Source organism: Phocoena phocoena, chromosome 15 (assembly GCF_963924675.1).
Source record: "Phocoena phocoena chromosome 15, mPhoPho1.1, whole genome shotgun sequence".
Taxonomy (NCBI): Eukaryota; Metazoa; Chordata; class Mammalia; order Artiodactyla; family Phocoenidae; genus Phocoena; species Phocoena phocoena.
The window spans coordinates 15143004-15253426 of record NC_089233.1 but is presented as its reverse complement, the minus strand read 5'-3'; the positions used below and the strand labels follow the sequence as shown (position 1 = coordinate 15253426).

Below are 110423 nucleotides of genomic sequence, written 5' to 3'. Positions count from 1 at the left end.
TTTATTGAAACAACTCACAGCACAGTATTTGAGACAGAGAGCATTGGCTGGCTGAATCCCAGGAGGCTGAGGAATTAAGGTTCCAGCACCCATCTCTGCCCTCCTGGGGAGGATTCCTCCATGAAGGCAACCAGGCCTGAGCAGCCCCGGGCTGGAGGGTGGGTGGTCCATACATACAGTCAATAAGAGCACTCGGGATCAGCGGCCCCGCAGCACTGCCCTAGGCTGGGCCCCCAAAGTCCAACAGTTGTGGCATCCATGGGGGGGCGGGCAGGTGCACCCTTGTTTAATTATTTTTTAAGTATAGCTTTGACGGTTCTGAGCACCCCAGTTTGGTGTGCGTGCGTGCGTGCGTGCGTGTGTGTGTGTGTGTGTGTGTGTGTGGTTTTCCATATCACCAAGCGATTCTCGGAACCAGCTGGGTGTCCTGCAATTTAACTCAATTCTGACACTACCCAGAGAGAGCATCAGATTCCACAGGTGAAGGGCTCAGTCCTACAAGTCTGCTTCTCGCCATCACTTCAGACACTGATTGCAAATCCAGGCTATCACCCGTGCGTCTGACCAGCTGGCTGTAGATTAGACTGTCCCACCATCCCACCTCCTGAGGTTTGCTTAATTTTGCTAGAGTGGCTCACAGAATTCAGAGAAACATTTCACTCACTGGATTACTGGTTTAATATAAAAGGATGTAACTCAGCAACAGCCAGATGGAAGAGAGGGCAAGGTTTGGGGAAAGGGTACAGTGTTCGACCTCTCTGAGTGCATCAGTCTACCCAAATCTCCACGTGTTCACCAACCCGGATGCTCTCCAAATTCCGTCCTTTTGAATTTTTGTAGAGGCTTCATTACATGGGCATGTAGATTAAATCATTGGCCGGTGGTGATTGAACTCAATCTCCAGCCCCTCTCCCCTCTCGGTGGGGCTGAAAATTCCAACCCTGTAATCACTTGGTCCACTCTACTGGCAACCAGCCCCCATCCTTAGGTGCTTTCCAAAAGTCACCTCATTAACATAACAAAAGATACCTCTGCCACTCGCATCACTGAATTCCAAGAGTTTTAGAAGCTCTGTGCCAGGGGCCATGACCAAATATGTATTTCTTATTGTAAACCATAATATCGCAGTCCAACCGCTGGTCTTCCAACATGGCTCTCTTCTAGTAAAACAACCGGAAAAGTCAGAAGTACTGGTATATTACTAGAATCCCTATTGATAACTAGCAGCTACTGGTAACAGTCCAGTCCATCGTCCTATGGTATGAAAAAGCCTATCAGGGTGAGGCCACTCAGGTTCTCAGGCTTCCATTTAACATTGTGAGGCTCCAAAAGCAGAAGTGGAGTCAGCAACACATGCCTTCACCCTTTCAGGCCTTTGGTATAATTGAGCTAAGAGACAACATCATCTCTTGCTCTGAGCCCCTTTGGAGGTGTTGATGTAATATTAGGTTTCCCTTGTTACATAACCCATTTATTCATTCCTTCACCCAGAACTACTATTTTTCCTTCTCTCCTTTTATACCCAAACTTTTCCACCTTTGGAAGAGACATTAAGTTTGGCCACTGTGCTGGTCTAGATTGCAGCCAGCAGTACTGGTGTAGCAAATACCCCCCCTTCAATCCACTCCTATTCAGAAAACGTAGGGTTACACAGGTGCAGAACCCGTGGGCTATCTTTACCACCAGGCAATATAGCTGTATTTATTGTTAGCCCCAATTTTGTCAGATGGGGTGAAGGTATGTACTGCCCCATCAGACCCTTAGGAATTTCAACATAAAGGTTAAAAACACAGTCAGAGTTTCTTGCTTAGGATACCTCCATTTCCTGCCTTTGTAGTTGCAGCCCTGGTCTTATAACCAGTGCATCAAGAAGGGGAGGAAAGAAAAAAAGTTGAAGTGATGCAAGGAAGAGAGAATAACAGCACCTTCCCTAACCTCCTTTCCCAGATCTGAAACCAAGCAGGACCCTGTGGGGGCCTTCCCAAGTACAAAAGCCCCTCTGAGTCCCTCATTTCTTGTTTGTAGAAAGAAAGCTTTCGTCTCCTAAGACTTCCCTGAGTTTCAAAGAGCAGACTCAAGCAGTTGCTAATTAGGGAAGTGAGGGAATGCAGCTACAAAGGAAAAGTAGGCAAGCAAGAAAAGTAACGATAGCTTAAACAATAGTTCAGTGATTAAACAGAGTCCTAGTTCCTCCTCAAGGAACATACATAATGATCTGACACATGTCTTTGAGTTGTTCTGCAGAAACTAAGACTCTTTCCCAGGTGGAGGATGCTAACTACATGCTGACTGCAAGCGCGTAGATCCCAGACTGGCTGCAACCAGAGGGTTGGTGATTAAGATTCCAGAAACATCACCCTGTTACCTCACCACCAACCAATCAGAAGAAAGTGCAGGAGCTGCACCCCTCACGCCAAGTGTTACCTTTAAAAACCCTTCCCTGAAAGCCACTGGGGAGCTCAGGTCTTTTGAGCATGAGCTGCCCATTCTCCTTGCTTGGTGCCCTGCAATATTCCTTCACCACAACCAGTAGACTGGCTTTGCTGTGTAGTGGGTGAGCAGACTCAAGTTCAGTTCTGTAACAGGTCCACCAAAAAAATGGAGAAATATATCCAGTAGGGACACTCTTTTAGCCCCACTTGTTTTTGTGTTGGATGTGAGTACACACTTGTGAAGGCATGTGAGCCAGCTTTTCATGCCTTTATCCCCACCCCCACTCTGTTTTAGATAACCAATGCTTTAACTGTCAGTTCCAATTCTCTATCAAACTAGTACTCCAAGGAGGATATCTCCCTGCCCCTTGTTGGACATTATAGGCTCTAGAGTGAGTTCCCTGGTCTGAGGAAATGATGGTTAGCCATCCATATTGGTATAATATCTTCTCTTCCAGTTCTTTCGTCATGCTCTAAGCATTTGCATCTACCACCAAGTAAGCAATGCCCATTCCAGAGTCAGTGTCTATTCCTGTCAGGATCCATCTGCAGCCCCCAGGGCTACGAGAATCAGTCTGACTTGACAGCTATGTCCAGGGCCTTCCCACCAGGGAATCTGCAGTCTCTAACCGCCTGCAGTCTCTGTCTCTTTTGCTGGAAGACAGTACAGTTCCTATTGACATTTTGTACCTTAGAGAGTGTGATGAAAAGGAGACAGTGGTCCCCAAATGGAGTAACGTTTGTTAAGTTCCCATGTCAGCAAACCAAGACTTAATACATAACTAATTACAGTTTCAATCTTCCCCAGGAATGCAACCTTTAGCCAGCAAACCTGGAATTTCCTGGGTAGCACAAGGAAGAAATCTGCTGATAAACCCCTTCCATTCCCACTTAGAAGGATGACCTTGCCTAAAACAATGCTTACTTTGCTGATAATTTCCTTTTTTCTGTTCCCTCTCTACCTTTAAAGACATTTTGTTTCCTGCAGGTTGATGGAGCTCCTTTCTATTGCTAGATGAGATGCTGCCCAATTCATGAGTCATTTTATAAAGCCAATTAGATCTTTAAAATTTACTTGTTTGAATTTTTGTTATTGAACAGGTGCAAAAGGAACACGTCTAGATTCAGCCCATCTCTGCATTGCTGCAGTGCCCCCATGTCCCCTCATTTCTGGACCCAAGGGGCCATCTCAAGAGAGCATGTGGGGGGACTTCCCTGGCGGAGCAGTGGTTAAGAATCCACCTGCCAATGCAGGGGATATGTGTTCGAGCCCTGGTCTGGGAAGATCCCACATGCTGCACAGCAACTAAGCCTGTGTGCCACAACTACTGAACCTGTGCTCTAGAGCCTGCGCGCTACAACTACTGAAGCCCACATGCCTAGAGCCTGTGCTCTGCAACAAGAGAAGCCACCGCGATGAGAAGCCCGTGCACTGCAACGAAGGGTAGCCCCTGCTCGCTGCAACGAGAGAAAGTCCAAGCACAACAACAAAGACCCAATGTAGCCATAAATAAATATATTAAAAAAAAGAAAATGAGAGAGCATGTGGGAGTGTCTGCTTGTTAATTCCAGTCACTTTCCAAACCTGGAAGGGAGTTCTGATGGGCATAGACATGTCCTAATTTAATGCACTCCTCCGATTTCCATAGGGTTGTGCCCCTTATGGGCATCCCTTTAACAGGTCAGGTTTCCATTAACCTCCCACCTGACCAAATGGACTGGGCATTGGCCACTGCCCATGAGTCATTAAAAACCCAAACGTAGGGGCTTTTACCACTGTTCAACTCTTCCATCACTGCTAGGAAAGCAGCATGCAATTCAGCACACCAGGCTGATCTCTTTTTACCTCCTTCAATCAGATTGGTGACCTTGCAATCAGAATGTTGTCCATTTACTTGGAATTGCCATCTACAAACCAAGTAGCTCTTTGTCTGTCAGAGGAGAGTCGTTTATAGGGCACTGACCAAGTGACAATAGAATCCATCAACTCCTCACACAGTTCCAGAGTCAGTCTTAGCGGGGAAAAGGCTCCCTGCTGGTATCTATGTCCTCCTTGCATTCTCCCCAAAATAAGACCCTATATAAGCAATTTCCATTTTACTATGGAACTCTTTTGGGCACCGCCATCTTCATTAGAGTGTTTCAACTCTCCAGTCCTAAGTCCCAGTAGGCATTGCTCATAGGCTTTGCCATATGTCCCAGCCTGTGCTCCATGCAGGGCTATCTCACATAGGGCTATCACAGGGAGAATTTGTCTGCACCAACACTCCAGCTTCTATTCTACAATGTGTGAGCTCAGGGAATCTTCCTGATTCCCATTTAGCATGTCCAATTAGCATTGCTGGAAGGGCGGATTTACATGCCTTCTGTTTTACACAATACTAGGTAGGGGAAATATTCCCCTGTGAGAGTAGATGTCCACCCTCATAATACAACCAAGTAAAAGAAATGCAACCACTATAAAGACTGTTGGAACATATCAATCTTCCTACAAATTTTTACCTTACATTTCTAACTGTAGCCTCCATTAGGACTTCATCCAGAGGTTTTGGTTTGCAATACTGGGTAGGGGAAGTGTTCCACAGCCAAAGATAATATCCGTTCCCATAAAAGGAGACACAAATTCTTTATGTATAACCTGTTTAAGCATTCCAACTTTCATAATCCTATCAATCATTACATGTTTACATTCTCTGGATCTAATTGTTGCCCATGCAGGGGCTTCACCAATAGGTGTGGTTTCTGTATCAAGGAGTCCTGGAAATTTTCTCCACCCTCTGACCACTTTGCCCACTCTTGTGCCAAAGTCTTTTGGTCACCAGTGAGGGACTGAAGCAAGGCGCTTTTGCCAATCTTTAACCTGATTAATCTAACCACTGTCCCAAACGATGACTGGCCAGGTTTCTCACTGTAATTTCTGCATTCTGACCTTTACTTTTCTTTTTTTTTTTCATTATTTAGAGAATACTTTATTAGTTTCTGTAATCAAACCCATGTAGATAAGACGTTACCTATTTAACACAGTGCATTAGCCCTGTACAAATGGAAAAAATTATGTTTAATGTTTCGAGACAAATATAGCTGCTGACTTTTTCAATTTCTCCAAAATCATCTAAAAATTTCCCTCCTGCTGGGACGGGTCTCATGACTCTCCCTTTTCTGTTTCCTCTTTGTTTTGCTCCTATCAATATTTGCTTATTCACCTTATTTCTTAATAACCATTCAAAAATTTCCACTCTGTTGGGAAGTCCTTTGAGTCTCCCCTCGGCCTCTTTGCATTCTCTTGTTAATTAACTTAATGTTTTTATTACCATCTGTGAAACTGAGTTCTCCTAAAACCAAGTTCCCTTACCGAGTTCATGATTAATCCCTTTATGCAAAACTTTATTTCCCTTCTTGTCCCCTGTAACCTCAATTCTGTGCTAACTGAGCACTAGCCAACGAGAGTCAGATGACTAAAATTTTGCTGTTGTCGATAAAGTCTTTAATGTACTAAAATTGCTCTTATAGATATCATCATTAACGTACAGACTCAGGTTGTTTCTTCGGGGTAAGATAAGCTCACAGACTCCCAAGCCATGGACCACCTGGTCAAAGAATCAGACATCAGACATCTTGACTTCCAAAACTATGATTAAGAAATGATTAATCCCAGCCTCTTTGTTCCTCACCTTAAAAAAACCCCAAAAGACCTTTAGTTCAAAGATCAAGTTGGAGTGGATCTGAGGCTTGTCTCCCATTCCCTTTCTTGGCACCCTGCAGTAAGTCCTTACCTCGCTGCAAACACCTGCTGTCATGAGCCCTTGGGTACATGAGCCCTTTGCTTGGTTACATCTGTAAGACCTATGAGGGGAAGCTGAGACAGGAAATTCGATAAAGCTTCCTGCACTGTTCTTTGATTTTGCAAAAATAGGGTTATATGGGGTGCCTATGGGAAAGGGGACACCTTAACCACAGCATTTACCATGTCCTGGGTAATGGGCATATTCATCAGGTAAATATCTCAGTCATCACAAAGCCCGTCCCACATGGCTTACATATGAAGCATATCAGCTGCTTCACTTGGGGTGTTCCACTTGGCATTCATAGCGGGTGATGGGCAATCTCCCTTCTCAGGGTTAACAGATGTTTTCTCCAGTCCACCAGGCTGGCTGAGCCCTCAGGAATAACCTCGTGTGTGTCTGGATCACATATAGCCATCTGTGATTGTTCTATAGTGAGCTGTGTGTCCTGTATCAACCCAAACCTGCTCTTCTACTCTGCAGCACTCAACCAGTGACCAGTCCCCAAATTAACTACTCTCACAATCCATTTTAGTAAAGTTTCCTCAGGAAGCTGATAATATCAATTCACAAAATGAAACAACTCCTTCACACTCTACTCCCTGGTTTTAATAGTTGCTTGGTTTTGCCCTTCCTTCACATTGACTACCTTCTTCATGATCAGGGATCTTAGAGGTACTTTCTGTTGTCCCTTGTTTAAAAAAATTTTTTTTCAGCTGAATAAATTTTATTATTTATTTATTTTAAAATATTTATTTGGCTGTACCAGGTCTTAGTTGCAGCACATGGGATCTTGTTCCCTGACCAAGGATTGAACCTGAGCCCCCAGCATTGGGAGTGCAGAGTCTTAACCACTGGACCACCAGGGAAGTCCCTCAACTGAATAAGTTTTAAAGATCTAATTGTCTTTACTGAACCATTCATGATTTGGGCAACATCCCATCTAGCAAGTAGAGAGGAGCTCTGAGGAGCTGTACTAAAAGGAAGGCTTTTCTAGGCAGAGAGTGGATTACCTCGTCTTCCTCTGGGGGATGGGAAGGGCCCGTGTGGCACCTCACTGGCGCTGACCATAAAATTCCAGACTGACTGGTTAAAACTACGTTCCTGGGAAATGTTGAAACTGCTATTAGGTTAGGTATTAAGTCTTGGTTTGTTGATGTGGGGCTTAGCACAAGTGACTCCATTTTGGGCTTGTTGTTCCTTTTTAATGATTCTCCCCTTTTGATCAGACTCTGTGCTTAGCTGAAAGATGTGAGAAAAATTTTAAGGCATTAGTGCCACTCTCAGCTACTGCTCTGAAGTTCTCCAATTTTTGTCAGTCATTTGTGTAGTGTCCATAGGTCATAACAGTTTTGCTTAATCCCTGTGATATTTACAGGTCACAGCTTCAAGTTTACAATCTTTAAGTCAGTCATTCTCTTTCTTCCTTTTTAGATGTCCCAGTCTTAGGGAGATCATTTGCTTGGTGGTTAACAGCTGTAACCATGCACTTAAAGCTTTTGAGAGAATACAATGCATCTCGGAGAGCATTAAGATTATAAATAAGCAGGATTATGCCCAGTGTCTGGAGTGCACTTTGGACTATGGTTCCTAAGACTCAAACCAATCAAAGTCAAATAAGTCAAAGATGACCCTGCTGAAGGAGTCATCTTTTTAAGCCAAGTGGCTTGCTCAGTGATCTTATGTAATTGGGTGTCAACGTTCCCAGAAGTGTCAATCCAGGTGCAACAGGTGGTGTTGGCCATGGAACACATACTTCATTCCTCAGCTAAAAGGCAATCAAGGGCTATCCTATTACCAAGAACAAAACCCTCCACAACTTTGGCCGGAAAAAGTATAAGAATTTTTGTTGGACAGCTACTGCCATTGCAGCAGATTCTGTAATATTGTCAGTAGTTAAGGAGAGGTTCCTCATTTGCATTTATGCATAACCAGGGAAGTAGGAATCTAGTAAAGGGAGCTAATTTTGAATCATGAATGCCTCCTGATAATTTCCATTTGAATCTATGGCTCAGAACTGGAAATGTGACAGTCATGAAGGCCAACAAAATGTTAGGGGTATGTAGACAATACAGGCAGTTTTATTCCTTTTATTTTTAATTCAATTTTTAATTTTTTATGACCCTTGTTTTGTGTCCCTTTCTTTGCATAAAGCCTGGAGGCAAAGTTCTCCAAACTTGTGTTGTTAACCAGAGACAGGGAAAGGGACCAGGGGTTCTCTAGCATAATGGACAGATCAGAGTTTTTGATGACGAATCCAGCAGTCTGAAATGTTACCACCCATTTAGCAATGGCCTGGGAGATACAGATGGGATCTTATTTCCCCAACCAGGGATCGACCCTGCGCCCCCTGCTGTGAATGCGCGGAATTTGAACTACTGGACCTCCAGGGAATTCCCCGGGCCTGTTGTTCTTAACATCCTGCACAATTTTTTCCTTGAGGTATGTCTTTGAGGCTAGTGGCCATAGCTCAGACTCACCTAAATCTGAGGTTGGTTTAGCATCAAGGCCCAACCCACGCTTTCTTTTAATTTCATTTTAGCTATTATGGATAATAATCATCAAGGGACTGTATATTTAGCATGCTTATTATTTTGCATTTCCTTATAGATCCAATAGCCAACTCCCTGGGAGTCGGGCTACTATTATTTCTAAACTTTATTTAGTAAATTTTACCTTTAGTAACAGATTGCTGCATAGTTGTAGTTTCATAGGATGAATGATGTGCAGGGATCAAGGGTTTGTCTTTCCCTGCCCTTTTACCTTTTTCTTCTTAAACCACCTGTTACCATGAGCCAGGGCCTTTTTATCATACCCCACACCAATTAATGATTCTGAACGTCCCAATTCCAAGCAATGGATTGTGTTTGGGGTTGACAAATGCAGGGGCGGGGTTTGGAAAAAGCCCTTGAAATGTAGGGGGTCTTCCCTGAGGCTTTCTAGCTTAGCCTTTGGGAAGGGGGACGTTGATGAGTCAAGGTTGGTGAGAGTGAATTGGACTCCTGGCTGTGCCAGTGACTTGCTGTGCAGTTCTGGGTCAGTCAGCAAATACATGTCCCCTGCTAAGGGCCAGGCACTGTCCCAGGCACCAAGACAAGAGAGATGTAGTAGAGCCTGGCACCAGGGACGGGGACATGGAGGACACATAATGACAAATAATTAATCTCAGAATTCTAAGTCTGTTCCCCAATCTGGATCTTAGGGTCTCTGCATAACGAGAAGATGGGGCACGACAGTTTTTAAGTGGATGACCCGGGGGCAGTCCCAATATCCCTGGTGTAATTATTAATGGTGCCCCTTCCACTCTCAGAAGGTCCCAGTTTAGACAGTAAACGTACCGTCACTTTTTCTTTAAAGGACATTCCTGATCTAAGCTATCAGGAGGTGACTGGCCTGATTTCAGATTGTGGATGTATCTGAAGTGTCCGTGACGGGGCATTTCTCTGGATTGTTGCCCGTTGCATTGTGATTTGACTATTTTTGACGGAGGGTGAGAGATGGGAGCCACACAGAAGGCAACCAGGAAACAAAGAAGGAAAGAATACCCTTCCCCTGGGCAGATGGGGAACCGAGGCTATGCAGGGTGGGTATCAAGACCCCAAGAAGTCAGGGGTCCAGAGGAGAAGGGGCTTCTCTGACTGTCCCTTTCACCTCCCCTTCCCAAATTCCTCAGTCCTGGCTTCTTATCATGGATTCAACTTGTATGTGGAGCAGCCCATGGTCTTCCAAGAGGATGGAGCCGGCTTTGGGCAGAGCGTGGTCCAGTTTGGCAGATCTAGGTAGGCTCCACCCACTTCCCCAGCTCCACCCCCTTGGCCTGCAGGCAGGTGGCTGCATGTGGCAGCCCAGGAGTTTCCCTGGAGGAAGGGCAGCATGGGCGAGGAGCCTGTACATGACACCACTGACTACTGACCCCTGGCATGAGCTGGGCAAGGACAGGGTCAGCCGTGCCCAGCCTGCCCAGTCCTTAAGGGTCTGTGATGGCCCTGTGAGGATCCCCGTGCATGAAGGAGTGCAACACCAGATAGCAAATAGGAAACACCAGGACAGGCAGAGAGGGAGGCACTGCAGAAGAAAGGGGGAAACACTTTTTTCCAATGACAAGAGACCCCGCATTTTTATTTTGCACTGGGACCAGCAAATTATGTACCTGCCCTCCCTCCAGAAGTGCACATTCTTGGGTCCCAGAGACGGGGACCCAAGGAGTTGAAGTCACAGTGTGAAGCAAGAATAACCAAAGTCTGGGAGGCAGAAGAAGGGAGACCTCAAACCCAGGAGGGAATTCCAGGAAGACTTCACAGAGGAGGTGGCATTGGCAATGAGCCTGAGAGCACAGGACAGTTCACTTGGCCAAGAGGGAGCACACAGAGGTCACTGAGTTCTAAATGTACATCCCTCCTCCTTCCTCACCCTGATGGCAGGCTGGGAATGTGGAAGCAAGTGCCAGGAGCCAGAGTTTTTTTTTTCTTTGTTTGTTTGTGTTGAAATATAGCACAGAGACTGAAATGCACAAATCCCAAATCCAACTCAATGAATTTTTCATATGTGTGTACCCAGGTAAACACCACCTAGATCAAGATGTAGAACCTCTCCAGCCCCATCTCGCCTGGGTTCCCTTGGGACTCTCCTGATCATACAACACCGAACAAATCCAAAGAGAGCCTCTGTCCCACTTACCATCACCACCAATTTGTGTTGGGGCCCTATTTTTTTAAAAAAATGAATATAAAACTCTTGATTGACTGCTGTTCATCAGTATTTACAGTAAAGTAAATAATATATATTGGATGTTATTCTGATTGCTACAAAGTTAATGTTTTTCCTTGTTTCTGCTGAGTTGTTATCCAAATACGAGAAGACTGAGCCCACGTCTAAGGAATGGGTTGGGGTGAAGAAAGACATGCAGATCAATAGTCTAAGACTAAAAGTTTATTCACACATTTGTGCCAGCAGGTCCCAAACGGCTACATCTCCAGCAACTGATTCAGTTTCATCCTCAAGCCTTAGACAAACAGGGAGTTCAGGTTTCCATAAAGAAATGGCTCTCTAGAAGGAATCTTGTTAAATGACAATTTAACAAGACTTGCTTGGCTAATTAGTTAAAGTACACTAGTATTTGTCTAGTTTCCTCATCTGAGTAGCAAGGTTGTTGGTAGACAGAACATTTTTCCAAATTAAAAAATTCTCTCCTCTCAAGGAATTTTGCAAATAAATGGTTGCATTTATATGACTGCAGATACAGATGTGGCTTCTGACACAGCTGCTTAAAATGGTCCCATTTAAATTGTTTATCTTATATTTAAATTGTCCAATTAATGACAGAATTATCTATTTGGTTTCAAAAGCTTATGGCTTTGGGACATTTTTCCGTTTTTTCTATTTGAGGCGACCTATTTCTTGGGTGGCTCCGAACGATGGCTCCTAGGAAACAAATTGCGCTGACCTGTGGCTGGGAAAGGCTGTTTTTGTTCTGAATAGTATTATTTTGGGTGAATGTTAAAACACACACACACACACACACACACACACACACACAAACCATTTGCATACACAAACACACATATATTTATGTATACACACACACATACACAAACAAATAAACAAAAAGCCCAGCATGGCCTTTCAACATACATGGGTTAGACTCGGGCCCTGATTTTTAATAGCCTCACACGTGGCCGAAACCAAGAGCTCCCCTCATGACGTCCCACTTCCCCGTGACACTTCTTCACCCGAAGCGCCTTGTGCCCCAACCCCCCCTGTGACTGTCTGTCCTGGTTGTGCCTCCAGACTCGTGGTGGGAGCCCCCCTGGAGGTGGTCGCAGTCAACAAAACAGGACGTTTGTACGACTGCCTGGCTGCCACCGGCTTGTGTCGGCCCATCTTGCTGAATAGTGAGTGACTTGGCCCCAAGAATCAGGGCCTTCAACCCTCCTACACCAGACCGCACCCTCCTCAGCCTCCAGCTCGGACTGTCCCCCCAAACAAGGGTGTGCCCTTGAGTGTGACCCTGTGTGTGTGCCCTCTCAGCACCCCCAGAGGCCGTGAACACGTCCTTGGGCCTGTCCCTGGTGGCCTCCACTGATCTCTCCTGGCTGCTGGTGAGTGTTTCTGGGTCCCGGGAGGGTCTCAATGGAGGAACAGGGGCCAGAGGAGGCTGGGGCTGGGCGAGAAGGAGGGGAAGCGTCCTGGGGGCCCCCTCGCCCACACAGGCCTCTGTCCTCAGGCCTGCGGCCCGACCATGCACAGAGCCTGTGGGGAGAACATGTATGCAAAAGGCGCTTGCCTCCTGCTGGGCTCCCACCTGCAGATCATCTGGACAGTCCCTGCCACCCTAAGGTCCCCTAGAGACAGCAGTTCCGTGTGGAGCACGTGCTGGCACTGCTCATGCGTGCAGAGCATGAAGCCTGGGTCTTGGCCTCTTGGGCCTCCTGTGTGCAGGTCCCTTCCCAGAGGCCTCAGCAAGCACAGGAGGGGCTGGGAGCATGGTCTGGCCTGGCAGGAGGGGTAGCTCATGGCAGCAGCCCTGAGCCAGCCAAGTGGTAATGGCTCTGATGGGGCAGGAGGGTGTCCAGCTCTTGTAGGAGGCATGAGGGCCCTACATTTGCCAACAGGTGCAGGAATGCCCCCTGGTTTCCAGAGGAAGGTCCTTGGGAGGGGGGGGGGTTGGTGAAAATGTGTGGTGAGGACGATAGATCCAAGAATCCAAGAGGGAAGCAGTCCTGGGTCATTCACTGCTGAACTGCCAGGACCCAGCCCAGACCCACTCTTCCCCTTCCTAAGGGAGCAAATGGCCCGGCCATGGGGAGTGTGAGGCACAGTTTTGCAGCCCTGATGTCATCCATAGAGAGTGGTGACTGGGGGCCCTGCCGTGGCTTCCTTCTGAGAGTCTGTCTTTACAAGTTCATCTTCTGTGTCCTTGGGCAAGTGGCTTCTTTCCCTGGGCCTTAGTTTCCTCATTGGTAAAACGGAGCTTAATAATCGAGGTGGCTATTAGGATTAAAAAATTTAATACACATAAAGTGCTTACACTCCTTTCTGGCACATGTATGTGATCGCCATTATGACTGATTTTCTAGCTGAAGACCATGTGTTCCGTCTAGGAGGAAGATACAGATAAACTGCCCCATCTGTGGCATCAGAGGGAATAGTGGGCCCCAAATGAGATCCAGGGACCACTCAAGGCATGATGTGAACCAGAGAAACCATGATGCCAGCCTTGGTGGGCTTTTAGCAGAAAGTGAAACAGCAGCAGAAAGAGTCCCCAGACCAAATTGTGAGAGCAGAGTCTACAGAGGGGACAGAGAGAGTGGAAAAGACTCTTGTGGGCACCAGGCCCCACCTGGGATGTCTGTGCAGCCAGACATTTACTAGATGGTAAATGTCTTTCCCTAGATGTTTCTGGGGCTCATGAGCTGGGATGCCTGATGAAAATGGGTCACAGATGTGTAAAACTGGTCCAGACTTGGCAGGTTTGAATAGATTTGGCAAGACTGTGTGCCAAGCAGTACTGGGTACTGGGTTCTGGGTGTGCATCACCTTATAGCATCCTCTCAAGATCCTTGTGGAGGCCAGGATGATCCCCATTTTATAGAGAAAACTGAGGCTCAAGAGAGGTGAGTTTCCACTTTAGGAAGGGGCAGAGCCCAGAGCTTGAGCCAACCTTTCCTGATTGGCTCAGTTTTTTTTCAGAAGGCCATTCAGCTACAGCCAGCTGCCTGTTATGGGAAGCCCAGTGGATGCAATAAAAGAAGCAAGAAACAGAAGTAACATTGCGAGGGCGCTGGCCCCAGGCCTCGTCTGAGAGAGCATGTGGGGGTGGTTTTGTGATGCAGCTGAAAATGTGGGCCCAAGTACAAGACGTGGTGGCAGGAAACGTCAGCTACCCAGCTGTCAGGGACAGATCAAGGGTGAGAAGGGGAGCACCTGAGGGCTTCTCGGCCTGCTGTGTCGGTGGCTGGATTTCCTGGTCTTCAAGGAAGCAGGGAGGGAAGTGATCTTCCATTTCTTCTGGGCACTGGTGATGTTGGTTGAGTAGGTGGGATGGGTGAGGAGTGAGGAGATGGGAGAAGGCATTCTGCTTCAGTGCCCTGAGGCAGGGTACCACAGCTCAGCATCACACCTCATAGCTGTGGTGGTCTGATCTTCCAGCACCCTGGGGCCAACACAGGATGTGGGGTGCTGGTGGAGGCATCAACCGGGTTTTGCACGCAGGCCACAAGCCCCTATGTAAGTCTGGGGACAACCTGAAATGTTTTATTTGTTCATTTACGTATGATGTGTCTTTCCATTACGGTGTGGACTCCACAAGGGCAGGGACGAGATCTTTTTGTTTTGTTTTTTGCTGTATGCGGGCCTCTCACTGTTGTGGCCTCTCCCGTTGCGGAGCACAGGCTCCGGACGCGCAGGCTCAGCGGCCATGGCTCACGGGCCCAGCCGCTCCGCGGCATGTGGGATCTTCCCGGACCAGGGCACGAATCCGTGTCCCCTGCATCGGCAGGTGGACTCTCAACCACCGTGCCACCAGGGAAGCCCACGAGATCTTTTTTAAAGCTATGGTCTTCAATCAGGTTTCCCCAGAGATAGACTTAGAGGCTCACCTGGGAATGTTCTCGGGAGCAACACTTATGAGAGTGTGAGGGAAGCAGGACTTGGCAGATGGAGAGGGTACACTGTGAGAGGCCTCAGCTGCCCCACGGAGAGCTCAGAGCATGGCCGGGTATGGGTTGCCCGCAGGAGCAGGAGGTGACCTTGGGCAAGGCACCTCCCTTTTGAGTGGGGTGACACTTAGGGAGGAACTCTGCTGGAAGCCATCAACAGCCAACTTCCTGCAGCTGGGAATGAGCACCTCCATCCTGACGGGGGGCAGGTCTTCGTGGCGCACCTTAGCATCCGCTGCAGGTGTGTCCTTGGGTCTAGAACAATGCCAGGCATGTGGTGATGATGGTGATAACAGCTACCTCTTATGGGGTGCCAGGCCCTGTCTTAAGTACTTTATGTACAAATTCATTCTTTTTATCTTTGCAATAATCCCATGTGGTAGGCACTACCATTACCCATTTTACAGATGGGGAAAACTGAAGCCCAGTGAAGTTATGTAACTTGCCCGCATTCACCACTAAGAGGTGGGAAGAGGTGGGATTCGAGCCCAGGCATGCTGGCTCCAGGATGCACATTCTGAACCACTTTGCTAAATTGCCTTCCACTGAGCCCCACAGTATCCCTGGTGGTGTATTCAATAAATATTTGTTGACTAAATGAGTTAGGAGCCCACCCGGGCCCCACCCTCTACTTCTTCCTCCCCTTTTGTAGGCCTTGTGGAGGGAGGGGAGCAACAGGGATTCTGCTGAAGGGAGAAGGGGCTTGGGCAACAGATTTGGACCTCCTCGGTGGAGGGTATCAGAAACTGGGTGGGCCAGGGGGCCTTGTCATCCCTACGCCAAGGATGGCCCCCTGGCTCTGTGGAGCAGAAAGGGTTTCTGGGTCCCAGGAAGTGGCTGGGACCTGCCCATGCATTTCTGATTCCTCCCTCCCTCTCTGCAGAGTGTCCAAATCAAGAGATAGACATTGTCTTCCTGATTGATGGCTCTGGCAGCATTGACCGAAATGACTTTAAACGGATGAAGAACTTTGTCAGAGCTGTGATGGACCAGTTCAAGGGCACCCACACACTGGTGAAGGCTGGGCCCCCGAGGCCTGGGGATTGGGATCAGGGAGGGTCTACCTCTGGGAAGGCCAACCTGGGAGGGGGCCTGGCATCGCTGGGGGCTGGCTCAGTGGACTTGTGCCATGAGGAGGCCAGGGTCCAAGGTCAAGGTATGGTCCCAGTGCAGGGCCGATTTGAGCCCTAACCTGAGGAGGTACCCCCATCTCATGTACTATGTCCCCACATGCCACAGGAAATACAATGTTTTTGCTGTTTAAATACATTGAAAGGATTATCAAATCAACTTACTGTGATATTTGACTGAAGGTAACTTGGCCAAATGATGATTTCTTTATTATGTTTTCCATGTAACTCACAATTTCTTTACCTTATTATTTTATTTCCCAGTAATCAGTGTGTGTGTGTATATGTGTGTGTATATATATATATATATATATATATATATATTTATACAAATTCTTGAGAAGCAAGGAAATATAACCTACAAATTGATTTCATGTATTATAAATTTTTTTAAAAATCTAAGTTTAACAAATATTGTGGTTGGCCAGGCTATTCTTTGTAAACTAAGAAAGGAACATTATTTGGTTTTGATTTTCCAGTTTTCTTTTGGGGCCATTTATTTTTTTCTGGGTCTCAGTATATGTTTGTCGGGCCTCAAAACCACATGGAACATGGTTTGTAAATACAAAATTATTCCAAAATAAAAAACAACTCCTGGGCCCCAGGGCCCTCTTCTTGGCCTTCACAGTTCTTGCTGATGCAATACTCAAACCTTCTGAAGACCCACTTCACCTTCAGCCAATTTCAGACCAGCCGGAGCCCTCAGAGCCTGGTGGATCCCATCGTCCAACTGGGTGGCCTGACAGTTCACAGCCACAGGCACCCAGACAGTGGTGTAAGCTCCGCCCCACGCTGCCTGTGAATGAGCTGCTACCTCACTGCTGCCTCCTGCTGGGTCTGCACAGCCCTTCTTAGAGGCTGAGGGAGGCTCTGGGGAAAGGGGCTCACAGGGGAGCAAGGGGGCTGCAGGCAGAGTCCTCCCTGGAGTGTTTCTGGTCCCATCGCTCATTGCCGTCCCCTGATCTAGGGCGGGACTCCTCTGCAGCGTGTTTCCCCTTTGCCTGGCTTTGGCTTGGCTGGACCCTGAGCCCACCTGGACTTTGCTTCTTGGTTCCCATCCTGGCTCTCCGCTAGCTACCTGGGCCACCCTTGGAGTTACTGACTCTTTCTAAGTCTCAGGAAACTGTCCAATGAGGAAAAACTCACAACTTGGTTAGAAGGATTAAGCGAGATAACGTGGGTGAGGTGTTTCCGCACAAGAAGTGCGAGATAAATGGTTGGGGATTTTATCCAAAAAATGGTGCAGCTCCTCTTTACCTCCCTGGAAGGGACTCAGGAATTATTTCCAAGTGTCTTCTTTGTGCCTTTCTCCCTACTCAGCTCCCTTCATCCCTTCATCCTCTCATCCCTCATCCACTCAAGTCTCTATGTACCATGTGCCTGCCCGGAACTGGGGGCTAGGTGGTCCAGGAAGAAAATGGCTTAGGTGGTGGGACCACAGTGGAATGTGTGGTTCCCATGGGAAAAAACTGGGTAGAACGTCTGGGATCCTTGACTTCCTGCACACCCTTGGGCACTGCCCTGGGGATGGTGCTGGAGAAATATTGAAAAAGGGATGATCTCTCCAAAGGCACTCTCTTTACTTTTGGGTGGCTTTTCTGCCTTGAACACTGACCTGTTGGGACTGGACAACCAGGAAGAAAGCCTCTGTCTCTTGAGTTGAAAGTCACACAGGAGAGGCATCTTTCCCAGTCCCTAAAGCTCCTCCCAGCAGGGGGCGATGGTGTGGTTCTCATCAAAATCCATCCTCTCCCATCACCTCCCTGCTCCCTAGAGCCAAGCCCAGCTCTGCCACTGACTGGGTGGTTGCTGTGGTTTTTTTCTTTCAGAAGTTTCATTACAAAAAAGACAAAAAGGCAACAGCATTAAGGAAAGTTTTGAAAAAAAAAAGAAATATTACCTACAGTTCCTCTAGCCAACCATCTTGCAGTATTTTGGCAACAAGAAAGAATAAGTACAAATGACTAAATAAATCCTACTCTCAAAAAGCACAGCGTCATTTCCATCCTTGTCTTTATTTAGATTTATTTTATATAGTCACAATCAGGGCAGAAACTATCTTCATCCTGCCATTTTTTTCCATCTGTTCCATAAACCTGTTCCATGCTTCTCTACAGCTTTTATTGTTTTCCTTTGAAATGGCTGTGTACTTTTCCACCAAGGGGCTGGGTCATGATTTGCTAAACCCCTTCCCTAACACGGGACATTTAGGTTGCTTCAGTATTATATCTGGTGTGTGTATGTTATCTGGTGCATATGTGTGTGTGTGTGTGTGTGTGTGTTTATTCTGAGTTTGTAGAACTGCATGAACATATATGTTACATTTTTAATCATTTGTAATAGCTACCGTAGAATTAATGCTTACCTGTAGGCCAGTCACTGTTGGAAAAGCTTCACCTCGTTTGACCCTCAGAATAACCTGATACTATTTGTGTCAGTTATTTATCGCTGCCTGACAAGCCACTCCCAAATTTAGTGGCTTAAACAACACCCCTTTTGTTACTACTTTTCACGATCCTGGGGCTCAGCTCTTCTCAGGTGGGGTCTCTTATGTGGCTGTGGCCATGTGGCACCTGAGGCTGGACTATGAGAGCTTCATTCACGTGGTTGCTGCCTTGGCAGGATTGGCTGGAAGGCGGGGCTCAGCTGGGATGGCTGGGCCTCTCTCTTCAGGTGGCCGCTCCACGGGGTGCCTCTAACAGGTTGGCTAGACTTCTCTCATGGCGGCTCAGGGCTCCACAAAGTGCAAAAGCTACCAAGGTTTCTTAGGCCCGTAACTGGCACGGGGTCACTTCTGTCGCGTGCTGCCAATTAAAGGGAGTCACAGGCCAGGCTCAACGCAGGAAAGGAACCAGGTGTGGTTCACTGGGGACCATCTTTGGAGACCAGCTATGGTACAATTATTGCTCTCATCTTGCATGGAGAGAAGCAAAGGCACAGAGAGGTGAAGTAACTTGCCTTGTTGCCTCCTGGGAATGAGGTTCTGTAGTGGATGGAACTTTAGGAACAAGGAATATGAGTACCTTGGTTCTCAGTCTCACTAATGATCGTCAGTATGTATCCATGTCTTAACATACCTGAGTCTCAGGGTGCCAGGACTCTCCAGTCTTTCCAGAGGAGCTTCTAGTGCTGCAAATGATTTCTTCCCAGAATCTCAGTAGAGTCACCCCCTTTTTCTTCCTCGATAGGAAAGAACTATTTCACAGTAAGAATGGGGCCCGTAAAACTGCCAAGACTCCCTGAAATACAGCGACGTCATCCCCCAGGCAGACAGAGCCCGCATCGTCCGCTATGCCGTTGGGGTGCGTCCCCTTCCTCGTGGCTCCCCCAGACTCAGCCTGCACCTCCCCCAGGCAGAAGGGCTGGCGGGCTCCTCCTCCTCGGCTGCCTCTCTGCCACAGGTGGGAGATGCTCTCCAGGATCCCGCTGCCAGGACGGAGCTGAACATCATTGGCTCAGTGCCTTTGGAGGACCACGTGTTCAAGGTGGACAACTTTGCAGCACTCAGCAACACCCAGAAGCAGCTGCAGGAGAAGATCTTTGCAGTCGAGGGTAAATGGGGTGTGACCTTGGGTCTCGGAATTGAAAGAGTCGCAACCCAACTGTGCCCCTCAGTCCTGAAGGTTCATCCCTGCTCATAGCTCACCCAAAATTGTCCCCCAGAACCCAAGCCCCAGACCACATTCTCCTCTTTCTGCTCTGAATCTTCATGGTCTCAAGGTCTCCGGGAGCCTGATTGACCCGTTTCCCCACAGGAACGCAGTCAAAGACAAGTAGCTCCTTCTAGCATGAGATGTCTCAAGAAGGCTTCAGTTCCGTCCTCACAACGGTGAGTGGAGTGTGTGCTCGATTAACGAGTATCAGGCACCAGCCCTGTGTTGGGAGCTGGGAACCAGAATAAACAAGAACGCAGACCCTGTCCTCAAGCTCACCATCTAGTCCAGGAGAGACACACAGGCAGTGTATGTAGGTACAGAGAACAGGATAGCGCAGGTTCCTGCTCTCCTGGATCGCATAACTAGTGGGAGGAGGTGAGGCAAACGAAAGACTTTCAGATTGTGCTAAGCACTGGGATAGAGAAAGAGAGGTGTCAGAGGAGGCCTAAGGAGTAACAGCTGAGGCTGAATGATGAGAAAGGGCGAGGCCTGGAAAAATATGGCGAGAGATTGCTCCAGGTAGAGGAAAGAGCAAGTGCAAAGGTCCTGAGTCAGGAAGGGCCAGCACTGAGATAGAAGGGCCAGCACAGCTGGAGCAGAGTGAGCTAGGGGCAGCATGGAGAGAGGGTGGGAGAGATGGGAAGCCCGTGCAGACCAAAGAAGTGACAATATAGACAGACAATTGTCTGAAAGTAGATGTGTGTTCAAAATATCCAGAGAGATTTGCTTCAGAATAACTTTGAGGGCAATTGAGGTGGACGTAGACGTGGAACAAGGTTTGTCATGAGTTAATCACTGACGCTGGGTCACGGGTCCTTATGGATTCACTACACATTTCTTTCGACTTTTGTATGTGTCCTAAATTAGCCATAAGCAAAAGTTTGAAAAGGCAATAAGCATTCAGAGGAGGAAATGCCAATCCCGTTCTGAGGGAGCCTAGGAAGACCTCACAGAGGTGACTTAGAGGCTGACTCTTCCAGAGAGAGGAGCTGCGTCCCAGAAAGAGGAGAAAGGAGCGTCCCGGCCAGAGGCTTGGTGTATTTTGGAACAGATTGTCACTGCGCAGGCTCGATTGGGAAGGATCCTAAATGCCACCCTCAGGAGCTTGGGGACAGTGAGCCACCCTGGTTTGCCAGCAGGGTGGTGGCTGCACGTTTGGGTTGGAAGAAACCCAACTCTGGGGCAGTAGATGAAACAGAGGAAAGCAAGCTAGGAGGCAGGAAGGGCAGTGGGTGAGAGGCGCTGGGGTGACCGTGATGGCGGCAATGGGGACGGACTGAGACATGTAGGAATCAGGGACATGGAGGCTGCTGGTGAGAGCCAGGGAAGAGCAAAGAGAATTCCACATGATGGGCGGAGTCAGTGGCAGCCATTGCTTCGGAATAGGCTGTCTTCTTCTTCTTCCCACCTGCTCTGGAATCCTTTCCTCCCAGGATGGACCAGTTCTGGGGGCTGTGGGGAGCTTCAGCTGGTCTGGAGGTGCCTTCCTGTACCCCCCAAATAGGAGCCCCACCTTCATCAACATGTCTCAGGAGCACGCGGACATGAGTGACTCTTACCTGGGTGAGGCAAGGCTGTGGTCGGAGGGCCGGGCGGGAGACGGGCTGCCTGGGAAGGGCAGGGGCCCGGGGGTGGGGAGTGGAAGCCTCTGTGCTGAGGCCTGGTCCCCTCAGGTTACTCCACAGAGCTGGCCGTTTGGAAGGGGGTACACAGCCTGGTCCTGGGGGCCCCCCGCCATCAGCACACCGGGAAGGTTGTCATCTTCACGCAGGTGTCCGGGCAATGGAGGCCGAAGGCTGAAGTCACAGGGACCCAGGTTGGGTGTGGAGGAGGGTCTCCAGGGGCAGAGAGGGAGATGAAGGGGGTGTGGGACCCAGCAGGGAGGGGCCGGTATCTGGGGAGAGGCGGGACCTGGCCCAGAGCGGGTGCAGGGGTAGGCAGGATGACTCCACGCTCTGCTCTCCAGATCGGCTCCTACTTCGGGGCCTCCCTCAGCTCCGTGGACGTGGACAGAGATGGCAGCTCCGACCTGGTCCTCATCGGGGCCCCCCATTACTATGAGCAGAGCCGGGGCGGGCAGGTGTCCGTGTGCCCCTTTCCCTGGGGGGGTGAGTGGTTGATGAGACCCGGGCTGGGTGGGGTCTGGGTGTGGAGGGGTTGCCTGGGGTGGGACCTGACACTGTTTGTGTTCTGCAGAGGGCTAAGTGGCAGTGTGGTGCTGTCCTGTGAGGGGAGCAAGGCCACCCCTGGGCCCGCTTTGGGGCAGCTCTGACGGTGCTGGGGGATGTGAACGGGGACAGGCTGACGGACGTGGCCATCGGGGCCCCGGGAGAGCAGGAGAACCGGGGTGCTGTCTACCTGTTTCATGGAACCTCGGGACTGGGGATCAGCCCCGTCCACAGCCAGGTGAGGCCTCTCTGCTTCAGCCTCTTCTGTTCGCCTCCTCCCCCCTCTCGTAGATTCAATTGACGCCGCCTCCTGTCACCGGCCTCAGCAGTGACCATTCCCTTCCTCCTTTAGTGGTTTACTTTCCTGAATTTCCCCAGGCCCAGCTAAGCACAAATTCTCTTTTCTCTCCTTTGACTCCAGACTTCAGAGTGTGTGAGCCGCTTAGTAGTTAAGAGATCACAGGCCCCAGGTCAAATGCCTGACCAGCCCTGTGAGCTGCGTGGCCTCAGTCAAGTGACCGATTTAGCCTCTGTGAGCCCTGGTTTCCTTCTATGAGAGGATGAGCAAATTCTATTGGCTTCTTGTAAAGATAACTCAGTGAGAGCACTAAGCACTCCATTCCTCAAATATTTATGAATGAACATACGTAATTTATGAATCAACGTGTAAACGATGAATAAATGAATCTATTATGCTCCCATCATTACGCTTTGATTTTGTCATTGACCTGCACCTTCGTGGTCCTCACTGGACCCAAAGTGCTCTCCTCTCTGCCTGTGGACTGTGGGGTCCTCACTTTGCTTGCTCTCCCCTCCTCCCCGCTCTTCAACTTCTCTACTCAGTGTCCTTTCCAAATCTTTCTTCTCCAACCTTTCCAATCCCCTTTCCTTGATTTGCACTGCTTTTATCCTTCTCTGGCCAGCAGATTGCAGGCTCCCAGCTCTCCCCCAGGCTCCAGTATTTCGGGCATTCACTGAGCGGGGGTCAGGACCTCACCCAGGATGGACTGGTGGACCTGGCCGTCGGGGCCCAGGGGCACGCGGTGCTGCTCAGGTGACAATTCCCCTACTCCCCCCTTGCCTGCCCCTTGTGTCTGATCCACTAAGCTGCCCCTTCCCTTGTTCTCCTTCTGGGGGCCAGAGGCCCGTCCTCAGCCCCTCATGCACCCTCAGGAGCCTGTCGGTGCTGAACGTGGAGGTGGCTATGAGATTCACGCCCTCGGAGGTGACAAAGTCTGTGTACCAGTGCTGGGAAGAGCTGCCCACCGCCCTGGAAGCTGGGGACGCCACAGTCTGTCTCTCCACAAAAGCTCACAGGACCAGCTAGGTGAGTTTCCTCCTGGTAGACCCAGACCCTCACTGCCCCGGAGAGGCCCCCAGCCCTATATCTTCAGGACAGAATGAGCCCAGGAACCCAAATCTCACCTCCATGCCCACCCAGCTGTCCTCCTCCCTCCCTCTTCCCACACCCGGGCCTCTAGGTTCTGTCTCCAGGACACATCCGAGGTCTGCCCTCTCCACCGCCTTCCTCGAGGACACGGCTTCGCCTTCCCACCCACTCTGAGCTGTGCCCACGGCTATTCTTGCACGCCCCCTGCACTCTCCACAGGGAACCAAACACTGCTTAACACCCCTCAACCGCCCCTTTCTTGCATTTATAAAGACCAGAAGTTTTGCCCACAATGACCCCATGATTTGGTCCCTCTCTGCCTTTGCAGCCTCACCTTGTCCCCTTCCCCCTACGCCATACACTTTTTTTCTTTTTCAGCCTGGCCACGTGGCTTGCGGGATCTCACTTCCCCCATCAGGGTTTGAACCCAGGCCCTCGGCAGAGAAAGTGCAGAGTCCTAACCACTGGACCTCCAGGGAACTCCTTTTTTTTTTTTTTTTTTTTTTTTTTTTTTGCGCTACGCGGGCCTCTCACTGTTGTGGCCTCTCCCGTTGCGGAGCACAGGCTCCGGACGCGCAGGCTCAGCGGCCATGGCTCACGGGCCCAGCTGCTCTGCGGTATGTGGGATCTTCCCGGACCAGAGCACGAACCTGTGTTCCCTGCATCGGGAGGCAGACTCTCAACCACTGCGCCACCAGGGAAGCCCCAGGGAACTCCTTTTAAATTAATGTGCCAACCTCCCTCTTCCTTCTGGTCTTAGCCACTATTCCCAGAGTTTGGGATTTTCCCCTCCCTGCTTTTCACCTGACTCCTGTTCATCCTCCAGGTTGGAGCTCAGACAAGGCCCATCCAGGAAAGCATCTCTGACCCCCAGTCTGAGTTAACAAGCCCTCCTGGGTACCACTGAGGATCCCACCCTTGCATGGATCTCGCTGTGATGTTATGTCATACGTGCTGGTCTCTGTTTCTAGGCTGTAAGCTTATGAGGGCAGGGACCATAATTCTCCACCTTCTCCACATGTATCCCCAGCACCTGGTACAGTTCATGGCCCACAGAAAGCGCTCAGCAAGTCTTTATTGCATGAAAAAATGAAAACAGAACATTTGCGCTTCTCTCACTTTCCGTCTTCCATTCCCCCTTCTGCTTCAAGTGACGTCCGAAGCTCTGTCATGTACGATCTGGCATTGGACCCAGGTCGTCTGATTTCTCGTGCCATTTTTGATGAGACCAAGAACTGGACTTTGACTCGAAGAAAAACCCTAGGGTTGGGAGAGCACTGTGACACCATGAAGCTGCTTCTACCAGTGAGGACTTTGGGTTCTGGGAAAGGGAGAGGGAGGCAGGAGCCCAAGGCTAGCCTCTGGCATCTCCACTCCCTGCTGAGTGAGGTGGGAAGGGTGGGCGCCTGCAGCTGGAGAGGGGAAAGTCGGGCCCGAGGAACCTGGCTCCACAGCGTGGATGGGGTGCTGTCTGGACAGCGGGGCATGGATGCAGTGGAGGAGAAGCCCGAGTAGTAGCAAGTAAGGAGGAGGAGAACGGGTTCTTGAATGCCCCTTCTCCCTCAGGACTGTGCGGAGGACTTGGGGAACCCCATCACCCTGCGACTCAACTTCTCCCTGGTTGCGGAGCCCATCTCCTCATCTCAGAACCTGCGCCCTGTGCGGCTGTGGGCTCACAGGACTGCTTCACTGCTTCTGTGAGTCTTCCGATGAAGTCCCAGGAATGTGCTGACTTTCACTGTGTCTCCATGTGCTCAAGAGCCAACAGTGGCTCCCACCAAACACTTCAAATCTAAAATGCTTCCACCCAGTTACCGCAGCCCCGCCCAGCTTGGATCCCTACACACATCCCAGCTGGTTATCCACTTCACTCCAACATAAACTCTCTGGTTCTCATTCTGCAGACCCTTCCCAACTTTTCTCATTTCTATCTCTGTGCCTTTGTCCATGTCGTCTTTCTTCCTTCCTTCCCTTCCTTCCCTTCCTTCCTTCCTTCCATTTTCACCTTACAATTCCCTTATTCTTTCAGAGGAGGCACTGTCAAGGGATCATAGGTACCTAGAACTGCTCAGAGTTTTCCTAGTAAGGGCACATAATAAACAGATTAAGACATTGTTTGGCCGTTGATTTTTACATCCTTCCTGTATGCCATATTTCTTATTTGGAAAACATCACCTTCTCTCCACCTCAAAGATCTCCTCTAATCCCCAAAGCCCCAGTCTGATCTCCCTCTCTTTTGAACACTACACTCAGCGTCTGTCACCTCTTCTCTGGCCTCCTGTTGTGTCATGGTGATACCATGCCAAATATCATGTTTGACTGGACTCATAGCAATCTGTGTCTACTTCTGTGGCTCCTTTGGTATTGAAGGTTCCTTGAGTGCAAGAACCGTGTCTCATTCACCTGTAGTTCCCACCTTTCCTGACCCAGAACCTGTCCCATCATTGACAATCTGTAATGTTTGCTGAATGGTTGTTCCAGTGAGTGTTGGATTTGACTCCTCAGCTAAGCTTTCTGTTCCTCGAAGCCTAGGATCTTGTCTTATCTTCCCTTTATATTCTAACTGCCCCTCCCTCATTGCCCTACTTGCCAGTGTTTAGCACAGCGCTGGGTGCAGGGTGGGTGCTAATACTCAACGTCGATGAGTGATCCTAATGAGGGGATTGGAGATGGCTTAAGACACGGATGGGAAGAGAATATACTGTTTTGCTGCAGCTCCCCTTTGAGAAGAACTGTGGGCAAGGGGACCTGAGTGTCAGCCTCACCTTCTCAGGGTGAGTGAGCTCTATCTCCTTTCATAGCCAGACACTCAAGCTTTTGGGTCTCCCATCCTCATAGGATGAGAAGTCCTTGTGTTTCCCTTTGGCTCTCCTTCTAACAAAGAAATGCTTTTGATGGGACAGTTATCAGCCTGTAGCTCATGCGTTCCCACAGCCCTGCCCCTGCCCCTGATTCAATTCCAATCTACTTCCTTGAGTCTCTGTCCCAGTCTTGTCCTTCCTTGTTCAGCCTGCAGACCCTGGTGGTGGGGAGCTGCCTGGAGCTCAATGTGACAGTGACCGTGTGGAGTGAGGGTGAGGATTCCTGTGGAACTGTGATCAGCTTCTACTATCCAGCAGGGCTGTCCTATCGACGAGTGTTAAGAATCTAGATAAACAGCTCCCTTGGGCTCTAGTGGCTGGGACCGTTCTCCTGCTCTGGTTTATAATAGGTTCCTCTTAATTTCTTCTACAATGAAATATAAACACACACACACACACACACACACACACACAAGTGCATAAGGCATATGTATAGTTTAATGACTAACTATTAAGCAAAAGTGTATGTAGTTAACATCCGGGTCAAGAAGTAAAGCGCTGCTAGCACCTCCAGAAGCCCTTTCAATGTGCGCCTTCCCTCATCCTAACCTCACACTCTTCCCAAAGGTAATCACTATTCTGACTTTGCAATGATCAGTTCCTTGTATTTCTTTATAGTTTTACCACCCATAAATATATCTCTAGATAATACTGTTGGGTTTTGCCAATATTTGAACTTTATATGAATGGAGACATGTTGTATGTTCCTTTTTTCCTGCAAGTTTTAAATTATAGTTGATTTACAATCTTATATTAGTTTCAGGTGTACGACATAGTGATTCAATATTTTATAGATTACACTCCATTTAAAATTATTATAAAATATTGGCTATATTCCCTGTGCTGTATAATATATCCTTGTATCTTATCTATTTTATACACAGTAGTTTGTACCTCTTAAACCACGACCTGTATCTTGCTGCTGCCCCCTTCCGCTCCCCACTGGTAACCACTAGTTTATTCTCTAGATCTGTGAGTCTGTTTCTGTTTTGTTATATTCACTCGTTTGTTTCATTTTTTAGATTCCAAATATAAGTGATAACAATGTTGTATGTTCTTTTGTGTCTTTCTTCTTTTCTTCAATGTTATGCTTGTGAAATTCATCCATGTTGTTGCTTGTGGCTATGGAATATTTTCACTACTATTTAGAATCCCTTTGCATGACTAAATCACAATTTATTTACCCATTCGATGATCGATGGTCATTTGAGTTGTTTCTGATTTTGGCCATGACTATTCTTGAACATGTATCCTGGTGCCCCTACACATAATATTTGGAAAGTATATACCACATGTGGAATTGTTGGATCATTGGCTATGTGTATCTTCAATTTTAATAAGTAAAGCCAAACCATTTTCACCTATTTACACTTCCATCAGCAATGTATGAGAATTCCTGTGGCTTTACATCTACCCTGACACTTGGCATTGTCAGACTTTTAAATTTTTGTTGATCTGGTTGGTGAGTAACTATATTTCTTTGCAGTTTTAATTTGTATTTCTCTAATGAGGTTGAGCAACTTTTCATTTGGACTTCTTGGTTGTTTGGATTTCTTCTTTTAGGAAGTGCTTGTCCAACTCTTTTTCTTATTTTTCTACTGAGTTGTCCATCTTTTTCTCATTGAGTTGTAAGAGCTCTTTGCATATTCTGGTTACTCGTCCTCTTCCAGTTATATGTGTTCAAATATCTTTTCCATTCCTACTGCTTGTCTTTTCAGTCTCTTTGTAGTGTCTTTTAATAAATAGATGGTCTTAATTTCGTTGTGGTTGATTTTCATCAAAATTTTCCTTTGTATTTAGTGTTTTATGTGTGTTTCATGTTTAAGAAATATATCCCTACTCCAAGGTTATATATAAAGACATTCCCTTATATTATCTTCTAGAAGATTTCTAATTTTGCCTTTTCACATTGGAGTCTTTAATCCAGTCAGGATTTATTCTAATGTATGGAGTGATGTAGGGATCCAGTATTTGCTTGTTTGTTTGTTTTGTATGGGCCAATTTTCCCAGGACCATTTACTGAAAACTTGTCATTTCCCCTACTGCTTTGCAATGCCACCACTGTTATACATCAAGCCCATATATACATGTAGGTAAATTTTTTAAAATTCTTTCTCCTCCTCTGGAAGCAACCCCATCAGCATCCCCTGCGCCTGGCATGTGAGGCAGTGCCCACTGGGAATGAGGGCCTGAGGAGCAGCAGCTGTAGCATCAACCACCCCATCTTCCAAGAGGGCACTAAGGTCAGAGCTTCCCCCCAATCCTCATCACTCTTCTCCCTCGTCCTGGCCCATTTCCTTCCCTCACTCCACCATGGCCTTCCCTATCCCCAACCCTTCTTTCTTCCTCCCTCAGGGCACCTTCATAGTCACATTTGATGTCTCCTACAAGGTCACCCTGGGAGACAAGTTGCTTTTGAGGGCCAATGCAAGCAGGTGAGCCCCGGCCACATATGGTGTGTCCCTCGCTCTCCTTTTTCATGCCCCAGCCAGAAACTCCTCTCCTGGATTCCTTCCCAACCAGTCACCCCTCTCTCCCTCCAGTGAAAATAATAAGCCTACATCCAACAACACTACCTTCCAGCTGGAGCTCCCAGTGAAATATGCTGTCTACACAGTGATCAGCAGGTACTTAATTCCTGGCCCTCCCTTTGGACCTTCCTCCAAGCCTAGTACCTCCCGCTGCAGGCCAGCCTGCTCTTTTGAGGATGGGTATCTAAGCTAGCCACTCTGATTCCCCACATGGCGATTCTTGTGACCAGCCATATATTTATACCATAGCACCATATCCCACAATTCTTGGTTCTTCTCTGACGAACTGACCTGCTGGTGGGACACACATACCTTGCCACCACTGTGTATCCTCTTCTCTCTCTCCAAGATGCAGGTTTCCTTTAACATGAAGCCAGTTCCAGCCTTTGTGCTAAACACGAATATGCTGAACTGAAGCTACTAGATTAAGACTGAGGCTTTTCTGAGCACTCTGAAGTGGGGAGCTTGTGCCCAACAGGATATGGTCTGTCACCACACAGAGTGAAGAGAAGGTCAGGTTTTCACAAAACTCAGAGGACAGCAGAGATGTGAGAAACTGTTGGGACGGTTTTGAAGAGCCCAGGGCTGAGCAGCCCACAGGAAAGGCAAGTGTAGGGCTGCTGCTCTGGGTTCTAAAGGTTGGGGAAGGGGCCAGGCTGGGAGCAGGACAAGGAGCCCCACCCACCTGGCTAAATTCCAGAGGCTTTAGAGTTGATCAGAAGCTTACAATATTGCCATGGGACAGAGTTTGCTGCTGCTGTGCCAATTTTTAGGGGAACTAGAGAGGGGGTTCAGGCAGTGTCATTGCCTTCCAAATCCCATGTGTGAATTTCCCCTTCTATCCATGGGAAAACACTGACATTTACAATAAGAGCTCACTGTCATATATACTTACGATATGCCAGGCCTTGTTTTAAGTACTTTACATGTATTTACATTTATTTAACCACTCTATTAGCTCTGTGATATAGCTATTGTAAATTTATTTATTTATTTATTTATTTATTTTTGGCTGCGTTGGGTCTTCGTTGCTGCGCACGGGCTCCCTCTAGTTGCGGCGAGCGGGGTCTACTCTTCGTTGCAGTGCGCGGGCTTCTTGCGGTGGCTTCTAGTGTTGCGGAGCACAGGCCCCAGGCTCGCTGGCTTCAGTAGCTGTGGCACGTGGGCTCAGTAGTTGTGGCTCCTGGGCTCAGTAGTTGTGGCTCACAGGCTCTAGAGCGCTGGCTCAGTAGTCGTGGTGCACGGGCTTAACTGCTCCGCGGCATGTGGGATCCTCCTGGACCAGGGCTCGAACCCGTGTCCCCTGCACTGGCAGGCAGATTCTTAACCATTGCACCACCAGGGAGGTCCTGATATAGTTATTGTTATACACCTTTTTGCCAACAAGGAAATCCAGAGGTTTTTACCCCTGTCGTTCAGCTGGTAAGTGGCAGAACCAGGAATCAAACCCAGGTGGTTTGGCTCCAGAGCTGTGCCCATGGCCATATACTACGTGCCTCTCCAAGGATGGGAGAAGCTGAGTGATTTACTCAAATTTGAAAAGAGGTTTAGAACTGGAAGATTTTAAGGTGGGAAAACTGAAGCAGAGAGAGAAAGGGGTAGGATGGGGAGCGGCGAGGAAGGCTAGTATACTAAGTGGAAAAATAGATTTTAACATTCATGGCACTGCTACAAACCTCATCACAAGTCTGTTACAGGCATTATTGTTAGCATCTCCGTTTTCAAGAGGGAAAAACTGGCCCAGAGAGGTTAAGGAATTTGCCTTAAGTTACTCAGGTAGGAAGCGGTGGATCTGAGATGTGAACCCAGGTGGTCTGGCCTATGTGCTTAATCACCAAGCTGACAGTCACATCTGTGGGAAAACTGCGGGGCCCATGGAGTTTCTGTAGGGCTGGCCTGGCTTCTGCACACTAGTTGCTGGTGAAACCTGCAGGTCCCTCTGCTTGTCTGCCTGATTCCACTGAGCCCTTAGTTGTTAAACCCTGGGAAGGCAGGGATTATGGCTTGTTAAATGTTGAATCTCCAGAGTCAAGCACACAGCCTAGCAGATGATGAATGTTGACTAAAGGAGGCCATGGATGGATGGATGGATGGAAAGAAAGCCACCTGCAGCCTGGAGCATCTATGTCCACTCTGTGGGCTTGTGTCCACACACCATCTTTCCTCCCAATTACTTAACTGCCCCAGGAGAGCCGGATCTATTTTCTTCATTCCCATCATGGAAGGGCTTGCACCCCACCTCCAGGCCTGGGTTCCCTCAAGTCCCCTTAGGGTTATTTGCTCTGGCAGCTGCCTCTGCAAGCATTACGGGGGGCCAACCATGTACCTAGTAGAGAAAGCAATGGGAACGCCTTTTTCCCATGGGAAATGTTCAGACATCACGAGAGGTCATGTTCAAGTTGGGCCTTGAAGTGAAAATTTCCAGAAGGGGAGTGGGTAAGGACATTCCAAGCAGGAAGAAAAAGAGCTTGAGCAAAGTCATGGGGAGAGGAAAGGGCCGGGGTCTCAAGGGACAAGCTAGCAGTTCTGGGGGACGGGGGAAAAGGCCACGAAGGAGAGGAGCTGAGGCTTCACAGTCACAGGGGGACCATCATGGCTCCCCTGGGTCATCTGCTGGGCCCAACAGAGGCCTCAGCACAGGCTGGCGTGCAACTGAGGATGGTGCCAGGGGTGTTCTTCACCAACAAGCCCTCTCTCTCTCCAGGCAGGAAGAATCCACCAAGTACTTCAACTTTTCAGCTTCTGACCAGAAGAGCAGAAAAGAGGCCGAGCATCGATATCGTGTGAGAGGCCAGGGAATATCCACGTCTGTCACTCCCATGTGAACGTAGGAAGCTGGTGGGCAAGGATGGAGAGGAGTCGAGGGCTGAAGCCAGGAGAGGTGGCGGGGGATTTGGGATGCTCCAGGGACCACAGTAATGTTTTGTCTCTACTTTCTGCAGGTGAGTGACCTGAGTCAGAGAGATCTGGCCATCAGCATTCATTTCTGGGTCCCAGTCCTGCTGAAAGGTGTGGCTGTGTGGGATGTGGCTATGGTGGCCCCTTCATGGGTGCCTGTCTGTCTTTTGTCACTCTCCAGGGTCTGATCCCACAGTGCCTCATATCCTCTCACAAGTGGACTGTGGATCCTTCTACGGCTATTCCCCTCACTTCCTAGAGTCTCCCCTGTGTGTCAGAGAGGGAAACTCCCCAGCCACCTGACTTCCAGACCCAGATTCCAAGCAGTCTCGTGCTGGTGAGAAGGATCCCACTGCAGAATGAGCTAGGAGCTGGGGGATCCAGGGAAATGTACTGCTAGCTGTATCACCATGTTTACGTTCTGTGATTGTCCATCTATTCCCCACCCCAAATGTGATAGATTTCATTTTCTCTTGTGGTTCCTCCTTAAGTGAAGACCCTCCTCAGTTTCATTCCTCTCCTGTCCCCGGGACTGCTCCACTGCTGCCTGCCTGAGGTTCTGCTGTGACATCCCCTCCTTTGGCATCCAGGAGGAACTTGACTTTATTCTGAAGGGCAACCTCAGCTTCGGTTGGGCCAGCCAGGTGTGTCCCTTCCCAGACTCAGGTGGGGCCTGATGTGTCTGTGCCCACCTCAAGCCAGGATGTTTCTCTAACCCCAAGCCCTCCCCAGAGCTAGTTCCCAGCCCTCCCCTTCTTTTTTGTAGACTTTGCAGAAGAAGACATGTGTCGTGAGTGTAGCTGAGATCACGTTCAACAGATCCGTGTATTCCCAGCTTCCAGGACAGGAGGCATTCTTGAGAGCCCAGGTAGTGACCATGTGGTAGGCAGTGACCAGGCTGATCAGAGGGCTCCTGGTGCTAAATCCGTGATGATGGGTGGGGGGCTTGCAAGCCTGGAGGGAGGAAGGATGGAGGTCCCTAGGCAGGCAACTGTTCCTAAGCCCATGAGTGCTTCTGTATCTCACCCCTTGGAGCAGAGACTGATAAAGAAAGGGAGGGAGTTAAAGATTGGGAAACTGGGAGGAGTCTGGAAGAGCAAGAGGCCTGATACTTTCTGATCCCCAAATCAGGTGGAGATGGTGCTAGAAGAGTATGAGGTCTATAACCCCATCCCCCTCATTGTGAGCAGCTCTGTGGGAGGACTGCTGTGCTGGCTCTCATCACAGCTACACTGTACAAGGTGAGTGCTTTCATCTCACTCTTGACACCACCAGCACCCAACCCCAGCCCTCCCACAGACAGGAGGGTATAGCAGGAAGAACTCAGACAGTGAAGTCAGGCAGGTCCGGGTACACATTTTTGCTCTTACTCGCTGTACAATGTCAGGCAAGTTGCTCAACCTCTCTGAGGCTCTTTCATCATTTTCGAAATGAAATCATGCCTACATCATAGAGTGACTGAAATGAGACAAACATGAGGCCAGGGTATGCAGAATCTTTGCTTTTCTGCTATGGATGATGTGTACGGCTACTGAGCTGGGCACAGAGAAGACACTCAGTACGTGATAGCTGTTGTTCACATAAGTGTTCTAGCACACAAATACAAGTCAGTTTGTCTTCCTTCTTCTGTCTCAGCTTCTTCCTACTCCCAACTTCCTACCCTGCCCTCTGATCCAGATTTTCTGATTTATTTCCCCTCACAGTGTGGCTTCTTCAAACGTCAACACAAAGAAATGATGGGTGACAACCTTGAAGACACTGTCACATTCAATGGGGACTATCTCAGCTGTGAGGCCCCCAATCAGCCTTTGTCCTAAGAATCCACTTTCCCATTTAGCTGTACCCCCATGGGCTGACTTCCATGGGAATAACTTCTGTGTAGATCTGGACTGGCCTGAGCAACTTGCCAGGTGCTAAGCCATCTTCCCAAGGCATCGAAAGGTTTTTATATTTTTACATATCTACCAGACTTCTTCAGTGATGACCCACTTTTTACAGAAGCGGGCGTGATGCCAGCATGAATTCTCATAGGTATAAGAACCGTCACATTAAATGAGGATGTTTATAACACGATTTCCTTGTATGAAAGAGCTCTAACCTAGGGACCTGAATGCTGTGCTAGTAATGGGGGAGGGGCTGCTTGTGGGTACAGAAAATGTTCTCTCTTTCTCAGGTGACTGGGGCGTGACTGGGGCCTGTGAGCATCTTTTCTTAATGGTGCCGTGAGTAGTTTTAGGAGAGGAGGGCAAAATAAGTTCTGTGTGTGTGTGTGTGTGTGTGTGTGTGTGTGTGTGTGTTGGCCATGGGTTTCAGCTTAGGCGTCAGGCTCCTTGGTAATGGCAAGTGAATTGACTGTCCTAGGAGGTGAATGAAACGTCCAGAGCTTGTCTGAACCGACATCCCCCTTGAATGGGGTCCCCCAAAACTAGGAGAACCAGGCTTCCAGAAAGGGAGCGTCTAATTTCCCCCAACTAATACAGAAGAACCATTAAAGATGGTCATAGAGAATGACCAAAATATTCCAAATCCAGAATTAGGTCATGAAGATCTACACAGAGGGCTGTAGATCCTGTGTTTGAAATCACAATTGTCTCTAGACAGCGGGAAATCACAGAGGCCCTGAATGTGTGTCAGGAAAAGAGTGGTACCTCAGGATCTGCAGCCCTGAGTCTCCACCGGGCCTCCGACGAGCTGCCTGAATTTAAGTCATTTAATCTCTGAGAATCTCAAATTCCTCTTCTGGAGAAGGTGGAACCAAACGTAGACCTTGCTCCCAGAGTTACTGTGAGAAGTCAGTGTATGTTAAAGCCCTTTACAGCCTAGAGCCCTAATTATTAATAGGTGAGAGGGGAGGGGCCATCTCCTACCTGTCCATCGAGACTGTTCCCTCGAGTCCCTCCCAAGTCAAGGTCTCCGGAAGAGCACGTGGAGCGCCCACTGCACTTTGCGCACAAGCCCAGCTCTAGCCATGGACGCCCCGCCCCGTGGTCCCCATGGAGCCCGCGGCCACACACGGCTTCCACACTTTTATTGCGTCTGGGGGCATCGGCCAAGGCCTCAAGGCTTTTCGTAGCCCGTGGGCAGAGGGTTGACACGGGGATTGTGGAAAAGAGTGTGGTTGCCGTCTCCCCAGGAGTAGGGCTGTGGAGAGAGGGAGGGGGAGCGAGGCGTCAGCCTGGGAGTCCCCCGCACCCCCTCGCTCGCGCCCGCGCGGGCCAGTGTACCTTGGAGCGGATCCGGAGGTGATGGTAGGGGATGAACTCTGGGCGCTCGTGGTGGCCCGAGTGGAGCCAGGAGTTGAGGGTGCAGAGGGCCACGCTCGGGAGCGCCAGCGCGAAGGTCAGGAGGCGCCAGGTGCGGGCTGCAGCGGGGAAAGGCAGGGCTGAGAGAGGGACGGACTGGGCGGGAGGGGGAGGCGTCACCAGGACCCTGGAACGTCCCAGAGGCAGGAGTGGGGGACAGATGGACAAGGTCAAGAAGCCACAGGGTCAGGCCCTGGCTGCAACTCACCTCCTGTCCCTCCGTGGTCTCCCTTGGCCGCACTGGCCAAGCCCCGACCCAAGGACCTCAGAGGCAAAGCCATGTCAGTGAGAGAAGCTGGGGAAAACGGCACCGTCCTTTCCTTCTCCTTCACTGAGGCCTCGGTTCCCCTCCCCTCTGTTCCGGCCAGTCACCTGTTGAGTCTGTAACGTAGGTGGCTATTTTTAGGGGGTTTCTATATTTAGAACGAGGCCTGCCTGGAGGTCTTTCTCTCCAGACAGCTGCTGTACTGTGCGTCTTATTTTGGTAAGGGGACATTTAAAATACAATATGCCATTCTTTTTATAGTTGTGGGGAAATATTTTGTTCAATACTGTATTCCCAGTGGCTGGCACACAGTAGGCCTTTAATAAATATTTGTAGAATGAATTGTGTCCTTTTGAATCTCAGGTTTTTTCAGGTGTAAACTGTTTAATAATTTGTACCTTAAATGATCTTTATGAAGTTTAGGTAAAGCAATAGAGGATTGTGCCAGCCTAGAGTCTGGCACGGAACAGGAGCTCAGTATATGTATTAGTCACAGTTCTTTGCAAAGAGCAGAACTCCCTTTAACTAGCTTTAAAAAGATACGCAATTGTGAATCTCAGGTAGCTTGCAGTATCTCTGGTACCGCCAGAAACAAACCATTCTGTGGGCCAGCTGTGCAGAGACAGTTCACACTGCTGGACACTGAGTGCCAAAAACGTCATCAATGCTGCCATGGAAAGTGTCACCAAAATTTAATCAGTAGTCAATCTAAGAAAGACATAGGGACTTCTCTGGTGGTCCAGCGGGTAAGACTCCCCGCTCCCAATGCAGAGGGCCCGGGTTCGACCGCTGGTCGGGGAACTAGATCCCGCATGCATGCTGCCACTAAGAGCCTGCATACCACAACTAAGACCTGGAGCAGCCTAAATAAATAAATTAATAAATAGATTAATTAATTTTAAAAAAAAGAAATGGAAAATTTTATTGGAGGCAACCTGAGGGTTATAACCTGGGAAACAGTCTTTCAGAAAGCTCTGAGGGTTGTTCCACCTGTTAGAGGTCGAGATACAGTTATGTAAGTTTTTGAGACAAAGGGTTACACATCAATGTAACATACTGACAGTTTACATACTCCAACAAGGCATGTAGTGGGTTATTGTGACCCCTTACAGGATTGAGAAAGGAATGTTATCTCCAAGGAATTACCTTGCTGGCACCAGGAGGAAATTGCTATTTTTGGGGGGTGGAGGGGAGCGAGTAGGCATTCCTGTGTCTTCTAAGGGTATCTAGTTAATGTATAAGGCAGATACACAATGCACACTAAAGGGGAGGGGGTAGTGGCTCAAATGGGCCGAGAATTTTATGCTTAAAAATTTCCTTGTCCCGTCTTAAACGTTTTATTTCATCAAAAGCTAGATTCTTCCACCCTCATCCCCCCTTGAAAATGGATTCTTCATGAAACTTGCATCCTTCAGTTGCTCTCTTCTCGATCAAGGAATCACGTGGGCACCAACTGGCCACACCTAGGTCATTGCCTGTGCCATAGCTTCGGGAGAGGCTGGGAAATCTAGTTCTGGCTTCTGCCTTCAGGAGGTTAGGAATTGTATCTTGGAGAAAATGTAGGACGAGTATTCCAAAGATGCTGGACAGCCACAAACTTGACAAGTGTCTACTGCTAAGTATGTTATTTCAGTCTGAACAATCAGGCTACTTGGAGGAAAAAGAAGAAAGAATATGCAGGGCTGTGTGAACCCTAGAGGCTCTAGAAAACTGCAAGACAGGGCAGGGCTGACGTCTGCCTTGTCCGTGGTTCTGTCCTCAGCACCAGCACAGAACCTGGCATGAAGTGGGTGCTCGAAAAATGTGTATTTAATGAATGTTTGGACCGTGTTGCTCTGGATAACGCTATAGAAACACCTTTTCAGAGCTACAGTCCAACAGGATGCCCCCAGCTTTGATCAAGAGCTGATGTACCTGATATGAATTTAATATATAAAAGAAAAATAAGTTTTATGTATTTATACCTAATCTAAATATGTGAAAGAAAAATGAGGAAGGTATATTCTCAAGAAGGGTCTCCATACCTGTTCCTCCTGATGGGTCTAAACTGGTTCTACATGTCTTTCTTCAGCTTTTTGTTTTGTTTTGTTCTTAGTAACCTTGTTGAACAGTTAAATGTTATATAGTGTTGCTAAATTATTCCCACACCCTCACTGAGCTATAACAGAATTCTTCCTACAGTTGCTTTCTCCCAGTTGTATTTTGGAATTGCTGCTGAGAAGATGGGACCTTATTCCAGTTAAAGTTACTTGGCTTCTTTGTCCACACACAGTCCCCTCAAGTCCCCTCCCTACTGAATGATTATGGCTCTTGGAGAGAACAAAAATGAATGGGGTATTTCTACCTGAAAAGGTTCTAGGCGCCCCTCTCTCCACTCAGTTTTGCTGGTCGTCACCAAACAATTCCTTGGGGATTCCCATCCCTTAGCCTCAGCTTGGAAGTTCCCACTGAGCTGGTACTTGGTCGATGGCCTGAGGGTTGCCAGCATCCTCTGTTACTGTTGCCCTCTTGTGGCACACCTGCCCAAGTACCCCTCCTGCTGAAAATCTGATGAGCCCCTATTGATAAATGTATATACACTGGCATAACCACCAACACAATCAAGGTATAGAACATTTCCATCACCCCTCAAAGTTCTTTCACGCCCCTGTGCAGTCAGCCACTCCCTCTCCCACCCAGCCCCAGATAATCACTGATATCTGCTTTCTGCCCCTATAAATTAGTTTTGCCTATTGTAAATTTTCATCTAAATGTAATTGCATATTATGTATTCTTTCGTGACTGGCTTCTCTTGTCTAACATCATTTTGAGATTCAAAAGGAACAACTTCTCCTCTCTCCTGTCCCTCAAATCTCACAATTTACAGAAGGATTTAGGGAGGTAGTAGGCAAAGGTATGTTACTGAAATCCTTATATCCTTGGTATGGACAAGCATAATATTAAGTGATGTCTCAACATCAGTGATTAATAAATTATTTCCCTCGTGTTTTATAAAAATTATTTAAAAATTGTTGTTGGTCTTCCCAACCATGTGCTATTAGCATAAAAAAAAATGTGGAGTTCGATGAGAACTCCAACAGCATAGAAGTGCCTCAGAGCATCACCCATCCCGTTTCCAGGTTTGCTACCTAAGCCCTTTTTTTCTTTTTACTTATTATTCTTATATTTTCATGTGTGCTCTTTTTATTTTTTTAATTTTTGGCTGTGAGGCTTGTGGGATCTTAATTCCCCAATCAGGGATTGAACGGGGGACCTCGGCAGTGAGAGCACGGAGTCCTAACCACTGGACCACCAGGGAATTCCCCTACCCAAGTCCTTGACTCCTCTTTTCCCCTAGCTCTGCACCTCCAACTCAAGTCTCTTCAGGCACCACATCCTTTTTGTTCTACTTCAGAAAGATTTCTCAACTCCATCCTCTCCTCTCTGTTGCCAGTTCTACTGCCTTAAGTGCAAATCCTTGTCATCATTTGCCTGGATTATTGCAAAAGACTCCTTATCAGCCTCCCCTGCTTCCAGTCCCTGCATTCTGGTTTATCATCCATATAATCCACCAGTGATAGTTATCCCTTAAACCCCAGACTCCAGCATTAAATCTGATGTCACTCCCCTGCTTCAAAGCACCTGTGCCTAAACGCCACCCACAACATGGCCTACAGAAGAGCTCAAATGCTTCAGCACGGACAGCAGAGCTCAGCCTGGCTTTGCCCCACCTCTGCAGCTTTAATCGCCATGGCCTTTCACACCTCTGTGCTTTTGTACTTATTTTACTTCCAACTGCCCAGAATGCCCTTCGCCCTTTCCTGTCGCCTAAACTTGTCCTGCTTATCACGTGAGCCCCAGCTCCATTGAAAGCTTTCCCAAATTCTCCTATCACACTTGGTGTAGTGACTGTTGCAGTGGCATTGAGAAGCATCAGGAACGTCTGGTCACATGTCTGACTCCCCAGTAGACTGAGCTCCGCGAGAGCAGAGGCTCTGGCCTAGTGCCTGACACAGTAGGCCCCCAATAAATGGTAACTGAATCAAGGAACCACTTCCGGCTGCTCAGCTTTGCTTATGCTAAGACTCAGATTCTTTTATCTTTGTTGTCCTCCCAAGTTACAATGTGGACACACTTGGAAAGTTAACCAAAGGGACCATGAAAGTGACCACACCCAATCTAAGTCTTCCCAGTCACTTTGCCTGCCAGTCAATGAGATCATGGTTATTTCTATAGCAATAACAGAGAAAAGCAACTAAAAACAATGCTGTTTACTTGGGTCCAGTGCATTTCATCTACGCATCTGTACTAATGAGATTATCTGTTCTAAGAATTTCCGCACGTTGATTAAACCTCACGACAACTAACCAAGAGAGGGACTATCACCCCATTTTACAGATGAATAAACTGAGGCACCGGAAGGTTTTTAACCTTGCCAGTGCTCATCCATACGATAAGTGGCAGAACCAGGACCCAAACGGTCTGGCTCAAGAGAGCTTCCTGCTAATTTCTCTGCTATAATGCCTATCTCATTAGGACAATTTTGAAAAAGAAACTACCTTTCCTCCATAATCCCACCACTTCTAAGAATAATATCATCACGTTTGCACGTTTCTTCAGGCTTTGCCAACATGCCTACATATTCTGACTACTCTATAGTCACAGTTTAGCTACTGAACAAGAGAAAACTACTCCAAGCAGAAGATGAATCTAATTTTGCTTTCGGAAAAGAATTTGTGCATTCTTTTTTCACTTGTGAACATTTTCTGGCTCATTCATATTCTTTCATAAGGATATTTTAATGGCTACATACAATTTTTATTTAAAATCCCACATTTTAGTCATTTCTTTTATTATTGGAATGTCATTACTACAGAAAATGCTGTCATGAGCATGTTCAGGCCACGCACAGAGCTTATTGTTTTTGAATCTCTTGTGTAGAAATCATCCTCAGGGGTGCAGCTGATGCCCTGTGTAAGAAAGGGCCTTTGGCCTTCATAAAGCAGACACTCTTCTGAAAATCTGAATGGCCACAGTTCAATTTGCTCGTGTCTGAGACTGAACCAAGCCTGATGACCGTGGCCCATTCATGGTCTTGGGGGCCCTAGGAAAACCACAGAAGTTCTGGCAATGCTCTCTGAGTCAGCTGGGACACAGTCAGTGCAGTCAGCCCTTGTGACAATTGAAAGTGCCACAGGTTGCCAAAAACTTCGATCTTGTTAGCCACCATAATCCACCACTCTGTCTGTGACTACCACAGCTCTCCCCTCCTTCATTCGCTGTCTAGCCTGGGCTTTCCTTACCTCTTCCTGAGATTATTGTGTCTTTCTTCCAACTGCCTTACATAAGGCTGTCGGATACGTTTCTTACTGTAGGGCAGAGCTTCCTTTTTCCACAGCCTGGGACACATAGAAAATGTTAACAATGATTTGCACAACACACTGGGATAAAGGGTTGAGGCTGCTCCCAGCTGGAGGGGCCTGGCCTAGTGCTTCTGGCCATCCCAGGCCCCACCCATCTGTCCTAGGGGTTAAAGCAGTGGTCTCAACCCTGGCTGCACACTAGAATTAACCAGAAGTTTTACAAAATTCTTTTGCCTAGGCTGTACCCCAGAGTAATAACAATAACGTACAGCCAAGGTTGAGAACCTTTGAACTAAAGGGATATCTCAGGTTATCCTCAGTAACCTCCACAGGTTACTCCTTCCTTCGCTGCAGTGTTTCCCTTCTGAGCAATGGGTCCAGGGTATCAACAGACTAAGATCGAGTCCTGAACTTGGGTGTGTGCAGCTCTCAGTAGCTGGCCTCAGTGTCACATGACGATAAAATTTAACTTTACCAAACCGTCTAAGCCTACATGATTGTGTCCGGGCTGGGGGTACACAGTGGCCTAGTGGAGAGCTGAGAAAGCTGAACCTGACGGAAGGCGGGTGCGCAGGGTGGGGTAGCGTGGTGAAGGCAGAACGCAGCGGACACCTTGGGAACAGTAGTAGAGGCCCGGATATTAAGGCGGGAGGGGCTGTGGTTGCTTAAGGGAGTTAATAGAATAACCGGACTCCAGGAAGAGAATGGAAGGTGGAAAGCTGAAAAGGGCAGTGGAGGTGCTCGTCCTACCCTTTCAACCCCGGATAACACCCGTGTGCTTTCGGGGCTCATGGGGTGCCGCCTCAAAGGGGCTCGGCGGAGGCGTATGTTCAGAAACGCCCCCTGCTCTAGGTGGAGGCGGCGGGCCGGGCTGCTGCCCATCGCCAGCTCTTACCCACGGAGACCCCGCACCTGCGTTATCTCCTGCATGACACAACCGAGGTGCAGCCGAGACGGGGCCAGTCGCCCCCACTCTCCGGAGAGGGCCAGACCCCAGTTCCGGGAAAGCCATCCGTGGCGTGCCAGAGGGCCCAATCCCGAGAGGGCTGACACCCGAGGGAAGACTGAGAAAAGGCGGCGGCGGCGCCTGGCTCGGCTGCGAGGGACGCAGCCCAACCTCCACGGCTGGCAGCCTCCGCGGCGCCTTCTGGGAAATGTAGTCCCCGCAAGGGGCCGAGACCCGGATGCGGAGGGTCCCGGGCATCCTTACTCAACCTCCGGCAGGGGGCGCTCCATCCCCCACCGCCCTTCTTGCTTCTCTTCCCCAAAACTCGCCCCACCTGTCCCCAGGCCTTCCCAAGATGGGCCGAACCGGTCAGAGCAGTGAGCACACCATAAAGAGCCACCAAGGAACCACATCTCAGTCCCTAACTAGAATGTGAGAGGAAGTAGCCGGCTGGGGGGCGCCCGGGCGAGCGAGCCCTGGTGGAGGTGACCTGGCCTAACGTGGTGTGGTGGTACCTAAAACCTCTCGCTAAGGAAAGACCGAGAGTGAGGAGCTGGCCTCTGGCAGAGAATTTAAGGGAACGCCCCCAAACTCAGTAATCAAGAGAAGTCATTGCAACGCGATATTTCAAAAAATCAAAATGAATGCAAAAAATTCATGGTGAACAAAATATTGAAGATTTAAATAAAGACAGGCATCAACCCTGTATTTTATCCACCCTGCCTCACTCACCTCACCCTAATCATGGCCCTGGTTCCAATAAAACTTTATTTACAAAAGCAGGTGGCTGGCACAGGTGGTAGCTTTCTGATTTAAAAGTATATATAGGGGGACTTCCCTGGTGGTCCAGTGGTAAGGAATCCACCTTGCAATGCAGGGGACAAGGGTTCGATCCCTGGTCAGGGAACTAAGATCCCGCATGCCGCGGGGCAACTAAGCTCACGTGCCTCAACTAGAGCCCGGGTGCAGCAACTACAGAGCCCATGCGCTCTAGAACCCGCGCAACACAACTAGAGAAGACCTGCGCACTCCAACTAGAGAGAAGCCCACGCACCGTAAGGAAAGATCCCGCATGCCTCGACAAAGATCCCACGTGCCACAACTAAGACCCAACGCAGCCAAAAATAAATCAAATTAAATAAGTAAATAATAAATAAACCTTTAAAAAATATGTACGCATAGATGTATCATTTATCTTGATTGCGAGTATTTTCATGCTCCCTTAACTTTTGCACTAGAGGCTGGTGCCTCGCTCATCTAACCCTAGTGCCCCTCTGCCAAGTCCCCTCAGCTTTGGGAGCCACATATCTGCCCTGGCACCCAGAAGTGGACTACATCTGGAAAGGACCCTGATTTTGGTCTAAGTTCAGCCACCAGCTGCCTGAGTGACCTTGGGCCAGTCAGGCTCCACCTTGCCCTCTGTTGACCCCCAGAGCTGTGTCTTCCCAGAAGGGGCAACTTTTTCTTCACGTGGTGTCATATAAGCTAGAGACTTGGATCATAGCTGCAAACTGGGGATTAGGAAGCTGCTTCATTGCCTCTAACCTGATTCTTGACACCCACAAGGCTGAAGATTAGACACTGCAACACTGCAACAGAAAACCCCCATGCCTCCTCTACTTTACTGGTCATCAGAAAATAGCAGCAAGAAAGTGGCCCATTTCATTCACACCTTCTAAATCTCATGCAAGGACATTGGAAGAACCTAATATGCAAGGGAATCTAAGAAATGTAGTGTTTAGTTTTCTAACAACTACAGTCCAGAGAGCCTCTTTAGAAGGAAGTGAGAATAGATTCTGGGTGTCAAATGACATCCCAAACTATGGGAAAGCCAAGTTTCAATGCAGGTATAAACCCATGCTGGCAAACATACACCCTACACATAGCAGAATCATAAACTCTTTGAGGGAAAGCTCTGCGAGGGGCCCTGAAAACCATCTCATCCTATCTGCTTATTTTACAGCTGAAGAAACTGAGGTCCAGAGAAAGGAAGTGATTGGGGAGTGGGGGTGGGCAAAGAGTGGTATGAAGACGCTGGCACGGGTGAGCTGGAAGAAGAACCTGCAGAAAACTTCTTGGTGCCCAAAGAGTTTCTAAATTTACAAAGATTGTACTGAGGTTTGAATGTGTTGTGCCTAATTCAGATCCAGGAGGACGCTGGCCACTAAGAGATGTAAGCATTTTTCCAGGTCATGAAAAACAAAGAAATTGTCCTAAAATACTAAAGAATCCTTCCAGATTAAAAGAGACTAAAGAACCATGAAAACTAAATGCAGTATGCACATCTAGTTAGGATTATATCCTGGACCATAATTTTTTTTCTTATGCTATAAAGGCTATTAGTGGAATAATTGGTGAAACTGTAATAAAGTCTGTTCATTAGATGACAGTACTGGATCATTGATAATTTCCTTGTTTTTAGAAAATCCACATTATTTAGGAATAAAGAGAGAGAGAGAGAAGCATTTTGAACTGGCAGGAAATAAGAACAGAAGAAGAAAGAACAGAAAGTGATCCTGAATCCCAGGGAAGAGAACCTGCGAATCACCCAGGCAGTGTGATCAGACCTTCCTCAAGGCATTCTGCACCTGCCCCATGTGGGATGCTGGGGACTCAACAGGGACAATGCAGAGTCCCTGTCCTCCTGGAATATGTCTAGGGAAGGGAGGGAGGGAGGGACTTTGGCTTGGGGCAGGGGGGGATGCTGTTCCGGCGTCCCCAGTGCACCTCTCAAAGCACCTGCCATGGGGCTTCCCTGGTGGCGCAGTGGTTGAGAGTCCGCCTGCCGATGGGGGGGACACGGGCTCGTGCCCTGGTCTGGGAAGATCCCACATGCCGCGGAGCGGCTAGGCCCGTGAGCCATGGCCGCTGAGCCTGTGCTCCGCAACGGGAGAGGCCACGACAGTGAGAGGCCCGCGTACCGCAAAAAAAAAAAAAAAAAGCACCTGCCAGCCACTGTTGAGCTTCTGGGTGGGTGGGACTCCAGCTGCCAGCCAGTGGCCACACCCACTGCCCAGCACCAGCCTCTGTACCGCCCACCAGGCTCAGAGGAGGAACCGGGCTCCCAGGACTGGGTGAGATCAGACAGAACTGGATGGAGTCCAAGCACATGTCCAGAAGCCAGGGCCAGCCCAGGGGAGACAGTATTACTGACGCCCCCTCCCTCCGAGCCCACTGGGGCCTTAGCGTTTATAGAGCACCTCCACACCTGCTTGCTTCCCAAAATAGCCCTGAGAGGGGTGTCTGCCGGGGACTGTCTCCCTGAGGCTCAAAGGGCCCAATACTCGGCCCTCTGACCAAGGCACACAGGGGTTTGCCTGGCCTTACTGAACCCGTAAGCTCTGTTCCTACTCGCTGGCACATACGGAAAGGAGCTTCAATATTAGAGGGTGATATCTGGGGTTGGGAAAGCAGGTCCGGTCTGTCAGCTGGGCTGGGGGCTGGGGAGGAAAATGGCTGGTGGGGGGCAGGAAGGGGTGAGGGAAAAGAGAAACTGCCTCCATCACATGGGTCTTTCTCACCCATGAGAGTGTAGGGTGGGGATGGTCACCCCCAAACGCCTTTCTGTAGCTGTTAGGGAAGTAATTAAAATGAAACTCGCTGAGTCAGGGACACACCAGGGAGCGGTGGGGACTGTCCATGTCCGGGGCAGCCACTACTCAGCCCTGTCAACACGTTGTTGCTGGAAAGCTCCAGTGTTGCTGAATTTTCTGATCCTCCCCCTCTCTCCTCCCCAAAAACAGCAAACTAGAAATCTAGATTGTGATGTGAAATCTCCTGATTTAAATGTTGGTTCATGGGACTTCCCTGGCGGTCCGGTGGTTAGGACGCCACACTTTCACCGCTGAGGGCATGGGTTCGATCCCTGATTGGGGAACTGAGATCCCACAAGCCACCGGCAAAAAAAAAAAAAAAAAAAAAAGGTGGCTCAATAGTGTAAACACACACACACACACACACACACACAGAGTGAAGGCCAAAGCAAATATGTCCGCTGCCTCTGGCCTAAGCACTGGCCACATGCTTGGAGAGGGCCTCTTTCCCAGCTCAGGGCACAGTGAATGCCGGATAAACCCCTGTTGGATTAAGCCCATCCTTCCTGTTTCCAAGGACTGGCCTGCCTCCCTGCTCTGGGCAGGACCTGTCTCTACAACTGAGAGGAGATGGGGCACATGGCTATTTACCTTAATGTGAGAAATTAGCTTCCAGTTGACTGAAAGGGATTTTGCAAACTAATCCTCCTCCCATGCCCACCCCTGCCATGTACCTAACGTCCACTTGCAGTTACAAATTTGCAGAGAACGCAATCCAGCTTTGAGGAAGCTGAGGCCCCAAGGTCACTAGTAAGAGTAAACAGGACCTGATCATAACAACTATTTATTGAATGCCTACTACGGATGCACCTGGCTCAGGCCTCCAACTCAGTCACTGGCTTGTGCTATATTGAGATGCCACTGATGGGGAATATGCCAGAACCCATCTGTTCATCACAGACCCAGCTTGAGGAGACAAGTGGCATCCATTAGATGTCACCTTCATGAAGCCTCTTAGACTTACTCCAGGTGATGCCCTTTCTCCAGTGCCAGCATCGAGCCTGAGTCCATCTCCTTCACGACACCAAACTACTCCAGGACTGGGGCTGTCTCACTCATTTCTGTAACCTTTGGGAGAAGCTAGGAAGCGCGCTGGCGTGATGTCTGTGGGCCGACACCACCGGTGACAGGGTGACAGACTTGAGGAAGAGCAGGGAACTGAGGACTGCTGAGTCCTTTCCTTGCTGAGTCCTTTCATCATCCCTGTTTTACAGATGAAGAGACTGAAGCTTAGAAGAGGCAGACCTGTCCAAGGTCACGCAGTCACAAAAAGAGAAGCCTGGACACTCTGTGCTAGAAGCTGAGAGAGGAGTTACCTCACATCCCTCCCCTTCGGCCCCTCTTCCCCGTGGATACGGTTCTAGATGCACCAAACCTGGTGAGAGACAAGATTTGGGGACAGGGCACCAGATGCATGAGGCTCATGGTCCCATGGGGTGGGCATTAGGCCTCCCCCAACCTCATAAGGGCTACATTCTGTGCCTCTCCCAGGAACACAGCCAGCTACGGGGGGGAGAGCAGGGCCTCACAGCTTAGACTCTGCTCTGGGCACACATTGTGCAGTGCTTCGGGAAGCCTCCCTCTGGCTCCCATATACTCTAAGTTTTACCAATAGAAACACATTTGTTTACGGAGGCAGCCCGCCCCAGTGCCCTGGCAAAATGACCATGTCTAGTCCCCGGTGTCCGGGCACAAGTGAATCTTCACATTTTCTCCTCTGTTGAGGGATCAGAGAAAAAGCCTGGGGAGCCTGCAAGGGAAAAGGCTAAAGAAGAGGTAGGGGCAGACGACCAACCTCGGGCCTTCTGCCCTTGCCTAGAAATGTCACCGGGCACCCCCCGAACTCAACAGACAGGCCTCCCGGTCCTTTGCTTTGGCCCTGGGCCCCACCAGCTTCACCCTGTAAAGACAGCTCTCTTTCAAAGGGGTCACACACCCCAGAGCTCACCTAATGGTCCCAAATTCAAACTCTGATACTTGTGCTAGAACACAGCCTGCCTTATGGTCCCCTCTGGAGGTGAGGACCTCCCCGACCCCCTCTTCCCCTACTGCGTTCCTCACAGGGGCTTGCCTGGCATTGAGTCCCATTGCTCTGGGCTGACGTAACTGTTGCTCTTGGTGTGATTAGCCCCATCACTCCCTAGGCCTGTGAAGGGACACACCTAGGCCGCCAAAGGTGTTCTGCATCTTAAAGCAGCTGGGCCAGCTCTTGCCATCCCCAAACTCTCCCTCCAGCTGGAATTCCATCTCCAGGGCCTCAGAGAACAGGCCTAAGCCCACTTTTCTGTTCCGATTCCTCCAGCCTGGGGTTCCCTGATTCAGCCCGCTAATCAGCAGCCCTAGAGGAGCAGAAGTGAGGTTTACTGAGAAATGCTGGGCCCCTCAGGCTCCTTGAGGACTGGACTAAAGTCAGAGCTGAAGTCTGGGCTGCAACTTAAGCAAGGGATACTGGCAGGGGCTGTGCCCCTGGAGCGTCCGCTGGTGCTGGCCCAGGTTGGAGCTGCGGGCGAAGGCCTTGCCACACTGCAGGCAGACGTAGGGCTTCTCACCGCTGTGCGCCACCTGGTGGATGAGCAGGTGGGCGCTCCGGCGGAAGCTCTTGCCACACTCGCCGCAAGCATAAGGCTTCTGGCCCGTGTGAGGGTGTTGGTGCAGCAGCAGATGTGAACTGTCTCCAAAACTCTTGCTGCAGCTGGGGCACTTATAGGGCTTCTCGCCTGTGTGCGAGCGTTGGTGTTTAAGGAGCTTGGCGCTCTGGGAGAAGGATTTGTCACATTCTGGGCAGGCATAGGGTCGTTCACCCATGTGAACACGCTGGTGCTTGGTGAACTGGGTGCGCTCACTGAAACCACGACCACACTTAGGACACTTGAAGGGCCGCTCTCCACTGTGGGTGCGCTGGTGCCGTATGCAGTCCGAGATGTTGGTGAAGTTCTTGCCACGCTCACAGCAACTGTAGGGCTTCTCCCCAGTGTGCGATCGCTGGTGCTTGAGCAGAGAAGAGCTGCGCCCAAAGCTGTCACCACACCAGGCACAGCGGTAGGGCTTCTGGCCCGTGTGTGAGCGCTGATGCTGCGCCAGGTTGGAGCTCAGGCTGAAGCGCTTGCCGCAGTCCCCGCAGCGGTAGGGCTTCTCGCCCGTGTGCGTGCGATGGTGCTGGATCAGGTTGGAGCTAACGCTGAAAGTCTTACCACACTCAGCGCAGGTGTAAGGCTTCTCACCCGTGTGCACCCGCTGGTGTTTAACCAGGTCCGAGCTGCGGCCAAAAGCCTCCCCGCACTCCAGACATTTGTGGGGCCGGAGGCCTGAGTGGGAGCGACGGTGTTGGATGAGGTTGGAGCTCAGGCTGAAGCAACGGCCACACTCAGGACAGAGGTACGGTTTCTCTCCAGTGTGTACCCGATGGTGCTTAACCAGATCTGAGCCACGTCGGAAACTTTTGCTACACTCCGGGCAGCAGTAGGGCTTGTCGCCCCCATGGCTGCTTTGGTGGTGAATGAGGTTAGGGAGGTAGGCTGAGGACAGTCCACACTCCTGGCACTCGAAAGCTCTGGGGACTGCAGGATAGTTGGTCTTGGCAGGGGCTTCTTCCTCCCCAGGGCCAGAGACTGACCTACGTAGGTACTGCAGGCCCATCATCATTTCCCGGGCGGCCGGCTGCCCCGGCCACACCAGGAAGGGCCGCTTGGGTGGAACAACTCCGCAATCGAAGGCGGACCTCGGGACTCCCTGGGATCCTGACGACCGGTTCCCCCGCTACTCGGCCCCGTCGGAGTCCTCCCTTGCCGTTTCTGGAGCCACCGACTCCACAGCGGTAAGAACGTACCGTTTCCTAGATACCAACCACTGGGCTCACAAGCACAACCACAGCTGGAGACACTCTGGACCCAGTGATTCAGCACCGGAAACGGAAATATCCACCAGCCCGTGCAGTTCTAGGAAGTGGCAGCGAACGGTCTCGGTAAGTTTAACCCTCTCATTCACCTGGCGGAGCAAGTGCTCCCATCTGCAGCCGCTGTCAGGAACTTGATACTTTCCGCTTGGCTCGGGGTTCTCAGTCCGTCAGCGCGGACTTCAGTGCCCCGGCCACCAATGAGGGGCGGCGAAGCGAGCCTGAAGGAAAAGGCTGTTGCTGCCAAGGACACGCTGGGGGCAGAGTAGACAAGTCACCTGGAGCAGCACTGTACTGAAACTCCATGATCGGATGTCTGGGTTCTCCAGAGGCACCGGCCCACCCGAGTCCCTTGAGAGAGTTTCCCATCCATCCTAAGCTAGGCGTCTTAAGCTCGGCGCGGACTACATATCCCAGCATGCGCCGCACGCGCCTCTGGGGCTCGCACTACGATTAGCTAACCACTACTCTCAACATGCCTTCTGCAACTGTGCAAGCCAGAGCACCGTGATCGAGAACTACAACTTCCGACTCGCATGACAACTGCGGCGGCGCTATTTAAAAAGCGTCAGAGAGGAGGTGCATGGCCACGTCCTGCTCTTCCAGTTCCGCTCCCTAGGATGAGCTGCGAGGAGAAGGGCGGAGCCTTAGGCCTGAGCCAAGATGGCGGCTGCGAAGCTAAGCCCCGCGGACTCGCTCTCATTCTGCCTCGCGCAGCTCACGGAGGCGGCCGGGGAGGGTCTAGGTGGGGGAAAGGACACAGCTACCAACGAGACACCCTTGGGCCGTGCGCTCTTAGCCCTCCGTACGCGCCACGTCAAGGCAGCTGGGGGAATCGAACGCTTCCGGGCACGCGGCGGGCTCCGCCCCCTTCTCGCGGTGCTACGGCGAGCGGCTGCAGCGGGTCCCGCCCCTTCCCAGGCTGGCCCAGGCTCCGCCCCCTCGTCTGTCGAGTCAGCGACTTCTGGCCCCGCCCCTTCTCTGGGCCCCGCCCCCTCTGCTGTGTCGTCATCGACGCCCTCGCCACCAGCGCTCCTGCGCAAGACGCTGGACTTGGCGCTCAGCATCTTAGCCAACTGCTGTACGGAAGGGGAGTGCCGGGCTGAAGTGCGCAGACTCGGAGGCATTATCCCTTTGGGTAAGTGCTCCGCCCCCATTTCCTAGAAGGATTCTACCCACACCTCTGTCTGTGTCTGGGCCTGGGTGGAGTCTTGAGTTCTTTGTGTTGTAGCCTGGAAGATCGTGCTTTCTGACGGCGCAGCGCCCGCAGCTCTCATGATGTCATGACCCGTGACGTCACTGCTCTCTCTATAAATTATACCCTAGCCCTCTTAGATCAGATGCCAATTACCTGAGTATTGGTTGTAGAGCACCTCTCTCGCATCTGGGCTGGTGGAGGCCAAAGGGTTATTTGATGACTCTTTCAAATGATTCTTACTCTCCATTTATGTTCACAGCAGGCACTCAGTGCCTACTGTGTCCAGCCTTGTGCAGGGCTCTGAAATCCCATTTGATGAGCTGGGGGTCAGAAAGTGTAGTGGTTGAAAATGTGGGCTCTGCAGTCACCTAGACCCATCCGAGGCTAGGATTGTAAAATGGAGTAATAGCTACCTCAAAACACTGGAATAGGGAGAAAATGAAATACAAAGATAGAACACAGATATCTAAGTCTGGACTGGGTACTTCTAGTTATTAAAAACTAGCACAGTGAGAGCAAATCCTGGGAATTCCCTGGCGTCCAGTGGTTAGGACTCGGCACTTTCACTCCTGGGGCCTGGGTTCTGATCCCTGGTCGGGGAACTAAGATTCCGCAAGCCTTGTGGCACAGCCAGAAAAATAAAGAACAAATTCTAAGCCAATATTTTATAATAACTATAAATGGAGTGTAACCTTTAAAATTTGCGAATCACTGTATTGTACACCTGAAACTTATTTAATACTGTACATTAACTACACTTCAATTTTTTTTTAAAAGAACAAATCCTAACAAAAGATAGCAAGCTTTTCTGTTTACCAGCGAAATTGGCGCCTCCTAGTGGCAATGTTGTGAACACAGTTTACACTTCATTGCCAGCTATGAAATTATGCCTATTTTGATGAAATCTTAATTTTTTTGATAAAATAAAACATTAATGTATTTTAAATTTTCATTGACAAGAGGCCTGGCACATTAATAAGTCCTCAATAAATATAAGTTTTGTTGTTAGTGTATAACCCCCATCATTCATTCACTGTTTTGTATTTTAAATATCTCCTGAATCCATCCACTTCTTTGCCTTCTTCCATCACGTGCCCAGAGACTGTGCTGGGCTGTGCTGGTAGCTGACTTGGGTCAAGCCATCTTCTCACTATTGCAACAGCCTCCATGTTGCTCCCCCTGCCTTATTCTTTCCCCCTGTAATCCATTCTCCCCATGGCTGCCAGATTTTATCATGTCACTTCCATTCTTAAAACGCTGTGTGGCTCCCAGTCCCCTCACATTCAAGACCTGAGCCCTTGGCCTGATCAAGGCCCTTCATGAAGTCATAGCATAAACACTCGATCTCACCTCTGGGCCTTTGCAAAGGTTACTTCGAAACCTGAAATGCCCTGTAACACTCCCATCCACCATCCTTCTAGCAAATACCTACCTGTCTAACCTTCCAGACCCCACAAGTGTTAGGCCTTTTCTGGAGGCCTTCCCTGACTCTCTCAGGCCACGTTCTTGAGGTGATTAATGAGAGAGACAAGAAGGGGTAGAAACCTCAAGAGGCCAAACCCTCTTGCAGTGACTATTCTTCAGTGTGTGAAGACAGACAGCATCCAGAACCGAACGGCCCGTGCTCTGGGGAACTTAGCCATGGAACCTGAGAGCTGTGGGGACATCCACTCTGCTGGTGAGCAGGCTCTGAGGGTGGAGCCACCCAGGGCTTGGGGGTGGGAGAAGGGCTTGGGTGTCTGTCCTCACTCACCTCCTGTCTTCTTCCCTCTGCAGGTGCTGTTCCCCTGCTTGTTGAGGGCCTGACGGCCTGCCAGGACTCACAGTGCCGCCAGAGTGTGGTTCGTGCCCTCCGCAACCTGGCGGACTCACCCCAGCACCGCCTGGCCCTGGCAAAGCAGGGAGTGGTGCGCCCGCTGGCCGAGCTTCTGGCCGCTGCCCCAGACCCTGCGCTGACCTTGGCCTTAGTCCGTGCCCTCCTGGAGCTGAGTCGAGGCTGCTCCCGGGCCTGTGCTGAGCAGCTAAGTCTGGGTGGAGGACTAGGCCCACTGGTCAGCCTGGCCTCCCACCCCAAAAGAGCAGTGCGTGAGGCAGCCATCCTGATCCTTGCCAATCTGTGCGCCCAGGGCCTGGTAAGGCCTGCGCTGGGCAACGCTGGTGCTGTGGAGGTGCTACTAGGTGAACTCCGGCGGCGCCGGGACCCCAGCGGGGCTAGCCCAGCCTCCCAGCAGCCCCTGGTGCGGGCCGTGTGTCTGCTGTGCCGGGAGGCTATCAACCGGGCCCGACTGCGGGATGCTGGTGGTTTGGAGCTGCTGATGGGCCTGCTGCGGGATCCTCGCGCCAGCGCCTGGCACCCTCGTGTTGTGGCAGCCCTCGTGGGCTTCCTCTATGATACTGGGGCCCTGGGCCGGCTGCAGGCTCTGGGACTTGTACCTCTCCTGGCTGGGCAACTGTGTGGGGAGGCTGGTGATGAGGAAGAAGAGGGAAGAGAAGCTGCTTCCTGGGACTTCCCTGAGGAGAGGACTCCTGAGCGGGCAGAGGCCGGAAGCTTCCAAAGCCTCAGGTGAGTTCCCACCTGATGCTGTGAGGTAGAGTCTCTTCACTACCCTCACTCTCCGCCCGTTCTGTCTCGGTAAGACTTTTATTGACTCTGATTCCTAATTCCTTGTTCTCCCTGAACATGACCACTTTCCAGTCCGCATTAAATACACCTCTTTTCCCTTGGGGCCACGTTTGACCTTGGCTCCACCCCAGCACCTCCGAACTTTGGGGCCCAGACAGGTTCCCTGGAAGGTAGTATGTGCACTGGTTCTGATGATACGTTCTGGCATCTAAGTTCTTATTCTGGTACCACCACCTATAAGCTGAGTCATCTCAGGAAAGTTAATTAACTTCTCTGAGCATTGGATTCCTTGTTAGTAGAACGAAGGCTAATACATACCTACCCCATAGAGTTGTAAAGATCAAATGAGGGCACTTTACACCTTACCTGGCACTAAGCAGCGCTCAGTAAACGTCAGCCTCTGTGAACTCCTGACCTCATTTCCCACTGCTTTCCTGGTGCCCACTATACTCTTACACACGGGCCTTCTACCTAGTTTTTGGACCTGGCAGATAAGTACCATATCAGGGCCTCTTTGGTTATTGTTCCCTGTGGCTAGGGCACTCTTCCTCCAAGATGCCTTGATTAGATCTCACCCTCATCAGCACCCAATTTAAAGATGTCAGCTCTCCCCTCCCTGGGCTCTTCTCTGTTCCCTTTTACTTTGCTCCGTATGCATCACTTCACACCACACTCACTGCACACTAGCATGCCTCGTGGTTTCTTATTTTGTTATCTGTTTCTCCTCACTAGAATAGAGAGTCTAGGAGGCAGGACCTTTTGCTCGCTGCTTCTCCCCAGCACCTGAAACGGGGCTTAGCACACAGCAGGCATCAGTGATTGCTGAATGAGCTGGGGTTTGCCCCTACCTCCCTTTTTCCCTGTCCCCCGCTCGGGCCCACCCTCTCTCCTGGCCTCTGTCACCTCTTTTTGCACAACCGATCTTTTGGCCCTGCCCCCTCCCCTCGGCTCTGGGTTCCATTCCCTCTTTCTCCCTCGGCAGGTCCTGGCTGATCTCCGAGGGCTATGCTGCGGGCCCGGGCGACATCTCTCCCGACTGGTCCCCGGAGCGCTGTCCGCCGCCGCCAGAGCCGGCCAGTCGGGCCAGCCCCTCCCTGGGCCCGACCTCGCTGCGGACGCCCCGCGCCCTGCGCCCGCCCGGCCGCAGCCCCGCCACCACTGCCCCCGAGGAGCCCTGGGGCCGCGAGGGGCCAGCGCTGCTGCTGCTGTCGCGCTTCTCCCAGGCTCCCGACCCCAGCGGGGCGCTGGTGACCGGCCAGGCCCTGTGCGGCCTGCTGGCCTACGTGACGGGCGCGCCGGGCTCGCCGAGCCCCCGCGCGCTGCGCATCTTGGCACGGCTCACCTGCAACCCCGCCTGCCTCGAGGCCTTCGTGCGCAGCTACGGGGCGGCGCTGCTGCGCGCCTGGCTCGTGCTCGGCGTCGCCCCCGACGACTGGCCCGCGCTGCGCGCCCGGCCCGCTCGTCGCAGCCAGCACCAGCACCGGGAGCTGGGTGGGTACCCGCGCGCCTCCCTGCCCACGTGTGAGGCCACGCGCCCCTGCATGCCTTCCGTGCGCCCTGCAGCTCACCCGCTGTCTCACTGCCCTCCTCCGCCCACCGCCCACCGTTTGGACAACCTCAGCCACTAGGTGGTGGCGGGGAGGGACTCCCTTCTGCTCCACTGTCCCTGCACGCAGAGTTTTTCAGCCTCTGCCCGAGCCTTGGGGCCCAGAGACCCCAGCACTGAGCTTGGCCCGAACAGCTTAGAATTGTGCCTGTCTTCATCTCCTTACCCAGTGTCTTCTTGGTTCCGCATTGTCTTGACTCCTGCACTGTCCTTGACTACCACTGGGCCCACTGATGGTGAACCCAGGCTCGGGCACCATGTCCTCCCAGGCCCCACCACCCCTTCCAGCCCCGCCAGGGACTGCCGGGGCTTCTGTGCCCTGTTTCAGTCCTTGAGGGCCCAGACTCACTCCCTGACCATCTCACTCCCCGTTCTTGCCCTTGACCTCCAGTTCCTAGTGTCCAGACCCCATCCCTCCAGGGCCTTCAGTCATCCCCCTCTTCCTTGCCCCGGGGTTGTTCGCCCCCTTTCCTTCCGGGGACCCAGAGGCCTGTCTTGCCCATCCCACCGCCATCTTGGATACCAGCTCCCAACCTGACCTGCTCTGCCCACACCGGCAGGTGAGATGCTGCTGCAGAACCTGACCGTGCAGGCCGAATCGCCCTTTGGAGTGGGTGCCCTCACTCACCTGCTGCTCTCTGGGAGCCCTGAGGACCGCGTGGCCTGCGCACTCACCCTGCCCTTCATCTGTCGGTGAGGGAGGCGTGGGTGCCTCGCAGGGGTGGGAGGAGCAAGGTTGCTGTTCCCCAGCCCCGCCCTTTCCCACCTTCTGAAAGGTTCTCTTTTCTCCCCGAAGGAAGCCCTCTCTGTGGCGCCGGCTGCTTCTGGACCAGGGCGGCCTCCGTCTCCTCCTCTTAGCGCTCACTCGGCCAGCTCCACACCCGCTCTTCCTCTTCTTTGCCGCTGACTCCCTTTCCTGCCTCCAAGGCCTGGTGTCTCCCACTGTGAGCCCGGCCCTCCTACCTGCAATCCCCTTGGACCTGGACCCGCCCTCCCCTTGCCTCTATGAGCCTCTGATGGGCCCCGCCCCCACGGCGGCCCCTGACCTCCACTTCCTGCTGGACTCAGGCCTCCAGCTCCCTGCCCAGCGAGCGGCCTCAGCAGCCGCCTCCCCCTTTTTTCGGGCCCTGCTAGCTGGCAGCTTTGCCGAAGCCCACATGGACCTAGTGCCACTGCGGGGCCTGTCACCCAGCGCAGCCTGGCCTGTCCTGCATTACTTGCACGGCTGCCGGGGCTGCAGAGCTGCCCTGGGGCCCGTCCCTCCGCCGGGCCAGCGCCTGCTGGGCTCAGAGGCTGAGGAAGCCCTGGAAGCTGCTGGCCGTTTCCTGCTGCCCGGGCTGGAGGAGGAGCTGGAAGAAGCCGTGGGCCGCATTCACCTGGGACCCCAGGGCGGCCCAGAGTCAGTGGGTGAGGTCTTCCGCCTGGGCCGGCCCCGGCTGGCTGCCCACTGTGCTCGCTGGATCCTGGGGCCGGGGCAGTGCCCACGGAAGCGGGCCCTGGCCCTGGTGGGGCTTGTGGAGGCAGCAGGCGACGAGGCGGGGCCCCTAACTGAGGCCTTCCTGGCTGTGATGATGGGGGTAGAATTGGGGGGCGAGGGTCCCAGCCTCGACGGTTGATGTCCCCTGGGAGGAGACCCGAGGATGAGTTGTCTGTGAGGAGTTCTCCCTCAGAGCGGCACAGGAGGAGGCCGAGCAGAAGGGGTCCCCGTCAAGGACCGATGACAGGGTGGACCGAGACCCCGGGCTGATGATCTGAAGGCTCAAGAGTGAGAAGCCAAGGCGAGGCATGGGGCCCACAAGATGGAGGACCGCCCACGGCCCCAGGCACTTGGCCTGGCTCAGCTTTCTGGAGTTGGAATTAAACACTTTGGAGCTGGCTACCCCTGTTGTGTGGTGTCTCTGCTTACCTTCCTGTGGTGGTACCCCAACCCCTCCACCCATCAAGTAGGGTCCTGTCCCGGTTTCTGTGTCTCAGTACAGGCCACCCTTGGCGTATAGGAGTTGTTTTCTAAATTTTTTATTTACTTATTTTTGGCTGCATTGGGTCTTCGTTGCTGCGCGCGGGCTTTCTCTAGTTGCGGCGAGCGGGGGCTCCTCTTCATTGTGGTGCATGGGCCTCTCATTGCGGTGGCTTCTCTTGTTGCGGAGTGCGGGCTCTAGGCGCGCAGGCTCCAGTAGTTGTGGCACGTGGGCTCAGTAGTTGTGGCTCGCGGGATCTAGAGTACAGGCTCGGTAGTTGTGGCGCACGGGTCTAGTTGCTCCGCGGCATGTGGAATCTTCCCGGACCAGGGCTCAAACCCGTGTCCCCTGCATTGGCAGGCAGATTCTTAACCACTGCGCCACCAGGGAAGCCCAGGAGTTTAATAAGTAATTATGCGCTGGTTCCTGGAGCCCTGGGATATGGTTGAGTTCCCAGGCTGCTTCTGAGGCTGTGGTTTTAGGCCCCAGGGGAAGCCTGCTTCCTGCTGAGGCTACTTCATTGCTCAGATAGCCACCCAGCTGGACACAGACCTTGATCAGGACTAAGAGGGTTGTGCTGAGGGGATGTGAGAGTGGGGATGTACATCCAAGACCTTGGCATTATGGTTTCCTCAGTTCCCTTCACCCATCGTGTGTCTTTAGTCTCTGGATCCATTTTCATATCTTGGGCCAACTGTCCTGCCATTTTTCTGAGGGAAGACCTACTGTGTTCTTCAAGCCCGTGAGGCCCTTAGTCGTGCCCAGAGGGAGCTGGAGCCCTAGGCTGGCATTCAGGTGAGGAAAGGGCTTGCGTTGCTTTGGTCGTCCAGGCAGGGTCTCCATGATCTGGCTCCCAGCTCACTGGCCACTTAGGTGGCAGCCTGACTTTGAGGACAGTGTCTGGACTGGGCCTGTCTGCTAGCTTCTGGGGAGCTGAGGTTGCCCCGTGCTGCCTCCGTGCCTCAGGGGGTGTCCAGGTCTCTGTCCTCAGGCTGTGCCTTAAAACCACCCAGAGAGCTTTTTTTTTTTTTTCCCCGCTAATGTATTATATATATATTTATATAAGGATCTATTCATTTCTCTCTCTGGCTTTTTTTCTTTTGTGACACGTGGCATATGGGATCTGCATGCAGTATCTTAGTTCCCTGACCAGGGATCCAACCCATGCCCTCTGCAGTGGAAGCATGGAGTCCTAACCACTGGACTGCCAGGGAAGTCCGCAGAGAGCTTTATAAAAATACTGATGCCTGGCCCCTTTCTGACTGAATTGGACTGAGGGGAGGGTGACTTGGGCATCAGTATTTTGAAAAATGCTCCCAGGTTCTGATTTACTGCTGGGTTGAGGAACCCCCTGACCCCATTCCAGTGCTCACATCTGGACTCAGGTCTGGGTTGAGACCCACAGTCCAGTGGCTGCAGCCACACCTGTTGTGTCTGTCCACACCTATCTCTAGAGTTTCTCGTTTCCGACTTGATTTCTCAGGGTCTCAGTCCAGGGAAGGCCTCTTGTTCCTTTGTGGCTGGAGTCTGTGTCTTGCTTTCTTTGCTATGTTCAGCAGTATCTTGGGAAAGGGCTCTTTTGGGACAGGTCTGGCTCATCTCAGTGCTGGGGACGGCTGGCTGGGGCTGGCTGCCTGGGAGTGTTTCCCCTGAGTCTGTGTGGGGCTCGGGCCTTGGTTTCTGTTTACCTGTGTCTGTATATCCGTTTCCAACACTATGGCTTAGAGTCTGTGGGTGGGTTCATTGTGTGTCTCTGTCTCTGAGAGATTTCTTTGCATCTAGTTTGCGTGCCCTTTGGGATCTCTGTTTATGTCATTGTCACGGTCTCTAAGGGAAGGTCTCTGAACCTGGGATCTGACTGATCCTTAGAACATCACTCCCACCTCCAACCCCAAGACTCTGTCTGGAGCAGGCTCCCAGGAATAGCCTGGGTGGGAGAGGAGCTCTGTCTAGGACTCAGGGTGCTAGTTTTGGGGTGGCGGTGGGCTTAGGGACCTCAGTCTGTGTCTAAGGGTCTCCCGGGCAGAGGTTCCCCAGCTTAGTCTGCAAGAGCCACTTTCTTACTTTGGCTCTGGCCGCCGGGGGCTCCCTGCAGCTGAGGCCAAGGCTGGGGTGTGGCCGTCTCCGCAGCAAGCAAGCAGGCTGGGCCTGAGTGGGCCGGGGCCCGGGGCCCTCCCTCCCTTTCAGGTCCCCACCCCGGGTTCTCCCGTTCATTGCCCCCCCCCCCCAGCCCTATCCCAGCGGGTCCCGGCTTCCTTACATGGTCACGGCTGGGCCTCCAGCTCCCGGACGTCCCCCCGCCCCCCGCCCCCACCGGACACGGCCCCCGCCCTGCTCGCCCCGCGCGGTCTGCCCGCGCCCCGTCATGGAGGACCTGGGTGAGTGGGGCCCGGGTCCCCTTGTCCCCAGTCCCTCCCCACCGCCTGGACCCGCTTCCCCATCCTGGCGCCCCCTTCGCACTCCCGGCATCTCTCCATCCCTGCCTCCTGTCTTCTCGCTTCTGGTCTCTGCCGGCGCCTCCTTTCCGACTCCACGTCCCCCTTCCTGCCTCTCCCTTCCTGCCTTTGCCAGACTGGCTGCTCCCTCCCTTCTTCCCTCGCTCCACTCCTCCACCACTGGCTGCGGACGGATGGGCAGGAAGGCGCAGCGCCTGTCGGCGTCTGGGCTCAGGAGCTCTGGGAAGGGAGGAGTTAAAGGCACCTTGGGTCCAGGGACTGGGAAAGTAGACGGGAAGGGAGAATATGACATCAAGTTCTGGAGAAGAAAATGGGCTTGCCCTAGGGTTTTGGGAACGAAAGAGTTAAGGGCCCTTAAGTATGGTAGGGGTCAGGTCCTTGGGGCAGAAAGTATAATAGATGAGTGCCAAGATGCCAGGGAGAGGTTAAGTGTTCTACCAAGGCGCTCAGAGATGCGGAGTAAAGGGTCAGGGACTTCTAAATTCTGGAAGGTAATGAGTTCAAAGGATTCGGATCTGGGGATGCAGGCCTGGGGGGCAGGGGAGGGGGCGGCGTGTGTGTGTGTGTGTGTGTGTGTGTGTGTGTGTGTGTGTGTGTGTATCTATCTGTCTGTCTGTCGGTCTTGGGGCAGGAAGGCGCACCCAGGCATCTCATCCTCCCTGTCAGAACTGGGACTGGAAGGCTGTGCCCTTCGTGGGAGAGAAAATGTTCCAGCACCCTGCAGTAGGGGGTGCTGCTCAGCTGGGGTAACGTGCACTGGTACGGTGAAGAATAAGCCAATCAGAAAGCAGGTCCCAGCGGACTCACCAATGAGGTGCATAGGGTGGAGCCCAGTGGCGTCTGGAGGTGGGCCAGGGCTGGGAGGGGTCTCTTTAGGTGTAGGGGGTGTGGCAGAAAGAACATCCAATCAGAAAGCTGGTGTCAGGCATACAGCCAATTGAGCAATTTGGGGTGAAGCCAAATTTGGCTCCAGTAAAAAGCCGCTTCTGACTGCATTACGGAAGATTCGGAGAATAAAAGAATCAGGTAGCTGAATTTGTATATGAAACTCAGGATGAGCCATGTGGGATGTTCTGATCATAAATAGTCCTTGCTGCCTTTCCACATCTCTGCCTTGGTCTGGCTTTGTGTTTCTTCTGATTCTTGACCTCTGCTCCTAATACTGGCTTCCATCTTCCTCAAACACTGTCCACTTAGAACACTTGTTCTCTGATCTCTTAAGGCCCTGTCTCTGCCTTAACCTTGACCTCCCAACCTCTCACCCTGACGGCCTCTCCCTGCAGATGCCCTGCTCTCTGACCTGGAGACCACAACCTCTCACATGCCAAGGTCAGGGGCTCTAAAAGAGCGGCCCCCAGAGCCCCTCACGTCTCCTCTGACACAGGTGAGATCAGATGCTGGGGACTGCGGCAACCACTAGGGCCAGGTTTGGTAGGGGCAAAGGGAATCTAGGCCTGAGTGGGTACGGTACAGGCCTATCATCCCACACATATGTCCTTCTCTATAGATGGGGTCCGGGGAATCTTCAGGAGCCTCTGGGGACAAGGATCATCTGTACAGGTGAGGGGGCTGGGTACTGGGGGATGGGGGAGCCCATTGAGACTCAGTCTTGTATTCCCCACCCCTGAACCCCGGTCCCCACCCTGTTTCCCAGCACGGTATGCAAGCCTCGGTCCCCGAAGCCTGCGGCCCCTGCAGCCCCTCCATTCTCCTCTTCCTGTGGTGTCTTGGGCACGGGTCTCTGTGAGCTAGACCGGTTGCTTCAGGAACTTAACGCTACTCAGTTCAACATCACAGGTACCAGGGTAACTGGGGCAGGGCTTGATGTGATGGCGGGCAGGGCAGGGCAGACACTAAGTGGGTATAGCCTTCCCAGAGTAGCAGCTAAAGCCTTAACTGGGAAGGAGGCTAGAGCATGGCCCCATGTCCAGTGCCCTTCTATCCTCTTTGCAGATGAAATAATGTCTCAGTTCCCATCTAGCAAGGAGACTGCAGGAGAGCAGAAGGAGGACCAATCTGAGGACAAGAAAAGGCCCAGCCTGTGAGTTTGGCATAGTTGGCAGGGCTGGGAGAGGGGTGATCAGTCCTGGATGCCTGAGTTACAGGAGGAAGCGTTACTCTGGGGCTCTAAGCTGACACAAGTTGTGTTCTTCACAGCCCTCCCAGTCCATCCCCTGTTCTCCCAAAGCCTTCGGCCACCTCAGCCACCCTGGAGCTAGATAGGCTGATGGCCTCACTCTCTGACTTCCGTGTCCAGAATCATGTGAGTCACTCAGGGAGTGAGGGGTGGGCCAGTGTGGATTTGTGGCTCTCAACACATTTTAGACCCTCCCACATCTGCTGCCTTGCTGACTCAACTCTCCTGTCCTCTCTGCTGCAGCTTCCGGCCTCTGGGCCAACCCAGCCACCAGTGCCAAGCTCTGTGAATGAGGGCTCCCCCTCCCCACCAGGGCCCGCTGGCAAAGGCAGCCTAGACACCATGCTGGGGCTGCTTCAGTCTGACCTCAGCCGCCGAGGCGTTCCCACCCAAGCCAAGGGCCTCTGTGGCTCCTGCAATAAACCCATTGCTGGGCAAGTAAGTGGAGCCCTGCGAATAAGGGAGTAGAGACCCACAGACCCATCTTTACTGAGAGCCAGTGGGCATTATTGTTGTTCATATTTTACGGATGAGGAAACTGAAACTCCAAGTCACATAGCAAGTAAGTGGCAGAGTAAGAATTCCAATCCAGTTGTTATTTATTCTGGTCCTACTGTGTGCCAGGCTCTACGCTAGCTCCTTTACAAACCCCCATCTCAATTAATCTCCACAAAAGCCTCATTGGCTCCACCCACCTGTCTGGTTCAGGAGCTCCGGTCCTTGGCTTATTACTGAGCAGATGTTACTGGCAACGGTGCCCAGTGGTTGACCTAGTTCCTCCTGCTAGATAAAGCACCCTACCACCATCCTAGAATTTCCAATCTCAGCAAAGCAGGGTGGCATTATGACTTTCGTGGGCCCTAAGCACTTTCACCTTCATGGGCCCCTTCTTCCATTAATAAAATATATTAAAAATTGCATTTTATGACTGTGTTGGTATAAAGATGAATATATTAGTATTATATATGAAGTCATTCTTCTCCTAGCTCATTTTTTCTTCTAATTTTAAAAGAAACTACAACATTTTTGTGGGTTCCTAAAGTATGCTGGGCCCTAGGCACTGTGCTGGAAGACGGGTTGAGTCTCCCATCACTTACAGACTGAGTGACTTGAACGTTAGATTCTTCATCCTGATTGCTCAGAGATAAGATTCGAAAAGTGCTATGCAAACCTTGACTCACTGGGCACATGGCAGCCCGAGGGCCACTCTGACCCAGGCCTCACCCCCCAACTCGCAGGTGGTGACGGCGCTCGGCCGTGCTTGGCACCCTGAGCACTTCGTTTGCGGTGGCTGTTCCACAGCCCTGGGAGGCAGCAGCTTCTTCGAGAAGGATGGAGCTCCCTTCTGTCCCGAGTGCTACTTCGAGCGCTTCTCCCCACGATGTGGCCTCTGCAATCAACCCATCCGACACGTGAGCCCCGCCTCTGTCTCACCCAAGGCGCCTGTGGGATGGGCCTCATCCACTTACACTTCTCCCATTCCCACGCCCACCCCAGCCCCGTCCCTCGTTCTCGTCCACGGCCCTTTAGACTTCGCCCTCTCTCTTTGATTCCCAAGTTCCTGCTTAGGTCTCCCACACCTTACACTCGTACTTCAACCCAATCACCTAGGTTCAGGGCGGAAGAGGGAGGGGAGTAGAAATTGAGGGCCACACTGAGTGTTCCCTTTTATTCCCCGCAGAAGATGGTTACTGCCTTGGGCACCCACTGGCACCCGGAGCATTTCTGCTGCGTCAGTTGCGGGGAGCCCTTCGGAGATGAGGGTGAGAGCTTGACTCCCACCTTGAAAGCCGCGGGTCCGCTTGACATCCCGCCCTGCTCTCTTTGGGCCAGCGCACTACGACCTCCGAAGTCCTCGGGGCCGCGAATTTTCTCCTGCTCTCTCCTGGCCCCAACCTGTCCCACCTGTGTGTTCCCATCCCATCCGTTCCCGCTCTGCTCCCGCCCCAGACCCCATCCCTCTCGGCCTACCGCCTCCCCTGGCCCCATAGCCTCAGATTTTGTGGGGCTCCTGGTGCCACCGCGCACTCTTTTCCTTCCTCCTACTCGGTTCCCGCTCCTAGGTTTCCACGAGCGGGAGGGCCGCCCCTACTGCCGCCGAGACTTCCTGCAGCTCTTCGCCCCGCGCTGCCAGGGCTGCCAAGGCCCCATTCTGGATAACTACATCTCGGCGCTCAGCGCACTCTGGCACCCAGACTGTTTTGTCTGCAGGGTGCGTGGCTGGGGGGCGTGGCCTGGGAGGGACTGGCCAGCGCGGGGCGGGACTAGGAGCCTGGGGCGGGGCGATTATTCAGAGCAGGGTCCTGGGTAGGCGAGGCTTCGCCTTTGAGGGCAGTGCGAGGGGCTGCGGGGGGGTCTTGGGACTGGGGTCGGGTTATTCAGCTCGTAGGGCAAGTTATTTCGTCTGGAGATCGGCGCTGACCCATCCTTTCTCGGTTGCCCTTCCCCAGGAATGCTTCGCGCCCTTCTCGGGAGGCAGCTTTTTTGAGCACGAGGGCCGTCCGCTGTGCGAGAACCATTTCCACGCGCGGCGCGGGTCGCTGTGCGCCACGTGTGGCCTCCCGGTGACCGGCCGATGCGTGTCGGCCCTGGGCCGCCGCTTCCATCCGGACCACTTCACCTGCACCTTCTGCCTGCGCCCGCTCACCAAGGGCTCCTTCCAGGAGCGCGCGGGCAAGCCCTACTGCCAGCCCTGCTTCCTCAAGCTCTTCGGCTGACCGCCTGCCGGGCTCGCCCCTTTGGGAGAGCGCGGCCCCCGAAACCTCGCCCTTCCCGAAAAGACCGGGCTCTCCAGACCCCAAGGCCTTGCTCTTAGAGCGTGGGGCTCCCCCAGCCCAGCTCCGTGAGGCCCCACCCACTGGAGGGACAGGCCCCGAAGGTACTGTACGTTCTCCATGGGCGAGTTCAGAAAAAGCCCCGCAGATCCTAAGGCCACGCGCCTCACGAAGTGGGTCGTACACTGGCAAGCGATCCCGCGTGAGCCCTTCACTTCATTCCCAGCCTTGAGGGAGCCCCCCGACTGGAGGAGGGCCCTTGCAATAACCACGAATCCGAGGCCAGGCCAGGATGTCCCTCTCCCCGCCCCTCACTGCTCAGTGCACTTTTTTCTACCTACATAAACACACATTCCACGTCACACAGGTGCTGTGTCTCTGCGCGGGACTGCCTCGCGTTGCGACGCCCCGCCCCTTATACTGTGATGCGTGATGCGTTCTAGGCCACAGCTCTGTGGCGGGAGCCGGACCTTCAGACTCAGCCCTTGCAGGCTGCCCTTCATCTGTCAGATGCGCCTGAGGAAAAGCTGGCCACCTGCGCAGGATTGTACAGACGGTGACAAGCCGGGACGGGAGCTCAAGCAGGACCCACCAAACCTTCCCGTCCCCAACCCCCCATCCTTCGTTTCCTTATATCCTCGAAATAAGCACTTAATCTGTACCCCTCCCACTCCCTTCCACCTTGCCACCTTGGGTGGTTTCCAGATTTTTCCCCCTCCTTAAAAGACCCTCAGAGATGGGGCTCCATTCAAGTGCCAATTTGTGCCCACCCTTTGGATCTGGGCATTGAATTACAGCTTCCCTCATACGGGTATTGACTCATAACAGCTCCGCTAGGCAGAGGATGACACTTGGGGTGGTCAGGGCAGTGACTGAGGGAAGCGCTGGGGGCTGTAAGAGCCAGAAGGAGGCTTCTAACTCAGATTGGAAGTCAAGGAGGGCTTCCTGGAGGAGGTGACACCTGAGCCTAGCCCCAGCAGAGAAGGGTAGGGCCAGGGGTTCTTAAGTATGGAGAAGTTCAGGCTCCATCTGAATCACTAAGCCCCAGAGGCCTCTCTAAGCCTGGTACCTTAGACTCTGAAGTTCCCTAGGGAGGGGGCCTGGACTCCTGGGTCCTAACTACAGGGACCTTTGAGGCTGGAAACAATGGATTATCAGAGGCCCTTCCAGCTCAAGGAGGAGCTAACAGCCAAGGAGAACATGAGTGGGCAAGAGACAAAGGTGAGGTTCTCTGTCTTGGCCTCGGGCAGAACCCCCAGATCCTTTCCTCTCTGAGGCTCCACCCCCTGGGTCTTCCTAGGCCTCCTGCTCTTCCTCTTCCACAAATTCTTCCTGGGGAATGCTTTCCATCCCTTGGCTTGTAACCACCACCAAGTCTTGAGCCATTCATTTACCAGGTGTTTACTGAGCACGTGCTGTCCTAGGCTCCATGCCAGGTGCTGGGGAGACCATAGGGAACATGTTCCTTGGCCTCACAGTCTAGTAGGGGAGACAGAGGAAAAACAAACACACAGTGACAAGCATGATGAAGTAATGGGGACTTCCTTGATGGCCTAGGTAAAGCTGGCCCTTCCCTCTTGTTTCCACCCACAGCACCTCCCTAGTCCCTCACTTATCACTATTGCAAATAAGTGTTTGTTTGTTGCTTGTTTATTTCTGAAATGAAGGCAAGCTCCTGGGAGTTTGTTTGTCAGATGACATGTTTGTTTTATCTGTCCAGCGTCTAGGATGCTGTCTAGCATGTGGTAAGTGCTCCATAAATGTTTGCTAATGAAGGAAGGAATGAGGAAGGAAGGAAAGGAGCGAAGGCTAGAAGGAAAATATAGAGAACTAAGTTAGTGAAGGTGGGGAAGGGAGTACTTGAACCAGATTGTCAGAGAAGGCCTCTGTGAATATGTACATTGAGACTTTGAAGGTTGAGGAAAGAGGCAGCCAGGCAAAGAGCCTGAGGAGAGCATCCCAGGCAGAGGAAACAGCAAGTGCAAAGGCCAGGCGGTAGGAAAGAGCTTGGCACATTGGAAGAAAGAAAAGAAGGCCAGTGTGGTTGATTAGAGTGAGCAAGGGAGAGAGTAGTTGGAGATGAGGTCAAAGAGAAATTAGGTGCCACATCACGAAGGGCTTTGCAGGACCCCGCGAGGACACATAGATTTGATTTTAAGTGCCCATAACCCCAACGTGTCCTCGGATGCTTGCCCCTGGATTTCTCCCAGGCCCTTCAAATTCATCACCCACTGAAGCAGACACTGTGGGTGCCCTGCCCATATCCACCTGGCCCACCTGAGAAGTCGTATGCAGACACTTCCCAGACACTCAGTCTCCCCAGCTGCTCCCTGAGTTTCTAAGGGTGCTCTCTGGAGGAGGGCCTGGGGTGGGTGGGTGGGGTTCCGTAACCTCCAGCCAGTTAGAGACAGGGATTGGTGCATGAATACTCCAGCTTTCTGGCCCCTTGGGGGTCAGTTCTGAGGTGAGTTCTCCACAGTGTCTCAGAGGGTCCCCACTGGGATTGTCACAGTGGTAACCTTTCGATCAACACATGCTTTATTGGCTTTTCTCCTTTCTTTGTCTCTCTTCCCCACTCCTTACTGGGATCAGCTCCCCAGTACAGTCATTGCACCCCAATTCTCATCGTAGAGTCTGCTTTTGAAGGGACCAAAATGAAGGCATTCCTTAAATAACTCATCACATTCCCCTAAAATATTGTTCTCCGTTCCCCATCTCCAGCATGAACCCAGTTCCCAAAATCAGACATCCAAGTCTGGTCAGTTCTTCTAGAAAGGCAGAGGTATGGATATTTATCCAGCCTCTCCCTTCTTGCATCCAGCCCTGTGCTGAGCAATGGGACTCCAGGGATGAATCAGATCATTTCCTGCTCTTGAGGAGTCTTTGGTCAACTGGGGAGACAGACCTGGACCCAGGCAAGGTCCATGCAATGTGCTCAGAACTGTGTCAGCAAAGTCCAAGAAGTTTTTCCCAAAGAGATGCCATGGGCTGGGCACGAAAGGCTAAGTAGGAGCTGACCATTTGAGAGGCAGGGAGGCATTCTAGGCAGAAGGCACAGCTTATACAGAAGTTTGAGGGTATGAGAATACAGGGGCTGGGTTGGGCAAGGGAATGGGAAGGAAATATGATTTCACTCTGGGTTTGGTATGGAGGAGCAAGGGGAAGGGTGGGCAGGGGTCGGGGCATCAGGCTGAGAAGCTGCTGCCTCCTCCTGGGTGTGATGGGGAGCTATGGAGGCTTCCTAAGCAGGGGAGTGACACTGTCAGATTTGGGTTTGAAAATGATCCCTCTGGGTTAGTCAGAATCAGGGGGCTGGCTCAGCCGGGATCCCTAGGTCAAAGCTGAAGGGTAAGTATTTTTAAAGGGTGAAAGAAGTGATTTTGAGCCTGGAGCTCTGGGGAAGGGGTGGGGGCTAAGGCCCAGGAAGGGGAGTGCTCTTGAATTTGAAAGTGTCCAGCTCCGCAGGACCAGCCTGCAGCCTCGCTGAGAACTGATTCAGCTAAACAAAGCCAGGGAGGGGGGACTTGTCGGCTCATTGCCCCAAGGGTAACCATTAATCCTTCCCTGGGGGGGAATCCAGGGGCTGGTGCCCTGAAGGGCAGATTCTGGGCAGAATGGAGGAACACACAGAGGCAGGCTCAGCACCAGGGCTGGGGGAACAGAGGGCCCTAATTGACAACCCTGCCGACATCCTGGTCATTGCGGCTTATTTCCTGCTGGTCATTGGTGTCGGCTTGTGGGTGAGAAGTTGGGGGATGCTGCTGGGGGCCCGCTTTTGGAGCCTGGGGGAAAAGTCTCGGACAGTCCTGATGTGTGGTAGGGGAAGGATGCCTGGATCTTTGAGGGAAAAACCCGGGGTGGGGGGCAAGTAAGTTTTTTGCTAGCCCCAGGGTGGCCCAGCCCACACTCAGGCATGCCTTGTCTGTCCACCTTTGGATTGGACTAGTTGAGGGGTTGGTGGATCTTCATCGGGACAGCATTCTAAATGAGATCTCTTCTACATAATGGCTGGCTGACCAGAAACCCAAATCCAGGGTCCCCAGGAAAGTGCGGCTGAATGCAGCCACACTCAGGCTTGGGGAACCGGACCCTAGGTTAGGGTCTGGGTAGATCTGGGTGCCTGGGAAGAGGCTGGGGGTGCAGGTATGAACCGTCAGGGGAGCCGTGTGCTGGTTAATCTTCAGCCTGAAACAAGGCCGAGGAATGTGTTGAGGAGGCTAATGAGGTCCAAAGATGTGCCCCAAACCCAGGCCTCTCCCCACTCCCGTCCCCCAGTCCATGTGCAGAACCAACAGAGGCACCGTTGGCGGCTACTTCCTGGCGGGACGAAGCATGGCGTGGTGGCCGGTGAGAGAGACTGGGCTATGGAGTGGGTGGAGGCCTAAGGGAGCAGCCTGGCTCACCCCAACTTCTGGCCACCCAGGTCGGGGCCTCTCTCTTCGCCAGCAACATCGGCAGTGGCCATTTCGTGGGCCTGGCAGGGACGGGCGCGGCAAGTGGCCTGGCTGTGGCTGGATTTGAGTGGAATGTGAGCGCCCCATTTTGCCAATAACCCCCACCTCCCCGTGGGAACCCCTGGAAGGGTCACACCTGGAGAGGCTCCAGGTGGGAGAGGTGGGGATGTGAGACCAGAGGTGGGACTTCCCAGCTGTGAGGTGGGGTTGGGCTTCGAGGGAGGCTCACGCAGCCAGCTTGGAGGCAGAGGCATGTGGGAGATACCACGTTCAGGGCAGGGGTAGGCCCTGCTCCTGACTCGCTATTGCTATGTGAGCCTGGACCAGCCACGCCCTCTGTGGCCTTGATTTTACTCCTCTCTGAAGTGGGATGAACAGTCTCAAGGATAGTGAAGTGCTTCTTCTGATGCTCTCTGAATCTGTTGCCTGTGAGGTTCACTAGGCTAAATGAAAGCCCCTTGCAGAAGGGGGCAGGAGACGAAGCTCTGGGACTGAGGCTCACCTTGGAGGGTCAGCAAAATCAGGGCTTTGAGCTCAGGGCTTCCTGGAGGAGGAGGCCTCTGAGCTGAGCCTTGAGGGACAGAAGGTTTGGGTGGGTGGAGAGGAGAGGGAAGGCAGAAGTTGGGGGTCAGCCTGAGGGTTCTGTGCTTGGATTCAGGTGTGTGTGTGTTGTGGGGGACGAGGAGGATAGGGATCATCTTGGGAGGGATGGCCAGGGGTCACGTCCTGGCAGGGCAAGAAGGGCTCTAGTTAAGGGCCCAACAAAGTATCTAGACCTTGTCCCTAATGACCAGGGCCCAGGGACATCTGCATCTGTGTCCTCTGGGCCCCTCCTGCAACCTTGCCTTGGAGTAGCACTTTTCATCAAGAGAAGAAGTTTCCTCAGACCCATCAGGGGCGAGGACGCACTCATGGCAGGATCTCCCACAGGGAGTGACCCTCAGCTGTCGCGCTGTGCCCGCAGGCGCTGTTCGTGGTGCTGCTACTTGGCTGGCTCTTCGTGCCCGTGTACCTGACCGCGGGCGTCATTACGATGCCGCAGTACCTGCGAAAGCGCTTTGGCGGCCGTCGAATCCGCCTCTACTTGTCCGTGCTCTCGCTTTTTCTGTACATCTTCACCAAGATTTCGGTGCGCATGCGCGGGGAGCCGGTCGGGACCCTGGTAGGGTGGGATCACCCAGTGGAGGTCTCTGGAAAGCCCTGGATGGGGCGGGACCAAGGAGCAATGGCTGTAAGAACCGTGATGGAGGCAGGGCCTGGAAGGAATAGGCTTCTGGGGCGACAACCATAGTGAGAGGTATCTGGGAAGACCAGGGCATCAAAAAACGAGGGAACCTTTGAGGTGTGGCCACATAGGGTCGTGATCTGGGTAGGAAGTGGACCTGGGTCCCCACCCTGGCCCCTGTGTCCTGACCTGTGCGCTTGCTCCTCCCCCCAAGGTGGATATGTTCTCCGGGGCAGTATTCATTCAACAGGCTCTGGGCTGGAATATCTATGCCTCCGTCATCGCACTTCTGGGCATCACCATGATCTACACTGTGACAGGTGGCAGGTGGCAGGGGCTTAGAGAAGGGAGCGTGGATCTGTGGGTGGGGCTTAGGGGAGTCACCAAAGGAAAGCGGGCTGGAGAAGTTCTTAAGTGCCATGTGATCCAAGCAGGAGAAGGACCTAAATCTTTGGAAAGCAAACTACTCCCCCCCTCCACGTTCCTTGGATTTGGTCTGGAAGTTCAGAGATCTGAGCCCGTCATGGGCCTGGGCAAAAAGGAAGATTTAACAGCTCTTGAACACCTGGGAAGGGAGAGCCGACTTGGCCAGACTCTAAAGTTCACCAAACCCTGTGCAGGTTGGAGGATTCTGGGGTGGTGCCCGAGGCCTGACGCTGGAGCAGCGTGGGTGGGGCCTGGTACCAAGGCCGGCTTGAGGGGCCCGTCCCTTCGAATGGGATGAGAATCGGACCTTAGAGAATCACCTCCTCCTATCACACAGAAGAGGAAACTGGGGCTGAGGGGAGGGCCTGTAGTGGAAGTCCTGCACGTGGTCACCTGGCATTAGTGGAGCCTAAAACTCAGCCCCACTGTGCTCACGCAGCCCTGCCTCCTGATGCCAGAGTGCGTGAGCCCAGGGAATGGGCCATCCTTTTGAAATTTGCCCTCCAGGAAAGGGGAGCCCTTTTCCAATTCGCACAAAGACACTGTATGTACTAGTGGCAGCCTGTCTGGGCTGTCTCCACTGACCCAGGCCATTGCAGGAGGGCTGGCAGCGCTGATGTACACGGATACGGTGCAGACCTTCGTCATTCTCGCGGGGGCCTTCGTCCTCATGGGTTACGGTACGGGCTCAGCCGATGGGGGAGGGGCGCAGAGGTCACAGTTCGCAGATCTCTCCACCTGGGAGCAGGGACACCGCGCGTCTGCGGCATGTGGGTCCTAGGGAGGGCCTTGTCGCAGGCACCATGTCCCCTAACTGCTTTGCCCTCACAGCCTTCCACGAGGTGGGCGGGTATTCGGGGCTTTTCGACAAATACCTGGGGGCAATGACGTCCCTGACGGTGTCCGAGGATCCGGCGGTGGGCAACATCTCCAGCTCCTGCTATCTACCCCGGCCCGACTCCTACCATCTGCTCCGGGACCCTGTGACGGGGGACCTGCCGTGGCCTGCGCTGCTTCTGGGGCTTACCATTGTCTCAAGCTGGTACTGGTGCAGCGACCAGGTGCGGGGTCAGGGCCTGCGCGGCGAGCGAGGCTGGGGCAGAACTGGAACCGCGGTGGGCGGAGCTGAGATGGGTGGAGCCTGAACCCATCTGGGAAGCCAGGTGGAAGGCGTGGTCCGAGGGAGCGGGAAGCCCACCAGTTAGAGCTAAACCAGATGGAGCCGGATCCGAGTCAGGGTCTGCGCTTGGAGCTGAATTGCCCGCTTCGATGGGCCAGCCGCGGGGTCTGGATTTGAGCGGCGAGTTGAGGCAAGGCGGGAGGGGCGGGTACCCGGGACTGGACGCAGGTAGTTGAACGCCCCTCGTCGCAGGTCATAGTGCAGCGCTGTCTGGCTGGGAAAAACCTGACCCACATCAAGGCGGGCTGCATCCTGTGCGGCTACTTGAAGCTGATGCCCATGTTCCTCATGGTCATGCCGGGCATGATCAGCCGCATTCTTTACCCGGGTAACGTCTGCAACCCCGCCCCTACCGAGAGTCCTGTGCCCCATCCAGCCCCTTTCTTGTGCAAAGATACGGGTGCCTGTCTCCCATTTCCGTTCCCGTCCTAAGATCTGGGCCACCCAGTCCCACCTCCCTCCCGGGGGGCCCATGTCTCCTCCACTGGGATTCCCCGTCCCCACTTCTGGGATCCGAAGGTTCAGACCCGGTGCCGCCATAGCCGCGTCGTGCCCTTCCCCGCAGACGAGGTGGCGTGCGTGGTGCCAGAGGTGTGCAAGCGCGTGTGTGGCACCGAGGTGGGGTGCTCCAACATCGCCTACCCGCGGCTTGTCGTGAAGCTCATGCCCAACGGTGAGGGCGGGCCCCCAGGTTGCCCCGCTGCCCACAGGCGCCAGTGGGAGGAGTCACCCCTCGCCCAGCCCGCACCCTCCCGGGACCCCCTCGTGGCCCCAGACTCACGGCTCCGTCGGCCCGCAGGTCTGCGCGGACTCATGCTGGCGGTCATGCTGGCCGCGCTCATGTCCTCGCTGGCCTCGATCTTTAACAGCAGCAGCACGCTTTTCACCATGGACATCTACACGCGCCTGCGGCCCCGCGCGGGCGACCGCGAGTTGCTGCTAGTAGGACGGTGGGCCTGGGTTTTCCATCTCCTGCCCCACGAATCAGCCCCGGGTGCGGGCAGGGAGCACTCGTAGGGACAGGGGGAGACGGGGTCCTGGGTGAAACCACCTGATGGCCGTCCACCGCAGGCTCTGGGTGGTGTTCATCGTGGCCGTGTCGGTGGCCTGGCTTCCCGTAGTGCAGGCGGCGCAGGGCGGGCAGCTCTTTGATTACATCCAGTCGGTCTCCAGCTACCTGGCGCCGCCGGTGTCGGCCGTCTTCGTGCTGGCGCTCTTCGTGCCCCGCGTCAATGAGAAGGTGAGTGTGTGTGCTCATTGGGAGCTCGGGGCCGGACTTGGAAACCCGAGGCTGATGCGCTCTCTGGCCTCGCAGGGCGCCTTCTGGGGACTGATCGGGGGCCTGCTGATGGGTCTGGCACGCCTGGTTCCCGAGTTCTCCTTTGGCTCGGGCAGCTGCGTGCGCCCCTCGGCGTGCCCCGCGCTCCTCTGCCGCGTGCACTACCTCTACTTCGCCATCGTGCTCTTCGTCTGCTCCGGCCTCCTCACCCTCGTGGTCTCGCTGTGCACACCGCCCATCCCGCGCAAGCACGTAAGTGCGGGCCTCTGGACCGGGCAACAAACGTGGGCCGCTGCGGGCCCGCTCCACCAGCAGTCGGCCAGCCTGCTTCCCAGAACTCCCAGTGGGTAGCACCTGAATTTCTATACTGAGGCTTGGTGAGGGCAGGCTGAGAGTCCAGTCTGAAGCTTCATTTGCAAAGCAAGTACAATGTTTTTATTTAAATCACATTTATTTGAGGTGCTTTGGAGGTGGCTTGAAGAAGACTGTAGGGGAGGTTAAAGCCCCCCAGAGTCTCGGCCTGATTGGTGGGGGAGAGGGACAGAGTACTACCCTGAAAGCCCCAACAGGGTTTGGTCTTGTGCTGTGGCAAGGCAGGTGGCCCAGGGCAGAGCTGACTGGGGGAAGGACAAAAGAAGTGGGCCCAGAAGGATGGGCAGGAACCCACAGGTGGAGAAGGGGAAAGGCAGCAGGAGGGAACCCTGTGAGCAAACACCCACAGGAAGGAACACTGTTAGCAGGGCTGTAAGACTAAAGTACTACAATCGTGAGTGTAGACAGGGTGATGAAGCAGAGGGCTGAGCAGGGCCAAGAGCTTTAAACACCCAGCTGAGGAGCTTGGGTTTAGCCTGAGGGCAAAGGGCAGCCATGCAAGGTCATCCTGGAGTGAGCCTGGGCGGGTGTGCAGGCTGGACAGAGGGAGGTGAGGGAGTGCCGGTGTGGATGGGGGACCTCCAGGTTCGGGGTGGGGGAACGGCACTCCCACTTGGTCCCTGCTCCCACCCTTCCCCAGCTCCACCGCCTGGTTTTCAGTCTCCGGTACAGCAAGGAGGAGCGCGAGGACCTGGATGCTGAGGAGCTAGAAGGTCCAGCCTCAGCCCCTGTACAGAACGGGCGCCCTGAGCACGCGGTGGAGATGGAGGGTAAGGCACTGCCCGGGGAGTTGGGGTGGGGGAGCTGGGGGGCAGACTAACTGTGCGGCTGCCATTTCTCCCAGAGCCCCCGCCCCCAGCTCCAGGCCGGTTCCGCCAGTGCCTGCTCTGGTTCTGTGGAATGAGCAGGGGTGGGGCAGGCAGTCCCCCACGCCCTACCCAGGAGGAGATGGCTGCCGCAGCCAGGCGACTGGAGGACATCAGTGAGGACCCAAGCTGGGCCCGAGTCGTCAACCTCAATGCCCTGCTCATGATGGCCGTGGCCACGTTCCTCTGGGGCTTTTATGCCTGAGGTCAACTGTGTCGGCTGCCATGAGCCACAGCCTTGCAGCAAGTGGGGGTGGGGAGCCTGCAGTGGTGAGAAGGGCCTGGGGCAGGAGAGTGCGGGGGAAGGCCCTGATACCCCTTCTCTCCACCTTGTCTCTGCCTGGGGCCCAGTCCATCTGATTGGTAGTCACTTTCTTGGCCAAATGGCCACATCGGTGCCCCTAAGCAAAAATAAAGCTGCCTTTCCCAGGTCCTGCTGTGACCGAAGTGTCCTTGCTCCAGGCTCCTGTCCTGGGACCTGGGCCTCTGGCTGGGCTGCTCACAAGAGCTTCTTTTCTGGACACAGGAGCCATGTGGCCCTCCACTCATCCACCTCTAGCTGGTGATTTTCAGTCCTCCAGCCCGCATCCTGCAGTCCTGGTGATAGCGCATAGGGATACTGCTGGGGAGGAGACTCTGGGCTGACCCTGGGGAGGGGGCATAGGGATACTGCTGGGGAGGAGACTCTGGGCTGACCCTGGGGAGGGGGCATAGGGATACTGCTGGGGAGGAGACTCTGGGCTGACCCTGGGGAGAGGGCATAGGGATACTGCTGGGGAGGAGACTCTGGGCTGACCCTGGGGAGAGGGCATAGGGATACTGCTGGGGAGGAGACTCTGGGCTGACCCTGGGGAGGGGGCATAGGGATACTGCTGGGGAGGAGACTCTGGGCTGACCCTGGGGAGGGGGCATAGGGATACTGCTGGGGAGGAGACTCTGGGCTGACCCTGGGGAGGGGGCATAGGGATACTGCTGGGGAGGAGACTCTGGGCTGACCCTGGGGAGGGGGCATAGGGATACTGCTGGGGAGGAGACTCTGGGCTGACCCTGGGGAGGGGGCATAGGGATACTGCTGGGGAGGAGACTCTGGGCTGACCCTGGGGAGGGGGCATAGGGATACTGCTGGGGAGGAGACTCTGGGCTGACCCTGGGGAGGGGGCATAGGGATACTGCTGGGGAGGAGACTCTGGGCTGACCCTGGGGAGGGGGCATAGGGATACTGCTGGGGAGGAGACTCTGGGCTGACCCTGGGGAGGGGGCATAGGGATACTGCTGGGGAGGAGACTCTGGGCTGACCCTGGGGAGGGGGAAGGAGCAGCACGGGCTGGGTGTACTGCTCAGGTTCCCCTTGCCTCTGCTGGGTAATCTCTGGCATAAAATGAGCCTAAAACCTCATCTGGTTGTAGCAAAAATTAATTGAGCAGCACATGAAAAAGGACCAGAATGGAGTAGGTGCTAAATGAAAGAGCATCATCAGTAATTTGTGAGCCTTACCCCACCCCCCGCCCACCATTCTCCAATGCCAACTGGGATTCATAGTCTGTCAACACTGACAGCGCCTCAGAGGCCATCCTAACCTCCCCATCCTGCAGACAGGGAAACTGAGGTCCAGACTTGAGATCACAGAGAGAAACCCAGGTCTTCCACCCTCTAGGTGAAGGGGTGGGGATGGGGGTAGGCAGGGCCTCTGGGAGAAGGCCTAGGAGCCATGAAGCAGAAGGATATTACCTTTCAAGAACTTTGGAAATAGCTTGTCCAACACTTGGTGGGTCTCCCTGACGATGATGCAGCTCTCTTTCTCAGGACCTGGAGTGGGGTGAAGAACCAGAAGCTCTTGGGTTCCCCAAGCCGAACAGGGTCCTTCCTCTCTCCACCCCGCTTTGAGTCAGAAGCAGCCTAGATTGTGAGGCGCTTACCAGCCCGTACTCGGTTCCTCAGTCCCTCCAGCTCTCCTGGGAGGGGTCCATCTCCCTGCAGGGCTCCAAGCACCAGTCCGTGAGTGGCAGCCCTCAGAATGGTCTCAGGGCCTGCCATCTGGCTCAGGACAACCTGTACCTGGTCTGGAGAGACCCAGGGACAGACTGGTACCAGGGAAGGGCCACGTCCCCAAACACTCTCAGGCCTACCAGCCTGCTTCATCCCTGTCTGGCCCAAAGGCCTTGGCCTGGCATGAAAGGCCATCTCTCACCCTTTCCTTTCCAACTTCATCTCATGTTGCTCCCCAGTGCTCCGGCCAAGTAATTTCCAAGATACAACTTCAGAGCAGCTCCCTGAGGTGGGTTTATTTTGCACGTCTTTAATGGCTAGTGAGAATAAGCAGCTTTTAACACACGACCAGCAGACCAGTAAACTTTAGTACATGTTTCCTCAAGAGGTGACACCGGATAGGAGAGGAAAGTGGCTCCTCAGGGATAACCAAAGGTCTTAACCCTATCTGAGTGTGCTACAATGTACACAGTGCTTTTACATAGTCACCTTATTTGATCCTCATGGAAACCCTGCAGCTAATAAGGCAGGTATTGTTAGCGCCATTTTACAGAGTGGTAAAGGGAACTTTACTGGGGCATGTAGCTACAAGCTGAATGCATCAGTCTTAGTCTAGAGCTCCCTTCAGGACACTAGGCAGACTCCAAACTGTCCAGCGCGTGTCCAGGGCTTGGGGCCCCGGGGCTGGAGGAATGAGAGGCTGAGCCCGGGAGGGTGAGTCGGAAGCTGGGGGAACGCGGCACACTTACTTTGTGACCTGTCCCAGCGAAGGAGGTAGGGTTCTTGGTGCCCCTCAACCAGCTTTTGCAGCTCAAAGACACTGAAGGAGAGAAGAGCGTGCAGTGGGGGAGGAGAAGACAAAGGCAGCAGTGACCACCCAGTCAACTGCAGAGCCACCTAACTGTTAACCCTAACTGTCCTGCACCTCCTTGCCATCCATCCCTCAGCCGTTACCCCTCCCCCACATCAACCCTTCCTTTCTTCCTGCATCCAACAAATATAAGATCCCTTATATCTACTTCATGTTATACACCTGCTGCCCTCAAGCACCCACACTGACCCCCAAGTCTGTTCGGTGGAAATAGAGAACCAGAGAGGTGGGGCTTGGTTGGGGGAGGCCAGTGCATGATCAGAACAGGGAGCCCGTGTGGGGAGGGGGTGACCGTGGTGATGGGTGGGAGACGCTGGGCCACTCACCTGGAAGTCACACGGTGTAGGGGGACCCCCAGGGATAGAGACAGAGATGGCCAGAAACCTGTGGGAAGCTGGAGTCAGGAGGCCCAGGCAGGGGGAGACATAGGAAACTTGAAACCGAGGGGCTGGCTCACCTGTCCACAGCGGCTCCATCTGATTGGCTGAAGCGGGGCCAAGTACCTCTCCCCGCTGAAGGAAGTGCTTCAGGACCAGCCAGAGCCGGCCTTCGTTCAAGGTCTCTATGACAAGGGCCCGGACTGCCCGGTAGTTGGCATAGATGTGGAGGGCAGTGAGGAGAAAGAAGCAGCCAAGGCTTAAGCTGGGGTGACAGAGTGAGGTGGTCAACAGGAGCGGAGGCCCAGCGGGGCGCCTCCTCGCTGCCCTTGGTCCCGGCTTACCTAGGGCAATCTGACACCAGGGGAAGCATCAAGAGGCTGACCAGGAGCCCTGCCAGGCTTACCAGCGTCTCCTGGAAAATGGCAGAGGGGATGGGAGCTGGAGGGCTCCCCTCCAGGCCAGAAGGAATACCCCTGAGTGCCTTTCACCACACCCCTCCCTGCCCCAGACACTCCCTACACTGATAAGGGTGCCTAGGAAACTTTTAACGTTTTTGATGAGTGAGCTGTCATTTAAGATACCAGCTGCTTCTCTGCCCAGGTAGGTGCAATGCCCTTGGAATGCCTGTGGAACATGCCTTCTTTGTTTTGCAAGAGTCAAAGTGTAGCCCTACACTCAGGCAAGTAAATGTCCACAGATTAAAACTACTTTATTTGGTGGTTTAAAAAAAAAAAAAAAAAGGGAATTCCCTGGCAGTCCTGTGGTTAGGACTCCGCACTTCCACTGCAGGGGGCATGGGTTCGATCCCCGGTCAGGGAACTAAGATCCTGCAAACCATGCAGCGTGGCCAGAACAAACAAAAAACCCCGAAAAACAGAAAAAAAGGTCCATCCGCCCAGTAACCAGCAGATGCTTTTTGCAAAGGGGTCAAGGAACCACCCAGGAAGAAAAGCACAAGATCCAAACTTCCCTTGAGAATCAACATTATCAGACCCTCTGATGGTCTGAGATGGCCCGACTGAGCTTACCCCAGGGGAAAAGACCCCTGGCCACCGCCCCCCAACTCATCATGAGAGAGGAGGAGTCTGGACTGGTGTCCCTGACTACGGGGTTCCCGGGGAGAGTTGGTTCTGGCACAGAGCGGGCCTGAGACTGCAGCTCTTCTTACCCACTCGTCCTGGCAAAGGGACGGGCCGTGGAAATAAAGGCTGTGGGTGTGACAGTAAACTGGGGATCAGGGGCCTTGGAGCTCAGGGGCAGAGGGACCTCCCCTCCCCCCAGGTGGGAACAGTCATTTCCAGCAGCCACATCAACTGGCAGCAAAGCAACAACAGCAGAAAGCAGGGGCTGAGTCTGGGGCTGAGCACGCGTCTCGTTGCCCCACTGATGTTACTGCCTCCGTGAACTGAGGAAGCCCTGGGGCCTGGGAAAATGCATCTGGGGGTGGAAGGGGCTGGGGGTTAGAAAGAGGGCAGGTGAGACAGCAGGCATGGGGCTGGTTGTACTTATTTCCCCTCCCTAACAACCTGTGGAAGTGATAATGGGGAAGAACTCATCCAACCATTTCCGGGGAGAAGGGATGTGTCCAAAGGGACCCAGGGAGACTCAACCATTCGGTGCCTTTTTCCCCCTCATCTGTAGAGTGGCAACAATGAACAGCCCTGCACAAGACCACTGTAAGGGTTTAACGAGTTCATCCACATGAAATAGTTGGCACATGGTTAATGTTTAAAAAACATTAGCTTGTGTTAATATTATTGAAAGGAGTTAGTCAATTTTTTAAATGAAATTCTATTTAATAAAACAATATAAGAGAAGGCCAGAAAGTAGGACTGGAGAGAACAGAGGTTTCTAAATTGCTTCAGTGTCAAAGAAAACCATCACACTTGTGACCACCCTGGGCCTCACCTTCCCCATCTGTAAAAGAGATATAATAAAAGTATCCACCTTAGAGGGTTGGTGTGAGAGGTAAACGATGCAGTGCACATAGGCGCTTAGCACCGGGGTACGGAGGGAGGCGATACCTGAAGGGTTCAGCCTAAGGGTGCCTCCACCTCCACTTCAGGCTCCTTTGGTCAGGTGAGGGCTGGGCCGGAAGGGCTTCGCTAGACTGCCCAGTGGAGGCCTCTGCAGTGACTCCGGCCTCCTCACATGCCAGGCGCTTTAACGTGTGGGGCCTCATGGGGTCAGAACATGCACCTCCCAGGGTGGGGCTCTGCCTAGAGAGGGTGAGGTCCAGGGCAAGGGGTCCCTCTTGGCCTCAAGGGCAGCAGGCAGGGGCTGAGATGACCAGCTCGGACTTGTTGCCGCCAGAGCCCGAGCCCGAGCCCTCACACCGACTACCTATCCTAAGAGTCAGAGCAGGGAGAAGCTACATTTCCTCCCGCCTGTCTCCCACCCCGCCCCGTAGGAGCACTCAGGTGCTTCTCTTCATATGCCCAAATCGTGGCTTGGTCTGATGTCTGATCCCCTCCGGTACATCCGCGCACCCCCCACCATCCCTCCAATTCTGGCTGCTCACCTGGCTGCCGTCCTTGGCTGACACGTCGGCCATGTTGTTTCTCCGGGCCTGATGCATGGTCAGTGCGGCCCGAGTGGCCCCACCAGCCACGCCCACAATGCACTGGGTTGGGAAAGGGAAGAGTGAAAGTCAGAGTGGCCATAACCTAATGCAACACAGGAGTTTCTGTGGGTGAGCCAAACAAATGGCTCAAACCAGTTTAAGAAAACTGGGCCTCAGGCCACCCCGCAGCAAAACCCTGAATGCCGTCCTTGGTCTCCTGTTCTCATGCCGCATTTCCACTAGGCCCACCTCCCCTGTCTTGCTCCAGGAGAAAACTGAAGGTCTGCCTGTCACACCACCCTGTGGACCCAGCCCCAAGGAAACTCACTTTCTCCCCGCAAGGTGGAGGCCCACAGACCATTCTTAGCCCAGAACCTCCCCAGCCTCCAACTTCTGCTTTGGCTGCACCCTCCCCCTTGCAGAGCCAAGTCTGGTTTCCAACTTGGTGCTTACATTCTGCCTGCCTGGAACTAACTCCACTGTCTTCCTGCCCCAGTCGAGGCCTAGCCAAGCCTTCCAGGCCAGTTCCAAACCCACACCGGTGGCCCTGACCTCCTAGGGCTCTCCCTCTGAGATGGGAGAGCTCATCGATTAGGGTCACTGACTTCGTTCATGTTTATCAAATCTCTTTTAGATGTCAGATACAGATTTAGGTGCTGTGAGAGACTTCAATACAACCCCTGCCCTCATGAAGCTTAAAAATCATCAGATGGTAAACAAATAAACAAGTTGTTACATAGGCAGTGTTTGTTTGAAGGTAAGAGGAATGTGGATCAAAATGAGGCTGGAGTTATGGGCGGGGACCTGATCACATAGAACTTACCAAGCCTTGTAAGGTCTTTATACCAAGAGCAACGGGCACAGGGAAGTGACCTGATTTGATTTCCACTCTGATAAGGACTATAGGGTTGCTCTGAGAAGGACTGAAGAGGGGTGAGAATAGACGCAGGGAGATGACGTAGGAAATAACTGTGCTTTTTCAGCAGCAAGGAATCACCAGGTGACATGGTGATGGAGGCGTGAAAGGACTGGAGAGATTTAAGAGTGCAAATAACAGACGTGAATGGAGGTTTAGCTGAGGGTGACAGGTAAAGGGGGAGGAGATGAAGGCATGGGTGACAACCAGGCTTCTGGTTGGTGCACCTCAGGGATGGAGGTGCTGGAACTCCAGGGAGGGGCAGGAAGGTGGGGAAGGGGAAGTTCATGGCCCTGTTCGAGTCCCTTATTCGACAGATGAAGAGACCGAGGCCCGCAAGGCGGAGCTTAGTGCAGAATTTAGGCAGAGGTCACAATCCTTGGTTTCTCTGTGGTCGCCTGCCCTGGAGGGGGAGGGGGTGCTCACGGCCTTTAGCGCCTGGGCCAGGGAAGCTCAGTGGCCTCCACCACAAAGAACTGTTCCTAAAATCCTAAATATCAGTAGTGCCCAGCAGAGAAACACAAGTGATTCTGAACAGATGGATGGGCCTTTAAGATGGGTCTTACATATCTTCTTAAGACTCTTTACTCTGTGCCAGGTACTTAACCCTGTGGGGAAGACAGGCTGAGCTCTTTACCGAACCTTGCTAGGCCTGTTTCCTCATCTGGATGAGGCCAACTTGAAGGAACCATGAGGGTGAGCAGCATGGCGGAGAAGAGCTTGGATTCAGCCCAATCACCCTTCAGCCTTGCTCTCCGGTCTGTGCTGTCTTGCCACTGGACCTTGACCTGCACTGTTCTTTCTGCTCAGAATGCCCACGCTGTACCTCACACTCATACTTCAGAACCCAGCTCCAGGGAAGACCTTCCTACATCCCTGGACCAGGCCAGATTCCCTGATGAACCCTCCTGCAGCCCCCTACACTTCTCATCTGGAATACCTATAGCTATCACTTGATAAATATTTAATTATGTGTGGCTTTCTTTCAAAGATGGGAGGGCCTGTATTTTGTGCCGAACATGCAGTAGGCACCCTAAATATTTTACTGAAAGAATGAAAGGTAGCCAGGGAGCTGGTCCCAAGATGTTGACACTGGACCACCCGTACTCTCTTTCAGCTCAGAGCTCCCTCACCAGTCCCGTGGCTCCAGACACTGCCTTAGACTGACTCTCTGAGGCTCTAGAGGCTGTCTGGCTGGAGGAGGATCAGAATACATGGCTGAGTCCCAGAAGAAACATCTAAACTTCTTCACTCTTCTAGAAATGCCTTGAACACTGGGTCCAGGCTGGGATCCCCTGTGGGCCCCGAGTGAGCCTGCACACAGCACCACCAGGGCAGGCATCTTGGGTCCAGGGGTGCCCCAGAGGTGGGTACCTTGGCCAGGTTGCTGATGCAGATGGTCATGGTGAAACAGATGGGGAATATGGGAGCCATAATCTCGAGGAACATGGCTACATCATTGAGGATGTCGGCAAAAAGCCTGGGGGAAGGGATAAGAGGTCAGAGGTCAGAGACCTTCATACTAGAAGACTCCCCTCCCCTCAGTTCCAGCCCCTTCTCACCTCCACTGCTTGGCATTACAGTCCATTTTGCTCCTGTGGGGGAGGAGAGGTTGGTTTGCAATTTGGATTTAAGGAGAAAACACAGCCTGTGGGCAGTGCAGGCCATTCCTATGCCTTGGAAAGGTCCGAAGGGCTCAGGAAAACCCACACCCCAGCCAGACATCTGTCCCCACACCCTGTCACTGCTGCCTGAAATGCCACCATTAGCTGGGAGGACCTTCAGTGGTCACTCATATTTCCCCGTTACTAACCCATGAGGCACCAAAGGAAAAAGCTGACTGCCTTGTGGCTGCTCCCCACCCTCGGGTCCTCCTGGGAGAAAGGCCATCCTTGGGGTCCTCTGCCAACTCTCCTCCTCTTCCTTCTGCTTCATAGAAGGTACCCAGCAAGAAGTCCACATATTCTATAAACAATACATTCAGTGTAAACACTATCCTGCATGTTATAGACAACTAGCCCAGAGAGGGATATGACTTCCCTCGGATCAGATGGGAGGTGGGGGGAAAAGGCCGAAAGAGCCAGGCTCTGACATCCAGCCTAGGATATCTCTATTACACGATGCCGCAGATGGTTCCCTCCTCTGCAGGCCGAGTGACACCCTGGCCCTTGCACAAACCCCCAGGGACTACTTCTCCAAGATCCCAGTGGCAGGAGATGCTGCAGTCCCCTGCCCAGCTCAGAATTTGCAGCATTAGCCCTGACCCTTAACTTGAAATCTCCTAGCGGGAAAGGGAGCATTCCTGGACGGGGCACGGGACACACATGGGGAACTCCTGATGGAGCGAATATATGGCAAAGGCAGGACTAGAACACGTGGGCCTGGTCTTGGGCTCTGCCTGATGCCACAGAAAGACCACAGGCTTTAGGTTCAAATCCCATCCCACCAGTTACAAGCTGTGTGACTTGGTCTGCTTCACATCTGGAAAAGGTACACATTCAATCCTGCTCTACACAGTTATTATAAGGACTGGAGAGGATACACAGAGAGCTGGCGAGGCCCAGTTAGGGTTAGTAATTGCAGTTGGTGTTTACTGAACACTTATTACGTGCTACGCACTTTACGTAGCTCACTGCACCTCACAACCACGACTGATGGCAGACACTAACTCACTCCTGAGGTCACCCAGTAGTGACTCAAGGAGGAAGCAGGCAGCACGACACCCTCAATCCCTTCTAGATAAATGGTGATGTGGATCCCACGTCGGACAGGGATCCTGATAGCCTACCCAAGCCCACTCCCCACTCATCTTAGCGAAGTCCAACCAAGTATCTAAGCCGCCACAGTAGCCTCTGGAGTAAAGGTATTCCTTCCGGGCTGAGCACTGTCCCATCCAAGCTTGTCTTTAACAAGCCAGCAGAGGATGCTCAGAGCCTGTGGCTCCCTGTGCTTTTCCATGATGGGCAGCAGAGGGGCAAATCGGTGCTCTTGAAGGCAGATCTCATCCTGGCAATGGCTCTGTGGCTTCACTGCTTGGTGACCCCGGGCAAGTCACCTGTACTGGGTACTCACTAAAGACTCCTTAGCTCTGATATACCTGCTAAATCTCCCCGCCCCTGGAGACTGGTAGGAAAGAGGGGGAGCTGAAAATACAGCCAGGGCTGAGAAAGACATGACTCCTGTCTAGGGAGAGTGGCTAGAAGTCTGCAGATCGGGAAGAAAAACTCACCCCATCCACCAGGCAAAGATGATGCGGCCCAGCATGCCAGTTGAATCTGAGGGAGAGAGGTATCGGTAAGGAACAAGCAAGAGCCTTGGGGGCTGTAGGGCCTGGCAGAGCCTGGCACTGAGACGGCTTTCCATCTTGGATCGCTGCCCTTGGAAGCTCAGTCTGGTATAAGTTCTAGACAGACGTAGCTGCATTATGGGGTCAGAAGTGCCTAGACTTAGCAGTCCCTCAGCATGTACCCCAGAGAACTAGGTACCCATGCACACCAAGAGACAAGGACCAGGAATATTCTTTGCAGCATTGTTTATAACAGCAAAAACCTGGGAATAATGCAAATGCTCATCAACAGGAGAATGCATAAACAAATTCTGGTACATTTACTCAGGGGCATACTAGACAGCAGTGAAAATCTAATGGACCACAATTACCCACATCGGCATGGATGAATCCTAGTATTATCATCCTGCATGGAAAAGTAAGTCATGATGACTACGTACAGCACAGTACACTCTTCATAAAGCTCGAAAACGACTGAGACTAAACAATATACTGTTTGGGTATATATATCTATATGGTAAAACTATTTTTATAAAAAGCAGGAAATTCTGTGTGGAAAGTTCAGAGGTTATTGTTGATATTCTAGCTCTTAGGTTGCGCAGTGGGTTCACAGGTGGTCATCAGAGTATAAATAAGTAAAAAGGATCTGAACTGCAGGCTGGTGACAAGCAAGCTGGGAGTGTGGGGCAGAGGGAGAGGCCTCCTCAGACTAGGGAGAGTCACAGAGGTCTCTGGAATCCACTAGACCTTCACTTGCACAAGTGCTTCTTGGCTACCCACTGCCGTGAGGCCTGGAGCGCACCACAGTGAGCCAGAGTCATGGTTCCAGGCTCAAAAGCCAGTGTAAAAGCAGACAGCAGCCACTACGAAAAACACTGATTTAGACCAAGGGTCAGTTAACGGTGGTCTGTGGGCTTCTTCACCGTTTTTGTAAATAGTTTTACTGGAACACAGCTGTGCCATTTGTTTCCAGACTGTCTATGGCTTTTTTCATAACACGACGGCAAAATCAAGTTGCTGCAAGTGAAACTGTACAGCCTGCAAAGCGTAAAATCTTTACAGTCTGGTCCTTTACAGAAAGTTTGCCGACCACTGATTTAGACCCTACCTTATACTGAGAGTAGTACTCATTAAGCCCAGCAGGGGGATCACAAAGAAGGACTGTTCTAGAATCAAACTGAGAAGGCCTCACACTGCGGGCACTGGGAAGGACAGGCAGAGCAGGCAGAGGACCCTTAGCTTGTTTGAGTTTGAGGGAAGGGACCCTTAAGTGGGGGACTGCAAGAAGGAGAACTAGGTTGTGGGTAGGAGGGATGAGAACGTCCCACGACATATAAAGGTGGTGACATGGGCCAGCCTTCCTCATTCTCCTCTTGCCACGGCGGCCATCCTTGGGCATTGACCCCTTCTAGCTAGACATCTTTACCCAGCCTTGGACTTGAAGGAGACCACTAAGCACTCTGGCAGAAACCTGAAATACCCAAGTCTTTCAATCGTCACAACAATTCTACAAGCTTGAGGGATCATCCCCTTTAGATGAAGCAACTGAAGCTCTAGGATTGATAAACGAAAATGGGGCATTTTCAAGAAAATCTGGATTTACAGCTTTCCGAGAAGAACCTGAAGACACGGCAGCACCAGGCCTGCTTCCCCTTACCGCTCCAGTTGGCTGGGGCTGAGTAGCAGCTGCCTCATTCAGAGGCGTGTGTACAACACATTTCCCATCTGGCCTGCTTGGCTTCTCTATTTCTGTCCCCTCTGTCCATGGAAGTTATACTTCCCAGGGTGGGTTTAGAAGCCTCCTCCCGCTGTCACTCACCCACACTCCTCCTTTCAAGTACTTTTAATTCTACACAAAATTTTCATTGTTCAAGATTTTTGTATTGGATCATTTTAGTGACTCTGAACATGGCAAGGTTACTTTTACGGGGTGAGAGCTCACAGGGCCAGACTATTTTTCTTCCCCCCGACTGCACAGTCTTTGCCAATCAGGTATGTATGTCCTTCACACAAGAAAGGGGCCTACTCTATCTTTCATCGGAGGCGGTCGGCAGGGCCCTTGTCAGAATCTGGAGGTTGGCAATAGGATGCAGTGACATACATCCTCCCTATTAGCTGACCAGGAAACTTAATTCCCACCTGCTCCTCTCTGCCTCACTTACAACTGTCCATGCTGTAAGATCTCAAAATTTTGAGTCCTAGTAAGGGATCAACAACTGTCCATAAATTGTACTCGGCTCCACTCTGAAATCCTAACTGGCCAAAGAGTGGGTGGTTAAGAGTGGGACACAGGAGTCAGTGGGCCTGGGTCCAAATCCTGGCCCTATGTGACCTTAGGCAAGTTACTAAACCTCTCTGTGCCTCAGCTTCCCCCTCTGAAAAAGATACTCATAAAGGCATCTACCTAATATAGCTGCCGCAGAGATTAAGTTACATATTACACGTCAAAACGCCTGGCATACACTCAGCTGGCAAAATATTGGCTGCTAGTAGTATTACTATTGCTAGTTATGACAATTAACATCATGTTCTATTAAGAGATCTGTAACTAAAAGTGACCACATCAAAAAATTCCAAGGGAGTTTCTTATATAAAGCTCTGCATACAAATTTCCCATGTTTGATGGAAACAAGTTTGTAATATCCTTTCTAGTTAAGGGGGTTTCCTTTAATATCAACAACAGGCTTTAAAGTAAGAGGATATTTTTCCACATCTTAAAATGGTCTTATTTTTTTCTTAATAACTTGCCTGAGCTGAAGACATACATAAGCAACATGTTGGTGATAAGACTAGGGTGCTTAGAAATGACATGGAACTACTGACCCAAGCTCCCACTGCATTCCAAACAATTAACCAATAGGAGAGGAATGGAAAAGATCCAAATTAAGCACAGTGCGGTGGTATGAAAATGTACTCTGGAACTAAACCTCCTGGGTTCACATCCGTGACCCTGGGCAAGTTACCGTTCTGTGCCTCAGTTTTCCCATCTATAAAATGGAGATAATGACAATACCCATCTCAGAACTATTGTGGAGACTGAGTCAGGACATTTAAAGACCGGTACACAGTAAGTACTGTTCAGGAACTATTATTATTAAAAGAAGAGACAACTAGGACAAGAGGCACAGATCACCACCACTTCTCCACTGATATGCAGTCTCAGAGAAAGAGCTTCTTTCCAGCAGTGACTCACATTTGGACAGTATGCTCGTCTTCATGGTAAGGGTATAAGCAGGAGCCTCCAGATTCTCCAAAAGGTCCACGGAGGCTCACCAGAGCTGTGGCCAGGCTGATGCCAGGTGCAGAATGAGCCTTACCTTGGGTCTGATTTAAACCTCCACTGGGAACAACAGTGAAAGACAACGGATTGTGGAGAGAGCCATTGGCCCTCCTGATGTGGGCAGTTTCCCTTTTCTTCTCTACTTCACTCTCTAAGTAGCACGGTACCAAACTGTATCTTTTTCTCCCCCCCTTAGTGGTTTTTCAAAAAGCGGTACACATTCAACAGATAGTTACTATAGTTATTATTCATGGCATCATCTGGTATCCCAGAGGATATAAAACGCCTTTTATCCTTCCCCGAACCTCCTCTCTGCCACTCAGGACCTATTACAAAACTCTTTCTGTCTAGAATTAACTAATTTCCCACACCCAAGGCAGTTGGCAGTTTTATTCAAAAACCAAACTCTTAGGCAGTCCTCCACAGATTAGGAGTAAACGGGAGGGGACGGTTTACTTAGGGATCTGGGCTCCAGATGATTAAGGGACACTGCACAGTACGTATGGGGAACGGAGTGCAGCTACCAAGGCTAGTGGGTGGGATGAGGGTGTTCCCGCCATGGGTTACTAGTCAGTCGTCAATAAAGCCAATACAAATCTTTAAAATTTACTCAGTTGAATTTTGTTTTTTAACGAGGTACAAGGCACTCTTCTAGGAAGTGGGGAGGCTTGGCTCCCGGATCTAATCAGACAGGAATGCATAAATAAACATACTCATCAGAGCCCAGAGCTAGGTGCCAAAACACTGGGAGAAGGGGAAAGGAGGGGCTGGGCTTCCCAGCCGAAGGAAAAAGTGGACAGAGAAATGGCAGAGCTGAGAGGAGCGATCGGTGAGACTCCAGGGGTCCAGCTCACCTTTCACGAGCCAGGTGGCCGTGGCAGCTGAAACAGAGGCTTTTGCGTTCCCTACCCCTATGCCCAGCAAGACTGCGTGGGTGGCCAGGGAACCCGAGAGGCTGGAAGCAAAGGCCTGGAGAAAAAAAGAAGTGGGGTGAGGAGTGGGCGCAGGAGCATGGAGGTCTAAGACCTGTTATCAGCTCTCCTGAGTGTGTGGCCTGGGACGTGTCACAGCTCGGCTCTGGGCCTCAGTGTCCAAACGGGGAGGGAGAGGTGGCGCGCTGTCTCCCCTGCCCCGGCTACATGTCGCTCCCTTCCCCAGTCGGCCGGGCTGACCTGCACGGAATCCCACAGCTGGTAGGGCAGATAGTCCGGGCTGACGCTATCGGGGAAGCCCTGAGGCAGGAAGACAGCCAGGAGCCGGGAAAGAGGTGGGACGGCCGTCCCGGGAGCCACCCTTTCGCCCCCATCTCTTCCTCCGGGTTTCGTTGTGAAGGCCCCAGAGAACCCCCACCAGCGCCGCCCCCAGGGCTCCCACTGCAGGCTCCCGTCGGCAGCGGCGCGGCAGCCCCGGGCCGTCCCGGAGCCGAACTGCTCGGAGCACAGTAGGGCCTCACTCCTGGCGACATATGCCATCCTGAATTCCTCCCTTTAGTTCCGCGGGCAGAGAAACGTGGCCGGAAGACGCGTCCTGCTCGGCTACGGCAGCTGCAGAGGGGCATTATTCCTTCGCGAAAGGGCCTCCTGCCTCCGCGTACTCTTCCAGACAGTCCAGGAACCAGATGGTTCGTTTTCGACCTCCCGGCCCCGCCTCGACCCCTCGGGGCTGGTCCCGGTCCTGGTTCTTTGTAGCATTTTGTCTGGGGCCGCGGGAGCCCTTTGGGCCGCCAAGCCCTGAAGGTACCTGTTTTGCTGTGACCCCCGACTTACAGTTGTGGGGAGAAGGGAAGAGGGCGTCCCTAGGGAATCGTGTTGAGACCCGGTGCGGCCACAGAATTTTTCGCTGTGTGGCTTTGGGCAGCTCAGTGTCCCTCTCTGGTTCTCGGGTGGCTTCTTTGCTGTGAGGCCGGGGCCTGTATTTTGCTCCTATTCTTTCCCGGGTACCCAACACATAGTAGGTGCGTAAAAGAGATAATATTTATGAATGAATGCATGCATGATGAGAAGTTGGACCAGATGATCCCTGAGGCCCTGTAAAGGTTCCCTTTTTGTTTGTTTGTGTTTTGGGGGGGATTTTGTTTTCCTTTTGGGCGTCTCTGGCCCTCCACTAGAAATTTTCAGCCCTTCAGCCTTTCCTGACTGGAAGAGTATTATTTCTGAAAGGATCCTAAGAACTTTTGAGGAGCAAGGAAATCAAGGGATTGTAGTGAATAGTGTCAGCAAATAGGAGAAATAGGCAAGAAGTTCTTCTGTGTTTATTGGGGGAGAGGGTCTATGAAATTGGGGGGAAAGTCTAAAGACAGTGTTTCCCTCCAAACTCACCTCTTTTTCTCTTTCCCTCTCTTCTCTCCCTTTCTCCTTCCCATCTAGTGCAATGTACTGCCTTCAAAATAGAAATTTGCTAAAAGCGTTCTCTTTTCTTCAGAAAATAAAATATCCTGGTTCCTTAGCCCAGCATTCTTGGACCCTCACAGTTTGATTCCCTGCTTGAAACTTCTGATTCTCCCTAACTATCATCTTTCTCTTGGACCTCAGCCTGGAATGCTCTTCCACCTCACCTCACCTTACCTAAAAGCTAGACAGAGTCTCTGAGGCTGAGGTAGACCCAGGGCATTTGATTTTTTGTTTGTTTGTGTGGTTCCTGTGAGAGTGAAAAATTGAAGGGATACAAACGTGTAATATTTTAAATGTTAGCTTCTCTGGGTATATTGAACTGAGACTAACCTCCAGGAATGAATTCCACCAGAGGGCTTTAGTTTGTCACTTAGTATCTGTCACTTAGTTTAGTTTGTCACTTAGTATCTGTCACTTAGTATCTGTGAGACCTTGGGCAAGTTTCTCACCACTCTGTCCTTCAGTTTCCTCACCTGTACAAGGGGAATAATACTAGTACCTACCATATAGGGTTGGGATGAGGATTAAATGAGTCGTATGTGTAAAGCTCTTAAACTATGTTTGGTACATAGTGCATGCTATTTAAGTGTTGACCATTATTTGGAGTTAATGTCAAGTATTCAAATGTGAGGCCCTTTGCTCCACAGGGCCCTCATGACCAGCACTACTCTATGAAATATTGTCCAAACCAGGATTTTTTTTTTTTTGGCTGCGCGGCGCAACTTGCGGGATCTTAGTTCCCAGACCAGGGATTGATTGAACCCGGCGCCATGGCAGTGAAAGCACCGAGTCCTAACCACTGGACCGCCAGGGAATTCCCCAAATCAGGATTTTTGAGAGTGTCTTTAAAGGAGGCACCGTTAATAATCACATTGGGCTAACAGACTGGAGCCATCCTGGGCAAACTGAGAAATATGGTCACACTATTTAGCAACCTTCTAGGCTTTACTGACCATCTTTGTCCACACTGACCTCTCCCTGCTCAGAGACCATGGCAACCCTTGTTCACTGTAGAACTTATTTAACGCTTAGCATATGCTTTCTGGAGCCAGTTTGTACTTGCTTTTATTAGGTATCTAAGTCCTGTCTTCCCAAGTGGACTGTAAGTGCCTGACAAGGACTCATACACTTCTTTGCAACCCCAGGGTCCAGATCAGTGGCTTGACAAAGAGATGAAGGATGCTTCCTCTTCCCCTACCCCCTGAGACCTCTTGGCAGCCTGCATTCAGCAGTATAGTAAGCACCAGGCAGAACACTCCAAGCTGCTCATCTCCTTGACTTTATCCTCACTGATCTCCCCACTTCCACAACTACCCGCTTATGGTCTACTCCCTACACAGCTTAAAACTCCCCGGCTCAAAACCTTTCAGCAGCTTCCTGTTACTTTTATGGAAGAGGATTGCAATATTCTCCTCCAAACCCTTCAATGACTTTCCTTCATATTTGAAAATAAAACATGAACTTCTTGTCATGGCCCATGAAGCTCTGTAGATTGGGCCCTGCTCCATCTTTCAGACTTCACCCCTTACGGTTCATCCTCTCACTCCCCCCACTAGAACATAAGCTTCCAGAGAAGAGGAACTTTGTCTTTGGCACTGATGCATTCCCAGGGCCTGGCACAAGGCAGGTGCCAGATACCTATTTGTGGAATGAATGAATTAATTTTCTCAATAACCCTCATAGGTATTATTTCATTCCTCCTTTAAACAGAGGAACTGGGGTTTGCATGTGTGAAGTGACTTCAACAAGGTGACAGAGCTGAAAAGTGGCAAAAGCATTCATTCTCCTATTCATTCAACAGATATTTAGTGAGAAGCTGCTATTCTTCTAGGCCCTGAGGCAGGTGTCCAATTTGAGGCTAATGGTTTCAGAACTATACCATCTTGTTTCTTTCTTTTTTATTTTGTATTCTTGTTAAGTATTATAAAAATAATGGAAGGATACATTCTCACTGTAAAATAATTCAAACAATAATATAGATGGAGAAGGTCAAATTCTCCCTTGACATTTATCCCTCTTTCCATTTTTCAACAAATACCAGTCAATGCCCAGAAGTAAACATTATTTACCATGAGAGAGAGAGACAGAGACAGAGAGACAGAGAGAGAAATATAATTTTACATTTACTCCCCTCTCCCATACTCGCAGCCTGAGGTAGCCTGCTGTAATTATAGTTCATTTAACATTGTCTTTGAGATCTTTTCCTATCAGCACACATGTAGCTACCTCATTTATTTTAATAGTTGCATGTCATGCCATGGTGTGAATGTGCCATAGTTTCTATAAAGATTCCCCATATTGCTTTTTTCATTATTACAAATAGGTATGATAAATTCCTTGTACAGGACTTTCTGTACATTGAATATGACTATTTCTTTAAAATGAGTCAAAAGCAGAATTGTTGGGCTGAAGGGTATGTGTATTTTAATTTGAACAAGGATTGTCAAACTATCTCTCTAAAAAGCTTTACCAATTTACACTCCTACTAACAGTATATAAGAATGCTTGTCATAGTCAAGATATGTATTGCCATTATCTAAAAAAGTTCTCTTGGGCACCTGTGCATTTTAATGTCCACTCTTGTATTCTGATCGCAGATAACCCCTAATGTGCTTTCTGGTCACTATAGATTATTTCTGCTTCTTCTAGAATTTCATAGAAGTGGAGTTATACTGTACATGGTCTTTCATGCTTAGCTTCTTTTGCTCAGCATAATGATTTTGAGATTCTTCCACGTTGTCATGAGTACCATTAGTCTGTTTCTTTTTTTTTTTTTGCGGTACGCGGGCCTCTCACCGTTGTGGCCTCTCCCATTGCAGAGCACAGGCTCCGGACGCGCGGGCTCCGCAGCCATGGCTCACGGGCCCAGCCACTCCGCGGCATGTGGGATCTTCCCGGACCGGGGCACGAACCTGTGTCCCCTGCATCGGCAGGCGGACTCTCAACCACTGCACCACCAGGGAAGCCCAGTCTGTTTCTTTTTATTGCTGAGTAGTATTCCATTGTATGAATATACCACAGTTTGTATATGCACTCACTGGTTATTGGACATTTGGGTTGTTTCCAGTTTGGGGTTATTATAAATAAAGCTGCTATGAACATTTGCATTTGCATGGAAGTATTTTTGTAGATGTGTATGGACTCCACCTAGGAGTGGAATTGCCAGGTCATGTGGTAAGTGTATGTTGAACTTTATGAGAACTTGCCAAATTGTTTTTTCAGACATTTCATTTTACCCTCCCACTGGCAATGTATGAGATTTCTAGTTGTCCTATATCCTTACCAACACTTAATCAGTCTTTTTAACTTGCAGGAGCTGTAGTGGGTATGTAGTGGTATCACATTATAGCTTTCATCTGCATTTTCCTGATGAATAATAATGTTGAACATCTCTTCGTGTGCTTATTGGCTATTTGTATATCTTCTTTGTGAAGTGCCAGTTCCAATCTTTTGGCCATTTAAAAAAACTGGGTTGTCTTATTATTGAACTATCAAGAGTTTGTTTTAAATTCTGTATACATTTTTTTTAAAGGGCTTCAAATGCTTGGCTTTTGAAATTATTATTTATTTATTTATTTTATTTTTGGCTGTCTTGGGTCTTCATTTCTGTGCGAGGGCTTTTCTCTAGTTGTGGCAGGCGGGGGGCCACTCTTCATCGCGGTGCGTGGCCTCTCACTATCGCGGCCTCTCTTGTTGCGGAGCACAGGCTCCAGACGCGCAGGCTCAGTAGCTGCGGCTCACGGGCCTAGTTGCTCCGCGGCATGTAGGATCTTCCCAGACCAGGGCTCGAACCCCTGTCCTCTGCATTAGCAGGCAGATTCTCAACCACTGTGCCACCAGGGAAGCCCTGTATACATTTTTTTTTTTGGTCAGGTCGTATTGCAATTATTTCTCCTAGTGGTAACACATACTTTCTACCCTAAATAAATGAAAACACGTTTACACAAAAATCTGTACACAGATATTTATAGCAGCTCTATTCATACTTGCCAATAACTGCAAACAATCCAGATGTCCTCCAGTGAGTCAATGAATAAACAAACTGTAGTGCATCCATACAATGCACGCTTAGCAATGGAAAGGAACAACCCACTGCTACTTGAAACGATTTGGATGGAGCTTAAGGGCATTATTCTGAGTGAAAGAAGCCAGTCTCAAAGGTTAGATGTTGTATGACTCCATCATAAGACATCCTCAAAAACACTGAACTGTAGTGATGGGGAACAGATCAGTGGTTGGCAGGATTTAGGGATGAGACTACAAAGGGGTAGCACGAAGGAGTTTTGGGGCAATGGAAATGTTCTGTATCCTGATTGTGGTAGTAGTTACATGAATCTACATATTAAAATGCAAACGTTGTACACCAAAAGAACGTTAATTTGCTGTGTATTAATTAAGATAATGCTATAAACAAAAAAGCAGAGCAACAAGCCATGAGTGTATAGGTGCCTATGAAAACTGGTTTTTGAATGGAGGAAGATGGGACAGGAAATACACACATCTTGCATGCTGGTTACTTTGTCGGGGGAGGGAGCAGAAATGATCCACTTATCAGTGTGAATTTTTATAACGTTTCACTTATTTCAGTTATTATATGGTGATTTTGAAATTTGAAAAAATCTATTAAAAATGGAAAACATTAGGAAAATATTTTAAAAAAAGAAAAGAAGTATTTTTGCTTTGTGAAATACCCGATGATATGTTAGGGAATAAGACACGTGTGTCTCCATTCCTGTGGAACTCAGCCTAGTAGGGTCCAGTCCCCCCCATCTTACCGAAGGCTTATCTGCAAAATATGAGTGTTATTGGAATTTGCCTAACAAGAGTTTTCATAAGAATAAATACTTATTATTTTTTTGGCCACGCCATGTGGCTTGCAGGATCTCAGTTTCCTGACCAGGGATTGAACCCAGGTCATGGCAGTGAAAGCCCTGAATCCTAACCACTAGGCCACCAGGGAACTCCCAAGAATAAATACCTTAATACTTGCTTGAAACAGTGGCTGGCACAAATGATGACTGTAATGTTAGCTGCTATTAACATATCACCTATGAATTGGGAGAATAATGGCCACCACTTGTTAGGATGATTTTAAAAGTGCCTTTCTCGTAACAGGGCATCTAACAGTTACTGTTAGTTTCATTAGCGTTTGGAGCCTGGATCCTGGGATGTGGGGGAGAGGGCATGGCTCTATCCCTGGTTTGGTTTTCTGGGTCTCCCCACTTATCTCTTCTCTTGGCTTTGCTATCTTTCTAATTTCAGGGAAGCCTCTCCCTCCTTCCCCTCCCCTGGTTGGCCTATCACCCTCCCTCAGGACCTAAATGCAAGGCGTTTCCCTCTTTGGCTGACACTGGACCCCTTGTCTACATCTAGCTTGGCACAGAGGGACATCCAGACCCTGAAAAGTGTGGGTGAGACGTCTATACATAGCACTGTTGGACCTGACAGTGAGCCAACCTGGGGGGAAATGTGATCTCAGAGCAGGGCACGGTTTGAAAGGTGGTGGAGGGGAGGTGACCCTGCAGGGCCCCAGGGATGCTTAAGGGGAGTGAGGAGACTGGGGGAAATACCCTGGGAGAAAAAGATACTTAAATTCCATCTCTTTCTCTAATCAGGCAGATGGCCCTTCTTCAAACCAATAAGGATCTCATTGCTACAGGAATGAAGGAATTTAACATTCTGCTAAATCAGCAGGTAAGTCTGGTGCTCTGTTTCAGAGGACAGGCCTGGAGCGTTGGGAGGTGGGTGAGGACAGAGAAGGGAGAATAATTTGGAGCTGGGAGGGTAATGGTTGAGTTGATGGAAACAACTAGAGACAGGTAATACAAATCAGAGAAAAGAGGGTGTCAGAGTTTGTGGTTATCCCTGAATCACATGGCCGAGCGTGGTCTCCCTTGCCAAATCCTGACCTCCCCTATCCCAATCCCACCGCCCCCCTCCAGGTCTTCTCTGGTCCTGTTGTCCCTGAAGAAGACATGGTGACTGTGGTGAATGACTGGGTGAACTTCTACATCAGCTATTATAGGCAGCAGATGGTGGGGGAGCAGCAAGAGCAGGACAAGGCTGTGCAGGAGCTTCGGCAAGAGCTGAATACTCTGTCTGCCTCTTTCCTGGACAAATACAGGAACTTCCTGAAGTCCTTGTGAGTGCCCGATCGCAGGCTGCCTTCCTCCTAGCCGGGAGACCCAGGCTTGTCTGAGACCCTTAAATGCTGCCTCTGTGTCTTCAAGGCCTCAGGCTCTGGCCCTTCATGGTATTACTGCACCCTGACACCTCAATAAAGACCAGTACTGGTTTTGGTGGTTTTCCTGGCTCTGTGGCTCTTCTTTGGTTTCCATCGCTGCCTCATGGAGACAGTTGGTCCCTTTTCCCTCACTCTGCTTCCTGGATATGATCTCAGAGATCTAATTCCTTAGAGCAGAGGTTTGCAGCCTTAAGTAACCCCTGGGCAGCACTAAAATAGCCTGAAGGAGGGGCCAGCTGGCAGAGCCTAAAGAATAAGTGCTGAGGGACGGGGGAAGGGCTCGTAGACAAAACGGGGGAGATAGAGGCTCTCCAGAAACTGTGGCCCTGTGACATGCTGTCTAGAAGACAGTTGTTGAAATCTCCCAGTCTTGTTTATCCTTCACTAGGTGGAATCAAGAGTCCTCCCGCCTCAATTTTCCAATCCCCTGCCCTCGGCCCCAGCTTGAACAACGTTATAGGCTCTTCTAACTCTAAAGACGACCACAGAGCACCTCCTGGGAGTACCGCTTGATTTAGAGTTGGAAGGGGTCTTGGGAACTAGTCAGCACACCCCTTATTTTTCAGACGGGAAAACCCTGGGCTCTATCACCCCTCAGCCCCAGATCCCAGGCTTGGGAAGCGAAGATTCCTGCCAGCCGTCCCTGCCGCCCCAACTTTCTCCTGTCACTCCCCGGACTAGACCCCCTTTCACTACGACCTCCAGACCCTAGGCCTCCTTATTTTAGGGCTTTAGGGTGGAACAAGGGCCGGTCCAGGCTCTCGAGCTTTTAAAAAGTGAAATGAAAGTATTAGGGGGAATGAGGAAGGGTCCGCTGTCTAGAAGACCCTTACCTAAAACCTCGGGGCGCGGAGGGAGGGGAGCGGGGCAGGAGGGGCGGGGCTCGGGGACAGGGCGCACCAATCAGATGCTGTGCTCGGCGTGCGCCGGGGTGGGGGTGGGGGTGGAATGGGGAGTTCTCCTGGTGACTCTGTCTACCGCGTTGGAGAGAGGATAGAGAAGGGGTGTTTTCTCATTCCAACCTACAGCGAGGCTTCATTTCGGATCTGTGCACTCCCACCTCTGACTTCTGGGTTTTGGGGGCCTCTGTAGTCCAGTTCAAGGTCCAAAGGGAATGAGCTAGGTAACCCCAGCCATCCTTTCAAACTTGGGGTTATGTGGAGGCCCCAGACCTTGCAAGAGAGTAGCGGCCTCCGGGTAACTAGGTAGCGAGCACCTCTACGGTGTGACTGGTGGCCCAGGCTGAGGCCAAGCCTTTCCCACTGCGCCCATCAGAAAGTCTCAGCCCGTTAACGGGGACCCAGGGCCTGCTCGGGGTGGGGGGGGGTGCGGGGGGATAGTAGTCAATAGCGTCACCTGTGCAAAAAGACCCGGACTGCTGCGCGTGGGGAGAGAGAGAGACAGAGGTACCACATGAAAAAAATATTAGATTAACCCCATTGCTGTTGGAAGCATGGTCAGAAGCCACTTTCCTGTCTTTTTTTTTTTTCAATGATTTTTTTTTGTGTGTGTGTGTGTGTTAGTTTCTGCTTTATAACAAAGTGAATCAGTTATACATATACATATGTTCCCATATCTCTTCCCTCTTGCGTCTCCCTCTCCCGTCTTTTTTATCCCCTGGTGCCCCCAAGAGCAAAGATTAATTTAAATGCAAAGATGGAGTCCCTGTAAACTCACCTGTCCTCATTTACACCTTCCTTTTCTTTTGCAGTGCAGCAATTAAAAGTAAGTATAAAGCATGGTGATTTGGAGTTGCTTTGTGTGTGTCGGAATCACTGGTAAATTGTTGGCTGAGAGCAGTTCCTCCCCTTGCACTGTGAAAACACACTGAGTGCTTAAAGAGATTAGACCGAGAAATAATTTAATATCTTTTCTCTTAAAAAAAAAAAGAAGAAGAAGAAGAAGCAGCCATTTTGGCTCCATTAATGAAGGTAAACTTTCTATAAATTTGGAACTATCTAGCCTTGAAGCTGTAAGCCAACCGTTTCTCAACGTCTAAGTTCCATTCCGACTATTCCATTAACTGTATGAAATTGAGAAGCTGCAAAACATTTTTGAGGCCAGAAATCTGTTAAATTGCACTGCACGTTCTTGAATTCCTACCAGCCAAGCATCTGGCAGTAAATCTACAAAGAAGTAAAATGTGGAATATTTTAATTTTTCAGAGTTAGTGGTATGAATTATCTGGATCTGATGGTCCATGATAATACAGTTAAAATTACTGGGCCAGTGAGTACCCCAAATCCATTACTGTTCCCACAGAAAAATCAACCAGAATCAGCAGGAAGAATAATGCTCCTTTTACTTTGACAGCAGTACTTGAATTAATACTAGAAATAAGATTGTAAACAAAAGGTGAAATATTACAGCCATAACCCTGCCCTTATCCTCACCCTGACATTGACTCTGCCCCTAGAGCTGTGAACTTGAACCTCACCTTTAATCTCACCCTGACTCTGAGGCTTATCCACTCTCACTTGATCTTGATTCTGACCGTGACAAACACCCTTACCCTCCCACTGTCCCTGACTTTCACACTGACATTATCTCTCATTCTCTCACACTGATCCTGATGCTGAACTAGACCCTGAACTTTATCTGACCCTACTTTTCACCCTGACCCCGATTCTGACTTCTACTCTCACCCTGACTGACAGACATATCCTGTCCTAGACACTGACTCTGAAGTTGACTTTGACCCTGATACACATAAGTACCCTGCTCCTAAACCTGACTCTGACCCTCATGTCTGACTTATATTCTGACCCTTAACCTCACATAGTACATAACTCTGAGCCTCACCCTGACCCTGAAAGTTATAAGGACTCTCACCCTGACCCTCAGCCTGAGTCTGCCCTTGATGTGCTAATCCTGACTGATTCTTAACCTCACCCTGACCCTGAACTACTTACTCACACTGATCCTGACTATTACACTGGCATGACACTCAACCTGACACTGACCCCAATTGTGACTTCATTATGGCCCTGCCCTACTCTGACGTTGATCCTACCCTGACCCTCACCACAACCCCGATTTTCACATTTCACAATGCCATTGAATCTTACTTGACATTCACACTGAACTTGACTGTCACACTCATCCTCACCTGACCCTGACCTTGACCCTCAGTTTGACCTAAACACTGATTATAACCATCACTCTGACCCTGAAGTGTATACTCACTCTCACCTTGACTCTGACTCTCTCATTCTGACACCACCTCTATTCAATACCTCAATCTCACCTTTGTTACTCACTCTTACCTTGTGTCTGACTGTGACACTCACCCTGACTTTCATCCTGATACTCATTTAAACACTCTGTCTCATTCTCACCCTGACTCTGATTCTGTACCTGACCCTGACTCTCACTCCCACCTTTACCTTCAATTTCATCTTTACCCTGCCCCTGCCCCTAACATTGATGCTAACCCTACACCAGCACTCAACTTGACCCTCACCCTGGCCCTGCATCTCAGCCTCACCACGACTCTCATCATGACCATAAACTTGACCCTTACCTGACCCTGACCCTTTTTTTTTTTTTTAATTTATTTTTATTTTTTTGCGGTACGTGGGCCTCTAGCTGTTGTGGCTTCTCCCGTTGCGGAGCACAGGCTCCGGACGCGCAGGCTCAGCGGCCATGGCTCACGGGCCCAGCTGCTCCGCGGCATGTGGGATCTTCCCGGACCGGGGCACGATCCCGTGTCCCCTGCATCGGCAGGTGGACTCTCAACCACTGCGCCACCAGGGAAGCCCTGACCCTGACTCTTATACTCACTCTCCATTTACCCTGACTTGACCATTACCTTCTCCCTGAGCCTGACCTCACTCCTACTCTTCAATGACCCTTACACATACCTTCACTATGCCCTTGACACTGCCTTGAATCTGAAACTTATGCTTAACCTGAACCAGACTATCACCCTGACACGACCCTTCCCTCACCCTGGCCCGGGTTGGCACCGCACCCTCATCCTGACCCTGATCCCGGTACTGAAACTGACCTTGACCTCTTCCTGATCGTGACTCTGAACATTTGCCTCACACCCCTGACTGTTCTTCCTGACTCTGACACTAACCTCCATTCTGACCCTCACAATGACGCTCATTCTGACCTTGAGCATGACGCTTACCTTCATCGAGACCCAGAAATTAGCATTGGCCTCACCCTGAACCTGACACTGATCTTTACCTTTAAATTTACCTGATTCTGACCTCTCTCCCTTTGCCTCCTGACCAACTGTGGTGCTTCTCCATGTGGCCTGTGTGGCATGACGTGCCCCTCCTCTTGGGAGCTGTCACAAACTATCTTTTCAATGATAACTGTGCACTGACCTATTGGCCTCCCCATATTTAAAGAACAATAAAACCTACATTTTAAAACATGCTCATCCTCACCCTCTACATGACCATCTCCCCAAATAGATTCTGATGTCCTTGTTCCCCTGAGCCTTACCTGAAATTGACCCTCCGGCTGACTTTGACCTTACCCTGAGCCTGACCCTGGTGATCTTCCCACACTGAAAGCAGCCTGACCTTGATCCTGATTCTGAAGCTGACCCTGCCCCAGGCACTATTGTCCTATTAACTCTGAACTTTTACTGACCCTCACTCTGACCCTGACCCTGAACCTAGCCTTTACTTTTACCATAAGCCTGATGCTCACTCCATACTTCTCCGGACCCTGGTCCTCACGCTGCCCTCAGCCCTGTCTATTCCTTGGTATGACCCTCACTCTGAGGCTGACCCTGAACCTAACACTTATCTTGCCGTTGACCCTGACATTGACCCTTGCCATAACCCTCATCTTGACCCTCACCCTGACCATAAATTTGATTTACTTACCCTCATGCTGAATCTGACCCTAGGGTGACTTTTGACTTAGATTCTCACCCTGACACCAAACGTGATACAGAGCTAATTCTGTCCTTGACATTGAGCATGACCTTCACCCTGAAGCTTACCCTAACTCTGACACTGATGCAATGTGGTCACCAATTTTGCTTATCATCATCACCCTAACCTGGAACCCGTCCCTCATGCTGACCTTGATCATCGCTCAACCTGACTCTGATATCAACCTCACCTTGGCCTACAACCTATCCTAATGCTAATCCCTCACTCTGACCCTTGCCCTCACTTCATTGCTAACCTCCACACTGACATTTAACCTGACTCTGACCTCATCCCAAAGTTCTCCTGAACCATGACCCTGAACCTCACTCTCACACCCATCTTGACCCTAATTCTCACCTTGACTCTCACCCTGACACTGTAACTGATGCTGAAGCTCATTCTGACCTTTACTCGATCCTCACACTCAGCTTACCATGATCCTGATCATGACTCTCAACCTTAACCTAACTCTGACCATCACCCTGACTTTGACCTTACCCTCACCCTGTCCCTGTGACTCTCACCTTAACTCCCATCCTGACTCTGACCTTCCAGCTGACCCTGACCCTTGCACAGACTATGACTCTGAACCTAACATTGACGATGACTGGGATCCTGGTGCTCAGCCTGACTCTGGCCCTGGTGCTCACACAAATACGGATTCTGATTTTCACCCTCACAATGACTCTGAACTGGTCCCACACACTGTCTCTGACCCTGATCATGACCATCACACTGACCCGGGCCCTTATGATGTTGACAATCAACCTGACCCTGACTGTGACCCTGACCCTGATCCTGAACCAAACCCTCACTCTACAATGAATCTCATCGTTATCTTGACCTTCACTTAATGCTTACCCTGACCCTGAGACTCACAGCCACGCTAGTCTTGACCATGACCCTTACTTACCCTTAGCTCTGTTCTAACACTACCCAGACCCTGATAATCATCAAGACCAAGATATCCCTCAGCAGGTGAATGGATAAATAAACTATTATATCCATACAATGGAATATTGTTTGGTGGTTTAAAGAAAATGAGCTGTCAAACCATGAAAATACATGGCAGAACCTTAAATATGTATTGCTAAGTGAAAGAAGCCAATCTGAAAAGGCTACATGCTGCATGCGTCTAATTATGTGACATTCTGGGAAAGGTAAAACTATAGAGACAGTAAAAAGGTCCGTGGAAGGACATGAGAGTCAAAGAGGGTTAACTAGATGAAGCACAGGGGATATTTTTTTAGCGTGATAAACCTATTCTGTATGCTACCGCTATGATGAAGACATTATGCATTCTTTGAAAATTCATAGAACTTTACAGCATGAAGAGTGAAACTTAAGTATGCAAATTTAAAGAAAAATAATTTGGCTATGTTTGAAGGATCCCAGGAGGGAATGCAGAATGTGACATGAGAGTCAAACTATTACAAATGTACAAGACAACCTCACTGTAGGGATGGGGGAATGAAATGTACTAACCTAAGTGACTTTGGAAAGGATGGAATTGATAAGGCTAAGCCAGAAATAACTGCACACAGACACTGTGCTCTAGCTGATAAAGTTATTTCTCACAGATGCACTAGTTAATAATTCTGATACTGCTGTACATACACATTAGAATTGAACAATGAAGTAAATAGATTGTGGATGATGGGAGCTGGGTTTCTCAATGTTGGAGTGGGAATTTAGGGATAAGCAAGGGGGAAAGTTAGAATAATCTATGTAGTGGCTTAGAGTTAGAAATATCAGCAGGGATAGACTTGTAGGAGTGGTATCAGCATATGGCCAGTGGGGTAAGTTGTTCCTCTTTTCCCTCCCGCTTTTTAAACAACTAATTAGACATCCATAACTGAACAAAAGTGTCTCTGCACATTACATCAAGGAAGCCAGGAGGTTTCTAGCCCACCTGTGTACCTGAAAATAAACAAACAGGACCTCAGTAAGGGCTGTAGATCCAAGGGAGTCAGCAAACCCGCTCCACCCCCACTAGTCACAGCGGGGCAGGGGATGGAGGGGAGGAGAGCCTGGAGATTGCCAAACTGGGAAGAGACCAAGAGACCCTCTAGAGAGAGAGAATTTGTGGAAGTCCAGCCTGCCTGAGGGGGATTTTAGCATGCTGTTGGAACAAGGTGAGGATGAGTTTGGAGGGGAGAGGGAGAAACTCGCCAAGGTGGCCCATCTCCCCAGGGTGACACTAACAAGGGACTGAGCTTTTGGCAGCAGTGGTGCTGACTCCTCCAACAGAGGAGGTGGAAAGCCATGACCCCTCCCATGGAGCTGGTGGAAAGCGGAAGTGATGAGTGACTGGTCCACTATCCCAGTTATGCGAATTGCAACTGGAGAAACCCATTTCTCTCCAGCAGCAACCGGATTCCTGAGGAGGGACCTCCGTGACTGAGGGGAGAGAGGAAGAAGGGAAGGAGAGAGATAAGAATATCAAGGGGCATTAAAGGTTCGTTTCCTGCTATCTGCTTCAGGACTTCAGCAGGAAGTCTGCCCACAAACCTGCTGGAGAACCTCACTCGAGGAGACACCCACCAACTGTGGGCACTCCAAGAACCCCAAGTGCTAAACCCATACCTCCTTCTACTCTGCTATCGCCTCCCAAGTGCATCTGCCGGAGTGAGCCCTAGTTGACACAGAGGGTGCTCAGATAACAGGCCAAGGTCTGGGGGGTGGGGGGGAGTGCAAGGGAGAAAATACAAACTTGAGCTATAGCACCACCTTCTGGAGTACAAAAGAAAGGATTCTAACAGCCGGCCTGGTGAATTGTAAGAGCCAAAGAAGACATAAAAGCTTACTTAGTTAAGGTTTCTGCTACTTCTAATGTGAAAGCAGAAGCGTGTACCTATAAACACTATTTTAAAATCAAAAAAGGGCTTCCCTGGTGGCGCAGTGGTTGAGAGTCCGCCTGCCGATGCAGGGGACACGGGTTCGTGCCCTGGTCTGGGAAGATCCCACATGCCGCAGAGCGGCTGGGCCCGTGAGCCATGGCCGCTGAGCCTGCGTGTCCGGAGCCTGTGCTCCGCAACGGGAGAGGCCACAACAGTGAGAGGCCCGCGTACCGCAAGAAAAAAAAAAAATCAAAGAAATATGATAGACCTAGAGATTATCATAGTAAGTCAGACAGAGAAAAACAAGTATTACGATATCACTTATATGTGGAATCTAAAAAATAGTACAAGTGAACTTATTTACAAAACAGAAACAGACTCACAGACATAGAAAACAAACTTATGGTTACCCAAGGGGATGCAGGGAGAGGGATAAATTGGGAGTATGGGATTAACAGATGCACACTACCATATATAAAACAGATAAACAACGGGCTTCCCTGGTGGCGCAGTGGTTGAGAGTCCGCCTGCCAATGCGGAGGACTCGGGTTCGTGCCCCGGCCCGGGAAGATCCCACATGCTGTGGAGCGGCTGGGCCCGTGAGCCATGGCCGCTGAGCCTGAGCGTACGGAGCCTGTGCTCTGCAAGGGGTGAGGCCACAGCAGTGAGAGGCTCGCGTACCGCAAAAAAAAAAAAAAAAAAAGATAAACAGCAAAGTTTTACTGCATAGCACATACAGTATATTGAACTATATTCAATATCTTGTAACAACCTATAATGGAAAAGAATTTTAAAAGAATATAGATATCTACATATGTATAACCGAATCAATTTGCTATATACCTGAAACTAACAAAAAAATCAAGGAAATAGGCCATCATAAAAAGAAAATGATAATTTTCCAGCAGCTGAACACAAAGGCATGGAATATTGCAATCTAACTGATCAAGAATCCAAAATCTCTGTTACGAAGACATTCAATGAGCGACAAGAAAACTCAGAAGGACAATTCAATGAACACAGGAATAAAATTAATGAACAGAAAGAGTTCTTTACAAAAGAAATTGAAATTATTAAAAACTTGGATAAATGTATTTGATAATCATCATGCCAGTGAATCTGGTAGACAGTGTGGACATGGGCTTGAATAAGAGAATAGAATCTTAACGAGGAAAATCAAACCCTATGACCATGAGACACTAGCATTTCAAAGTCTATGTTTTCAGGGAGAACAAATAAGTCAGTGATATACAATGAATATTGGGCATAAAAGTGAAAAACTGTAGTCTCAGATCTTTCTGTGTTATAAAATTATATAAATTGTCTTGGTTGCCAAGTTTAGTTTCTCCATAGGAGTTGTGTAACTCATGGCTATTCTTTTAGTAAAATCAAACAAAAATTAGTGTGATCTACATCACTTGAGAATAAATTATTTTTAAGAAATCTAAGTAGTCCCATGAAATAAATGAGAATTGCCAAATATTTTAAGTCCAAGGTTGGGAATAAATTTGAGAGAATATGAGAATGACAAAGGGGAAATAACCCTGTTCATTGTCAGGGCAGGAAGCTTAATAAAGTGAGCTGTATAAATTGTAGAGAGAAGTTGAAATCAAAGAAATAGAAACTCTCGCAATAAAAAAGTAGCAAGTCCTACTTCCACACTCTGATAAAATAATTGGAAATTCTGGCTCACAGGCTTTGATCCTTGCAATCATGCGTACTTCTTCAGCCCTAGGACAATTGGTCTTTTATAGCTTCCTTCCCAAAGAGTCTTTTCAAAGCTGTTTTTATATGTCTTTGTTCTTCAAACTGTAGATGAAGGGGTTCAGCATGGACATGACCACAGTTTACATCACCAAGGCTGTTGCACTTGAATGTGAGCTGTGTGGAGAAGCAGAGCTTAAGTACATTCATAGACACATACAGTAAAAAAAGGAGACAACTGAGAGGTAAGATGGACAGATGGACAAGGCTTTATGCTTTCCCTGAAATTATGAGATTCCGTGTATGGAGGAAACTCTTTTAGAATATAAGTAAAGAACGTCAGCCGCGGGAACACTGCCCAGCAGTGCAGCTGCAAAATGTATCATCACGTTATTAAGAAAGTTGACAGAACAAGCAAGTTGACCACTTGACTGAGCTACAGAAAAAGTGGGGATATCCAAGTCTGCATAGAAGGACAGCCCCAACATTACCAAGCTCTGTAGCAAGGAATTCATGGCACTCATGACCCAGGACACAAGAACCATCTGTCCCCAGAGCTGGAGGTTCATGGTGATGGTGTGGTGTAGCGTAGCGGGTGAGAGATGGTTACAAAGTGCTCATAGGCCACCACAACCAGGAGAAAGTTGTTCAATCCTGCAAACAGTGGGAAACAATATATCTTCCTGCTGCAGATTTCAAGGGTTATAACTTTGCTGTGTGTCTGGATGTTCTGCATCATCTTCGGGATCCTGGTGGAGGTGAAACAGAAATCTGCAAAGGACACGTTGAAGAAGGACAGGTTGGTTGGGTGTGTGGAGGTGGAAGTCTAAGCTGATGGCCAGGATGATGAGCAGGCTTTCAGACACAGTGGTCATGTACATGGAGAGGAAAAGCCAAAATGTGAGGGGCTGGAATTCTGGTTACTCTAAAAATCATAGAAGAAATTCTACAATTCCTGTAAGGTTCCCTGGTTCCATGTAGTGTAAGTGACTACGAGAAGTGAGAAAAACATCAGTAACATGTTTAATTTTCACCTACATTTACATTTTGCAGTCAAGAAATTGATTAATTTCAACAAATTGTCTATGGATCTTATCCCCTCTCTAGGATTCCTTGTACCATCTCTGTTTATGAATTTTTGTCCTACTTTCAGCTTTTTCCCAAGATGTTATGTGTCTTACAATTTTTATGTGAAATTCTTCCATGCATTTCATGCATTTGAGGAATATTAATTGAGTGATAACTCAATTTTCCAATAACTATCTAAGCCATGAATATAGGGCACTGAAAAACAAAACTCTCTACAATCCAATGATAGAGAAAGAATATAAGAAAATAAAAAATCATGTAATATGTCAAATGGTAAGCAGCGCTGTGATGAAAAATAATCAGTCATAAAGGAGACAGTAGGCAGGGAGTGTGATTTCTTTTACTGAGTGTTTAGGTAACACTGGCAAACAAGGTGACATTTGAGCACAGATTGCAAGGAAGACAGGGTTGGACCCAGGAAGTTATCTGAAGTGTGTGCCTAAGGGCAGGAATGGCCAATGCAATTGCTCCAAGAAACGTGCTTGTTTCAGAAAAATCAAGGCTCCAAAGGAACCAGGTATGTCAGAGAGGTATGAGCAAGAAGGAGCATGATAGAAACAGTGTCAGAAAAATTTGAGGAACCAGGTGGTTTCCCTGCTGCTGCTGAAGCTAAGCTAGACAAGGTCCCTCATCCACTCCATGTTCCTCTTCCACATTATTAATTTTGTTGCAAGGACATCCTCTAAATTGATTGCCCCCTTAGTACCATCTGTTGGTTTATTTCTGGTCTCTGTAATGTAAAAGTCACCTTGGAATTATGAGGCCACGTACCCTGCCTTTAGGAATGTTCTCACTTCACAAGGTACACAAACACCCAAACACACACATACACACACGCACACAGAGAGATTGGACCATGGTCTCCTAGGCTGTTGCTACCATACCTTTCCCATTCCCAGCCTCACTGATTAGGCTAGGAGTAAATACAACTCACATCAGCCACAGATATTATCTTGCCTCTAAAGAATGAAGAAATGGTACCCAGAATTCCCAATTTAAAATCGTCTTATGACAAGTAAATCTGGGCCTCCATATTAGTATAGCCATTTTCTGTCATGTACTAAAATTACATAACTAAATATATATATAACAGCTTATAGTTATAATGATGGATATCATTATCATAATTATATCATTATCAATTTGATGTTTCTCGGTGGGGACAGGTGGTAGAAATTCTTTTTTTTTTTTTTTTTTTTTTTGGGGTACGTGGGCCTCTCACTGCTGTGGCCTCTCCGGTTGTGGAGCACAGGCTCCGGACGCGCAGGCTCAGCGGCCATGGCTCACGGGCCCAGCCGCTCCGCGGCATGCGGGATCCTCCCAGACCGGGGCATGAACCGCGTCCCCTGCATCGGCAGGCAGGCTCTCAACCACTGCGCCACCAGGGAAGCCCACCATTAATTATTTATGTGTTCAAATATTCCACTCTTGCCACATCTATTCAACATAGTATTGGAAGTCCTAGCCAGAGCAGTCAGGCAACAAAAAGTAATAAAAGGCATCCAAATTGAAAAGGAAGAAGTAAAACTGTCACTATTTGCATATGAAATGGTATTATATATAAAAAAGCCTAAAGACTCCACCAAAACCTGTTAAAACTAATAAATGAATTCAGTAAAGTGGGATACAAAATCAATATACAGAAATCTGTTGCTTTTCTATACACTAATAACATATGAGAAAGAGAAATTCAGAAAACAATTCTATTTACATTTCATCAAAAAGGTAACATACCTAGAAATAAATTTATTCAAGGAGGTAAAAGGCCTTTACACTAAAAACTTTAAGACATTGATATAGAAATTGAAGAAGATACAAATAAATGGAAAGAAATTCCATCCTCATGGATTGGAAGACTTAGCATTGTTTAAATATCCATACTAGCAAAAGCAATCTACAGATTTAATGCAATCTCTATCAAAATTCCAATGGTATTTTTCACAGAAATTGAGCTAAGAATCCTAAAATTTGTATGGAAACACAAAAGATCCCAAATAGTCAAAGCTATCTGAAGTAAGATAAAGAAAGCTGGAGACATCACACTCCCTGATTTCACACTATATTACAAACTATATTACAAAACAGTATGGTACGGACATAAAAACAGGCACATAGATCAATGAAATGGAATAGAAATCCCTGAAATAAACCCATGCATATATGTCAATTAACTTATGACAAAGGAGCCAAGAATATACAATGGGGAAAGGGCAGTTTCTTCAATAAATCATGTTGGGAAAATTGGACAGCCAGGGACTTCCCCCGTAGTACAGTGGTTAAGAATCTGCCTGCCAATGCAGGGGACACGGGTTCTATCCCTGGTCCGGGAAGATCCCACATGCTGGGGAACAACTAAGCCCGTGTGCCACAACTACTGAGCCTGTGCTTTAGAGCCTGTGAGCCACAACTACTGAGCCCATGTGCCACAACTACTGAAGCACATGCCTAGAGCCTGTGCTCCACGACAAGAGAAGCCACCGCAATGAGAAGCCCACACACTGCAACAAAGAGCAGCCCCCGCTAGCCACAACTAGAGAAAGACCACGCACAGCAACGAAGACCCAACACAGCCCAAAATATATTAATTAATTAATTAATTTAAAAAATTGGACAGCCATATGCAAAAGAATGAACCTGGACACCTACCTTACACAATACACCAATCCCACTCAAAATGGATAAAGACTTGAATGTAAGACCTGAAACCAAAGAACTCCTAGGAGGAAACAAAGGCAGTAAGCTCTTTGACATCAGTCGTGGTGGTGATTTTTTGGATTTGACACCAAAAGAAAGGTAACAAAAGCAAAAATAAACAAGTGGGCCAATATCAAACTAAAAGGCTTCTGCACAGCAAAGGAAACCATCAACAAAATGAAAGACATCCTACTGAATGGATGAAAATATTTGCAACTTGTGTATTTGATAAAGGGCTAATATCCAAAATACATAAAGAACTCATACAACTCCATATTAAAAACAAAAGAAAACAAAAAACCAATCCTATTAAGAAATGGACAGAGAAACCGAATTGACAGTTTTCCAAAGAAAACATACAAATGGCCAACAAGCACATGAGAAAGTGCTCAATATCACTAATCATAAGGGAAATGCAAATCAAAATCACAATGAGATATCACTTCATGCCTGTGAAAATGTCTGTCATCCCAAAGAGAAGAGATAACAAGTGTTAGTGAAGATGGAACCCTTGTGTATTGTTGCTGGGAATGGAGGTTTGGATAGCTACTATGGAGAAAAAAAATGGATGTTTCTCAAAAAATTAAAATTAGAACGACCATGTGACCCAGCAACCATACTTCTGGGTATATATTCCCATGTTAGCTGCAGCATTATTCACGATAGCAAGATATAAATACAACTTCAGGGTATGTCAATTGATGGATGAATAAAGAAGTGTGGAATACTATTCAACCACAAGAAAGAAGGAAATCCTGCCATTTGCAACAATCTGGACGAAACTTGAGGACATTATGCTAAGTGAAATAAGTCAGAGAGAAAGGTAAATACTTTATGACATCGCTTCTATGTGGAATCTAAAAACGCCAAATTCAAGAAACAGAGAATGGTGGTTACCAGAAGCCAGGGTTGGGGAAAATGGGGAATTATCAGTCAAAGGGTACAAACTTTTAACTATAAAGTTAACAAGTTTTGTACAGTAATCTAATGTACAGCATGGTGATTATAGTTGATAATACCATATTATATACTTGAATGTTGCTAAGAAAATAGGTCTTAAATGTTCTCATCACAAAGAAATGGTAACTACCTGACAGTAAGAAGGTGTGTTAGCTAATGCTATGTTGGTAATAATTTTGCAATATATAAATGTATCAAATCAACACATTGTACATCTTAAACTTATACAATGTTCTATGTCAATTATACCTCAATAAAACTGGAAACAAATGATAGATTGAACTGTATCTATTTCTAACATTGAGAATGAGATAATAAAGCCCCTTGTCACCACTTCTACTCAACATTGTACTAAAAGTCATAGTCAATTAAGTAAGGCAAGAAAATAAAAGACATAAAATTTGGAAAAGTAAATGGCTTTCACTCAGATACCAAATAATCATGTAGCTAGGAAATTCAAATAAATCTACAAAAAAACCTATTACAACTTATTAGTGAATTTAACAAGTTTTAGAAGGGTTACAGAATATAAGATAAATGTATAAAAATCATTGGAATGTGTATTACTAGCCATGATCAAGTAGAAACTGAAATTTTAAAAATACAATTTACATTAATATCAAATAAATAATCTAGCAAATAAAATCTCTAAGGAAAAGTAAAGTATACTTATAAGTTTTTAGTAATGCTGACTTATTAAAACTTTCTGTGCTACATAAATCTGGAACCTCTGTTTAACATGAAAGTGGATCTGAAAGAGAAAAATAATTTTATTCATATAGTTAAAAGCTATATAGGAAAAAAATACTATTTTATAAAACCATTATTTAATGACCAAATGTATGCTTTATAAACTACTAAATCATAACTTGTTTTATATCTTTGGAAAAGAAGTGGAAAGAAAAACCATATCGTTTATT

General features: G+C 50.5%; 8 protein-coding genes and 1 pseudogene across 8 annotated transcripts; 5 read left to right on the top strand and 4 right to left on the bottom strand.

Moving 5' to 3' along the window:
• Nucleotides 1-9790: 9790 nt before the first annotated feature.
• ITGAD (integrin subunit alpha D) lies at nt 9791-33322 on the top strand. The gene is given in 37 exon segments (XM_065893174.1): nt 9791-9797; nt 9888-9993; nt 12002-12105; nt 12242-12312; nt 12438-12550; nt 15003-15112; nt 15755-15885; nt 16630-16746; nt 16748-16776; nt 19190-19230; nt 19233-19303; nt 19403-19553; nt 19757-19830; nt 21091-21220; nt 21331-21473; nt 21624-21769; nt 21856-22063; nt 22749-22879; nt 22999-23120; nt 23123-23156; nt 24367-24520; nt 24782-24875; nt 24878-24912; nt 25931-25989; nt 26225-26360; nt 26486-26491; nt 28206-28319; nt 28432-28511; nt 28620-28703; nt 31312-31390; nt 31550-31657; nt 31765-31841; nt 32035-32149; nt 32272-32373; nt 32637-32712; nt 32715-32746; nt 33209-33322. Coding segments are annotated over 37 exon segments (3504 nt in total).
• Nucleotides 33323-34520: 1198 nt separating this feature from the next.
• Nucleotides 34521-35124, bottom strand: COX6A2 (cytochrome c oxidase subunit 6A2). Its single transcript, XM_065892923.1, has 3 exons — nt 35016-35124; nt 34730-34866; nt 34521-34646 (listed from the first exon to the last, which is right to left on the bottom strand). The coding sequence occupies exons 1-3, from the start codon at nt 35086-35088 to the stop codon at nt 34563-34565; spliced, it is 294 nt and encodes a 97-aa protein (XP_065748995.1). The 5' UTR covers nt 35089-35124; the 3' UTR covers nt 34521-34562.
• Nucleotides 35125-47362: 12238 nt separating this feature from the next.
• Nucleotides 47363-49151, bottom strand: LOC136135270 (zinc finger protein 436-like). Its single transcript, XM_065893173.1, is given in 2 exon segments — nt 47363-48785; nt 49141-49151. Coding segments are annotated over 2 exon segments (1434 nt in total).
• ARMC5 (armadillo repeat containing 5) lies at nt 48146-55888 on the top strand. The gene is made up of 8 exons (XM_065893172.1): nt 48146-48244; nt 48790-48914; nt 49452-49983; nt 51614-51721; nt 51820-52606; nt 53649-54157; nt 54833-54965; nt 55069-55888. The coding sequence occupies exons 3-8, from the start codon at nt 49509-49511 to the stop codon at nt 55886-55888; spliced, it is 2832 nt and encodes a 943-aa protein (XP_065749244.1). The 5' UTR covers nt 48146-48244; nt 48790-48914; nt 49452-49508.
• A 2707-nt stretch (nt 55889-58595) lies between these two features.
• Nucleotides 58596-63966, top strand: TGFB1I1 (transforming growth factor beta 1 induced transcript 1). The gene is made up of 11 exons (XM_065892060.1): nt 58596-58608; nt 59970-60070; nt 60194-60246; nt 60341-60483; nt 60640-60727; nt 60844-60949; nt 61067-61261; nt 62062-62235; nt 62505-62586; nt 62887-63035; nt 63274-63966. The coding sequence occupies exons 1-11, from the start codon at nt 58596-58598 to the stop codon at nt 63538-63540; spliced, it is 1371 nt and encodes a 456-aa protein (XP_065748132.1). The 3' UTR covers nt 63541-63966.
• A 3237-nt stretch (nt 63967-67203) lies between these two features.
• Nucleotides 67204-73829, top strand: SLC5A2 (solute carrier family 5 member 2). Its single transcript, XM_065892428.1, has 14 exons — nt 67204-67337; nt 67873-67944; nt 68021-68125; nt 69016-69180; nt 69491-69596; nt 70302-70382; nt 70534-70763; nt 71075-71210; nt 71448-71555; nt 71682-71832; nt 71954-72122; nt 72198-72413; nt 73174-73303; nt 73378-73829. Exons 1-14 carry the CDS (start codon nt 67212-67214, stop codon nt 73602-73604), a joined length of 2022 nt encoding a protein of 673 aa, XP_065748500.1. The 5' UTR covers nt 67204-67211; the 3' UTR covers nt 73605-73829.
• Nucleotides 73830-73898: 69 nt separating this feature from the next.
• Nucleotides 73899-88153, bottom strand: RUSF1 (RUS family member 1). Its single transcript, XM_065893171.1, has 13 exons — nt 87854-88153; nt 87536-87650; nt 83345-83390; nt 81678-81710; nt 81490-81595; nt 79158-79259; nt 76978-77048; nt 76714-76898; nt 76583-76640; nt 76135-76205; nt 75316-75459; nt 75128-75205; nt 73899-73996 (listed from the first exon to the last, which is right to left on the bottom strand). The coding sequence occupies exons 1-13, from the start codon at nt 88151-88153 to the stop codon at nt 73899-73901; spliced, it is 1407 nt and encodes a 468-aa protein (XP_065749243.1).
• Nucleotides 88154-94690: 6537 nt separating this feature from the next.
• On the top strand, nt 94691-100428 carry AHSP (alpha hemoglobin stabilizing protein). Its single transcript, XM_065893170.1, has 3 exons — nt 94691-94765; nt 95014-95213; nt 100236-100428. Exons 1-3 carry the CDS (start codon nt 94691-94693, stop codon nt 100426-100428), a joined length of 468 nt encoding a protein of 155 aa, XP_065749242.1.
• Nucleotides 100429-104843: 4415 nt separating this feature from the next.
• Nucleotides 104844-105737, bottom strand: LOC136135531 (olfactory receptor 7A5-like; annotated as a pseudogene).
• Nucleotides 105738-110423: the final 4686 nt, after the last annotated feature.

What these genes read in the sequence shown, in the direction of transcription:
- COX6A2 (XM_065892923.1), bottom strand. Translation starts at nt 35,088, where the DNA reads ATGGCTTTGCCTCTGAGGTCCTTGGGTCGGGGCTTGGCCAGTGCGGCC. An exon ending in AGACCACGGAGGGACAGGAG is followed by an intron (nt 34,867 to 35,015) that starts GTGAGTTGCAGC and finishes TCCCCGCTGCAG; the next exon opens with CCCGCACCTGGCGCCTCCTG. An exon ending in ACCTCCGGATCCGCTCCAAG is followed by an intron (nt 34,647 to 34,729) that starts GTACACTGGCCC and finishes CTCTCTCCACAG; the next exon opens with CCCTACTCCTGGGGAGACGG.
- ARMC5 (XM_065893172.1), top strand. Translation starts at nt 49,509, where the DNA reads ATGGCGGCTGCGAAGCTAAGCCCCGCGGACTCGCTCTCATTCTGCCTC. An exon ending in TGGGGACATCCACTCTGCTG is followed by an intron (nt 51,722 to 51,819) that starts GTGAGCAGGCTC and finishes TTCCCTCTGCAG; the next exon opens with GTGCTGTTCCCCTGCTTGTT. An exon ending in ACCCTGCCCTTCATCTGTCG is followed by an intron (nt 54,966 to 55,068) that starts GTGAGGGAGGCG and finishes TTCTCCCCGAAG; the next exon opens with GAAGCCCTCTCTGTGGCGCC.
- TGFB1I1 (XM_065892060.1), top strand. An exon ending in TACTCAGTTCAACATCACAG is followed by an intron (nt 60,484 to 60,639) that starts GTACCAGGGTAA and finishes TCCTCTTTGCAG; the next exon opens with ATGAAATAATGTCTCAGTTC. An exon ending in ATAAACCCATTGCTGGGCAA is followed by an intron (nt 61,262 to 62,061) that starts GTAAGTGGAGCC and finishes CCCAACTCGCAG; the next exon opens with GTGGTGACGGCGCTCGGCCG.
- SLC5A2 (XM_065892428.1), top strand. Translation starts at nt 67,212, where the DNA reads ATGGAGGAACACACAGAGGCAGGCTCAGCACCAGGGCTGGGGGAACAG. An exon ending in CATGATCTACACTGTGACAG is followed by an intron (nt 69,597 to 70,301) that starts GTGGCAGGTGGC and finishes AGGCCATTGCAG; the next exon opens with GAGGGCTGGCAGCGCTGATG. An exon ending in GCACGCGGTGGAGATGGAGG is followed by an intron (nt 73,304 to 73,377) that starts GTAAGGCACTGC and finishes CATTTCTCCCAG; the next exon opens with AGCCCCCGCCCCCAGCTCCA.
- RUSF1 (XM_065893171.1), bottom strand. Translation starts at nt 88,153, where the DNA reads ATGGCATATGTCGCCAGGAGTGAGGCCCTACTGTGCTCCGAGCAGTTC. An exon ending in TGTAATGCCAAGCAGTGGAG is followed by an intron (nt 81,596 to 81,677) that starts GTGAGAAGGGGC and finishes CCCTTCCCCCAG; the next exon opens with GCTTTTTGCCGACATCCTCA. An exon ending in GAGGAACCGAGTACGGGCTG is followed by an intron (nt 75,206 to 75,315) that starts GTAAGCGCCTCA and finishes ACCCCACTCCAG; the next exon opens with GTCCTGAGAAAGAGAGCTGC.
- AHSP (XM_065893170.1), top strand. Translation starts at nt 94,691, where the DNA reads ATGGCCCTTCTTCAAACCAATAAGGATCTCATTGCTACAGGAATGAAG. An exon ending in ACATTCTGCTAAATCAGCAG is followed by an intron (nt 94,766 to 95,013) that starts GTAAGTCTGGTG and finishes GCCCCCCTCCAG; the next exon opens with GTCTTCTCTGGTCCTGTTGT. An exon ending in AGGAACTTCCTGAAGTCCTT is followed by an intron (nt 95,214 to 100,235) that starts GTGAGTGCCCGA and finishes AACGTGATACAG; the next exon opens with AGCTAATTCTGTCCTTGACA.